Source organism: Phyllobates terribilis, unplaced genomic scaffold, assembly GCF_046119375.1.
Source record: "Phyllobates terribilis strain yellow unplaced genomic scaffold, ASM4611937v1 Scaffold_715__1_contigs__length_759695, whole genome shotgun sequence".
In the NCBI taxonomy this organism is placed as follows: domain Eukaryota; kingdom Metazoa; phylum Chordata; class Amphibia; order Anura; family Dendrobatidae; genus Phyllobates; species Phyllobates terribilis.
In genome coordinates, this window is record NW_027363475.1 from 412,541 (window position 1) to 556,719 (window position 144,179).

At 46.7% G+C, this 144,179-nt stretch overlaps 1 protein-coding gene and 1 pseudogene across 1 annotated transcript; one reads left to right on the forward strand and one right to left on the reverse strand.

The window, feature by feature from the left end:
• Window positions 1-387: 387 nt before the first annotated feature.
• Window positions 388-58,444, reverse strand: LOC141236815 (uncharacterized). Its single transcript, XM_073668276.1, has 3 exons — window positions 58,433-58,444; window positions 58,201-58,291; window positions 388-1,856 (listed from the first exon to the last, which is right to left on the reverse strand). Exons 1-3 carry the CDS (start codon window positions 58,442-58,444, stop codon window positions 823-825), a joined length of 1,137 nt encoding a protein of 378 aa, XP_073524377.1. The 3' UTR covers window positions 388-822.
• Window positions 58,445-59,988: 1,544 nt separating this feature from the next.
• LOC141236816 (vacuolar protein sorting-associated protein 37A-like) lies at window positions 59,989-97,468 on the forward strand (annotated as a pseudogene).
• Window positions 97,469-144,179: the final 46,711 nt, after the last annotated feature.

Below are 144,179 nucleotides of genomic sequence, written 5' to 3' on the forward strand. Positions count from 1 at the left end.
AGTCCGAGGCTGTGGGGACTAACTCCTACCCAGCAGCAGAAACCGTCCGGCAGAGGATTTCAGGTCCTCTGGCCCAGAAGCCCGAAGGCACGGTCACACGCGTGGGACCAGCACCGCCATCGTGGAGCGGAAGCCATTAGAAGGCCCCGAGTCACCGGCCATAAGGGTGAGCACCACACGGTACACTCAGGGACGTGGGCTACTTATTCCCGCCTCTAGCAAGGTAGCCAGAAGAGTACAGTTAGTTGGGAAGGCCTACAACTCCGCCTGGCCAGGGGAAATCCCATCTGCTCAAGGACTGACCAGGCCCCTATCACTAGCAAGTACTCCGGGAGGGTCTATCTTTGTCACCAGTAAAGACCCTGAACTACACCGCACCGTCTCTGAGTGGTTCCTGCTACCCCCATCATCCACGTCGGCTGCCCTGAGGCCATACCCCTCCCGTTGGGGGTTATACCATCCACGCTGCACCATCCTTCCACCGGCCTCAGCGGTCTGCCCCGCAGCGGCAGCTCCATAGCTGCATTCAACGGGTGGCGTAGTCACCAACCATCTACTGCTAGTACATCGCCGCTCAGTTTGACTCCCTGGGCACGGACCGGGTCACCGCCACGAGACTACAACCCTCAAGAGATCCGGCTCCGGGTAAGCTCCCGCGTGCGCAACGCAGCGCGACACAGGCCCAGGGGCGCGTCACATGCACAATCTGCATGCGTTTTTTCTGCCAGGGAGATGCAGAAATGATGCAGAAATTTTCTGCTTCATTTCTGCATCGTGTGCACATACCCTAAGAATTGATTTCCATGTAAAACATCACCCACATTAAGAACATGAAAAAGGCTTCTCCTCTGTGTGAATTCTTTGGTGACTAAGAAGTGATGATTTCTTCACAAAACATTTCCCACATTCTGAACAGGAAAAAGGTTTCTCCCCTGTGTGGGTTCTCTGATGTCTGATAAAACTAGTCATGTGTGTAAAACATTTTCCACATTCTGAGCATGAGAAAGGCTTCTTCCCTGTGTGGATTCTCTGATGATTAACCATAACCGATTTATAGTTAAAACATTTCCCACATTCTGAACAGGAAAAAGGTTTCTCCCCTGTGTGGGTTCTCTGATGATTATAAAGCCCCGATTTCCGGTTAAAACATTTTCCACATTCTGAACAGGAAAAATGTTTCTCCCCTGTGTGAGTTCTCTGGTGATTAACCAAAACCAATTTATGGTTAAAACATTTCCCACATTCTGAACAGGAAAAAGGCTTCTCCCCTGTGTGAGTTCTCTGGTGATTAATCAAAACTGATTTATGGTTAAAACATTTCCCACATTCTGAACATGAATAAGGCATCTCCCCTGTGTGGATTCTCTGATGTATAACAAGCTCTGATTTGTAGTTAAAACCATTCCCACATTCTAAACAGGAAAAAGGCTTCTCCCCTGTGTGAGTTCTCTGGTGATTAATCAAAACTGATTTATGGTTAAAACATTTCCCACATTCTAAACAGGAAAATGTCTTCTCCCCTGTGTGATTTCTCTGCCTCGCAAGATCTGATCTGCGAATTTTTTCTTGTTTAAGAAGAGTATTTTTATATTCTGAACGTGAAAATGGCTTCTTTGCTTTAGGAGCAGTTCGTTTTTTAATGCTTATTTTGTAACTTTGATTTTCCTTAGTAGTCGCTAATGAATCAGAAGACAGGACCTGTTTCAAAGGATTAGATGATTGATCTTTGCTGTGAAGGGATGATGGTATATCTGGAGTAATGGCATTCACTTCAATTGCATCTTGTTGGATCTCAATCTCATGTGATTTAAAAATTGAAGATGTCAGTTGTCCTTCTGATCTCCTGGTACAGTCATCTGCCAAGAATAAAATTAAGTATTATTTTTGAATAAATATATTCTTACATTTTTTTAACATTTTTACTTAAAGTGTCTGTAAAAATGGCAAGCTACGTAAAAAAAAAAAAAAAAGAATTATTCACCAAGTCAATTACAGTTCACAGTCTAAAAGACTGTGCCCAAACCACATTTAGCATTCATGTATTTGGCATCACTATAGTGAGAAGAACCCACTTAATTTATCTGGGCACTGTGTGTTGGGTAATAAAATGGCATTTTTGCAATTTTCACTCTCCAACATCCACTGCGTGCTAATTTAGGGAAAGTGCCTGTGGAGTCAAAATAGTCACTACTCCTATAGATTAATTCCCTGAAGGTTATAATTTCCAAGATGGAGTCACTTTATGGGGATTTCTACTGCTCTGGTTTTCTTTCATTTTGTCATATCAAGGTTTCTGCAAATGGTGGGTCCCATTTTCTCTGGGATCTGCTCCTGCAATGTCTGCTTCTGTCACCAGGAGCCTTATTCATCCTGCAGGCGGCGCTGGTGATGGAGGAGACGTCGGAACCAGAAGCTCTGGCGGCGCAGGCTCTGTCTAGCCATTAAGATTAGGGTTGCTGGGACCTGTAGTACCATCCAGTCTGGTAGTATGGGTGTGTGTGCTGTCCAGCTGGAGTAATCTGCTCCCTCCTTCAGAGAATTGGAAAGCACCGCACCCTACTAAAGCTGGAAGCATATTGCTGGAAGCTGCCAGATCCAGCCTTGTCCTCCTCTGGTTCAGTCCTCTGTGCTCAGCTCTCGGCTTGTGTATTTGTTTCTGTTGTGACCTCGGCCCGTTTACTGACTACTCGTTTCTTCTGATTTTGTATTTTCTCTGCCCTCCTGGTTCTGACCCGAATACCAGACTATTCTTCCCATCTCACACCACAGAACAGCTGGTAACACAGTGGCCCAAGCCTACGGGCCTCTGTGTAAGTCCAGATCCATGTAGAGGGGTTAAAGAGAATCTGCCACCCCCTGGGAGTTTGAGACCTATAGTATGGGCATACAGGTTATAGAAAACTAGATCTATACATGCCTGTATGGCCCATAGTAGAGGTCTGCTTGCAGCGAAATGGAGTTTTATAAAATCCGTTATCACATGCTTGGCGTCCCCCGGATGCCAAGAAGTCCCCGCCTATCTGCTTATTTAGCATGTTCCCCACCTCCCCTGCACATCACAGGGACCTGTGACGTGCACTGGTTTAACTCATTTCCCACGCATGCGCAATGCGACGCTCACATCAGGAGCGCTTTGTTTCCTCCCGGTCCGTTTGTCTCTGCACTGCTCCGCAGTCGCAACGCTCATGTGCAGGGGGACATGCTACATAAGCAGATAGGTGGGGATTTCTGGGCTAACTAAAGAGATAGGCGGGGATTTCTTGGTGTCCGGGGGACGCTAAGCATGTGAAGACAGATTTTATAAAACTCAATTTCACTGCAAGCAGACCTCTACTATGGGCCATACAGGTATGTATAGATTTACTTTTCTATAACCTGTATGCCCATATTAGAGGTCTCACATCTCCCAGGGGATGAGAGATTTCCTTTAAAGAAGTTAAAGGGGTGATGGGCAAAACTGTGACTATAGACCATAACACATCTACTGAAGAAATCAAGCTGAACAGGCTTCTTTATAAAAAAAAAAGAGTAAATAGTGGTGAAACCTCTCGGGGGTAATTAGAGCATGGGGTTCTTGGCAATCTAAATTATCGCTAAGTGCCAATATTTTCAGATCAGATGAGTTTCAAGAAGAAATATTAGACATTTTAAATGAACTTTTTCTATTAGTGCAGAGCTGAGGTGTCTTAAATTTAGACCTCGGGCATTGGGAAGAGGTAATGGAGACCTTTTTTGAAAGACTACCAGGGAGTTACAGATTCACATAAGTGAGGCCGGCCGATCCCACCACAATCAAACTATCATACAGAATGAACCTGGAAAAAAAGACATAAAAAATATGTTACATCGCCAACAAGAACATATGTATGAGGGGAGAACTCCAACATTAAAGCGGACTTACACTTATTTATGGTGGACCATTGGAGCTACAACCTGATCAGAAGAGTGGAGAAGTATTAGTGCCCCCATTTCAGGAGAGATTGCGCAGTAATCTGAATTCCTTAGGATTGAAAACATAATGGAATTTATGACGTGAAGTGAATCCAACATACCAGGGCTCGAGTCATACCAACACATTCATGCAGGTGTAAATATTACAGCTATCAGCCTCGCACAGCTTAGAGATACAGGTGCTTCTCAATAAATTAGAATATCATCAAAAAGTTAATTTATTTCAGTTCTTAAAAAAAGTGAAACTCATATTATATAGTCATTACAAACAGAGTGATCTATTTCACGTGTTATTTCTGTTAATGTTGATGATTATGGCTCACAGCCAATGAAAACACAAAAGTCATTATCTCAGTAAATTAGAATAATTAACAAAAAACACCTCCAAAGGCTTCCTATGCGTTTAAAAAGGTCCCTTAGTCTGTTTCAGTAGGCTCTACAATCATGAGGAAGACTGCTGACTTGACAGATGTTTAGAATTCAGTCATTGACACACTCCTCAAGGAGGGTAAGCCACAAAAGGTCATTGCTAAAGAAGCTGGCTGTTCACAGAGTGCTGTATCCAAGCATATTAATGGAAAGTTGAGTGGAAGGAAAAAGTGTGGTAGAAAAAGGTGCACAAGCGACCGGGTTAACTGCGGCCTTGAAAGGATTGTTAAGAAAAGGCCATTCAAAAATTTGGGGGGAGATTCACAAGAAGTGGACTGCTGCTGGAGTCATTGCTTCAAGAGCCACCACACACAGACGTATCCAGGACATGTGTTACAAGTGTCGCATTCCTTGTGTAAAGCCAGTCATAACCAACAGACAATGCCAGAAGCGTCTTACCTGGGCCAAGGAGAAGAAGACCTGGACTGATGCTCAGTGGTCCAAGGTGTTGTTTTCAGATGAAAGTCAATTTTGCATTTCATTTGGAAATCAAGGTCCCAGAGTCTGGAGGAAGAATGGAGAGGCACACAATCCAAGCTGCTTGAGGTCTAGTGTGAAGTTTCCACAATCCGTGATGGTTTGGAGAGCCATGTCATCTGCTGGTGTAGGTCCACTGTGTTTTATCAACACCAAAGTCAGCGCAGCCGTCTACCAGGACATTTTACAGCACTTTATGATTCCCTCTGCCGACAAGTTTTTTGGAGATGGAAATTTCATTCTGCAGCAGGACTTGGCCCCTGTCCACACTGCCAAAAGTACCAATACCTGGTTTAAAAACAACAGTATCAATGTGCTTGATTGGCCAGCAACTCGCCTGACCTTAACCCAATAGAGAATCTATGGGGTATTGTCAAGAGGAGGATGAGAGACACCAGACCCAACAATGCAGACGAGGTGAAGGCTGCTATCAAAGCAACCTGGGCTTCCATAACACCGCAGCAGCCACAGGCTGATCGCCTCCATGCCACGCCGCATTGATGCAGTAATTGATGCAAAAGGAGCCCCGACCAAGTATTGAGTGCATTTACTAAACATACATTTCGGTAGGACATCATTTCGGATTTTAAAATCATTTTTCAAGCTGTTATAAAGTATTCTTATTTACTGAGATAATGACTTTCGTGTTTTCATTGGCTATAAGCCATAATCATCAACATTAACAGAAATAAACACTTGAAATATATCACTCTGTTTGTAATGACTCTATATAATATATGAGTTTCACTTTTTTGAAGAACTGAAATAAATTAACTTTTTGATGATATTCTAATTTATTGAGAAGCACCTGTATATCACACACAGGTGTAATGTTTTTTGCATAGTTAATCGCGATCCTGTATGAAGTCAGTCGGTTTTAAAAGAAATTGAAAAATCAGGACAAAAGGGAAACTCTGTTGTTATTGTACAGAAATTCACGCTTGGCCCTCACTGCACATTTAATGTTATCAATCATAAAAGTGAAGTTTGGTCATTAAAACTGGACCTGGTCTCGTAGGGACCATATGAGGACATTCAGCAGCACAGAAGGGAGAGAAGGTAGATTCATCCAATAACATATCAGGGATCTAGGAAGCCAACAGCATCATTACCCTCCGCTTTCTCTTACAGGCCCATCATAATATTTTCTTCAAGTGATTTTCTAAACTGTCTGTACATTCTACGTACGTTGTCATCTGGTTTTCTAGTTTACAGATCTGAGGAGGTAATGGTCAGCGTCTTCTAATCACAGGGAGTAGGTGGATCCTCCAAGTCATAAGTTCTATAGAAAAGGGTTTTCAATGGCCAAAATCATTTGAACAGTTTTGGGTGGAGGAGAATGTTGTGGTCTAGAGGCAAAATGGTGATCATACGATTGTGATACGGCCGGACTACACCACCGATAAAGCAGCCACAGCCGGTGACTGAGAAGAATCTGTGACTTCTCTGCATTTAGTGGTCACTACTCACCTGGGTAGTCATATGTAGGAATCTCCTCTTTACACCGCTCATCACCCCTCACATATGTCTCTGTAGTATTAATATGGGTCAGATCTTCACCCTGAAACAAATATTGTAAAAGTCATAGACAGATGGAGAGATCACATCTATGATCAGCTCTAATCCTGTCATCTCCACCGTTCTCATTACACAAGTATAAAACATATAATACTGGTGGATAAAACAAGACTGAACACAAGACCTTCACAGCTGTCTACACATCATAGGTGAGATCTCATGACACCTTCTCTCCATCTACCTGATGATCCTGAGGAACATTGGGGTCTTCTTGTTTACAGTCCTGTGGAAGAAGAGGACGGGGACATCTGTCTCGTGTTGTCCTCTTACTGGATAGATCTGGAAGAAACACATACAGGGACTGAATTCATTCTTTACATACAGATAATTATAGGCCGTGTGTATTTAGTCCTATCTATTACCTGGTGATGTGAGGGGCTGGGGAACCTCCATCATAACGTCCTTGTACAGATCTTTGTGTCCTTCTAAATACTCCCACTCTTCCATGGAGAAATAGATGGCGACATCCTGACACCTTATAGGAACCTGACACATACAATGATACCATCATCCCCCCGATCCCTCCATAGCGTTACTGTATAATGTCCCAGCATTCCCAGCAGTGTCACCTCTCCAGTCAGCAGCTCAATCATCTTGTAGGCGAGTTCTAGGATCTTCTGGTCATTGATGTCCTCATTTATCAGGGGGTGAGGTGGAGGCCCCGTGATTAATCTCTGGTTATGGAGAGACACATTAATAAATCTCACTACAGACATTTCCAGAGTCCTCACCTCTCCAGTTCTGTCCATCTGTTATTCCCATAGATAAGAATGAGTAATAAATATGGCGCTGTGCCTTATTACATACCATCCTCTCTGGCTATGAATGGTGCCATCCCTTATTACGTAGCACCCTCTTTAGCTATGTATGGTGCCATCCCTTATTACATAACATCCTTTCTAGCTATGTATGATGCTGCCCGTTTTTATGTAGCATCCTCTCTAGCTATCTAGGGCGCCGTCCCTTATTAGGTAGAACTCTCTCTAGATGTGTATGGTGCCTTCCCTTATTACGTAGCACCCTCTCTAGCTATGAATGGCGCCATCCCTTATTACGTAGCACCCTCTCTAGGTATGTTTGGCACTGTCTCTTATTACGTAGCATCTTCTCTAGCTATGTATGGTGCCTTCCTTTATTACGTAACATCCTCTCTAGGTATGTATGGTGCTGTCCCTTACTACGTAGCATCCTCTCTAGCTATGTAGGGCGCCTTCCCTTATTACGTAGCATCATCTCTAGTTATGTACGGCGCCATCCCTTATTATGTAGCATCCTCTCTACTTATGTTTGGCGCTGTCACTTATTACGTAGCACCCTCTCTAGTTATGTATGGCGCCATCCCTTATTATGTAGCATCCTCTCTACGTATGTTTGGCGCTGTCACTTATTACTTAAAATCCTTTTTAGCTATGTATGGCGCCATCCCTTATTACGTAGCATCCTCTCTAGGTATGTATGGCGCTGTCACTTATTACGTAGCACCCTCTCTAGCTATGTATGGTGCCTTCCCTTATTACATAGCATCCTCTCTAGCAATGTATGGTGCCGTCCCTTATTACGTAACATCCTCTCTAACTATGTATGGCGCCGTCCCTTATTACATAGTACCCTCTCTAGCTATGTATGGCGCCTTCCCTTATAACGTAGCACCCTCTCTAGCTATGTATGGCGCTGTCACTTATTACGTAGCATCTTTTCTAGGTATGTATGGTGCTGATACATATTACGTAGCATTCACTCTATGTATGGCGCCGTCCCTTATTACATAGTACCCTCTCTAGCTATGTATGGTGCCTTCTTTTATTACATAGCACCCTCTCTAGCTATGTATGGCGCCTTCTCTTATTACGCAGCACCCTCTCTAGGTATGTATGGCGCTGTCACTTATTATGTAGCACCCTCTCTAGCTATGGATGGTGCCGTCCCTTATGACGTAGCATCCTCTCTAGGTATGTATGGCACTGTCCCTTATTACGTAGTATCCTCTCTAAGTATGTATGGCACTGTCCCTTATTACGTAGCAACCTCTCTAGCTATGTATGGCGTCGTCCCTTATTACGTAACATCCTTTCTAGCTATGTATAGTGCTGTCCCTTATTACGTAGCATCCTCTCTAGCTATGTAGGGCGCCTTCCCTTATTACGTAGCACCCTCTCTAGCTATTTGTGGCGCCTTCCCTTATTACGTAGTACCCTCTCTAGCTATGCATGGCGCTGTCACTTATTACGTAGCATCCTCTCTAGGTATGTATGGCACTGTCCCTTATTATGTAGCACCCTCTCTAGCTATGTATGGCTCCGTTCTTTATTATATAGCGTCCTGTTATGTTTAGAACCTGATATGTAAAGGACAAGAAAGTGCACCATGTAATATTATGTTACATATACAGGTGCTTGTCACAAAATTAGAATATCATCAAAGACTTAATTTATTTCAGTTCTTCAATACAAAAAGTGAAACTCATATATTATATAGAGTCATTACAAACAGAGTGATCTATTTCAAGTGTTTATTTCTGTTAATGTTGATGGTTATGGCTTACAGTCAATGAAAACACAAAAGTCATTATCTCAGTAAATTAGAATACTTTATAACAGCTTGAAAAATGTTTTTAAAATCCGAAATGTTGGCCTACTGAAATGTATGTTCAGTAAATGCACTTGTGGCACCCCAGGGGTCTGGTTACCACAGTAATAGAGATATTATGTCTGAGAGCAAGTGGGAGGTTTCTCTGGTCAGGAGCCCTAAACATGCAACACGGCCCACCCAGACCTGGGAGGGGAGCAATCTGCCCTTATAAAACTGGGTCTGGGGCGGGATTAGAGTAGTCAGAGCCTGGAGAGGGAAAGTGAGAACAGGAGCTCTGTAGGAGGAGAAGCAGAAGACCAGGGGCTGTGAGCAGAGATATAGCTCGCCCTGGCTGAAGTTACTAAAACCGGACACAGGAGTCCGAGGCTGTGGGGACTGATATATAACCAGCAGCAGAAACCAGCCGGCAGGGGATTCCAGGTCCTCTGGCCATAGAAGCTCGGAGGCTCAGTCACAAAGAAGGGACCAGCACCGCCATCCAGGAGCGGAGGCTAACAGAAGGCCCCAAGTCACCAGCCATACGGGTGAGCACCATACGGTACACTCAGGGACGTGGGCTACTTGTAACCGCTGACAGCAAGGTAGCCAGGAAGAGTGCAGATAAACGGGGAGGCCTACAACTCCACCTGGCCAGGGGAACTCCTGCTTGCTCGCAGACTGACCAGGCCCCTTATGCTAGCCAGTACTCCCGGGAGGGTCTGCCTTGTACCATCAGTAAAGACCCTGAACCGCACCACACGTCTCTGTGATTCCTTGCCGCACCAGCACCATTAGCACTGGGACCCTCACACCATCACTCCCATCATCTCTCACATTAGCTGCCCTGAGGCAATACTTCTCCCGAGGGGAGTTATCCCATACTCGGCTGCGCAAACAACATCAGCCTCAGCGGTCTGCAGCGCAGCGGCGGTCCAATCCACGGGTGGCGTAGTCGGACAATTAGAATACAAATAGACTGCCACTGGTTTGACCACCCTGGGTACGGACCGGGTCACCGCCACACGGAGACTACAACCCCCAGCATTCTACAACAGGCCCGGTTCCGGGTTCCCCTGCACAGCACAGGCCCAGGGGGCGCGTCAACTTTGGCGTAGTCGGCAGGATTTCGTGCCCACAACCACCGGGTACTGCGTGCCTGAAAAAGACTTTTGAACTTACCTGTGGTGAAGTTTCCCGCCGTCCGGAGTCGTTTCCCGCCATCCGGAGCCGATTCCCGCCATCAGACGCCATCTTGGACCGTTTCCCGCCGTCTTCTGCCTTCTTCCCGCCATCTGCAGCTGCTTCCCGCCTTCGGACGCCATCTTCGGGACGCCGCACAGGAAGAAGAGGGGCGTGGACGCCGAAAGCGCGCGAGATCTGAAGCTCCGCCCCACGCTCCGCCCCACACAGTGACGCTGCGCAAGGTCCTGGAAGGGAGGAAGAGCGACGCTGACGTCATCGGAGCGCGACGCCAGGTCCTCGACCCCGACGATCGACTGCGGAGCCGCGGCCTATGGAAGAAGAGCATCGCAAGGTAGGCCACGTTCCACTAGGGGGGAGGAGGATGCCGGACACCGAGGGGAGCTCCACTGCCACAGCCACCGCCTGCACAACCACTGCAGCAGTCATGCCATTCACCATGCCCTATATCCCGGGGGCAACCTGGCTACCCCAGTACTCAGGGGAGTCACATACCCTAAATGACTTTAGAGAAAGACTGGATAGCCTCTTCCAGGTGTACCCCCTCACAGAAGAGCAAAAAGTGAGCATCCTGGTGGCCCAATTAATCGGGGCAGCCCAAAGGGAGGTAAAGTCCTGGCCACCTGGGAGGAAGAGGACTGTCAGAGAGATACTAGCCCGGCTGAAAGACACGTTTGACACCCGCACCTCAGCTGAGATAAAACTAAGATTTTATGGGTGCAAACAGCGGGCACATGAGAGTATAAGAGACTATGCTTTAAACCTACAAGAGGCCCTGAGAGCCATTAAGCAGGCAGACCCTGACAGCGTGGGAAATGAAGATAAGCTGTTGACTGAACAATTTATTGAGGGTCTACTGTGCAATGCCCACCGAACCCAGTTGCAGGCAATGGCCTTACAGGACCCTGACCTGGACTTTGCACAGTTCAAGGACAGAGCCATCCGGGTGCTCCGAGAACCAGCACCAGGTGGCGCTGTGACCCACAGGCGCCCTGCTATCACTTACCACCAGGAGACGGCGCCCTTGTCTGCAGGGCCTGTGGGAGCTGATGCGCAGGCTTTAGACAGTGACCCGGCTACAGACCTGCACCATCAGGTCCAAGAGCTGACTAAGAGCTTTGCCCCGCTAACCAGAACTGTGCAGTCTTTACAGGTCTCTTCTCCAGGAAAGATCCAGCTGGCATCCGGACCGGAGGATGTCCCGTGGCGCCGACTGAGGAGGACCCCACCGGCCAGAGGAAGACCCAGCGACAGATACAACGAGGACGGACGACCCATCTGCCGCCGCTGCAATCAACCCGGACATGTGGCAAGGTACTTCATTTAAACGGGCACAACCTGGGGTAGAGGGCCAACCCCCAGGCACAAGACCATCAGGCCCATCAAACTGGCGTGATAAATACGTAGGGGGACGTCCAATCTTGCCTGTGGTACTGGATGACATTCCTATGAGTGCCCTACTAGACACTGGGTCACAGGTGACCACCATCCCGTACGTGCTCTTTAAGCAGTACTGGAATGACTCGGACATAACCCGCTACCCAGATGACGACCTGAGTATCATCGCCAGCAATGGTCAGCCCGTGCCACAGGTGGGATTCAAAGAGGTGACCATTAAGATCGGTAAAGTCGAACTGGCGGCACAAGGACTGATTATAGTGGACATAGACCGTCATGAGAGTCACCCTAGAATAACCTTGGGAACTAATGTGATTGAAAATTGTCTTGCAGAGGTGATTCTCATTTTACAGTAGGTTGCCAAGAACGCCAGTTCCGGCCAGCAGCGTGTGCTCCAAAAAGAGATCCGGGCACTGATGAAGCGGCAACAGGTGGAACTATCTGGTGGTGAGATAGGTAGCGTGAGAATGTGTGACCCGTTCCCTATTGCCATGCCCCCAAAAAGTGAGATGATGATTTGGTGCCGGGCAGCTATTGGTCTAAGAGGTAGAGACTACCAAGCAATGATAGAACCCGTCTACTCAGACAGTAGGCCCACGATTCTGACAGCACGGGGGGTGGTCGATGTACGCCATGGGAGGGTGCCCGTTCGCATCATAAATATCGGGGAGAGAGAAGTACACCTGCCCCAGTATGCCACGCTAGCCAAATTGTTCACCATCAACCAGAACTCTGTACAGGCCGTGGAACCCTTGCCTCCATCTCGACTAGAGATGAGCGTTGTTCTACTCGAACTGTTCGCCAATCTCAAATTCGAGCTGTTTTGGGCGGTGTTCGAGCCGGTCGGCGAACACGAACAATTTGAGAAAAATTCGGCTGTTCGAGGTTATGTTCGATAACTGTTCGTGCACCAAAATCATAACTGGATTTTTTCTCAGTAATGATGAAAATTAATGTTAATGCGCAATTTGAGTGTACAGCGGGGCGGGGGGAGGGGCAGGGGATGGATCTCTGCAGGAACAATGAAGATCTCCATTTTTTTTTCTCTTTCCCGCATTTGCAGTGGGGAGGTGCAATCTGTCAGCCTATCAGCAGCGCACACACGGAGCGAAGTGCTTTTTTTCACACAAGCAAGGGCATGTGTGATTGGCAGTGTATGTCACATGTCCTTGCCCTATAAGACCAAGCCATTTTCCCCGTCGCCACCATTTTCTCACTGCTGCAGCTGCGTGTTAGACGGCACCGCTGTTGCTGTGTGCGCTATACCTTGTTAATTTCAATCCAATTTTCGCACAAATATACAGATAGCTTGGGAGTAGGGAATAGTTGTGATTGCAGTCCTTTTAAGGACTAGGTTACAGCATTTCCTACGACTTTTATCAGGCAGGTCTGTGCTCTTAAATAGATAGATTGTGGGAGTAAAGACTAATTGTAATTGGAGTCCTTTTCAGGACTAGGTTACATCAGTTCCTATCAGTTTTTGCCAGGCAGGTCTGTGCCAGTGCTGTGCAAGTTTTTTTCACAGCATTTGGCTGAATCTAGCAAAGCTAATCCTTTTTGGCCTATTGCAGAGTGTGTTAGTCAGTGGAGTAGCCTATCTGTGTTGCAAGATATACCACCTGTGTATAGAATACCAATTTTTTTACTGCACCTAGTGAAGTAAAATCTTTTGGGCATAGCATCATTCTATTAGTCCATCTATACTGACCTCCATCAGGTTGCAAACTGAATATAATTTTTTTTCTGCATCTAGCTCTGAAAAAATATTTGGGCTTCTAGCGGTGTGTGGGACTTGGTCTATTAGTCCATCTATACTGACCTCCATCAGGTTGCAAATTAAAAATAATTTTTTTCTGCATCTAGCTCTGAAAAAATATTTGGGCTTCTAGCAGTGTGTGGGACTTGGTCTATTAGTCCATCTATACTGACCTCCATCAGGTTGCAAATTAAAAATATTTTTTTTCTTCATTTATCTCTGAAAAAATATTTGGGCTTCTAGCAGCGTGTGGGACTTGGTCTATTAGTCCATCTATACTGACCTCCATCAGGTTGCAAATTAAAAATAATTTTTTTCTGCATCTAGCTCTGAAAAAATATTTGGGCTTCTAGCAGTGTGTGGGACTTGGTCTATTAGTCCATCTATACTGACCTCCATCAGGTTGCAAATTGAATAAAAAAATTTTCTGCATCTAGCTCTGAAAAAATATTTGGGCTTCTAGCGGTGTGTGGGACTTGGTCTATTAGTCCATCTATACTGACCTCCATCAGGTTGCAAATTAAAAATAATTTTTTTCTGCATCTAGCTCTGAAAAAATATTTGGGCTTCTAGCAGTGTGTGGGACTTGGTCTATTAGTCCATCTATACTGACCTCCATCAGGTTGCAAATTGAATAAAAAAATTTTCTTCTTCATTTAGCTCTGAAAAAATATTTGGGCTTCTAGCAGTGTGTGGGACTTGTTCTATTAGTCCTTCTATACTGACGTCCAGCAGGTTGCAAATTGAATATAATTTTTTTCTGCATCTAGCTCTGAAAAAATATTTGGGCTTCTAGCGGTGTGTGGGACTTGGTCTATTAGTCCATCTATACTGACCTCCATCAGGTTGCAAATTAAAAATAATTTTTTTCTGCATCTAGCTCTGAAAAAATATTTGGGCTTCTAGCAGTGTGTGGGACTTGGTCTATTAGTCCATCTATACTGACCTCCATCAGGTTGCAAATTAAAAATAATTTTTTTCTGCATCTAGCTCTGAAAAAATATTTGGGCTTCTAGCAGTGTGTGGGACTTGGTCTATTAGTCCATCCATACTGACCTCCATCAGGTTGCAAATTGAATAAAAAAAATTTCTGCATCTAACCCAGCCAATAGTTTTGGCCTAATACCACAGTTTGGCCACTCAGCTCTGCTCGGTTACCATCCATTGTTTTTTTGTGCAAACAACTCCAGAGTTGTGAATTAGTTAACCACCAAAATGAGTGGAAAAAGGCCTGCTGCTGGTGGAAAGGGGAATAGGCGTGTTGGGAAGGGGAAAAAAGGTTGTGTCCGTGGGGTAGGTGCAGAAGAAAGACCATCTTCCAGCCAAACTAAAATGTCTACTTCTTTTAGCGGACAATGTGATAAGATCCCTTTCTTACGGCCACGCCAATCGCTACAAATTCCAGATGAGGCACAAAAACAGCAGGTGCTTCAACGGATATCAAGTGCTCCTTTAAGTGGGCTCTCCTCCACATCAACTTCAACATCACAAATACTCCAGTCCTCAAAGGTGTCACCCAAATCGCACTTGCTTCCTCACAGCTCCCAAATCTCCAGCTGCCCGTCTGAGTATGAGGTAGAACAGATGGTTGAGTCTGCAGAGCTGTTTACTCATACTATAGCCTGGGAATCAGAGGTCGACTCCAGCGCTTCTGTGAATCCAGACGAGGAAATGATCTGCACTGATGCCCAGAATCTTTATGAGTCGGATCCAGGACCAGACGCAGAAGGTTCTGACCATAATGTAGACCCTCATTCCCAAACTGTAACTCCTGTTGGTGGAGACAATGAGGAAGACGATGATAAGACTCAAATACCTGATTGGAGCGACAACTTTAGTTTTTTGTCAGGGCAGGAACAGGTTGGCTCTGAGGACGACGGGTGTGATAACGCACAGGGTGATGATGATGAGGTCGGAGATCCCACTTACTGTCAACCCACAGTCAGCCAAGAGATGAGGTCAGCAGAGGAGGTGGAGGAAGATGCTAGTGACGACGAGGTCAGGTTGCGCCTTCCTGGACAGAGACGTAGTACTGGAAGCACGTCAACAACTGCATCCTCAAACACAACTCTGCCTCTCACCACAAGTCGTGGTGGCTCTTCAGGTCGCATGGGTGCTAAGCCTTGCATAGCCTGGGCATTTTTTCAGATCGATAAAGATGACCCAACTCGTGTTATCTGTAACATTTGTCAGCAAAAGCTAAGTAGAGGCCAAAAAATACATAGTTTGAGTACTTCATGCATGAACCGGCACATGGACATGAAGCATAAGTTGCAGTGGAAAGCTCAGTGTGCTGCAATGCGGTCTAGCCGGCCGGGCCAACCACCGTCTGCCATATCTTGTGCATCCGCGGCCTCTTCATCCTCTGTGACTGGGGGGACAGCAGTCACACCTGTTTTGGGGCGCAGACCTGCCACCTCTTTACCCGCAACAGTCAGCGTGATTGGCAGGTCATCATTTTCTTTGGAGGTGGTAACACCAGCTGGTCTTGAGCGCTGTCCGACATCGATAGCACCACCTTTGGATCAAGGCAACCTAACATGTCCGCCTGCATCTTCCTCACAGACCGGCAGTTTGCCGGGGACACCCTTATCAACCCCGTCTAAGCACAATAGCCAGCCCTCGGTCCCTCAGATGTGGACAAGTAAAAGACCATTTCCTCCTAGCCATGAGAAAGCTAAGAGGTTGAATTTCACCATCTGCAAGCTCTTGGCTACAGAAATGCTGCCTTTCCGCCTGGTGGACACAGAGGATTTTCGAGACCTTATGTCCGTCGCAGTGCCCCAGTACCAGATGCCCAGTCGGCACTACTTCTCAAAGAAAGGTGTGCCTGCGCTCCACCAGCATGTCGCACACAACATCACCGCTTCTTTGAGAAACTCTGTGTGTGACAGGGTGCATTTCACCACAGACACTTGGACGAGTAGGCATGGACAGGGGCGTTACATGTCGCTGACTGGGCACTGGGTAACTATGGTGACAGCAGGACAAGGGGCTGCTGTCCAAGTCTTGCCGTCCCCACGAGTTGTGCGTCAATCCTCTTTATGTCATTTTTCCTCCACTGCTTCTGCCTCCTCAACCTCCTCTCGGTCTTCCACCTGCACCCAAAGCCTGTCTGGTCATGCCACAAGCTTTCTAACTGCGCAGAAGGGATCCTGCACACCTCCTTACTATGCTGGCAGTAGGGCTCAACGTCATCAGGCGGTTTTTACATTGAAATGTCTGGGAAATGTGAGTCACACAGCTGAGGAGTTGTGGTCAGCTCTGGAGAACCAATTTCATGAATGGTTGTCTCCACTGGACCTGAAACCAGGGAAGGCCGTGTGCGACAATGCTGCAAACCTGGGTGCGGCCCTTCGCCGGGGCAATGTCACACACGTGCCTTGTATGGCTCACGTGTTGAACCTGGTTGTCCAGCAATTTTTAGCCCACTATCCCAGACTAGATGGCCTTCTGCAGAGGGCACGGTCGCTGTGTGCTCACTTCCGCCGTTCGCATCCCGCAGCTCAGCGACTTACATCTCTACAGAAGTCGTTGGGCCTGCCACTTCACCGTCTAAAATGCGATGTGCCTACCCGGTGGAATTCAACTCTGCACATGTTGCAGCGACTGTGGCAGCACCGACAAGCCCTGGTGCAATACATTCTGACGTATAGCCTGGGCCAACGAGATTCAGAGGTGGGGCAAATCACGCTGGAGGAGTGGTCTCAGATCAGGGACCTATGCACCCTTCTGCACAGTTTTGAAATGGCGACGAAGATGTTTAGTGCTGACGATGCCATTATCAGCATGACTATTCCGGTGATTTACATGCTGGAGCACATGTTAAACAGAATTCGGAGTCAGGTGGTGGTGACGCGCCCCCTGGGACATATTCCTTTTTGAGGGGAATACCCGGCACCGGATCAGATGGGGGGTTGTAGTCTCCGAGCGGCTGTGACCCGGTCCCGTGCCCAGGGCGTCAAGCTCAGTGTGATGTGGCAGTTCTACAGATGTTACTAAAGTTCTTTTGTGTCGACTACGCCACCCGTTGTGATGCGGTCACTGTGGCCGCCGCTGCAGCAGGGTCCGCTGAGGCTGATGGTGGGTGCGCAGCTTGATGAGATAACCCCCAACGGGAGGGGTATAGCCTCAGGGGGGACAGGTGCAGAGGATGGGGGTTGTGGTGGTGCAGTGCAGACGGCAATGAAGACAGAGTCGGGTAGTGCAGTTAAGGGTGTTTACTTACTGCAGATGTTGTACTGGTCACTCCAGCTGCGAGTGACCACCCGAGCCGTGCTGCGTCCACCAGGTCCTGGATCCAGCCAACCCCCAAACAAGTCCGGAGCGTGGCCCTGAGCTCTCCCTCTGTCCTTTCTTCAGCCGTCCCCACCAGTGATCCACCTAGGTCCAGCTCCCTCGGGCCTTCTGTTGGGACACCCTTGGCCCTGGGTTCCCTGACCCTTCATGTGGTGTGCCTTCGGGGTGGATGTGATGGGTGACCGTGGCAGACGCTGCCCACGGTCTCCGGTCTCTGGCTGGGGTGTGCTTTCTGCCCCCACCAGTTTGGGTTCCGGTACCCTTTTGCTGACTCCTCACCCGGTGCTCTAATTTGGGTTCTTGGGTCCCTTCAGTCTTCCCCCTCTGGGTCTTTCTCTGCTCCACTCTCTCTCCAGGGCTGCTGTTTCCTTCTCTCTGCTGATTTGTTCTCTGCATCAGACAGGCTCCTCTCCAACTGACTTGTTCTCTACAACTGACCCTGATTCTAGTTGGTGCCCACCTTATATATCCCTCTATGTGTGAGCTCAGGTGACCAGCACCCAATGAGCTCCTAACACTACCCAGACTGCTCCCCCTATCTGCCCCTACACTACATGGGATGTACCACCCCCCTCCCACTCCAGCCAGGAACAGACTCGGTCGTACCTGCACATTTCTAAGTGGGAGTACCGTCGGCCTGTTCCTCGGAAATGGGATGTGTGTAGTGCATGCAGCTGACTGAGCTCAGATCCACACTCCATCCTTACCCGGGAGTGGAATATCACACCTCTGGGTTGAGGTGCAATACTCCTGTAGCAGCCGAATCCTCAGGGTGCTACAGTGGCACAAGAGGAGGTGGAGGAAGTAGAGGAGGAGGAGTTGTATGCGGAAGGGCTAACATCTGCAAGGTCCAGACGGTCGGCAGCACCAAGGCGGCAGGCATGTGAGGGTGGGGGAGATGATTTTACCAGGGCGCATGGTAGCAGCCAAACTAGTGAGGAAGGTGCAGGAGCCCAGGAAGAAGTGGAGGACGAACTGATGGAAAACTCATCAGATGAGGGAGACCTTGATCACATTTCTGTTGTGCGAGGTTGGGGGGAGAGGACAGAGGAAGGAAGCATGATTGTTACCTCGCCACCAACACAACAGGGACTTGGTGCTCCTGGATGCGCAACACACATGAGTGCCTTCTTGCTGCACTACCTGCAACATGACCCTCGAATTGTGAGAATTAGAAATAATCCTGACTACTGGGTTGCCACACTGTTAGATCCCCGGTACAAAAGTAAATTTGCAGAAATTATTCCTGCCATAGAAAGGGATGCACGCATGCAGGAGTATCAGCAGAGACTGTTGCAGAATCTTACATGTGCTTTTCCACAAAACACCAGTGGTGCACGTAGTGAATCTCACAGTTCCAACTTGCCAACCGTGGTCTGTATGGAATTGTTCAATAAAGGGCCCAAAATTAAGATAACATAGATGGGAGAGGTCTCTATGAATAGGAATTCCTAAGTATTTGATACCCTGTGAGGGCCAGGCAAAGGGAAAGTTGGACTGGATGGAATCCTATATGGATTTAGGGAGGGAGACATCGAGGGCCTCAGACTTCGCTGCATTGATTTTAAAATTTTACCATGTAACAAAGTGATCTATTTCAGCCATAACAGCAGGGATGGATATATGTGATTGAGTGATACATACTAGGACATCATCAGCAAATAGAGAGCACTTGTACTCGGTGCCTCCCACCTCAATCCACCTAATATTGGGGTTATGGCGAATTGATGAGAGCAGGTGCTCCGTCACTAGGATGTATAAGAGAGGGGACAGAGGACATCCCTGCCTTGTCCCATTGGTGATTGTGAAAGGTGATGAAAATGTTCTGACGCACCCCCTGGGCCTTGGGACACCCGGAGCCGGACCCTTTTTGGTGGATGCTGGTGGTTGTAGTCTTCGTGGCGGCGATCCGGTTCCGTGGCTCAGGGCGGTCAAACCAGTGGCGGAACTATTTATGTGGTTTTGATGTTTAAATGTCCGACTACGCCACCCGTGGATTGCGGTCAGAGTGAACCGCCGCTACAGGGCAGACCGCTAAGGCTGGTGTTGTGGGTGCAGCAGAGCGTAGCATAACTCCCCACGGGAGGAGTATAGCCTCAGGGCAGTGTATGCGGAGGATGGGGGTGATGGTGCAGGGCAGCAGCAGTAACGACACGGAGTCAGTGATGCAGTTCAGGGCCTTTACTCACAGTTCTTATTATCCAGACCACGTCTGCAGGTAACGGCTGCCCACGTCGTACTGTGCTCACCAGGTGAGGGGCTCAGACAACTCCCAGATAACTTTGGAGCGCTTCACAGGACCCCCTTTGTGTGTCCTTTGTCTGGCCTTTCTTACCAACACTTCTGTCCGGCTGCCTCGGGCCTCCTCTTGGTAAACTTGGCGCCAGTTTCCCTGACCCTATGTGGTGCCTTCCTAGCGGGTGGAGCAAGGGGCTGCGCCACATAAAATGTCAGAGCCTCCGGTTTCTAGCTGAGGGTCGTTTCCTGCCTCCACTAGTTCGGGGACCGGTCTCCCCCTTTGGCCTGACCCCTCCACGCAGGTGGATTCGGGCGTGCGGTGGCGACTCGCCCGTCCGCACCCCTGGGATCCCTTCATTCCTCGTTCCTGGAGCCTTCTCCGCTCCTCTTCCTTCCTTCTCCCTCTTGCAGGCCTGGGCCTCTGTTACTAGGCCCGCCTCCGGAGCAGAGCTCATGCAGAGCCCCTGCTCCCTGCCACTTCTGCTCAGACTTCTCTGCACTGAACTAAGATGGTGCCCACCTTTTATACTCCCTTCTCAATGCACCCAGGAACTGCTTCCTCCCTGCTCCTGCACTGCAGGGTTCCCCTTCCTCAGTGTTCCCTCCCCCCACTCCAGCCAGGGACAGGGACTGTCGTGCCCATCTCAGGGGCATATTGGTCGCCCTGCCCCACGGCAATGTGGTGTAATGCATGCAGGTGTCGGGTCCTGATCCACACTCCATCCTTATCTGAGAGTGAGATATCACACCTCTGGGTGAGGTGCAATACGTCTGTAGCAACCGAGCCCTCGGTGCTACAGTTCCATTTATCTTCAGCCTAGGTGACGTATTGTGATACAGGGCCGTGATTTTGGCTATAAAAGGGTCCCCTAGACCCCTACCCCAAGCTTTTTAAGAGAATCATATATGGCGTGCCAGGAGACTCTATGGAATGCTTTCTCAGCATCCAACGAGAGTATCTACTTACAAATTTTTAACTGCATCTAGCCCAGGAAATACTTTGTGCCTAGTAGCAGTGTCTGCTAGTCAGCGGATTATCCCGGCTGTTAAGCAAGCTACACCACCTGTAGTTTGGACACTTAATTTTTTCAAAGGAAATGCTTCGGGACCACGGGATACTTAGTGAAGAGCATCAGGAGGCACCCCAAGGCATAGGGGCTGGGACTGGCACTAGGATGCCTTGCGGTGGACAGCCGAGCTCGATCCTTATAAAAGCTTTTTAACTGCAGCAGCTTTAGTGGACGCTACTGGAGCTGGAATTACGCGGCTGCTGGCATGAGACTTGCCCTCCAATAGATCCTTGTAAATGGATTTAAAGTGTATTCATTCAAATTAGAGGGACAATTTAAATTAAAAAGCTTAGAGCTGCCTCCACCACAGGGGGGCTCTCTCGACCCACCAGCGGACAGGCACCAGTATTGGGAGAGGGGGGCTGGCCGTCAGGGTTCACCGCGGCTCTGGCACAAACCCGGCGACACGGAGGTGGCACGGGCAGGAGCGGACTGGCCGTCTCGGCTTCTCACTTTTTGGATTTTAGAAGGGCATGACATGCCTATATCTGTGTCTCCCCCTCCTTTTACTCCTCCACCTCTTTTCTTTTCGCATGACTATATGTACTTGTCACTTTTCCATGTGTTAGTTGTGTCTTCTGAGCAGTTTGTCAGCTTTTGGACACCTTTGAAGGTGTTTTCTATGTGTTTCTATGTGTTTTTGTTTGCCTGCCATTGGTTTTAACGGTGTTCGAAGGTGTTCGACGAACAGTTCGACGAACAGTTCGGCGAACACATGGGTGTTCGACGAACCGAACCGAACTCGAACACTACGGGGGTGGCTCAACACTAATCTCGACCAGAGGAAGGTAACGGCTCTAAGAAACCAATGGAGGACTGGTGTCAGCAACTACATTTGGGTACTGACTCCACTCCCTCACACCAAAAACAGGGAGTCTATCGGGTGGTTCAAGAGTACGAGAGAGTGTTTAGTAAACACCCACTGGACTTCGGGCGAGTAAAGGGGGTAGAACATCACATCCCCACGGGAGACCATCCTCCCATAAAGGAGAGATACCGACCCGTACCCCCTGCACACTACCAACACGCCAAGGGGATGCTTAGAGACATGAAGGAGGCTGGGGTAATCAGGGACAGCTGTAGCCCCTGGGCAGCTCCACTAGTCTTAGTGAAAAAGAAAGACAACACCATGAGAATGTGTGTAGACTACAGGAAGGTCAACCGTATCACACACAAAGATGCATACCCGTTACCAAGGATAGAAGAGTCCTTAGCTGCATTAAAATCTGCTAACTTCTTCTCTACTTTAGATCTCACTAGCGGGTACTGGCAGGTTCCTGTAGCAGAGGCGGACCGGGAGAAGACCGCATTCACCACCCCGATGCGTCTCAGCGAATTTAACTGTATGCCGTTCGGGCTCTGCAACGCACCAGGAACCTGCCAACGGTTGATGGAATGCTGTCTGGGACACCGGAACTTCGAGACGGTCCTGTTATACCTGGACGATGTCATTGTCTATTCCAAGACCTACGAGGACCACCTGAAACACCTGGCAGAAGTGTTTGAAGCTCTGGCAAACTACGGCCTAAAAGTGAAACCCTCCAAGTGTCACCTCCTGAAACCAAAGGTGCAGTACCTGGGACACGTGGTGAGTGCTGACGGAGTGGCTCCCGACCCTGATAAGATCACCGTGATTAAGGCCTGGCCAAGACCCTCCAGCACAAAGGAAGTGCGGCAGTTCCTCGGGTTGGTAGGCTACTACCGAAGATTCATTCCCGGTTTCACCAAAATGGCAGCCCCTATGCAGGACCTCCTGATAGGTCAATCTCGGAAAGCCAAAAACCAGAAGCCGCCCTTCAGGTGGGAAAAGTTGGAAGAGGAGTCCTTCTGCCAGCTGAAGATGGCCCTCACGGGGGATGAAATCCTGGCATATCCAGACTACAGCCAGCCCTTTATCCTCCACACGGACGCAAGCAACATCGGGCTAGGAGCTGTACTGTCCCAGATCCAGCAAGGGAAAGAACGGGTAATCGCTTACGCCAGCCGAAAGCTACGGCCCACTGAGAGGAACCCTGAGAATTATAGCTCATTCAAGCTGGAGTTCCTGGCAGTAGTGTGGGCAGTGACCGAACATTTCAAGCATTACCTTGCCTCCTCCAAATTCACCGTGTACACGGATAACAACCCGTTGACACACCTGGACACTGCAAGGCTCGGTGCCCTGGAACAGAGATGGATGGCCCGCCTGTCCAACTTTGAATTCACCATCAAATACCGGGCGGGGCGCTCAAATGCCAACGCAGATGCCCTGTCTAGGATGCCGAACTTACCGGACGTAGGGGAAGATCCAGAAGATCTGGAAGAAGTTGAGCTCCCTGCGTTCCACCGTCATGGGATTACCCTGTATTCCCACCGTGTGAAGGACAGGCGCTCCGTGACATTTAATCCCTTGCCCCACTACAACTGGGCGGAGACGCAAGACAGTGATCCCGCAGTCCATTTGGTGAAGGAAATGCTGACCCAGGCCGATGCCAGTCTTGACCCAGACGCTCCGGAGGAGACCAAGCAACTGTGGAAGGAGAAAAGTAAGCTGTTCCTCTACAGGGAGAAGCTGTGCCGGAGAATGGTTAACTCTCGAACACATGAGTTGACCTGGCAGGTAGTGGTCCCAAGACGAGACGCGGCTATGGTTCTGGAGGCATACCACAACGGAGCAGGACACTTTGGATGGAAGAAGCTGGAGTTCTTGTTGCGTGAACGGTTCTACTGGGTAGGCATGAGAGGAGCCATTGAGAGGTGGTGCAGAGACTGTGGCCCATGCAACCTAAGAAGAAAGGACCGTGCCAGCCAGAAGACTCCCCTGCAGCCCATCATCACCAGACAGCTACTGGAAATGGTAGCCCTGGACCATGTGAAACTGGCTCCAAGCAGATCTGGGTATGTCTACACCCTCACAATCGTAGATCATTACTCCCGGTTCCTGGTGGTGGTCCCGGTCAAGGACTTAATGGCTCAAACAGCAGCTAGAGCCTTCCAGCAGCACTTCTGCCGTCCATACGGGTACCCGGACCAAGTGCTGACAGACCAAGGACCAGCCTTTGAAGCGGAGGTCTTCCAGGAGTTCTGTAGCCTGTATGGCTGCAAGAAGATAAGAACAACACCCTATCACCCGCAGACCAACGGACTATGTGAGAAGATGAACCAGGTGGTGATAGATCTGCTAAAAACATTGCCCCTGGAAGAACGCAGTCTGTGGCCTGAGAAACTGCCCGATCTGGTGGACCTGTATAACCACATCCCTGTAGGTTCCACCAACTGTACCCCGGCTTACCTAATGAGAGCAAGACCTGGTAAGCTGCCTATTGACCTGGATATGGGAGTCCTGACGCCTGAGGACACCTCGCCAGAGGCAGACTGGGACACAGAACGGCAGCAGCAGTATCGGAAAGTACAGGAGAGCGTCGAGCGAAGTCTGTCTCAAGCTAGAGAAAGGCAAAAGAAGGCTTATAACCAGTATGCTCCCGCTGTTCCCCTGGTACCTGGAGAGCGGGTCTTGAAGAGGAAGAGGCGGCTCCACAAGTTGGACGACCAGTGGGAGAAGGACCCGTACTGCCATCAAGCCATGAGAACCCAAAAATCTGCGTAATCAGTAAGGATGGAGGAGAAACCACAGCCATTGTCTCCAGAGACCACCTGAAGAAGTGTCCCGAGCAGCTGCAAAGCCCTGAAGAAGATCAAGAAAACCCTCAACCCGCAGAGGAAATGGAAGAAATGATCAGTACCGTACTCGGAGACACAAGTAAACGGCGCTGTCGTGGTACCCGTCCTCACCTTTCTCCAGCCAGCCCCGCAAGTGCCTACAGAGGAACCGGTAGAGCTGGAAGAGCAGCCGGCCCAAGAGGCAGAAGAGTTCACACCAGCAGTACAGGAGGATCAACCCTCTGCTAGTAGTGAGCCTGCCGTGCCCCTAGTGAGCCAAAGAGTGCGCAGACAGCTGCCCAGCTTACCTACAACCTCCCCTACACCCTGTAGTGCAAAACCAGTTAGTGAGCTCCGTAGGTCCACTAGAGTCACTAGAGGTCAGATGCCCGCTTGCTGGAGAATCTAAACTAATGCACTGTGAATTTATCTGTTAACTGTTTATGGTTTATGTTTGTTGCCTGTTACTAATTATGTTTCTCAGTTACCCTGCAGATTTATTTGGACTAACAGGTTATGGACACTGGATAACCGGAACAATGCTTGTAGATAGTTGCACCTTGGTGCCTCTTGCGAAGATGGTCGCAGAAGAGAAAACCTGTCTGGCGTGGCCTCCTTGCGGCCCAAAGTAGTTAGTCTACCCTTGCAGCCACGCCCAAGGCCAACGCAAGGGGTTTGCTTTGGACAGGTCCCCTACTTCGCTTAAAGTTCCACCTTGGGTGACATGGACACCCCCTTGTTTTACAAACTTCACCTTGGGTGATATGGACACCCGGTTACGGACACGCCGTGACCTTTAAAGAACTAAAGCTTCTTGTAAATATGTTGTCTTGTTATTGTTATACCTTGTATTTATGTTTCTTTAAAAATGTGTTTAGTCCCGGAGTGCTAAAATTTACTAGGGGGGAATGTGGCACCCCAGGGGTCTGGTTACCACAGTAATAGAGATATTATGTCTGAGAGCAAGTGGGAGGTTTCTCTGGTCAGGAGCCCTAAACATGCAACACGGCCCACCCAGACCTGGGAGGGGAGCAATCTGCCCTTATAAAACTGGGTCTGGGGCGGGATTAGAGTAGTCAGAGCCTGGAGAGGGAAAGTGAGAACAGGAGCTCTGTAGGAGGAGAAGCAGAAGACCAGGGGCTGTGAGCAGAGATATAGCTCGCCCTGGCTGAAGTTACTAAAACCGGACACAGGAGTCCGAGGCTGTGGGGACTGATATATACCCAGCAGCAGAAACCAGCCGGCAGGGGATTCCAGGTCCTCTGGCCATAGAAGCCCGGAGGCTCAGTCACAAAGAAGGGACCAGCACCGCCATCCAGGAGCGGAGGCTAACAGAAGGCCCCAAGTCACAAGCCATACGGGTGAGCACCACACGGTACACTCAGGGACGTGGGCTACTTGTAACCGCTGACAGCAAGGTAGCCAGGAAGAGTGCAGATAAACGGGGAGGCCTACAACTCCACCTGGCCAGGGGAACTCCTGCTTGCTCGCAGACTGACCAGGCCCCTTATGCTAGCCAGTACTCCCGGGAGGGTCTGCCTTATACCATCAGTAAAGACCCTGAACCGCACCACACGTCTCTGTGATTCCTTGCCGCACCAGCACCATTAGCACTGGGACCCTCACACCATCACTCCCATCATCTCTCACATTAGCTGCCCTGAGGCAATACTTCTCCCGTGGGGAGTTATCCCATACTCGGCTGCGCAAACAACATCAGCCTCAGCGGTCTGCAGCGCAGCGGCGGTCCCCACTGACCGCAATCCACGGGTGGCGTAGTCGGACAATTACAATACAAATAGACTGCCACTGGTTTGGTTTGACCACCCTGGGCACAGACCGGGTCACCGCCACACGGAGACTACAACCCCCAGCATCCTACAACAGGCCCGGTTCCGGGTTCCCCTGCACAGCACAGGCGCAGGGGGCGCGTCACACTCAATATTTGGTCGGGGCTCCTTTTGCATCAATTACTGCATCAATGCGGCGTGGCATGGAGGCGATCAGCCTGTGGCACTGCTGAGGTGTTATGGAAGCCCAGGTTGCGTTGATAGCAGCCTTCAGCTCGTCTGCATTGTTGGGTCTGGTGTCTCTCATCTTCCTCTTGACAATACCCCATAGATTCTCTATAATAGATTCTCTATGGGGTTAAGGTCAGGCGAGTTTGCTGGCCAATCAAGCACAGTGATACTGTTGTTCTTAAACCAGGTATTGGTACTTTTGGCAGTGTGAACAGGTGCCAAGTCCTGCTGGAGAATGACATTTCCTTCTCCAAAAAGCTTGTCGGCAGAGGGAAGCATGAAATGCTCTAAAATTTCCTGGTAGACGGCTGCGCTAACTTTGGTCTTGATAAAACACAGTGGACCTACACCAGCAGATGACATGGCTCCCAAACCATCACTGATTGTGGAAACTTCACACTAGACCTCAAGCAGCTTGGATTGTGGCCTCTCCACTCTCCCTCCAGACTCTGGGACCTTGATTTCCTAATGAAATGCAAAATTTACTTTCATCTGAAAACAACACCTTGGACCACTGAGCATCAGTCCAGGTCCTTTACTCCTTGGCCCAGGTAAGACGCTTCTGACGTTGTCTATTGGTCATGAGTGGCTTGACACAAGGAATGCGACACTTGTAGCCCATGTCCTGGATACGTCTGTGTGTGGTGGCTCTTGAAGCAATGACTCCAGCAGCAGTCCACTCCTTGTGAATCTCCCCCAAATTTTTGAATGGCCTTTTCTTAGCAATCCTTTCAAAGATGCAGTTATCCCTGTTGCTCGTGCACCTTTTTCTACCACACTTTTTCCTTCCACTCAAATTTCCGTTAATATGCTTGGATACAGCACTCTGTGAACAGCCAGCATCTTTAGCATTGACCTGTCAACTGGCACAGAATAAAAATGAATTATTGTTATATACAGTCATGGCCAAAAGTTTTGAGAATGACACCAAAATTATATTTCCACATGATCTGCTGGCCTCTGGTTTTTATTAGTGTTTGTCTGATGTTTATATCACATACAGAAATATAATTGCAATCATATTATGAGTACCAATAGGTTATATTGACAGTTAGAATGAGTTAATGCAGCAAGTCAATATTTGCAGTGTTGCCCCTTCTTCTTCAAGACCTCTGTAATTCTCCCTGGCATGCTCTCAATCAACTTTTGGACCAAATCCTGACTGATAGCAGTCCATTCTTGCATAATCAATGCTTGCATTTTGCCAGAATTTGTTGGTTTTTGTTTGTCCACCCGTCTCTTGATGATTGACCACAAGTTCTCAATGGGATTAAGATCTGGGGAGTTTCCAGGCCATGGACCCAAAATCTCTATGTTTTGTTCCATGAGCCATTTAGTTATCACCTTTGCTTTATGGCAAGGTGCTCCATCATGCTGGAAAAGGCATTGTTGGGCGCCAAACTGCTCTTGGACGGTTGGGAGAAGTTGCTCTTGGAGGACATTCTGGTACCATTCTTTATTCATGGCTGTGTTTTTAGGCAAGACTGTGAGTGAGCCGATTCCCTTGGCTGAGAAGCAACCCCACACATGAATGGTTTCAGGATGCTTTACAGTTGGCATGAGACAAGACTGGTGGTAGCGCTCACCTCTTCTTCTCCGAATAAGCTGTTTTCCAGATGTCCCAAACAATCGAAAAGGGGATTCATCAGAGAAAATGACTTTGCCCCAGTCCTCAGCAGTCCACTCCCTGTACCTTTTGCAGAATATCAGTCGGTCCCTGATGTTTTTTCTCTAGAGAAGTGGCTTCTTTGCTGCCCTCCTTGAAACCAGCCCTTGCTCAAAGAGTCTCCGCCTCACAGTGCATGCAGAAGCACTCACACCAGCCTGCTGCCATTCCTGAGCAAGCTCGACACTGCTGGTAGTCCGATCCCGTAGCTGAAACAGTTTTAAGATACGGTCCTGGCGCTTGCTGGTCTTTCATGGGTGCCCTGGAGCCTTTTTGACAACAATGGAAGCTCTCTCCTTGAAGTTCTTGGTGATGCGATAGATTGTTGACTGAGGTGCAATCTTTGTAGCTGCGATACTCTTCCCTGTTAGGCCATTTTTGTGCAGTGCAATGATGGCTGCATGTGTTTCTTTAGAGATAACCATGGTTAACTGAAGAGAAACAATGATACCAAGAACCAGCCTCCTTTTAAAGTGTCCAGTGATGTCATTCTTACTTAATCATGACTGATTGATCGCCAGCCCTGTCCTCATCAACACCCACACCTGTGTTAATGGATCAATCACTAAAACGATGTTAGCTGCTCCTTTTAAGGCAGGACTGCAATGATGTTGAAATGTGTTTTGGGGGTTAAAGTTCATTTTCTGGGCAAAGATTGACTTTGCAAGTACAGTAATTGCTGTTAAGCTGATCACTCTTTGACATTCAGGAGTATATGCAAATTGCCATTACAAAAAATGAAGCAGTAAACTTTGGAAAAATTACTATTTGTCTCATTCTCAATACTTTTGGCCATGACTGTACATACTGACACATGAGGAGATTGATATTACTGCACTGTATACATATGCACTATGCTTTCCTGATGTATAGTGATTAATCACTGATTATGGGGTGTAACCTATATATACCTTGCTTATGCACAGTGAATATTCATGGCTTGAGAAAGGCTCACAGTGTGAAGAGCCGAAACGTCGCACATACATACAGGGCCGCCATCAGGGCATTACTGCCCTTACTGCTGTATGGGGCCCCGTGAGCAGCAGTACAGAGGGGGGGCCCCCCTCTTGTGCTTCTGCTCACGGGACCCCATGCTGTAACAGAGTGCCGAGCGCCGGGGCGCCGCAAGGGAGCACACACCTCGGCGCTAAGTGCCTTACCGGAGCTGCGTGGCTGCATATTTCTCCTGACTGAATAGAGGGTGGGGATGAGGAGAGCACGGACTTGACAATGAATTGGGGTAGAGGGTGCATATAAATATAATGAATCGGGGGAGCAGGAGGTACAGAGTAGGGGGCGTTGAGGATGCAGGAGTGTGACTGGTAATAAATTGGGGTTCTAATTAATTTATATATTTATTAGTTGGGGAAAGTGGCTATTTACAGTTAGTGGGGGGCACAGGGGTGGATTACAATTTATATTTGGAATGGTGGGTTGCATAATAACTAATTATATATTAATGGTGAGTGCACGTCTGTATTCAGCTGTGTAATGTAGAAGTTGGGGAATGTGCTCTAGATAACTGTGTGTTATTTTATGCAGAGACGAGTCCTGGCTGGAAGAAGTGATGGCGGTCTGTGCTGTAAGAAGGAGAAAAGCGAAGATGAAGGACTTCACCTAGAGACATCACCGGTGAGTCAGTGTATTACATGTACACTGACACTATACACTGTATACCATGTACAGGGCTCCTGTGTATAATGTCACTGGTGATCACTATATTACCTGTACACTTACATTATACATTGTACCATGTACAGAGCTCCCGTGTATAATGGCACTTATGGTAATATTGTGTTTTTTTTTATTAATGATCAGTATTGTAGTATTGGGTCACTATGTGGTGGTAATATGTGGTCCAGTCGTGGTGTGACGGTATTTGTTTCTGGTATGTGGTATTATTTGATCACTATGTGGTGGTTATATGTGGTGTGGTCATGGTGTGGTGGTATTTGTTCCTTGTATGTGGTATTATTTGGGCACTATGAGGTGGTAATATGTGGTCTGGTCATGGTGTGACGGTATTTGTTTCTGGTATGTGGTATTATTTGATCACTATGTGGTGGTTATATGTGGTGTGGTCATGGTGTGGTGGTATTTGTCTCTTGTATGTGGTATTTTTGGTCATTTTAAAAAATGTATATGACACATTCCCTTAAAGAAAAATAAATAAAAATATACCTAAAAAGAGTATTGGATATTTAAATTTTTTTAAAATTGGTTAGAGTAGAGTAGGGCCCGGCCAGAAGAGTCTACCTTATCGTGGTAAAAATCTTTTGGCCAAAACAAAAGCTGATGGCTATGTGTGTGATCTCGTGTTCACTGGGAACTGGTAATGTGTGATTGGTGAGGACGTCTTTTGGCCAAAACAAAAGCTGATGGCTATGTATGTGATCTGGTGTTCACTGGGAACTGGTAATGTGTGGAGTGGAGTTTTTCCAAGAGTTGGCGGTTGGACTGTAGAAGGTTCGAGGGATAGAGGTGGAGCTGGGGTGGAACCCGGGCAGAGTCTCAAGGGGGCCCGAAAATTTTGCCAGTATGGGGCCCTGAAATTCCTGGTGGCAGCCCTGCATACATGGGTGAGTAATGATCAGTTTTCTTCACTATTTCACGTCTGGAGTGCTGCCATTTTATTGCCGTATATCGCTATAAATAAATATGTATCTATAACAATCTTTATTCATATGGTTACGTTTTTTATATGTAAAACAATAACTGCATACATGCTTCATATATTATACAAACTCGACCAATTGATCAGCAGGATCTATTGGAAAACTTGCAACCTTCTTCGGCTGGTATTCAGACTCCTCATCTTGAATGTATGTGGCACATAATACAAGGGCACACTATTTCTTGACCGGCTGAATATCTTTGCATGACCCTGATCCGATTCCTATGGAGTCCTGTGACTCTTTTTATTCAGCTATACATTACACTATTATTTATTGATGCTGGTTACTCAGTGATTTTGGTCATAGTGCAGATTGTGCAGCATAATCATTGTAAAATGCTGCTACATGACATGGCAGCAGAAATAAAGTGAGTAGGGTCACATTACGTCCACCCTACATAATGCAGCAAGCAGATAAAAAAAATCAGAACTTGTCACATCACCGCAGGGGTCGTAATGTAACCCTACTCACCTGCATCACGCTAACATGTAACAGCGGCATAGACCGAAGTTTGGCAGCTTGACCTATGTTGTGACCAAACATTGTGTAGCCCCAGCATAGGCTAGACTGTGTGTGTAGGCTAACGTCACTGCCATGCAACGTCTATGCCTGTCAGCTGCTGGCTTCTGATTGGCCGGTGATGTGTATTGCGGTGCAGGAACTCAACGTGTCTCTGCACTGTAACACACTTCAGCTGATTGTGCGTCCAGGTGCACATCCAATTGAAGTGGGCACTGGCGTCTGCATAGGTCCAGTAGAAGATTCTGCCACCGTAAACATTACCCCTTGGTAATGTAGGGGACATGTGATGACTATCAACATTGTGGATAGGGCGTAAGGTGTAGTGATCGGTGGTGGCACTGCTAAGTGAAATTAAAGAGGAACAAAAGGTCAAAAATCTATTTATTGTGGTGTTTATAAAATTACAAAAATATAATTGGTTGGACAACCTTTTGGTTTGTTGCCAGGTGCTAAAAAGGTTAAATCTTGCTGCCAGGTGGAAAAAAAGGGTTAAATCTTGCTGCCAGGTGGTAAAAGGGTTAAAGCTTGCTGCCAGGTGGTAAACGGGTTAAATCTTGCTGTCAGGTGGAAATAAGGGGTTAAATCTTGCTGCCAGGTGGAAAAAATAGGATTAAATCTTGCTGCCAGGTGGTAAATGGGTTAAATCTTGCTGCCAGGTACAAAAAAGGGTTAAATCTTGCTTGCCAGGTGGTAAACGGGTTAAATCTTGCTGCCAGGTGGTAAAAGGGTTAAATCTTGCTGCCAGGTGGAAAAAAAGGGTTAAATCTTGCTTGCCAGGTGATAAACGGGTTAAATCTTGCTGCCAGGTAGAAAAAAAGGGTTAGATCTTGCTGCCAGGTGGTAAACGGCTTAAATCTTGCTGCCAGGTAGTAAACGGGTTAAATCTTGCTGCCAGGTGGTAAAAGGGTTAAATCTTGCTTGCCAGGTGATAAACGGGTTAAATCTTGCTGCCAGGTGGTAAAAGGGTTAAATCTTGCTTGCCAGGTGGTAAACGGGTTAAATCTTGCTGCCAAGTGGTAAACGGCTTAAATCTTGCTGCCAGGTAGAAAACAGGGTTAAATCTTGCTGCCAGGTGGTAAACGGCTTAAATCTTGCTGCCAGGTAGTAAACGAGTTAAATCTTGCTGCCAGGTAGTAAAAGGGTTAAATCTTGCTGCCAGGTGGTAAAATGGTTAAATCTTGCTTGCCAGGTGGTAAACGGGATAAATCTTGCTGCCAGGTGGTAAACGGCTTAAATCTTGCTGCCAGGTAGAAAAAGGGTTAAATCTTGCTTGCCAGGTGGTAAACGGGTTAAATCTTGCTGCCAAGTGGTAAACGGCTTAAATCTTGCTGCCAGGTAGAAAACAGGGTTAAATCTTGCTTTCCAGGTGGTAAACGAGTTAAATCTTGTTGCCAGGTGGTAAACGGCTTAAATCTTGCTGCCAGGTAGTAAACGAGTTAAATCTTGCTGCCCGGTAGTAAAAGGGTTAAATCTTGCTGCCAGGTGGTAAAATGGTTAAATCTTGCTTGCCAGGTGGTAAACGGGATAAATCTTGCTGCCAGGTGGTAAACGGCTTAAATCTTGCTGCCAGGTAGAAAAAGGGTTAAATCTTGCTGCCCGGTGGTAAACGGGTTAAATCTTGCTGCCAGGTAGTAAACGGGTTAAATCTTGCTGCCATTTGGTAAAAGGGTTAAATCTTGCTGCCAGGTAGTAAATGGCTTAAATCTTGCTGCCAGGTAGTAAACAGGTTAAATCTTGCTTGCCAGTTGGTAAACGGCTTAAATCTTGCTGCCAGGTGCTAAAAGCATTAAATCTTGTCTTGCTGCCAGGTTGTAAAAGGGTTAAATCTTGCTGCCAGGTGGAAAAAAGGGGTTAAATCTTGCTGCCAGGTGGAAAAAAAAAAGGGTTAAAACTTACTGTCGCGTGGAAAAAAAAAGGGTTACATCTTGTTGCCAGGTGGATAAAAGGGGAAAAATCTTGCTGCCAGGTGGTAAAAGGGTTAAATCTTGCTGCCAGGTGAAAAAAAGGGGTTAAATCTTGCTGCCAGGTGGTAAAAGGGGTTAAATCTTGCTGCCAGGTGGAAAAAAGTGGTTAAATCTTGCTTGCCAGGTGGTAAAAGCATTAAATCTTGTCTTGCTGCCAGGTTCTAAAATGGTTAAATCTTGCTGCCAGGTGGAAAAACGGGGTTAAATCTTGCTACCAGGTGGGAAAAAAAGGGTTAAATCTTACTGTCGCGTGGGGGGGAAAAAGGGTTAAATCTTGCTGCCTCGTGAAAAAAAGAGGTTAAATCTTGCTGCCAGGTGGAAAAAAAGGGGTTAAATATTGCTGCCAGGTGGAAAAAAGAGGTTAAATCTTGCTGCCTTGTGGAAAAAAAAGGATTAAATCTTGCTGCCAGGTAGTAAACGGGTTAAATCTTGCTGCCAGGTAGTAAACGGGTTAAATCTTGCTGCCAGGTGGTAAGCGGGTTAAATCTTGCTGCCAGGTGGTAAAAGGGTTAAATCTTGCTGCCAGGTAGTAAACGGGTTAAATCTTGCTGCCAGGTGGTAAAAGGGTTAAATCTTGCTTGCCAGGTGGTAAATGGCTTAAATCTTGCTGCCAGGTGGTAAACGGGTTAAATCTTGCTGCCAGGTGGTAAACGGGTTAAATCTTGCTGCCAGGTGCTAAAAGCATTAAATCTTGTCTTGCTGCCAGGTTGTAAAAGGGTTAAATCTTGCTGCCAGGTGGAAAAAAGGGGTTAAATCTTGCTGCCAGGTGGAAAAAAAAAAGGGTTAAAACTTACTGTCGCGTGGGAAAAAAAAGGGTTAAATCTTGTTGCCAGGTGGATAAAAGGGGAAAAATCTTGCTGCCAGGTGGTAAAAGGGTTAAATCTTGCTGCCAGGTGAAAAAAAGGGGTTAAATCTTGCTGCCAGGTGGTAAAAGGGGTTAAATCTTGCTGCCAGGTGGAAAAAAGTGGTTAAATCTTGCTTGCCAGGTGGTAAAAGCATTAAATCTTGTCTTGCTGCCAGGTTCTAAAATGGTTAAATCTTGCTGCCAGGTGGAAAAACGGGGTTAAATCTTGCTACCAGGTGGGAAAAAAAGGGTTAAATCTTACTGTCGCGTGGGGGGGAAAAAGGGTTAAATCTTGCTGCCTCGTGAAAAAAAGAGGTTAAATCTTGCTGCCAGGTGGAAAAAAAGGGGTTAAATATTGCTGCCAGGTGGAAAAAAGAGGTTAAATCTTGCTGCCTTGTGGAAAAAAAAGGATTAAATCTTGCTGCCAGGTAGTAAACGGGTTAAATCTTGCTGCCAGGTAGTAAACGGGTTAAATCTTGCTGCCAGGTGGTAAGCGGGTTAAATCTTGCTGCCAGGTGGTAAAAGGGTTAAATCTTGCTGCCAGGTAGTAAACGGGTTAAATCTTGCTGCCAGGTGGTAAAAGGGTTAAATCTTGCTTGCCAGGTGGTAAATGGCTTAAATCTTGCTGCCAGGTGGTAAACGGGTTAAATCTTGCTGCCAGGTGGTAAACGGGTTAAATCTTGCTGCCAGGTAGTAAACGGGTTAAATCTTGCTGCCAGGTGGTAAGCGGGTTTAATCTTGCTGCCAGGTGGTAAACAGCTTAAATCTTGCTGCCAGGTAGTAAACGGGTTAAATCTTGCTGCCAGGTGGTAAAAGGGTTAAATCTTGCTGCCTGGGAGTAAAAGGGTTAAATCTTGCTGCCAGGTGGTAAAAGGGTTAAATCTTCTGCCAATTGGTAAACGGGTTAAATCTTGCTGCTAGGTAGAAAAAAGGGTTAATTCTTGCTGCCAGGTAGTAAAAGGGTTAAATCTTGCTGCCAGGTGGTAAAAGGGTTAAATCTTGCTGCCAGGTTGTAAACGGGTTAAATCTTGCTGCCAGTTTGTAGAAGGGTTAAATAAATCTTGTCTTGCTGCCAGGTTCTAAAATGGTTAAATCTTGCTGCCAGGTGGAAAAAAGGGGTTAAATCTTGCTACCAGGTGGGAAAAAAAGGGTTAAATCTTACTGTTGCGTGGGGGAAAAAAGGGTTAAATCTTGCTGCCTCGTGAAAAAAAGAGGTTAAATCTTGCTGCCAGGTGGAAAAAAAGGGGTTAAATATTGCTGCCAGGTGGAAAAAAGAGGTTAAATCTTGCTGCCTGGTGGAAAAAAAAGAATTAAATCTTGCTGCCAGGTAGTAAACGGGTTAAATCTTGCTGCCAGGTAGTAAACGGGTTAAATCTTGCTGCCAGGTGGTAAGTGGGTTAAATCTTGCTGCCAGGTGGTAAAAGGGTTAAATCTTGCTGCCAGGTAGTAAACGGGTTAAATCTTGCTGCCAGGTGGTAAAAGGGTTAAATCTTGCTTGCCAGGTGGTAAATGGCTTAAATCTTGCTGCCAGGTGGTAAACGGGTTAAATCTTGCTGCCAGGTGGTAAACGGGTTAAATCTTGCTGCCAGGTAGTAAACGGGTTAAATCTTGCTGCCAGGTGGTAAGCGGGTTAAATCTTGCTGCCAGGTGGTAAACAGCTTAAATCTTGCTGCCAGGTAGTAAACGGGTTAAATCTTGCTGTCAGGTGGTAAAAGGGTTAAATCTTGCTGCCAGGTGGTAAACGGGTTAAATCTTGCTGCCATGTAGTAAACGGCTTAAATCTTGCTGACAGGTAGAAAAAAGGGTTAAATCTTGCTGCCAGGTGGTAAAAGGGTTAAATCTTGCTGCCTGGTAGTAAAAGGGTTACATCATGCTGCCAGGTGGTAAAAGGGTTAAATCTTGCTGCCATGTGGTAAACGGGTTAAATCTTGCTGCCAGGTGGTAAACGGGTTAAATCTTGCTGCCAGGTAGTAAACGGGTTAAATCTTGCTGCCAGGTGGTAAGCGGGTTAAATCTTGCTGCCAGGTGGTAAACAGCTTAAATCTTGCTGCCAGGTAGTAAACGGGTTAAATCTTGCTGTCAGGTGGTAAAAGGGTTAAATCTTGCTGCCAGGTGGTAAACGGGTTAAATCTTGCTGCCATGTAGTAAACGGCTTAAATCTTGCTGACAGGTAGAAAAAAGGGTTAAATCTTGCTGCCAGGTGGTAAAAGGGTTAAATCTTGCTGCCTGGTAGTAAAAGGGTTACATCATGCTGCCAGGTGGTAAAAGGGTTAAATCTTGCTGCCATGTGGTAAACGGGTTAAATCTTGCTGCCAGGTGGTAAAAGGGTTAAATCTTGCTTGCCAGGTGGTAAACGGGTTAAATCTTGCTGCCAGGTGGTAAACGGGTTAAATCTTGCTGCCAGGTAGAAAAAAGGGTTAAATCTTGCTGCCAGTTGGTAAACGGTTAAATCTTGCTGCCAGGTAGTAAACGGGTTAAATCTTGCTGCCACGTGGTAAAACGGTTAAATCTTGCTGCCATGTAGTAAACTGGTTAAATCTTGCTGCCAGGTGGTAAAAGGATTAAATCTTGCCTGCCAGGTGGTAAACAGGTTAAATCTTGCTGCCAGGTGGTAAAAAGGTTAAATCTTGCTGCCAGGTTGTAAACGGGTTAAATCTTGCTGCCAGGTGGAAAAAAGGGGTTAAATCTTGCTGCCAGGTGGAAAAAAAAGGATTAAATCTTGCTACCAGGTGGAAAAAGGGTTAAATCTTGCTGCCAGGTGCTAAAAGCATTAAATCTTGTCTTGCTGCCTGGTTGTAAAAGGGTTAAATCTTGCTGCCAGGTGGAAAAAAGGGGTTAAATCTTGCTGCCAGGTGGAAAAAAGGGTTAAATCTTGCTGCCAGGTGGTAAAAGGGTTAAATCTTGCTGCCAGGTGGAAAAAGGGGTTAAATCTTGCTGCCAGGTAGAAAACAGGGTTAAATCTTGCTTTCCAGGTGGTAAACGAGTTAAATCTTGCTGTCAAGTGGTAAACAGCTTAAATCTTGCTGCCAGGTAGTAAACGAGTTAAATCTTGCTGCCAGGTAGTAAAAGGGTTAAATCTTGCTGCCAGGTGGTAAAATGGTTAAATCTTGCTTGCCAGGTGGTAAACGGGTTAAATCTTGCTGCCAGGTGGTAAACGGCTTAAATCTTGCTGCCAGGTAGAAAAAAGGGTTAAATCTTGCTGCCAGGTGGTAAAAGGGTTAAATCTTGCTTGCCAGGTGGTAAACGGGTTAAATCTTGCTGCCAAGTGGTAAACGGCTTAAATCTTGCTGCCAGGTAGTAAACGAGTTAAATCTTGCTGCCAGGTAGTAAAAGGGTTAAATCTTGCTGCCAGGTGGTAAAATGGTTAAATCTTGCTTGCCAGGTGGTAAACGGGATAAATCTTGCTGCCAGGTGGTAAACGGCTTAAATCTTGCTACCAGGTAGAAAAAGGGTTAAATCTTGCTGCCAGGTAGTAAACGGGTTAAATCTTGCTGCCATTTGGTAAAAGGGTTAAATCTTGCTGCCAGGTAGTAAACGGCTTAAATCTTGGTGCCAGGTAGTAAACAGGTTAAATCTTGCTTGCCAGTTGGTAAACGGCTTATATCTTGCTGCCAGGTGCGAAAAGCATTAAATCTTGTCTTGCTGCCAGGTTGTAAAAGGGTTAAATCTTTCTGCCAGGTGGAAAAAAGGGGTTAAATCTTGCTGCCAGGTGGAAAAAAAAAGGGTTAAAACTTACTGTCGCTTGGAAAAAAAAAGGGTTACATCGTGCTGCCAGGTGGATAAAAGGGGAAAAATCTTGCTGCCAGGTGGTAAAAGGGTTAAATCTTGCTGCCAGGTGGTAAAAAGGGTTAAATCTTGCTGCCAGGTGGAAAAAAGGTGTTAAATCTTGCTTGCCAGGTGGTAAAAGCAATAAATCTTGTCTTGCTGCCAGGTTCTAAAATGGTTAAATCTTGCTGCCAGGTGGAAAAAAGGGGTTAAATCTTGCTGCCAGGTGGAAAAAAAAGGATTAAATCTTGCTACCAGGTGGGAAAAAAAGGGTTAAATCTTACTGTCGCGTGGGTAAAAAAAAGGGTTAAATCTTGCTGCCACGTGAAAAAAAGAGGTTAAATCTTGCTGCCAGGTGGAAAAAAAGGGGTTAAATATTGCTGCCAGGTGGTAAAAGAGGTTAACTCTTGCTGCCAGGTGGAAAAAAGAGGTTAAATCTTGCTGCCTGGTGGAAAAAAAAGGATTAAATCTTGCTGCCAGGTAGTAAACGGGTTAAATCTTGCTGCCAAGTAGTAAACGGGTTAAATCTTGCTGCCAGGTGGTAAGCGGGTTAAATCTTGCTGCCAGGTGGTAAACAGCTTAAATCTTGCTGCCTGGTAGTAAAAGGGTTAAATCATGCTGCCAGGTGGTAAAAGGATTAAATCTTGCTGTCATGTGGTAAACGGGTTAAATCTTGCTGCCAGGTGGTAAACGACTTAAATCTTGCTGCCACATAGAAAAAAGGGTTAAATCTTGCTGCCAGTTGGTAAACGGTTAAATCTTGCTGCCAGGTAGTAAACGGGTTAAATCTTGCTGCCAGGTGGTAAAAGGGTTAAATCTTGCTGCCATGTAGTAAACTGGTTAAATCTTGCTGCCAGGTGGTAAAAGGATTAAATCTTGCTTGCCAGGTGGTAAACGGGTTAAATCTTGCTGCCAGGTGGTAAAAAGGTTAAATCTTGCTGCCAGGTTGTAAACTGGTTAAATCTTGCTACTAGGTTTGAAAAGGGTTAAATTTTGCTGCCAGGTGCTAAAAGCATTAAATCTTGTCTTGCTGCCAGGTTGTAAAAGGGTTAAATCTTGCTGCCAGGTGGAAAAAAGGGGTTAAATCTTACTGCCAGGTGGAAAAAAAAGGGTTAAATCTTTCTGTCGTGTGGAAAAAAAAAGGGTTACATTTTGCTGCCAGGTGGAAAAAAGGGCATAAATCTTGCTGCCAGGTGGAAAAAGGGGTTAAATCTTGCTGCCAGGTGGTTAAAGGGTTAAATCTTGCTGCCAGGGGGTAAAAGGGTTAAATCTTGCTGCCAGGTGGAAAAAAGGGGTTAAATCTTGCTTGCCAGGTGGTAAACGGCTTAAATCTTGCTGCCAGGTAGTAAACGAGTTAAATCTTGCTGCCAGGTAGTAAACGGGTTAAATCTTGCTGCCAGGTGGTAAAAGGGTTAAATCTTGCTGCCAGGTGCTAAAAGCATTAAATCTTGTCTTGCTGCCAGGTTGTAAAAGGGTTAAATCTTGCTGCCAGGTGGAAAAAAGGGGTTAAATCTTGCTGCCAGGTGAAAAAAAAAGGATTAAATCTTGCTACCAGGTGGGAAAAAAAGGGTTACACCTTGCTGCCAGGTGGAAAAAAGTTGATAAATCTTGCTGCCAGGTGGTAAAAGGGTTAAATCTTGCTGCCACATGAAAAAAAGAGGTTAAATCTTGCTGCCAGATGGAAAAAAGGGGTTAAATATTGCTGCCAGGTGGTAAAAGGGTTAAATCTTGCTGCTAGGTGTTAAACGGGTTAAATCTTGCTGCCAGGTGGTAAACGGGTTAAATCTTGCTGCCAGGTGGTAAACAGCTTAAATCTTGCTGCCAGGTGGTAAACGGCTTAAATCTTGCTGCCAGGTAGTAAAAAGGGTTAAATCTTGCTGCCAGGTGGTAAAAGGGTTAAATCTTGCTGCCTGGGAGTAAAAGGGTTAAATCTTGCTGCCAGGTGGTAAAAGGGTTAAATCTTGCTGCCAATTGGTAAACGGGTTAATTCTTGCTGCTAGGTAGAAAAAAGGGTTAATTCTTGCTGCCAGGTAGTAAAAGGGTTAAATCTTGCTGCCAGGTGGTAAAAGGGTTAAATCTTGCTGCCAGGTTGTAAACGGGTTAAATCTTGCTGCCAGTTTGTAGAAGGGTTAAATATTGCTGCCAGGTAGTAAACAGGTTAAATCTTGCTGCAAGGTGGTAAACGGGTTAAATCTTGCTGCCAGGTGGTAAACAGCTTAAATCTTGCTGCCAGGTGGTAAACGGCTTAAATCTTGCTGCCAGGTAGTAAAAAGGGTTAAATCTTGCTGCCAGGTGGTAAAAGGGTTAAATCTTGCTGCCTTGGAGTAAAAGGGTTAAATCTTGCTGCCAGGTGGTAAAAGGGTTAAATCTTGCTGCCAATTGGTAAACGGGTTAATTCTTGCTGCTAGGTAGAAAAAAGGGTTAATTCTTGCTGCCAGGTAGTAAAAGGGTTAAATCTTGCTGCCAGGTGGTAAAAGGGTTAAATCTTGCTGCCAGGTTGTAAACGGGTTAAATCTTGCTGCCAGTTTGTAGAAGGGTTAAATATTGCTGCCAGGTAGTAAACAGGTTAAATCTTGCTGCAAGGTGGTAAAAGGGTGGTAAATTGTACGCTCTGCGAAACCATTATATACTGTGGGGCTGTATTATACTCTAGGGGGCTGCAATGTACTCTAGGGGGCTGCAATGTACTCTATGGGGCTGCATTGAACTCTATGGGGCTGCATTGTACTCTATGGGGCTGCATTGTACTCTATGGGGCAGTATTATACTCTATGGGGTGGCAATAAACTCTATGGGGTGGATATATACTATATGAGGTGGAATTGTACTCTATGGGTCTGCATTGTACACTATGCAGCGACATTATACTCTGTGGGGCAGCATTATACTCTGTGGGGCGGTATTATACATGTATGGAGCTGCATTATAGTCTATAGGGTGGCATTGTACTCTCTGGGGCAGCATTATACTCTGTGGCTGTGTTTTACTCTAAGGGATGGCCTGCATTACACTCTATGGGGTAGCTGCATTATACTCTATGAGGGGGGCTGCATTATACTCTATGGGGGGCTGCATTATGCTCTATGGGGGGCTGCATTATGCTCTATGTGGCGGCATTATACTCTATGGGGCAGCATTGTATGATATACGGCGGCATTATACTGTATGGGGCGGCATTGTACTCTCTGGGGCAGCATTGTTTTCTATGGGGCTGCATTGTACTCTATGGGGCGGAATTATACTCTGTGGGGCTGGATTATACACTATGGGGCTGCATTATACTTTATGGTGGGATGGCAATATACTGTATGGGGCGGCATTGTACTCTATGGGACGGCATTGTACTCTATGAAGCTGCATTGTATTCTATGCGGCGGCATTATACTTTATGGGGCAGCATTATACTCTGTGGAGCTGCATTATACTCTATGGGGCTGTATTGTACTCTATGGGGCGGTATTGTACTCTATGGGGCGATATTGTACTCTATGGGGCAGCATTATACCCTATGGGGCTGTATTATACCCTGTGGGGCTGCATTGTACTCTATGGGGCTGCATTGTACTCTATGGGGCGGCATTATACTCTATGGGGCGGCATTGTACTCTATGGTGGAATGACATTATACAGTATGGGGCTGTATTATACTCTATGGGGCCGCAGTTTACTCTAGGGGGCTGCATTGTACCCTGTGGGGCGGCATTGTACGCTATTGTGGGGCGGCATTATACTGTATGGGGCTGTATTGTTCTCTATGGGGCTGCACAGTACTCTATGGCGAGGCACTGTAATCTATGGGATGGCCTGCATTATACTCTTTGAGGAGCTGCATTTTGCTCTATGAGGGGGGCTGCATTATACTCTTTGGGGCTGCATTGTACTCTATGGGGCAGAATTGTACTCTGTGGGGCTGGATTATACACTGTGGGGCTGCATTATACTTTATGGTGGGATGGCAATATACTGTATGGGGCTGCATTGTACTCTATGGGGTGGCATTGTTTTCTATGAGGCGGCATTATACTCTTTGGGGCGGCATTATACTCTGTGGGACGGCATTGTACTCTATGGGGCGGCATTGTACTCTATGGGTCTGCATTGTACACTATGCGGCGGCATTATACTCTATGGGGCAGCATTATACTCTATGGTGCAGCATTATACTCTGTGGGGCTGGATTATACACTATGGGGCTGCATTATACTTTATGGTGGGATGGCAATATACTGTATGGGGCTGCATTGTACTCTATGGGGTGGCATTGTACTCTATGGGACAGCATTGTATTCTATGGGACAGATGTATACTCTGTGGGGCGGCATTGTACTCTATGGGTCTGCATTGTACACTATGCGGCAGCATTATACTCTATGGGGCAGCATTATACTCTATGGGGCAGCATTATACTCTATAGGGCAGCATTATACTCTGTGGGGCGGTATTGTACTCTATGGGGCGGTATTGTACTCTATGGGGCTGCATTATACTCTATGGGGTGGCATTATACTCTATGGGGCTGCATTGTATTCTATGGGGCTGCATTGTACTCTATGGTGGGGCGGCATTATACTGTATGGGGCTGTATTATGCTCTATATGGCGGAATTGTACTCTATGGGGCTGCATTGTACTCTATGGGGCTGCACTGTACTCTATGTGGATGCACTGTAATCTATGGGATGGCCTGCATTATACTCTATGGGGTAGCTGCATTTTGCTCTATGAGGGGGGGCTGCATTATTCTCTTTGGGGTGGCTACATTATACTCTATGGGGTAGAATTATACACTATGGGGCGGCATTATACTCTATGGGGTGGCATTGTACTTTATAAGTCTGCATTGTATGCTATGCGGAAGCATCATACGCTATGCGGCAGCATTGTACGCTACGCGGCAGCATTGTATTCTGTGGGGCAGCATTGTACTCTGTGGGGCAGCATTGTACTCTTTGGGGCAGCATAGTAGTCTGTGAGGCGGCATTGTACTCTATGGGTCTGCATTGTACACTATGCGGCGGCATTATACTCTATGGGGCAGCATTATACTCTATGGTGCAGCATTATACTCTGTGGGGCTGGATTATACACTATGGGGCTGCATTATACTTTATGGTGGGATGGCAATATACTGTATGGGGCTGCATTGTACTCTATGGGGTGGCATTGTACTCTGTGGGGCAGCATTGTACTCTGTGGGGCAGCATTGTACTCTTTGGGGCAGCATAGTAGTCTGTGGGGCTGCATTGTACTCTATGGGATGGGCTGCATTATACTCTATCGGGTAGTGGTATTATACTCTATGAGGGCGGCATTGTACCCTATGGGGCAGCATTGTACCCTATGGGGCAGCATTGTACCCTATGGGGCGGCATTATACTCTATGGGGCGGCATTATACTCTATGGGGTGGAATTATACTCTGTAGGGCGGCATTGTACTCTATGGGGCTGCATTGTACTCTATGGCATTCTATGGGGTAACATTATATTGTATGGGGCGGCATTGTACCCTATGGGGCAGCATTGTACCCTATGGGGCGGCATTGTACCCTATGGGGCGGCATTGTACTCTATGGGGTGGCCTGCATTATACTCTATGGGGTGCCTGCATTATACTCTATGGGGTGGCCTGCATTATACTCTATGTGGCGGCATCATACTCTATTGGGCAGCGTTATACTCTGTGGCTGCATTATATTCTATGGGGCTGCATTGTACTCTATGGAGCAGCATTATACTCTATGGGGCAGCAGTGTACTCTATGGGGTGCCATTGTACTCTATGGGTCTGCATTTTATGCTATGCAGCGGCATTATACTCTATGGGGCGTCATTATAATCTATGGGGCAGCATTGTACTCTATGTGGCAGCATTGTACTCTATGGGGCTGCATTGTACTCTATGGGGCTGCATTGTACCCTATGGGGCTGCATTGTACCCTATGGGGCTGCATTGTACTCTATGGGGCTGCAATATACTTTATGGTGGGGCAGCATTATACTGTATCGGGCTGTATTATACTCTATGGGGCAGTATTGTATTCACTGGGGCAGCATTCTACTCTATGGGGCTACATTATGCTTTCAGGTGGGGTGGCATTGTACTCTATGGGCCTGCATTATACTCTATGGGGTAGCTGCATTATGCTCTGAGGGGGTTTGAATTATACTCTTTGGAGTGGCTGAATTATACTCTATGGGGTGGCTGCTTTATACTTTATGGGGCAGAATTGTACTCTATAGGTCTGCATTGTATGCTATGCTATGTGGCGGCATCATACTCTATTGGGCAGCATTATACTCTATGTGGCTGCATTATACTTTATGGTGGGGTAGCATTGTACCGTATGAGGCTGTATTATATTCTATGGGGCTGAATTGTACCCTATGAGGCTGCATTATGCTCAATGGGGTGGCATTATACTCTATGGTGGGGCAGTATTGTACTCTATGGGGCGGCATTGTACTCTATGGGGCGGCATTGTACTCTATGGGGCGGCATTGTACTCTATGGGGCGGCATTGTACTCTATCGGGCGGCTTTGTACTCTATGGGGCGACATTGTACTCTATGGGGCGACATTGTACTCTATGGGGCGGCATTGTACTCTAGGGGGCGGCATTGTACTCTTTGGGATGGCATTATACTCTATGGGGTGGCATTATACTTTTTGGAGCGCCATTATACTGTATGGGGCTGTATTATATTGTATGAGACTGTATTATACTGTATGGGGCGGCATTGAACTCTATGGGGCGGCACTGAACTCTATGGGGCGGCATTGTACCCTGTGGGGCGGAATTGTACCCTGTGGGGCGGCATTGTACTCTGTGGGGCGGCATTGTACTCTGTGGGGCAGCAGTGTACTCTGTGGGGCGGCAGTGTACTCTGTGGGGCAGCAGTGTACTCTAATGGGCTGCAGTGTACTCTATTGGGCTGCAGTGTACTCTATTGGGCTGCAGTGTTCTATATATGTACTGCATATATATGGGGCTGCATTATACTGTATGGAGGACTATGTGGAATGCATTATAGTATATGAAGGACTATGGGATGCATTATACTGTATTGAGGGCTATGGGTTGTGCATTATACTGTATGGAGGACTATGGGATGCATTATACTATATTGAGGACTATGGGGAGTGTATTATACTATATGGAGGACTATGGGATGCATTATACTATATTGAGGACTATGGGGAGTGTATTATACTATATGGAGGACTATGAGGAGGGGTGCATTATACTGTATGGAGGACTATGGGCTGTGTATTATACTATATGGAGGACTATGGGATGCATTATACTATATTGAGGACTATGGGGAGTGTATTATACTATATGGAGGACTATGGGTTGTGCATTACACTATATGGAGGACTATGGGGAGTGTATATTACTATATGGAGGACTATGGGGAGTGTATTTTACTATATGGAGGACTATGGGGAGTGTATTTTACTATATGGAGGACTATGGGGAGTGTATTTTACTATATGGAGGACTATGGGGAGTGTATTTTACTATATGGAGGACTATGGGGAGTGTATTATACTATATGGAGGACTATGGGGAGTGCATTATACTGTATAGAGGACTATGGGGAGTGTATTATACTATATGGAGGACTATGGGATGTATTATACTATGCGGAGGACTATGGAGTGTATTATACTATGCGGAGGACTATGGGGAGTGCATTATACTATGTGGAGGACTATGGGGAGTGTATTATACTATATGGAGGACTATGGGGAGTGCATTATACTGTATAGAGGACTATGGGGAGTGTATTATACTATATGGAGGACTATGGGGAGTGCATTATGCTGTATGGAGAACTATGGGCTATGGGATGTATTATACTATGCGGAGGACTATGGGATGTATTATACTATATAGTTGACTATGGGGTGCATTATACTATGTGGAGTACTATGGGGAGCGCATTATACTTTGCGGAGAACTATGGAGATGTATTATACTATGCGGAGGACTATGGAGTGTATTATACTATACGGAGGACTATGGAGTGTATTATACTATGCGGAGGACTATGGGGAGTGTATTATACCATGTGGAGTACTATGGGGAGTGCATTATACTATGTGGAGTACTATGGGCTGTGCATTATACTATATGGAGGACTATGGGCTGTGCATTACACTAAACAATCAAAATGCTGCCTATTCATTCAGTGACTGGATTGTTTATGCCGCTACAAAAATCATTGTTCTCTGCAGCACATCGCTCAGAGAAAAGTTCAGATATGCTGCTGATAACATGATACTGTATGGGGACAGATTGATCTATCAGTGATTGTGTCCATCGTTCTTCCTCAGTCGGTGTAAAGAGGCCGGGAAACAATGGTTGAACGACTTCAATATTGTTGATCGCGCTCGTTTAACGGCCTGAACTCAGCGCATGTGAATACAACTGAAATGTTTCTGTGTGATGCTGCAATATGTGAACATTGGGGGCCCCACTTTAAACTTTTGCCCAGAGCCCACTTTGTCTAAAACCGGCCCTGTGCGCACCACACCACTGTACAGTGAGAGGAAGGACTTTTACCTGTGATTTACACTTGCATCTGAAAACACAAACAATAGTTTAGAATTAGATTTACTGAAGTATTTAATAAAAGTCACTCAGTTGGGCGACTCATTTTTAGGCCATATTCACACGTGATTTTTTTTCTCATCTGCACAAAACCAAACAATCTAATTTTCATTAGTGTGCGGCTTCCGATTTTCATCTTTTTTTATTTTGGTCCATGTGTCCATTTTTACCATCAGTATGTCATCCATTTATCTTTGTATGAAAAAATAAAAAAGCTAATGGAAATTTCCCAAGTTTTTCCTAATAGTCAGTCAATGGGTGAGTGTGATCTACAATTCACCCCAAACCTGACAGGTTACTAGCTCCATAGAATATAAGGGCCAGTGAAAAAAACTTTTCTCTCTCCTGTGACGTTCTGCCTGTGGTTGGGCGTCATAGAAGACAGTGATTTTTACTATATACCGGAATACTGCTGTATGTGGCATAAGAGATCAGACAATCGCAGATTCAAGTCCCCTAAGAGGACTAACAAACAGAGAAAGAAGTGAAGAAAAAGGTGTTTAAAAAAGTAAGAAAAAAGTTCAAATCACACCCCCTCTTCTCCAGTTAACATTAAAGAAAGAAAAAAAATAAAAAATACACATATTTGGTATCAACGTGTTCAGAAAAGTCCAATCTATGAAAATATAAAATTAATTGACCCAATCTGTAAAAACTGTAAAGCTAAGAAGAAATCAAAATGGCAAAATTGCAGGTTTTTGATTGCTACAATTCCACAAAAAATGCATTAAGAAGCGATCAAAGCGTTGAAACTACCCCAAAATAGTATCAATAAAAACATCAGGTCACCATGCAAAACACAAGTCCTCACACAGCTCCATCGACCACAAATTAAAATGTTACGGGTATTCAAAAATGCAGACTCAAGCTAATTTTTGCTAATTTTTTTTCACCACTTAAATGAAAAAATACAAGTTTGGTATCGTGGTAATCGTCCTGGCCTGACTGGTCCGGGCATTTGCCGTGCGTAAAGAACGGACATCAGAAAACAGAAATTCATTATTATATGTACTTATAGAGACAGCAGTACAATCACTGTTCTGAATTACATGACTTTTCTTATTTAGGACTTACCGGTACATAAATTGAGCTTCGATTTTTGCTCGATATTTTTCAAATCTAAATAACTGCAAAATCCTGAATTGAAGAAATAGAGAGGTTTCCTTATGAATAGCCTGATCTTAAAAACCAATTGTATCAATAGTAAATATTGCCATAACGAGCTAATTAATAAATATAAGGCTTTCTCATTAAAAATGTATGGGAAATGAGAATTGGGGAGTAGATGAAGCTTGTCCTAAGAAATCAGAAACGTATATAGACAGAAAATGGGAAATAATACGGACAGACCAGTAGAAGAAACACTTACTCACTCTGAACGCCTACTATAAACTCTCAGAGGAGTTCCGGGTGAGCGGTTGCTTATATATTCCTCATGATGTCATAATATCCAGGCAGAGGTGACGATGGTGAAGATCTTGTGATGTCACAACATTCTAGAATGTGCTTAGGACAAGCCCTGCAGCCAATGCTATTCAATATAATCATGTGTAATAAAGTCTATGGAGGGTTTATAATTGATTTTGCTAAATATTAATATTAACATATTAATTACAATTAATATTAATATAAAATAATTAGAACACTTAATATTGAACAGAATTAAGTATGCTTATTTCCCCCTATATACCTTGTATATATAAATATTTCCCCTTCTATATAACATATGAGCCCCCTATATACCGTAAGAGGCCACACACAGCCCCTATAAACCTTAAGAGCCCCACATAGGCTCCCTATATATAGCATGAGCCCCACATAGCCTTCCTATATACACCATGAGCCCCACATAGCCTCCACATATACAGCATGAGCCCCACATAGCTTCCCCATATACAGCATGAGCTCCACATAACCTCTATATACAGCATGAGTCCCACATAGCTTCCCCATATACAGCTTGAGCTCCACATAGCCTCCTATTTACAGCATGAGGCCCACATAGCCTGTCTATATACAGTATAAGCCCCCACATAGCCTCCCCATGTCCAGCATGAGCCCCACATAGCCTCTCCATGTCCAGCATGATGCCCACATAGCCTCCACATATACAGCATGAGCCCCACATAACCTCTATATACAGCATGAGCCCCACATAGCCTCCACATATACAGCATGAGCCCCACATAGCCTCTCTATACAGCATGAGTCCCACATAGCTTCCCCATATACAGCATGAGCTCCACATAGCCTCCACATATACAGCATGAGCCCCACATAGCCTCCACATATACAGCATGAGCTCCACATAACCTCTATATACAGCATGAGTCCCACATAGCTTCCCCATATACAGCTTGAGCTCCACATAGCCTCCTATTTACAGCATGAGGCCCACATAGCCTGTCTATATACAGTATAAGCCCCCACATAGCCTCCCCATGTCCAGCATGAGCCCCACATAGCCTCTCCATGTCCAGCATGATGCCCACATAGCCTCCACATATACAGCATGAGCCCCACATAACCTCTATATACAGCATGAGCCCCACATAGCCTCCACATATACAGCATGAGCCCCACATAGCCTCTCTATACAGCATGAGTCCCACATAGCTTCCCCATATACAGCATGAGCTCCACATAGCCTCCACATATACAGCATGAGCCCCACATAGCCTCCACATATACAGCATGAGCCCCACATATCCTCCACATATACAGCATGAGCCCCACATAGCCTCTCCATGTCCAGCATGAAAAATTGTTGTCTATTTCTTGCGACTGAACATATGGGCTTCTTATTACGGTAGGGGCATATTGTTGTCCTCTCCTTGCCCCGAATTATCAGCACTGCTGCACTTTATTTGTCTAGAACGGCTTTTTGAGCTAATACTTTTACATCCTATCAACGTAATCACTTATTGGTACATTTGACTTAGTTGTCCATATCAGTGCACTATATTTATTTTTGCATTTCCCTTGTTTTTGCTTTTTTGCTTGACTGATGTATTATATACTGCTTGGAGGAGGGAGCGTCAGCAGACGCATCCACCTCCATCATTCTGTGCATGTGGTCGGCCAGGCAGTACGGGTGCTGATGGACGGAGGTGGGCAGTAACACGACTGCCGGTATCCTTCAATCTTTGATGACTTTTTTATGTATGTGTATGTCTGTTTAAGGGTAAAAAGGTTTAAGGGAGAGCCGACGTGGAGAGGGGACACCAAATCCATTCGCTAGGGTGTCAACCTCCACTGCTAAGAAGGCCACGAGTCCAATAGGGAATTCTAGGAATAGCCTGGGTTGTGTCTTTATGTATATTGATAAGGGTACTTTTAGATTTATCTATTAGGGTATGTGCACACGATGCAGAAATGCTCAGGATTTTTTCCTGAGCGTTTCTGCATCTCTCTGGCAGGAAAAAACGCATGCGGATTGTACATGTGGATTGTACATGCGGATTGTACATGCGGTTTCCTGCCAGGGACATGCGGAAATGAAGCGGTCTTCACTTTCATTTCCGCATGCGGGTTGACAAGCGCTTCCCAGGCGATTTTAGCATCACTTGGAAAGTGCTTGTCAACTTCACACTATATAAATCCATGCAATCGGCATGGATTTATATAGTGTGTGAATGTCAAAAAATAAAAAATAAATCTATACTTTACCCTCTGATGGCCCCCGGTGTCCTGCTTCATCGGTCCCGGCTGCCGGCAGTGAAGACTGTAGGACCTTCCGACGTCAGCGTCACGTGACCCGTCACATGACTCTGACGTCAGCGAAGGTCCTTCATTCAACCGCGAAGTGCGCGGGAAGCCGGCAGGACGCAGCGCGGGCCGTCAGAAGGTGAGAATATATATATTTTTTATTTTATTCTTTTTTTTTTTAATGGTACCTGGGTCTGGATGAGAGTCCTCTCATCCACACCCGGGTACCATCCGCACATTAGACCGCATGAAAAGCGCATCAACATATACAGTGATGCGGATTCCATGCGGTCTAATGCAAGTCAATGGCGGCAAAAGAGCAGCGTTTCCGCAAAATTAATTGACATGCTGCGAATTTTTGACCGCAGCGTTTACGCTGCGGAAAAATCCGCATCATGGGCACAGCACATGCGGATTTCCATTGGGGAACATTGCTGCCCTTCTACCATGCGTTTTTCATGCGTTTCCGTGGCGTTTACGCAACTGCAAAAACGCCGCAGAAACGCATGAAAAACGCATCGTGTGAACTCAGCCTTAAAAGTTATTTTAAGTTTGTTTGTTTTTTTGGCTTTGGTTACTGTTTGACTTTACACCCCACCTTCTTTATCTTTCTTTTGGCATATAGTTTTGTCCAACATGAAGCTCCAATAGCCTCCCCATGTCCAGCATGAGACCCCCATAGCCTCCCCATGTCCAGCACGAGAGCCCCATAGCCTTTTCATCTCAAGCCAAACATCCCATACACACACAGTGGCGTACCGCCAATGGAGGCAGGCCATCACTGGTATGGGGACGTGAACCGGGGAGGGGGGCGCACCACACTGGGCCTTCCCCGCACCGGGCCCCACCTCCGCCCATCAGCACCCGTACTTCCTGGCCGACCACCCACACAGAATGATGGGGGTGGAAGCGTCAACTGACACTCCCTCCTCCATCATCATTGCTCGCGCTGATGGCTGGAGGGGGGGGCCCAGTGCAAGCAATGATGATGGAGGAGGGAGGGTCAGCAGTCACTTCCACCCCATAATTCTTCCTCGTCGTCTGACGTCTTAGAGCAGCGGTTGCGATGACGCCAACACATTGCGCCCGTTGCTCTGAGATGCCCGGCGCTTCACAATGCACGCTGAGGAGACTGGAGCACTGGGTGGAACCAGGAGAGGTGAGTACTGTATTAATTTTTTTAAAATCAGGGACCAGTGGCCATAATACAGTATGGGGGGTGCATTATATTGTGTGGAGGACCATGGGGAGTGCATTATACTGTGTGGAGGACCATGGGGGTGCATTATACTGTATGCAGGATCATGGTGGGCGCATTATATTGTGTGGGGGACCATGGGGGTGCATTAAACTATATGGAGGTCTATGGGGGTACATTATTCTTGTATAGAGGACCATGGGGGGTGCATTATATTGTGTGGAGGACCATGGGGAGTGCATTATACTGTGTGGAGGACCATGGGGGTGCATTATACTGTATGCAGGATCATGGTGGGCGCATTATATTGTGTGGGGGACCATGGGGGTGCATTAAACTATATGGAGGTCTATGGGGGTACATTATTCTTGTATAGAGGACCATGGGGGGTGCATTATATTGTGTGGAGGACCATGGGGAGTGCATTATACTTGTATAGAGGACCATGGGGGGTGCATTATATTGTGTGGAGGACCATGGGGAGTGCATTATACTTGTATAGAGGACCATGGGGGGTGCATTATATTGTTTGGAGGACCATGGGGAGTGCATTATACTGGGTGGAGGATCATGGTGGGCGCATTATATTGTGTGGGGGACCATGGGGGTGCATTATACTGTATAGAGGATCTTGGGGGGCACATTATACTGGTATAGGGGACCATAAGGGGGTGCATTATATTGTGAGGAGGACCATGGAGAGGTAGGTTTTTTTGGGTGGGGCGGCTCAATTAGAACTTCTGTTATTGGGGCACATGATTTCTATGTACAGTTATATGAAAAAGTTTGGGCACCCCTATTAATCTTAAGCTTATTGTTTTATAAAAATTGGTGTTTTTGCAACAGCTATTTCAGTTTGATATATGTAATAACTGTTGGACACAGTAATGTTTCTGCCTTGAAATGAGGTTTATTGTACTAACAGAAAATGTTCAATCTGCATTCAAACAAAATTTGACAGGTGCATAAGTTTGGGCACCTCACCAGAAAAGTGACATTAATATTTAGTAGATCCTCCTTTTGCAAAAATAAGAGCCTCTAGTCGCTTCCTGTAGCTTTTAATGAGTTCCTGGATCCTGGATGAAGGTATTTTTGACCATTCCTCTTTACAAAACAATTCCAGTTCAGTTAAGTTTGATGGTCGTCGAGCATGGACAGCCCTCTTCAAATGATCCCACAGATGTTCAATGATATTCAGGTCTGGGGACTGGGATGGCCATTCCAGAACATTGTAATTGTTCCTCTGCATGAATACCTGAGTAGATTTGGAGCGGTGTTTTGGATCATTGTCTTGCTGAAAGATCCATCCCCTGCGTAACTTCAACTTTGTCACTGATTCTTGAACATTATTGTCAAGAATCTGCTGATTCTGAGTGGAATCCATGCGTCCCTCAACTTTAACAAGATTCCTGGTGCCGGCATTTGCCACACAGCCCCAAAGCATGATGGAACCTCCACCAAATTTTACTGTGGGTAGCAAGTGTTTTTCTTGGAATGCTGTGTTCTTTTGCCGCCATGCATAACGCCTTTTTGTATGACCAAACAACTCAATCTTGGTTTCATCAGTCCACAGGACCTTCTTCCAAAAAGAAATTGGCTTCTCCAAATGTGCTTTTGCATACCTCAGCCGACTCTGTTTGTGGCGTGCTTGCCGAAACGGCTTCTTTCGCATCACTCTCCCATACAGCTTCTCCTTGTGCAAAGTGCGTTGTATAGTTGACCGATGCACAGTGACACCATCTGCAGCAAGTTGATGCTGCAGCTCTCGGGAGGTGGTCTGAGGATCGTCCTTGACTGATCTCACCAGTAGTGTTGAGCGATACCTTCCGATATCAGGAAATATTGGATCGGATTGGATCGGGCCGATTCCCAAAAAGTATTGGACATCGCTGATTCCGATACCGGAAACCAATGCAAGTCAATGGGACACAAATATCGGAATGAAAATAAGCCCTTTCTTTCCTTGTAGGTTAATTCTACATGAAGGAAAACAACTAACAATAATGTAGAATGTATCGGGGGAGGTGGTTGCCCAAATCGATGGGAACAGTGCACAGTGAAACATGAAAAGCCGGCAATTCAGCAGCGGCATACACCGGTACCCGACAATTTATAACAGAAAGAATAGAGCTTCACACATAGATTAGATAGATAGAAACATGTCAGTCACATATATATGAAGTACAGTGACAGTGTTGCTTACTGTACTTGTCATTTAGTGTAAAGGATTTATTAAAAAAAATATTAGTGTTTTCATGCACCGTCTCTTTAAAAAAGCCGGCCGGCAATTCAGCAGCGGTACCCGACAATTTAGAATAGAAAGAATAGAGAATCACACATAGATTAGATAGATAGAAACATGTCAGTCACATATATATGAAGTACAGTGACAGTGTTGATTACTGTACTTGTCATTTAGTGTTAAAATAAAGGATTTATTAAAAAAAAAATTGGCGTGGGGTTCCTCCTAATTTTAGTCTCTAGCGGAGGTTAAGCAGACGGCTGGGGCAGATGTTTGAAGCCTGGGAAGGGGGTAATACCCACGGAGCTTCCCAGGCTACTAATATCAGCCCCCAGCTGAATACTTAGCCTTTACTAGCTATTAAAATGGGGGACCCCCCCAAAAAAATGGCGTGGGGTCCCCCCTATTTTAATAGCTAGCAAAGGCTAGGCAGACAGCTGGGGGCTGATATTAATAGCCCAGGAAGGGTGCCATGAATATTGGCCCCCTCCCAGGCTAGAAACACCAGCCGTCAGCCGCCCCAGAAATGGCGCATCCATAGGATGCGCCAATTCTGGCACTTAGCCTCGCTCTTCCCACTGCCCTGGTGCGGTGGCAGTGCGGTAATAGGGGGTTAGTAATGGGGGTGTCTTATAGACGCCTCTCCATTACAAACCTGGGCTTGATGTCAGCTGACATTATAAGCTGACATCAACCCCAGCCCTATTACCCCGCTGCCACCGCTACAGGGCAAATACATACACTATAAAAAATCCATCGTAATGTAGGACCGACACGGTCCGTTCTGTGAGAATCACAATAGCTCAGTGGCCATGTGCACTATCATTAAGTGACCCACCTACCCATACTAGAGTCCAAGTAAATGTACGAGCATAGAAGTTAAAGTTGTCCAGGGAAATAATACTGGTCTATGGTAAACAGTTCATTGAATAGTCACCAAATAGTTAGGCATCAAACTATCCACAAGAGATAGATGTATGGACAATTAATTCATACCTGGACACAGGACCATATGGTGTGGGAGCACACAGAAGGGCCACACGTCCACCCCAACGCGCTGCCTTCTTCATGTGGCGTAAAGCATCTCAGGAGGTGTGTCTCTTTAAATGATAGCCCAGCCAATGGGTGAAGATGGGAGGACCATGGGTGACGCATGTAGCGTCGCGGTTGCCGGGTCGACCCGTGACGTCAGTGTCAAGCGGCGGATCACGCGGAAGTCACGTGGGCCCATGTGACTCCGCAGGTCCTTGCAGGTAGACGCCGAAGACCACGGGGCGCTGTGCCAGCCCGCGAAGTGCATGCGTACAGGTCCTATCAGCCCCAAACACTATCCCAGTGCTCAAAGAATGCAATGCATAACCACATAAACGGCATACCCCCCCAATGTTACATGTCACCTTTACCACAACTCATACAATGCGGTCTGAAGGTCAGTTTAGCAATACATTTAGATCTGGATAGTAATACATTATCATATACAACGCAATATATCAGATATGTTATAATTAATAGAAAAGTTTCATACATTAACCAACCCAATGACAACATGTACATACTTTATAATGTCTTCATTCACATAAATATAGATAGTTAACATATCAGTGTACAGACAATAGCTCACATATAATAAAATTGACATACATCACAACCACTACAGTCCTCACACCTAAACCATCCACACATGTAAAGCAGTCACTATGGGGTCCAAAATATATATATAGGCTTGCACTACATCCCACAAGAATGTAAGTGTCCCTATAGGGGAACGTGTGTGCACCCACCAATATAGACAAAATATCATGGACAGGAGGTGTCCACGCTGGGCACTACAAAACCCCAAATGAGTCCGTACATGACCCGACCTGGACACCCCCTGCACTACATAAGACACATGGTCAAACTGCAATGGATAAGCTCTCATACAATGGGTACAAAAAAATCACAGTATCAACGGGTCAGGAAACCAATCGATGCACAGTAAGGCACTTGTCATTCCTGGATCAAGTGAATTTTCCTCTCCACCCATGGTCGAATATAAAGGGCATCAGAAGAGATGTAACTAGGCCACATCCATCCCAAGAAGATTTAGCAACAAATATAGATGGATACACGCTGTGAAAAATAAAATCAAAATTAAGAACAATTTAAAAACAATATAGATGTATGTTGCAGGCAAAGAGCGATCAGAGAAAAGGGAGAAAATTGAGGTTCTCGTTCAATCCATTTGGATGTACCGTACCTAAATTCCAAATCCATCGTGACTCTAATTGAGCTAAACGCTGACTACGTTTTCCTCCACGAATTCTATACTTAAGTGAATCAATCCCTCTAATATTTAATAGGGAACTATCACAGCCATGACATAGCTTGAAGTGTCTTGGTATTGTCCTGAGTGTGGAAGTGTCCACACAGTCGGTGGCTGCCAAAATACCCAACACATTTTCCCTTACTCTCACTTTCAGTTGGTGCGTAGTTAGGCCAATATAAATTAGTCCACAAGGACAAGTGGCATAATAGATGACATAGCGTGAGGTACAGGTGATGCGGCTCCTGATTCCATATATCTTAGTGCCAGCTGCATTAGTGAAAGTATTCACTCTTTCCACATTAGGGCAGGCAACACATCGACCGCAAGGAAAACTTCCACACACAGGACTTGAGGCACCCAAAATTGTAGTCACGGATTCAGTCTGGTAATGACTATGTATTAATTGGTCCCGTAGATTTTTGGAGCGACGTACAGTGATAGATGGACGATCAGGAAGAATTTTTGACAGCGTGGGATCTGTCAATAAAATTGGCCACGCCTTGGTCAAGCATTCCCTCATACGTCCAAACTGCCCATGGTAATTTGTTATAAATCTCACTTTGTCCTCCATCTTGGGGCTCTTTTTTTATATAATAATTCATGTTGACTAGAGTATTTGGCACGATGATATGCTCTTTTTACAATGCGTTTGCTGTAGCCCCTCTCGTAGAATCTATTTTTCAGGTCTTCTGACTGTCTAACAAATTCTATGTCATCAGAGCAAATCCTAAGCAAACGTAGGAATTGGCCTGTTGGTACAGCCTGAATCATATGAGGGGGATGAGAGGATGTCGCATGGAGTAGCATATTTGTGGAAGTGTCTTTCCTATAGATACTAGTCTGTAAGAAATTATTTCGATCCCTGGTAAGGGTCACATCTAAGAAATTAATTACATTTCTATCTCACGTATATGTGATAAAAATGTTCATATCATTCTTATTGAAGGATTCCATGAACTCAAATAAAGCTTCAACAGTGCCCTGCCAGATCAGCAGGATGTCATCAATGTACCGCGTCCACAGAGGGACGCAGTCCATTGATGCCCGCCGATCCAGCAGGGAGAGGTCCCTCTCCCACAGCCCCAGGAAAAGATTAGCATAAGCCGGGGAAAATGCTGCCCCGATGGCAGTACCCTGGAGCCCAGTATTGCTAAACTGACCTTCAGATCGCATTGTATGAGTTGTGGTAAAGGTGATATGTAACATTGGGGGGTATGCCGTTTATGTGGTTATGCATTGCATTCTTTGAGCACTGGGATAGTGTTTGGGGCCGATAGGACCTGTACGCATGCGCTTCGCGGGCTGGCACAGCGCCCCGTGGTCTTTGGTGTCCACCTGCAAGGACCTGTGGAGTCACATGGGTCCACGTGACTTCCGCGTGATCCGCCGCATGACACCGACGTCACGGGTCGACCCGGCAACCGCGACGCTACATGCGTCACCCATGGTCCTCCCATCGTCACCCATTGGCTGGGCTATCATTTAAAGAGACACACCTCCTGAGATGGTTTACGCCCCCTGAAGAAGGCAGCGCCGAAACGCACGTTGGGGTGGACGCGTGGCCCTTCTGTGAGCTCTCACACCATAAGGTCCTGTGTCCAGGTATGAATTAATTGTCCATACATCTATCTCTTGTGGATAGTTTGATGCCTAACTATTTGGTGACTATTCAATGAACTGTTTACCATAGACCAGTATTATTTTCCTGGACAACTTTAACTGCTATGCTCGTATATTTACTTGGACTCTAGTATGGGTAGGTGGGTCACTTAATGATAGTGCACATGGCCACTGAGCTGTTGTGATTCTCACAGAACGGACCGCGTCGTTCCTACATTACGATGGATTTTTTATAGTGTATGTATTTACACAATTTCTGTCAAGCATGTGTATTGCATTTTGCATTTTATATTTATACAATAAAATTTGTTTTTTATATTGAGAAACATTCTTTTGGGTGATCTTGATCGCTTTGTTCTTCTATGAGTCTACACGACCGATAAAGCAGCCACAGCCGGTGACTGGGAAGACTCTGTGACTTCTCTGCATTTAGTGGTCACTACTCACCTGGTCGGTTATATGTAGGAATCTCCTCTTTACACCGCTCATCACCCCTCACATATGTCTCTGTAGTATTAATATGGGTCAGATCTTCACCCTGAAACAAATATTATAAGAATCACAGACAGATGGAGAAGTCCCATCTATGATCAGCTCTAATCCTGCCATCTCCACCGTTCTCATTACACAAGTATAAAACATATAATACTGGTGGATAAAACAAGACTGAGCACAAGACCTTCACAGCCATCTACACATCACAGGAGAGATCTTATGACACCTTATCTCCATCTACCTGATGATCCTGAGGAACATTGGGATCTTCTTGTTTACAGTCCTGTGGAAGAAGAGGATGGGGACATCTCTCTGGTGTTGTCCTCTTACTGGATAGATCTGGAGGAAACACATACAGGGACTGAATTCATTCTTTACATACAGATAATTATAGGCCGTGTGTATTTAGTCCTGTCTATTACCTGATGATGTCAGGGGCTGGGGAACCTCCATGACGTCCTTGTACAGATCTTTGTGTCCTTCTAAATACTCCCACTCTTCCATGGAGAAATAGACAGCGACATCCTGACACCTTATAGGAACCTGACACATACAATGATACCGTCATCCCCCGATCCTTTCATAGCGTTACTGTATAATGTCCCAGCAGTGTCACCTCTCCAGTCAGCAGCTCAATCATCTTGCAGGTAAGTTCTAGGATCTTCTGGTCATTGATGTCCTCATGTATCAGGGGGTGAGATGGAGGCCCCGTGATTGGGCTCAGAGGTCTCTCCCTTCCCTCAGACACAGGGTCCTGACAGCGCCCACTAGAGGTCTTCTTCACTACTGTGTAATCCTGGTTATGGAGAGACACATTGATAAATCGCACTACAGACATTTCCAGAGTCCTCACCTCTCCAGTTCTGTCCATCTGTTATTCCCATATATAAGAATGATGTAATGTGACGTCATCAGAATCTCTCACCTCTCCAGTAAGCCGGAAGAGGATCTCTAGGGTGAGGTGTAATATCCTCTCCGCCATCTTGTCTCTGTCCATATCCATATTTGATGGGTAAATAAGGAAAATTCTCTTATATAGAAGATCTTCACTGAGAGGATCTGATATGGTAGAGACCTGAATGAGAAGATGATGAGCCAATGTAACATCATAAAAATCCTGTGTAATAATACAATTACTGGAGACAATGAGGGAAACATATGAGGAGATTTATTATTTTACAGTATTTAGTTTTCTTCTTTACATCTCGTCTCTTTTATGGACACTGGATTAGCAATACTGCAGGAGATATTCATTACACGACATGAGAAGTAATTACTTCATGATGAGGACGACATCTTCATCGTCTACTACGGCTCTAGAAACATAGTTAGCCAGAGTCCGTCACTGACTACATCACCACCGGTCGTCTATATGAATGTTTCCCGTCTTCACCGGACTGAAATCTTCTATCACTTTAGATCTGATGTCTGATTCACACACAGAAGTTTGAGGCATTTATAAAGCTTATTTGTTTGCACAAACACCGAGGGCAGAAATGATTTGATACCAAAGTCTCCATGTACAGTGTTTTATGGGGTTTATTTCTGGCCTTAGGCTTTCCTATATTACAAGAGAAACACCAGAAAAAAGTAGATATTATTGGCATCAACAATTCTTGTAAAAAGAAAAGAACATGCAAAAACCAAAGAACACATTTTGTTATTTTTTAACACGTTAAACATTTGTTGTAAAAAAAATGAACTCTTTTGGGCACCAGAACATAGATTTTCACTGCAGGGATGGCACAGGTGCGGCAGCAACAAAAACCCTGGTAGTTTAACCACTTGCTGCTGTCAAATGCAAACATGGCATCTAATAAGGTTTGACAGAATTCAACTAAATGCCTCTCCTCCCCCAAGTACTCGATTGTATGGGGCTACTTAGTTACTATGATACTTAAATGCCTAATAATGGTGTCTGGGCCTGCAATGTATGAAAGTCTACTATGCCGGACCAGAGACAGCTTCCAATAAGTTACCTTTTATCGCCCCCTATTCACATTAGACTAAAGTTGCATGAAAGCACTGATTTCGGGGGGGTTGGTCGACTATATCATTTATTTGGGGGCCTTCCGACCTATGATGTCAGGGCAGAGAAGGATTTGGCATCGTGAATTTCAGAGACTAATCCGTTTGCTCTTCCTGTAGAGGAGTCTGCAGCCGACTCTATTATACAGACCATAGGAAATTTGAACATTTGTGTGTATAGGGGAGTTATGAGAGATAGCCGTCTGCCAAATGACCATTCAGCAAACACTTATCTCATGTGTATGGGGTCGTTAATATTACACTGACAGGCAGTTGTTATAGCAGAAGATGAGGCGCCTCAAGTCAAAAGCCCCATCTATGCTATATAAGTCTGAAAGTTACTTTAGGTCAAAAGAAAAACACCAGCTATGAATGTTCCTTCTTGAATCAATAATGCGTCCTTGCCAGTCATCAGAATGTATCTGATTTAATGTGTCTAATTCAATGTGTCCGATTGAATGTTTCAACACAAGCACGAGAATAGAAGTTAGTCTTTGTGTGCTAAAATTATATAATCAAACCATATATGGTAAATCCGTTTCCTGCCTTCCGGGTGGATATAAAACCTATGCTTTGTAATAAAGTTTAGAGCTTGTTTGACACACATCCTGTCCTGTGTCTCACTCTCCGATATCGTAATCCAAAGGATAGAAGACTCAGAATGCAGTGACCACAGCTGGCGCCTCGAACAGGGACCTTGAGTTAATCTACCCAAGGGTGCTCGACCGGTCCGAGACGTGGGACGAGTGAAGCTCTCTGTTGGTGATATATACAGCGCTGAGGTAAGAATAACTGTTATATTCTACCTAATTATATCACTGCATAGAAGAGACTCCCTCACCCCCGAGCGGTCGGCTCCCAGGTAATTCAACAGATTGTTGTCTGGCTCAGGTCCCTTTGAACCAGTAGAATCTCCCTCAGATAAATTGACAGTCCTGCCTTCTATCCTTTGGAGAATTTAAGAATGAAAGTATGGATCCAATGATTGTGTTGTGGATGTGTCCCGGGATTGATGTTTTTGGTCTGTTTTTCTGGCTGGCGTATAAGTCCTAGAGAGGCTAGTAGTGGAATGGTTCAGAAACCTTTATGGCCCATTGTCTATAGACGGAGTGAGCCGTCTTTCTTTTTGACGAAGAAGAAGCCTGCTCCCTTGACGGAGGCGTAGCAGAGATGAGGCGGATGAGGTCTTCCGTCCTGGTTCGTCGAAGAATTTCCGGAAAGCCGTGAGAAAGGCTGGCAGGTTGGACACCAGGGAATCTCCTCTCTCCCATAGAGGATTTAGCCAAGCCAGCGCCTCCCCCGTGAGATGGGACATGATGAAGGCTACTTTGGCTCGGTCGGTGGAAAACTGGTGTGCCAAAAGTTCGAAGTGCAGAGTGCACTGGTTAGTGAAGCCCCGTGCCTGACCGGGATCTCCGCCAAAACGAGGCGGGGCGGAGAGACGGGGACCGGGAAGGGATGCTATGGTATTGATGGGCAGCGGCGGTGCCGGGGTAGTAAGTGTGCGAGTGGAAGCAGCTCCCGATGAGACAGTCAGTGTGTCCAGGCGAGAGTTAACACTACGCAGGTGACTCTGGATGGACTCCTGTTGGGACCTCTGACGGGAAAGTTCATGACATAGGTCCGAGAGCGAGGGAGCTTGGGTGCCACCGGGTTCCATGGCCCGAGCAAACTGTAACGGGTCTGGGAGGTGGAACCTCTGAGCTACTATACAAAGGGCAGTCCTTGTAAGGAAGCGGGTGGCTCCCAGGGAAGGCGGGTAGGTAGACACTGCAAGTGACAAGGACAGTCTCAGGGTAGAAGGGCAGGGCGGTCACAGCAAGTGACGGGGACAGTCTCCTGACAGGTGGGTGGTCACGGCAAGTGACGGGGACAGTCTCTTGACAGGCGGGTGGTCACGGCAAGTGACAACAGGGTAAGAGTCTCTGGGCAGGCAGGGGGTCACGGCAAGTGACGGCAGAGCCTCCAGGTAGGCTAGCAGGCAGGTAGCAGGTGAGCGCTCCCAGGTGAGCGAGTAAGAGTCTGTGGACAGGCAGGTGGTCACAGCAAGTGACGGATAAGCCTCCAGGTAGGCTAGCAGGCAGGTAGCAGGTGAGCGCTCCCAGGTGAGCGAGTAAGAGTCTCTGGACAGGCAGGTGGTCACGGCAAGTGACTGCTAAGCCTCCAGGTAGGCTAGCAGGCAGGTAGCAGGAGAGCGCTCCCAGGTGAGCGGGTGAGAGTTTCTGGACAGGCAGGTGGTCACAGCAAGTGACGGCTAAGCCTCCAGGTAGGCTAGCAGGCGGGTAGCAGGTGAGCGCTCCCAGGTGAGCGGGTAAGAGTCTCTGGACAGGCAGGCAGGTATCTGGCAGGTAGTTCCTGGTCCGCAGGCGGACTGATCCATAGACAGACTGGCAGGTGCTGGTAGGCAGACTGTCGGACCACAGGATTGCAAGCAGGTAGACAGAAATCAGGCAGATATCAGGCAGGTATCAGGCAACGGGAACTGAGGGCTGAAGCAGAGTTGAAAGGCTTTGCAACAACAGAGCTCGGGCACCTCCATTTTGGAGGAGGTGCCTTATATATGGTGAGGTCCTCCGGCCATTGGCCGGGGACTACTTAGGACTGTGCGCACGGCCCCTTTAAGAGAGAGGGAGCGCGCGCGCGCCCTAAGCACGTTGACCAGGAAGCAGCGTGTGCTGCCAGCAGAGCGGGAGGAAGACGCCGGGCACGGAGCGGAGAGGTGAGGGGAACGGCGTCCCTGCCTAGCAGGAGGCAGGGACGCCGACGCTACAGTCGTCACGTGATTGTAGCAGCCGTCACGTGATTGTGGCAGCCGTCATGTGATTGTGGCAGCCGTCACGTGATTGTGGCAGCCGTCACGTGCTGGTATAACACGCTGCAATTAGAAATGGGAATTGGCACAGGAGTCACAATATAAAGTCAGTGCTGGTAGTAACACAAGAATCCAACAAGCCGAGCGTCCACACGTCGTCCAACAGCCCAACATGGATGATGAGAAGCTGCGGGACGTCACATAATCCGCGATATTCAGGCAGAGAACACAAACCGCAATGTGCTGCCACCGACATCTTCATCAGCTCAGGAGGAGGCGACTGTGTAAGAACATCACCGTTTTGTTTTCCCCCCTGAATATCGTGGATTATTAGATGACTGATGTTCTGCTACTTTTTCTTTTTGAAGTTGTCTACACACATAATGGCTGCAGAGGACTGAGAGAAAGTCCACAGGGAACAAAACAGAAGTCGGGAACAGAAGGGGAGACGAGGGCTGAGCCACTTACACAGACAGAAAGATGAGGAGGACATGTTATTACTCCAGGATCAGCTCCATTCATTCCCTATGTGGCATCCAAGCGCTGAGCTCGGCTTTTTCCAGAGCCCCATAGAGAATGAATGGAGCTGCAGTTGTTCCCTGACTTTCCGTTCCTTCCCGATCAGACGATGGTTCGCAGTGGTCAGACCCCACGATCAGTAAGTGATCACTGAGCCTGTGGATAAGTGATAACTAAAGTTGACAAATCCCCAGGCCCGGATGGGATACACCCGCGAGTACTGCAGGAATTAAGTAACGTCATAGATAGACCATTATTTTTAATCTTTAAAGATTCCATAATAACAGAGTCTGTACCACAGGACTGGCGTATAGCAAATGTGGTGCCAATATTCAAAAAGGGGACAAAAACCGAACTTGGAAATTATAGGCCGGTAAGCTTAACCTCTACTGTGGGTAAAATCCTGGAGGGTTTCCTAAGAGATGCTATAATAGAGTATCTGAAGAAGAATAACCTCATGACTCTCTATACAAGTCATTAGTGCGACCACACTTAGAATACTGTGTTCAGTTCTGGTCTCCGGTGTATAAGAAAGACATAGCTGAACTAGAGCGGGTGCAGAGAAGAGCGACCAAGGTTATTAGAGGACTGGGGGGTCTGCAATACCAAGACAGGTTATTACACTTGGGGTTATTTACTGTGGAAAAACGAAGGCTTAGGGGTGATCTTATTACTATGTACAAGTATATGAGGGGACAGTACAAAGACCTTTCTACTGATCTTTTTACTCTGAGGCCAGAGACGGGGACAAGGGGGCATCTTCTACGTCTGGAGGAAAGAAGGTTTAATCATAATCACAGACGGGGATTCTTTACTGTAAGAGCAGTGAGACTATGGAGCTCTCTGCCGCATGATGTTGTAATGAGTGATTCACTGTTAAAATTTAAGAAGGGCATGGATTCCTTTCTTGAAAAGTATAATATTACAGGTTACAAAAACTAGATTCCATGATAGGGCGTTGATCCAGGGAACTAGTCTGATTGTCGTATGGAGTCAGGAAGGAATTGTTTTCCCCAATGTGGAGCTTAGTATTTGCCACAGGGTTTTTTTTTGCCTTTGTCTGGATCAACATGTTAGGCTATCGGTTGAACTAGATGGACTTAGTCTTCCTTCAACCTTAAAAACTATGTTACTATGTATGTAACTTGTTATCTTCAGACATCCCCTCTAAGCAATGGCGCACGCCAGCAGTGAAGGCGGGAGGAGGCGCTGGGTACAGGGAAGACTTTACCTCTGGGGGCCACATATAGGGCATGTGAGGGGTGGACACTTCCCGTATTCACCATTACTGAGCCCCCGCTCTGTACCGCTCTTATCTGAGTGCAGGAGACACAGCAGTCACTAATCAGCCACTCTCCGGCACTTGCAGCCGTCCGAGCTCTGCTGTGCCAGTTAGGGGTGAAGTTCGGGTCCTAGGAGGCAGCGACTATGCAGCCTGCAAAGCAGATCACAGCCCGGGTACCGCGTCTCCGGATAAATCTCCACCTTGTGAGCTGCTTGTGCAGCAGCCCCATGCAAGTCGCTCCGCTCTCCTCAGCCAGCTCCTGCTGAAGACTGAGCTCCTCTGCCCAATCTAGGAGCCCAATAGCCCTGATCACACCAGTGGTAGCCCAGTGCTGCTGGGGGGGGGGGGGGGGCAGGGCTAGATCCGATTTACAGATAGCAAACTAATCAGCCCTAGATATTTCTAATAGCTGCAGAGCAGGCGACATAACTCTGACCGGTGTCCTCATAGACCTCTCCTCAGCCGGGGTCTAATAAGAGCAGTAAGATGGCCGTCATGGGGTCCATTGTTACATCTCGGCTGCCATAGAAACTCATCGGCACCATGATCGCGCCTCCCTCTCCGGTCTTATGTGCCTAAATGCTGTGAAAGCCACTGACTGTGTCATATAAGGGGTTAAGCTGCCAGGATCAGGGTTGGCTCCACTGCTGGCGCCTGAGGCAGGAGCGAGACTGTGTTATACCGCCACACGACTGACGCAGATCTTGTAAGAGCCCTGACTGCACCTGCCTGATGATAATGTGTCCTATAACGCGGGTCCTGGTACCAGACTGCCCTTTACATATTAATCATTAGCTGGGAACCAGTTACTTACAGGTTCTAGTTTCTGATGTGTTTCCAGGACCTGTAGTTATCAACATTTTACCCTTAAGGCCCAGTTATAATATTACTGCAACACTCTCACTACATATGAGCGTCCTGTACCTGTATACCTGCCCTGTGTGCGGCGCAAAAGTATATAACAAAATGTGTGTACACAAATACCTATCTCCTGAATGGTATTACTGCTAGATCTCCTGTACATAGAAATATGAGGTTCTTAGCGCACACTTTGAGCAAATTGTGCGAGCCCATCTGCCAACGTCAAGGCGACCTCTTCAGATGGGTCCCTACACTAACACTACACTAACTTACTAACTGGGACCACCATTTTTAATGTTTATTATTACTGTACTAATGCAATCAATTGTACCTGTTATAATTCATTTTTTTAATTAGTTTTATAATTTTTTATTACTCTTGTGTTTATGATAATGGTATTACTAAAATCCCTATACTTAGTGTTGATCCAGAAGAGGGCAAAAACCCCAGGACACCTTCAGCCAATTTGTGTCACAGGGGAAAAATTCCTTCTTGACCCCGAGAAAAGGCGGTCAGTCCTAGGACCCTGGATCAAATCTAATAATGTTATTACTAGTTATTAATAATTCTTATTAATATTACACAACTAATTGTACTGCTACTGTAGTTATTAGTATTTTAATTTAGGTTTGTGTACTTTTTATAGATTATATATTATTTATGTCCTGCTATCTTATTACTTTGCTATTCTAACTTTTCTATAACTACTTAAAATAATCAAAACAACACTATAATTATTTTTATATTCTTACTATTATTAACATCCTGCTATCTTATTACAGTATTATTCTACTTTCCTATCACTACTAATACTACCCTATACCTAGAGTGTTGATCCAGAAGAAGGCAAAAACCCCTGGACACCTTCAGCCAATTTGTGTCACAGGGGAAAAATTCCTTCTTGACCCCGAGAAAAGGCGATCAGTCCTAGGACCCTGGATCACACTGCTATTCTACCTACTACTATTACTACTGTTATTTTATTACTATTTTATTTATTTCTTACTATTATCACTAGTATTATTACTCTTATTACACTAATACTGATACACTACCACTATATTACACTATCCTGCTGTTATTTGGTGGTCTGATACTTACCAGCCGGTATTGCCGTATGTGATGTTATCGGCAGAGAGGTTCCAGCAGGATGGTCCACATGATGTTCCTCTTTCCTCTTGTGGCACCCCAGGGGTCTGGTTTCCACAGTAACAGCAATGTTATGTCTGAGAGCAGGTGGGAGGTCTCTTGGTCAGGAATCCTATGCATGCCACACCTCCTGCCCAGTCCTGGGAGGGGAAGAACTTCCCCTATATAAACCTAGGGTTGAGGCAGGGTTAGAGAGTTGAGAGGGAGAGTTCAGCCAGGAGGGCTGACAGGGAGCTGTGGCTCCGGCTGGGCCCAGCTCCTGGGCCATGCCAGAAGTAGAGACAGAGAAGAGAAGCAGCTATTTGAAGAAACATCAGGAGCTCTGTGGGAGCAGTGTTACAAGGAGTCAGGGGCTGGCAGCTGCAGAGCTCGCCCTGACTGAGAAGATTTCTTACCGGACCCAGAGTCCGAGGCTGTGGGGACTAACTCCTACCCAGCAGCAGAATCCGTCAGGCAGGGGATTCCAGGTCCTCTGGCCAAGAAACCCGAAGGCACGGTCACACGCATGGGACCAGCACCGCCGTAGTGGAGCGGAAGCTACTAGAAGGGCCCGAGTCACCGGCCATACGGGTGAGCACCACACGGTACACTCAGGGACGTGGGCTACTTATACCCGCCTCTAGCAAGGTAGCCAGAAGAGTACAGTTAGTTTGGGAGGCCTACAACTCCGCCTGGCCAGGGGAGATCCCATCTGCTCAAGGACTGACCAGGCCCCAATCGCTAGCCAGTACTCCGGGAGGGTCTATCTTTGTCACCAGTAAAGACCCTGAACTACACCGTACCGTCTCCGAGTGGTTCCTGCTACCCCCATCATCCACGTCGGCTGCCCTGAGGCCATACCCCTCCCGTTGGGGGTTATACTATCACGCTGCACAATCCTACCACCGGCCTCAGCGGTCTGCCCTGCAGCAGCAGCTCCTTAGCTGTACTCAACGGGTGGCGTAGTCGTCCAACATCTACCGCTGATACAGCGCCACTTAGTCTGACTCCCTGGGCACGGACCGGATCACCGCCACGAGACTACAACCCTCAAAAGATCCGGCTCCGGGCAAGCTCCCGCGTGCGCGATGCCGCGCGACGAAGGCCCAGGGGTGCGTCACTCTCAAATACCGGTTGATGTACTGGCGGAAGTTGGTCTGGTTCTCTTTCTTCCTTCTTGTTGTTGGGATCGGTTGTTTTCTTTTCTGGCCTTTGGCCGTCACTTCCCCCCTAGGGATCTTGATGTGGAGTTTCATCTTCTTTGCTTTCTCTTCTTTCTCTTCTTCCTCTTCTTCCTCTTCATCCAGGTAGGCGCACAGTTCTTTTAGTGTCTTCTGTCTTAAATCCATGATGTCCAGCTTTATCTTCTTTGCTGCTTTCTCCTCTTCTTCCTTCTCTTCTTCCTCGTCTTCCTCTTCATCCAGGTACTTGCGCCGTTCTTTTAGTTCCTTGCACCTTTCTTCCCTCTTCCTTTTCTCCCTGGCTTTATACTCTTCGATGCATCTTCTTTGGGCAATGGGGTTGGTCGGCATAAGGCGCTGGAAGAGAAGAGATGAAGTTAGGAGGCTACAAGGAAGATCCGAATACACAGCTACCTTATAGAAGAGGCCGTAGCGTTGCCCTGAGTCGTCTCACTGACCTCCTTCTTGTAGAGGGGAGAAGGGAGAAACTTCACACAATATGCCAGTCTCCTCAGCTGTTCCTCAGGACTGATGTAATCTGCAGAAAACACAACCAGATATTAGGAGCAATCCTCACCGTACAAAGAGGACGTATGTATGTTAAGACTGTCAGAAGGAGCTCACTGATGGATTCTCAGTTAACTAGTTCTGCAGCCAGCAATAGACAGTACAGCACAGAGGGTACAGGAGGCAAACTGTGCACAATTTTCAATAAAACTCAGAAAAACATTTACCACCAAGTATATGCATTAAAGGAAAGAAAATGTCCCCACAGATGAGTCTGTTTAATGAAAGCCCCAGAAAGCCATGTAACAAGAGTATAGAGAACGGTGAGTGAGTGATGGATACTACCTGCTCCAACGCTGGCAGAATACTCCATCCCCATGGTGTCCGCTGATATCTTCTCTTGTAGAAATGTCTCCACAATCTATAAAACCTCAGGAGGCGTCAGCAGAGGGTTTGGGGATTGGTGATATTTCTTTGGTCTTAGAAACATTGGCTATAAATAATTCGGGGGCTCTGCTGGGGAAAGGGCAAATTGGGAAATGTGTAGGATATTTACTGTTCTGTATCTGAGCTTCATTAAAGGGGAATTATCAGATGGAACAAGTCATCCCCTTATCCCTGGGCTCGGTGACGACTGATAGATCAGTGGGGTCCGACCGCGGGAAACTCCAGCAATCACCAAAAAAGGGCAGTGACCCCCATTAGAAGTGATGGCTGGATCCTTCCAGATGGGAGATGTGATGAGTGTGGCGCCCCCCACTGGTGTCTCAGCGTATCATGTGTTGGGGAATAATGACTTCTCCTCTGGTAAATGGGCTGATTCCTGTCAGTTGTGCTCGCTGAGTGCGTGTGATGGGATGTGGCTCCGTCCATTATATTATATCACGTCTTATACCTATAATCTCTCGCTGATCGCAGGTGTCTGTCTTCACACTCAGATCAGATGGAACAAACTGACCACATAGGAGGTTTTTTTTTTTCAAATTCAAACCGAGCAATCCTATTGGCTGAGTATGACTGTCGTTACCATGGTGACAGAATTTTAAAGGGACAGAACATTAATAATGTATAATAGTGTATTTTACTACATATTTCACATAATAGTGGCTGATATATGGACCTGTACAGATAATATGTGGGCGCACACTTCTATAACTCCTCATATTTTTCATACAGCAATTTGGTGGTGCTGCAGAGATATTTTGGGCGTAATATAACTTGTGCTGGCAATTGATCATCTATAAAGTAGTCTGGTAATGTATGTAATGGTCCTAAGATTGTGGCTTTATGTTCAATACAAATCTAAATATTAATCAGACGTCACTGCTATTTGAAGGGTTTTTGTCCCTTTCCCTATGTCAGAGTAGTGTCACATATAGCTCGGATACGCTGCAGCCTTCAGAACAATGAGGTCCGTTGTGGCTTTTCCCTGCACATTCGGCCATTATATAAGTGACGGCAGCTGCGTTGTGTCCCTGCACGGCTGATAGCGTCGCTGTGCAGGGATTCAGTATGGTGGAGCTGCGGCTCTTTTCTTTTATGGGTCGATACAAGTCTTGTTCAGACATATAAATCTGCCTTGATTACATTGTAGAAAAGAAGGGTGACATTACAGGAGTTCCATACATTCTCAGTGTAAGATCAGTGGGGTCGGACCCCCGGCACCAGGGAGTATACAGAAGGAGCTTGTGAATGTCTTACTTTAGTGGTCTTGTAAGCTCCTCATCCCACACTTTTCCTGTATAGGACATATAGCTTTTCTGTATACATAACTCTTATGTAAAAACAACATCCTCCATGCACATTTCTGTAGGTTGCCTGATGGTTCAGGTGTATTTACATCATTTTTTTCTACTGCCCGACCTAACAGCGTTAGCTTGCTCTTTTAGCAATCCAATTGTATAGTTTCACATTGGGGGCGATTGTGTCAGCAGCAGGTTTCATTGTGGGGTTATATAATGGGCACTATTTTTATAGGCTTATTTGGATATTAATGCCTTTGTGAATAGATACTTTGCTGCTACCTTGCTCTTTATTATATTGTGGTGGGCAGTCTGTAGTCATATATTGAGATTTTCTGTGACTAGTTGGGCATATATATGTGAGGATTAACCATATCAGTACCTTGCAATGGTTTTGTTATTCATTGGCGCAATTGTTGCTTTTTAGTTGTTTTTTTTAACATGTCTTGTATGTTTAGTCTTTAATAAAATTCTATATTTTTGCTATTCCTTGGTGATCCCTGTCATTGCCTCCTTTCTTTCTCCTTGTTTCTTTGCATCTCTATTATGTAGCTGCAGGGTTAGGGGCGGCCGGTTCCTTGCAGGAATAGTTCTCAGGACGGGTGCGGTTTCTGCTGTAATAACTCATTCATGTGACCCATCAGTCATCACCCGATCAGCCGGGCAATGCTCAGCACAGGCCGCCGTCATCCCACTTCTCTACATCTATTATATAGACACTCCACAACTGCTCCTTCTCTTCACAATTCAGAAAGATTTTTTTTTTTTTTTTTTTATTTCCGCAGCCATGCAGTGACGCTAGGTAGGTGCAGAGCTAAAGGGAAACCCACCTCAGAAGAAAATTCTAGGGTCCTGATCACTAGAGATGAGAGCTTAAAGGGAATCTGTCACTAGGTTTTTGCCATATATTCCGAGAGCAGCATGATGTAGAGACAGAGACCCTGATTCCAGCGATGTGTCACTTTCTGGGCTGCTTGCTGGTGTTTTGATAAAATCTTTGTTTTATCAGTAGGAGGTTGTGACTAGAAGACTAGTAAACCCGCAACCAGGTATCCCTCATTTTTCAGGAGTGGTCCAAATTAAATAAAAAAGCGGTCTATAGGGCGCTAAAAGAATGAACACTAGAAGTGAAAAAAAATTTAGGACTAAAAAATAAATTTAATGAGCCCTTTCCACAAAGCGTTTCGATAGTGAACTATCTTCCTCAGGTGGTACATGGCGCGCTTTTTCTCCCTTTCTCTTTTCTCATTTTTCACAAGGTCTGTATAGCAGCCTTCTGCCTATGCACAGTGTACACAGAAAGCTGCCAATCAGTGGTGCAGCCGGTTATACGGAGCTCAGCATTCAGAGCACTGCTAGATCTGCAGTAGATAAAACTAAAATTTATCAAAACTGCAGCGAAATAAGGGACACATTTCTGGAATCAGGTTTCTGCCCTTACATCATGCAGATAGGATAGCAAAACCTGGTGGCAGATTCCATTTTAGAGCCATCGGATATTACCTTGTGACCTCTCAAAGGGGAACTTGATGTCTAGGATGGTTATTATTTTATGTCATGTGTCTCTTGATGCGGGATAACTTGTATGTAATGTGTTGTATGTTAGGTCTATGCACAGTACAAGTCCTTCAGTATAGGGTTACCTGAGAAGCGTACCCAGCATGAAGCAGGACTTGTATTATGTTTTGTCAGGGATGATTAATGTCTGAGTGCTTTATGCTGCGCTCTGCAGTCATCTCTCTGCCATCCTCCGTACACCCATCGCCGTCCTGTTCTCACACTTCTTTATTTGGCTTTTTTCTTGTGGTCGTAATATGGAGCATGTTGTATCCATAAAGCGGTCAGATTTGCCGGACCTCATGCTGTTCTGCCGAATCAGACCTAGATCATTATTGGGGGCTGGGGCACCTCCAATTCAAGACAGTAGACAAATCGTGTCTTGTGAGACTGCACGCTCCAGCACCCACAATACTGGAGCATCGGTTAGGTTTACACATATCCACCTGTTGTGTTTTCTTTTGGGACACAGCAGTTTGTAGAATTGTCATCATTAATGTTTTCTTTTTTTTTATCTTTCCAGTATTACTGAAATTCAGAAAGATGTGGAGTACAGACTGCCAATCACCTTTAAGAACTTCACCATCAGCATCAATATGTAAGTGACACGGGGTGCTATTGTCTTAGTTGAGAGATTACGTTGCATTTGTTGGGGTTATTAAATGTGAACCTAATGGGAATTAAAGGGATTGTCCTCTACTTTGATATTGATAACATCAGCATTGGGTATCAATATCAAATCGATGGGGTTCTGACAGCCCCCCAGAGAGGGAGCCGCATGCTCCTATTCACTTGTGAAGATGGCCCCCACTGATTCCATATTAATGACCTATCCAATGGGTAAGTGATCAATATCAAGGTAGTGGGCAACCCCTTAAAGAAAGCAGACCATATTAGGTACTTCTAGAATATCGTTGTCCCATGCTGTTGATAGACCCCACCGCGTGTAATCGGTACCCTACAATGACATGTCATCCATAGTCATGTCTTGTAGCACTGGAGCCATTAAATGATGTTGCTTGGTGGCTCATGACGTCACTATAGATGATGTGTATTAATGCAAGTTGTTTAATTGCTACTAATAAGAAATCACTTTAAATCAATATGGAGGCTTATAGGGTCCTCTCAGCTTCCTTTTACATATGGAAGTAGTGGTAGAACAGTATCGTCGATTGTCCCTCCCCAGAAAAATTATCCTTTTTTTTTTTTGCAGAGCTCCGATGTGCCAGTCAAAAGGAAATGGAGTGTCTGCAGATTGGTGTGGGAGTGCAGAGGGGCGTGTCCGTGCACTTGACAGGAGCTGTCTAAGTGCAGGGATACGCCCCAGTGCACTTCCAGACGCATTTGCAGATGTTTTCCACACTAGATTTGTCATGATGGACTCATCAGATCTCTTATAACACCATTACGATCATATGTCAAGGTGCTGACGTCCCTTTATGCCTTACGCTACGTGCCACCTAAATGGATTTTCCATTGAGATGAGATGAGGCTGTTGGGTATTTTCCCCGGACCTGTCACGTTTCTGTAGGCTGCAGTCATGTATCCCGTGTCTTGCTCTAATACTTTGTTTTTATTGCAGTTTACTTCCGCCACAATTTCCTCAAGACAAACCTCTCATCACAGTCTTTCCACCGATAAGACATCACCTGGTGGACAAGCAAGGCCCCAATGTCTCCTGTCCTTTACTACATAATGTAAGGAGACTTGGGAGATTTTCAGCACTGGACTTAGGAATGTTGTAATTTAACCTTTCAATGACTGAGGTGTTTTTGTTTTTTATAAAGTGGATCTGTGTGGTCTCCTGACACATCTGTTTTAGTAATCTTATAAACCCTATAAAATCACAAATGTGCAGAATTTGTGTTTCAGACCACTGTGCAGTGCCTTTGAAGGCTATGTTCACACATTGCGTTTTTTTCAGCGTTTTTTTAATGCAAATTTTCAGCTGTGTTTTACAGTACAAGCAAAGTCTATGAGATTTCAGAAATCTCCTGCTCACACCCTGGTTTTTGTATGATCAGTATTTTGTGATTTGCATTGTTTTTTGCTGAATAGAGCACGTCACTTCTTTCAGTGTATTTCACCCATTGAAAGTAATGTGTAGTGAAAAAACGCCTAGTGTGAACATAGCCTTACATCTAATTGACAATGGGGTGTTACCTTACTCCTTGTCCATGTCTAATCAGTTTGGACAGTAGGCATAATCACTACGACCAGGGGCCTGGCAGTGGCCAGTTGTCAATGTATCCACACATTTCCAGAAGATTGGCACAACGCAGAGGACCTGGGAAGAAGAGATGCCACGGTATTGTTAGTTCATAGGGAATACACCTCTTTATTTTGGTAGATGAGGTCTTTGTCAAACACATCTTCAGCAAAGGAGAACGAAATGAAAGGATTAATGTATGTGTTAATGACCCGGTTCTGCGTGTGCTCTACGTAAAATGTGGCTGCAGATGGCTGTGCTGCATCGACACGTGAGGTTTGGGAGCCCCCTTACATCTAATGGGTGGGGGTCTTACATTGAGGTCCCCACTTCAGACATTTCTGATATTTCCAGTGAATTTTCCAAGGAAGTTTCAGATAAAAATACCATAAGAAAATGTGGTCAACCTTGTTTTAGTTTTTTTTTTTAATATATAAGATTTTTAGTTATAGTCTTTGTTATGTTCACATAGAAGACCGGTGGGTTTTTTCTTTTTTAGTAACAAAGTATATACAGTGGGGAAAATAAGTATTGGACACACTGCCGATTTTGCAAGTTTTCCCACCTACAAAGAATGGAGAGGGCTGTAATTTTTATCGTAGGTACACTTCACCTGTGAGAGACAGAATCTAAAAATAAAAAACAGAAAATAACATTTTATAATTTTTACATACTTATTTCATGCAATTATGCAAATTAATTATTTGATACAATAGAAAAACAGATCTTAATATTTGGTACGGAAACCTTTGTTTGCAATTACAGAGGTCAGACGTTTCCTGTAGTTCTTGACCAAGTTTGCAGACACTGCAGCAGGAATTTTGGACCACTCCTCCATACAGATCTTCTCCAGATCTTTCAAGTTTCGGGACTGTTGCTGGGTGCAGTTGTCCTGTCCCCTTTGCAAAAAAGCACCCCCAAAGTATAAGGTTTCCCCCAGCATGCTTCCCAGTTGGGACGGTGTTCTTGGGGTTGTACTCATCCTTCTTCTTTCTCCAAACACGGCAAGTGGAGTTGATACCAAAAAGTCCTATTTTGGTCTCATCTGACCACATGACCCTCTCCCATGCCTCCTCTGGATCACCCAGATGGTCATTGGCGAACTTCAAACGGGCCTGGACATGTGCTGGTGTGAGCAGGGGACCTGCAGGAGTTTAATCCATGACGGCATAGTGTGTTACTAATGGTAATGTTTGAGACTGTAGTCTCGTCTCTCTTCAGGTCATTGACCAGGTCCTCCTGTGTAGTTCTGGGCTGATTCCTGACCTTTCTCAGAATCATCCTTATCCCACGGGTCGAGATCTTGCATGGAGCCCCAGACCGAGGAAGATTGACAGTCATCTTGTGTTTCTTCCGTTTTCTAATAATTGTGCCAACAGTTGTTGCCTTCTCACCAAGCTGCTTGCATATTGTCCTGTAGCCAATCCCAGCCTGGAGCAGGTCTACAATTTTGTCCCTGGTGTCCTTAGATAGCTCTTTGGTCTTAACCATGGTGGATAGGTTGGAGTGTGATTGATTGAGTGTGTGGACAGGTGTCTTTTATACAGGTAACGAGTTCAAACAGGTACAATAAATACAGGTGAGGAGTGCAGAGTAGGAGGGCTTCTGAAAGAAAAACTAACAGGTCTGTGAGAGCCAGATTTCTTGCTGGTTGGTAGGTGATCAAATACTTATTTCATGCAATGAAATGCGATTTAATTATTTAAAAATCATCAAATGTGATTTTTTTTTGGATTTTATTTTTAGATTCTGTCTCTCACAGTTGAAGTGTACCTATGATAAAAATGACAGACCTCTCCATTCTTTGTAGGTGGGAAAACTTGCAAAATCGGCAGTGTATCAAATACTTATTTTCCCTACTGCGTGCGTGTATGTATATATATATATGTGTGTGTGTGTGTGTGTATGTACAGTACAGACCAAAAGTTTGGACACACCTTCTCATTTAAAGACTTTTTATGTATTTTCATGACTATGAAAATTGTACATTCACACTGAAGGCATCAAAACTATGAATTAACACATGTGGAATTATATACTTAACAAAAAGTGTGAAACAACTGAAAATATGTCTTATATTCTAGGTTCTTCAAAGTAGCCACCTTTTGCTTTGATGACTGCTTTGCACACTCCTGGCATTCTCTTGATGCGCTTCAAGTGGTAGTCACCGGTAATGGTCTTCCAACAATCTTGAAGGAGTTCCCGGAGATGCTTAGCACTTGTTGGCCCTTTTGCCTTCACTCGGCGGTCCAGCTCACCCCAAACCATCTCGATTGGGTTCAGGTCTGGTGACTGTGGAGGCCAGGTCATCTGGCGTAGCACCCCATCACTCTCCTTCTTGGTCAAATAGCCCTTACACAGACTGGAGTTGTGTTTGGGGTCATTGTCCTTTTGAAAAATAAATGATAGTCCAACTAAACGCAAACCGGATGGAATAGCATGCCGCTGCAAGATGCTGTGGTAGTCATGCTGGTTCAGTATGCCTTCAATTTTGAATAAATCTCCAACAGTGTCACCAGCAAAGCACCCCCACACCATCACTCCTCCTCCTCCATGCTTCACTGTGTGAACCAGGCATGTAGAGTCCATCCGTTCACCTTTTCTGCGTCGCACAAAGACATGGTGGTTGGAACCAAAGATCTCAAATTTGGACTCATCAGACCAAAGCACAGATTTCCACTGGTCTACTGTCCATTCCTTGTGTTCTTTAGCCCAAACAAGTCTCTTCTGCTTGTTGCCTGTCCTTAGCAGTGGTTTCCTAGCAGCTATTTTACCATGAAGGCCTGCTGCACAAAGTCTCCTCTTAACAGTTGTTGAAGAGATGTTTCTGCTGCTAGAACTCTGTGTGGCATTGACCTGGTCTCTAATCTGAGCTGCTGTTAACCTGCGATTTCTGAGGCTGGTGACTCGGATAAACTTATCCTCAGAAGCAGAGGTGACTCTTGGTCTTCCTTTCCTGGGGCAGTCCTCATGTGAGACAGTTTCTTTGTAGCGCTTGATGGTTTTTGCAACTGCACTTGGGGACACTTTCAAAGTTTTCACAATTTTTCGGACTGACTGACCTTCATTTCTTAAAGTAATGATGGCCACTCGTTTTTCTTTACTTAGCTGCTTTTTTCTTGCCATAATACAAATTCTAACAGTCTATTCAGTAGGACTATCAGCTGTGTATCCACCAGACTTCTGCACAACACAACTGATGGTCCCAACCCCATTTATAAGGCAAGAAATCCCACTTATTAAACCTGACTGGGCACACGTGTGAAGTGAAAGCCATTTCCGGCGACTACCTCTTGAAGCTCATCAAGAGAATGCCAAGAGTGTGCAAAGCAGCCATCAAAGCAAAAGGTGGCTACTTTGAAGAACCTAGAATATAAGACATATTTTCAGTTGTTTCACACTTTTTTGTTAAGTATATAATTCCACATGTGTTAATTCATAGTTTTGATGCCTTCAGTGTGAATGTACAATTTTCTTAGTCATGAAAATACAGATAAATCTTTAAATGAGAAGGTGTGTCCACCTTTTGGTCTGTACTGTATATATACACTGCTCAAAAAAATAAAGGGAACACTTAAACAACAGAATATAACTCCAAGTAGATCAAACTGTCCACTTAGGAAACGACACTGATTGACAATCAATTTCACATGCTGTTGTGCAAATGGAATAGACAATAGATGGAAATTATTGGCAATTATCAAGACACCCTCAAAGGATTGATTCTGCAGGTGGGGACCACAGACCACATCTCAGTACCAATGCTTTCTGGCAGATGTTTTGGTCACTTTTGAATGTTGGTTATGCTTTCACACTCGTGGTAGCATGAGACAGACTCTACAACCCACAGAAGTTGCTCAGGTAGTGCAGCTCATCCAGGATGGCACATCAGTGCGAGCTGTGGCAAGAAGGTTTGCTGTGTCTGTCAGCGTAGTGTCCAGAGGCTGGAGGTGCTACCAGGAGACAGGCCAGTACACCAGGAGACAAGGAGGGGGCCGTAGGAGGGCAACAACCCAGCAGCAGGACCGCTACCTCAGCCTTTGTGCAAGGAGGAACAGGGGGAGCACTGACAGAGCCCTGCAAAATGACCTCCAGCAGGCCACAAATGTTCATGTGTCTGCACAAACGGTTAGAAACCGACTCCATGAGGGTGGTATGAAGGTCCGACGTCCACAGATGGGGGTTGTGATCACATCCCAACATTGTGCAGGACGCTTGGCATTTGCCACAGAACACCAGGATTGGCAAAGTCGCCACTGGCACCCTGTGCTCTTCACAGATGAAAGCTGGTTCACACTGAGCACATGTGACAGACATGACAGAGTCTGGAGACGCCGCGGAGAGCGATCTGCTGCCTGCAACATCCTTCAGCATGACCGGTTTGGCAGTGGGTCAGTAATGGTGTGGAGTGGCATTTCTTTGGAGGGCTGCACAGCCCTCCATGTGCTCGCCAGAAGTAGCCTGACTGCCATTAGATACCGAGATGAGATCCTCAGACCCCTTGTGAGACCATATGCTGGTGAGGTTTGCCCTGGGTTCCTCCTAATGCAGGACAATGCCAGACCTCATGTGGCTGGAGTGTGTCAGCAGTTCCTGCAAGATGAAGGCATTGAAGCTATGGACTGGCCCGCCCGTTCCCCAGACCTGAATCCGATTGAGCACATCTGGGACATCATGTCTCGCTCCACCAACGTCACGTTGCACCACAGACTGTCCAGGAGTTGGCGGATGCTTTAGTCCAGGTCTGGGAGGAGATCGCACAGGAGACCATCCGCAACCTCATCAGGAGCATGCCCAGGCGTTGTAGGGAGGTCATACAGGCACGTGGAGGCCACACACAATACTGAACCTCATTTTGACTTGTTTTAAGGACATTACATCAAAGTTGGATCAGCCTGTAGTGTGTTTTACCACTTTAATTTTGGGGGTGGCTCCAAATCCAGGCCTCCATTAGTTAATAAATTTGATTTCCATTGATGATTTTTATGTGATTTTGTTGTCAGCACATTCAGCTTTGTACAGAACAAAGTATTCAATGAGAATATTTCATTCATTCAGATCTAGGATGTGTTATTTGAATGTTCCCTTTATTTTTTTGAGCAGTGTATGTATATGTGTGTGTATATATATATAATTTTTTTTTTTTTTTTTCAATACATATTTCACTTTGGAGCTGACATAAGTCATGGACATGGGCTCTGTATCATGATATGTCTCCAATTTAGCAAATCTAGATCATGAAAGTAACTCTGTGAGCTGCCATGTTGTCACCCTGAGTAATATGCTATAGGTATCATTACTGAGTCATATAGTGATGAAGTGATTGACAGTTGCTCCTGCTTTCTATCGAGCGTCTCTCCTGCTCTCTCGAGCGTCTCTCCTGCTCTTTCTCTCTCGAGCGTCTCTCCTGCTCTCTCTCTCGAGCATCTCTCCTGCTCTCTCTCTCGAGCGTCTCTCCTGCTCTCTCTCTCTAGCTTCTCTCCTGCTCTTTCTCTCGAGCGTCTCTCCTGCTCTCTCTCGAGCGTCTCTCCTGCTCTCTCTCTCGGGCGTCTCTCCTGCTCTCTCTCGAGCGTCTCTCCTGCTCTCTCTCTCGAGCGTCTCTCCTGCTCTCTCTCTCTCGAGCGTCTCTCCTGCTCTCTCTCTCGAGCGTCTCTCCTGCTCTCTCTCTCGAGCATCTCTCCTGCTCTCTCTCTCGAGCGTGTCTCCTGCTCTCTCTCGAGCGTCTCTCCTGCTCTCTCTCTCTCGAGCGTCTCTCCTGCTCTCTCTCTCGAGCATCTCTCCTGCTCTCTCTCTCGAGCGTCTCTCCTGCTCTCTCTCTCTAGCTTCTCTCCTGCTCTTTCTCTCGAGCGTCTCTCCTGCTCTCTCTCGAGCGTCTCTCCTGCTCTCTCTCTCGGGCGTCTCTCCTGCTCTCTCTCGAGCGTCTCTCCTGCTCTCTCTCTCGAGCGTCTCTCCTGCTCTCTCTCTCGAGCATCTCTCCTGCTCTCTCTCTCGAGCGTGTCTCCTGCTCTCTCTCGAGCGTCTCTCCTGCTCTCTCTCTCTCGAGCGTCTCTCCTGCTCTCTCTCTCGAGCATCTCTCCTGCTCTCTCTCTCGAGCGTCTCTCCTGCTCTCTCTCTCTAGCTTCTCTCCTGCTCTTTCTCTCGAGCGTCTCTCCTGCTCTCTCTCGAGCGTCTCTCCTGCTCTCTCTCTCGAGCGTCTCTCCTGCTCTCTCTCGAGCGTCTCTCCTGCTCTCTCTCTCTCGAGTGTCTCTCCTGCTCTCTCTCTCTCGAACGTCTCTCCTGCTCTCTCTCTCGAGCGTCTCTCCTGCTCTCTCTCTCGAGCGTCTCTCCTGCTCTCTCTCGAGCGTCTCTCCTGCTCTCTCTCTCTCGAGCTTCTCTCCTGTTCTCTCTCTCGAGCATCTCTCTCTCTCTAGCGTCTCTCCTGCTCTCTCTCTCTCGAGCGTCTCTCCTGCTCTCTCTCTCGAGCGTCTCTCCTGCTCTCTCTCTCGAGCGTCTCTCCTGCTCTCTCTCGAGCGTCTCTCCTGCTCTCTCTCGAGAGTCTCTCCTGCTCTCTCTCTCGAGCATCTCTCCTGCTCTCTCTCTCGAGCTTCTCTCCTGCTCTCTCTCGAGCGTCTCTCTCTCTCTATCGTCTCTCCTGCTCTCTCTCTCTCGAGCGTCTCTCCTGCTCTCTCTCTCTCGGGCGTCTCTCCTGCTCTCTCTCTCTCGAGCGTCTCTCCTGCTCTCTCTCTCTCGAGCGTCTCTCCTGCTCTCTCTCTCTCGAGCGTCTCTCCTGCTCTCTCTCTCTCGAGCGTCTCTCCTGCTCTCTCTCTCGAGCGTCTCTCCTGCTCTCTCTCTCTCGAGCATCTCTCCTGCTCTCTCTCTCGAGCGTCTCTCCTGCTCTCTCTCGAGCGTCTGTCCTGCTCTCTGTCGAGCGTCTCTCCTGCTCTCTCTCTCGAGCGTCTCTCCCGCTCTCTCTCTCTCGAGCGTCTCTCCTGCTCTCTCTCTCGAGCGTCTCTCCTGCTCTCTCTCTCGAGCATCTCTCCTGCTCTCTCTCTCGAGCGTCTCTCCTGCTCTCTCTCTCCCGAGCGTCTCTCCTGCTCTCTCTCTCTCGAGCGTCTCTCCTGCTCTCTCTCTCGAGCGTCTCTCCTGCTCTCTCTCTCGAGCGTCACTCCTGCTCTCTCTCTCGAGCGTCTCTCCTGATCTCTCTCTCGAGCGTCTCTCCTGCTCTCTCTCTCTCGAGCGTCTCTCCTGCTCTCTCTCTCTCGAGCGTCTCTCCTGCTCTCTCTCTCTCAAGCTTCTTTCCTGCTCTCTCTCTCGAGCGTCTCTCCTGCTCTCTCTCTCTCAAGCGTCTCTCCTGCTCTCTCTCTCTCGAGCGTCTCTCCTGCTCTCTCTCTCGAGCGTCTCTCCTGCTCTCTCTCTCTCGAGCGTCTCTCCTGCTCTCTCTCTCTCGAGCGTCTCTCCTGCTCTCTCTCGAGCGTCTCTCCTGCTCTCTCTCTCTCGAGCGTCTCTCCTGATCTTGAGCGTCTCTCCTGCTCTCTCTCTCTCTCGAGCGTCTCTCCTGCTCTCTCTCTCTCGAGCATCTCTCCTGATCTTGAGCGTCTCTCCTGCTCTCTCTCTCGAGCGTCTCTCCTGCTCTCTCTCTCTCGAGCGTCTCTCCTGCTCTCTCTCTCTCGAGCGTCTCTCCTGATCTTGAGCGTCTCTCCTGCTCTCTCTCTCGAGCGTCTCTCCTGCTCTCTCTCTCGCGCGTCTCTCCTGCTCTCTCTCTCTCGAGCGTCTTTCTAGCGTCTCTCCTGCTCTCTCTCTCTCGAGCGTCTCTCCTGCTCTCTCTCTCTTGAGCGTCTTTCTAGCGTCTCTCCTGCTCTCACTCTCTCGAGCGTCTCTCCTGCTCTCTCTCTCTCTCGAGCGTCTTTCTAGCGTCTCTCCTGCTCTCTCTCTTTCGAGCATCTTTCTAACGTCTCTCCTGCTCTCTCTCGAGCGTCTGTCCTGCTCTCTGTCGAGCGTCTCTCCTGCTCTCTCTCTCTCGAGCGTCTCTCCCGCTCTCTCTCTCTCGAGCGTCTCTCCTGCTCTCTCTCTCGAGCGTCTCTCCTGCTCTCTCTCTCGAGCGTCACTCCTGCTCTCTCTCTCGAGCGTCTCTCCTGATCTCTCTCTCGAGCGTCTCTCCTGCTCTCTCTCTCTCGAGCGTCTCTCCTGCTCTCTCTCTCTCGAGCGTCTCTCCTGCTCTCTCTCTCTCAAGCTTCTTTCCTGCTCTCTCTCTCGAGCGTCTCTCCTGCTCTCTCCCTCAAGCGTCTCTCCTGCTCTCTCTCTCTCGAGCGTCTCTCCTGCTCTCTCTCTCGAGCGTCTCTCCTGCTCTCTCTCTCTCGAGCGTCTCTCCTGCTCTCTCTCTCTCGAGCGTCTCTCCTGCTCTCTCTCGAGCGTCTCTCCTGCTCTCTCTCTCTCGAGCGTCTCTCCTGATCTTGAGCGTCTCTCCTGCTCTCTCTCTCTCTCGAGCGTCTCTCCTGCTCTCTCTCTCGAGCATCTCTCCTGATCTTGAGCGTCTCTCCTGCTCTCTCTCTCGAGCGTCTCTCCTGCTCTCTCTCTCTCGAGCGTCTCTCCTGCTCTCTCTCTCTCGAGCGTCTCTCCTGATCTTGAGCGTCTCTCCTGCTCTCTCTCTCGAGCGTCTCTCCTGCTCTCTCTCTCTCGAGCGTCTTTCTAGCGTCTCTCCTGCTCTCTCTCTCTCGAGCGTCTCTCCTCCTCTCTCTCTCGAGCGTCTCTCCTGCTCTCTCTCTCGAGCGTCTTTCTAGAGTCTCTCCTGCTCTCTCCAGCCCTTGTCTGCTTGATCGCTGATACTGCCATACTTTGTGGTCTGTATACACTGTGTTCCAAATTATTATGCAAATAATATTTTCTCAGATTTTCCCATATTACCTATATGAATTGCAGTCATTGTAATTTTCCAGTCAATAACTATTAGAGTACAATTGAAAGGTTTTTGTACAAACTGCCTATGATAACAGTATATTTAAAAAAAAACAAAAAAAAACTCAAACTGCACTCAAAATGCATGTTCCAAATTATTATGCACAGCAGAGTTTTCAACCTTTTCATTTTAATAAAGAACAAAAAAATGGTCTTTCTTGAAATTATAAGCATTAGCAGGTTATTACAAACTGAAATCAAACAGTTTTCAAATCAAAACTTTATTCTAGGTGATGTTACATTTGCACCTAGGACCGCTTGTTCGAAAGGAGCTTCTGAACTCTCTCGTCCATTGAATTTGTCAGGTTTTGGATGGTTTCTGCTTCAATTGTTTTGCATGAGGACAGAATACCCTCCCAGAGCTGTTGCTTAGATGTGAGCTGCCTCCCGCCATCATAGACACTCCTTTTGATGATGCTCCAGAGGTTCTCAATGCGGTTGAGGTCAGGGGAGCATGGGGGCCACACCATAAGTTTGTCCCCTTTTATGCCCATAGCAGCCAGAGATGCAGATGTGTTATGTGCAGCATGAGATGGGGCATTATAATGCATGAAAATGATCTTGCTGTGGAATACACGGTTCTTCTTCTTGAACCATGGAAGGAAGTGCTGTTTGAGAAACTCAACATACATTATGGAGTTCATCTTTACCCCTTCAGGGATCCTAAAAGGGCCGACAATCCCTCTCCCCATGATTCCAGCCCAAGACATTACTCCACCTCCTTCTTGTTAGCACCGTAGCCGTGTTTGCATGGGGTGTCCATCAACCAGCCATCCTCCACTCCATCCATCTGGACCATCAAGATCATTTCATGCATGATAATGCACCGTCTCATGATGCACATAACACATCTGCATCTCTGGCTGCTATGGGCATAAAAGGGGACAAACTTATGGTGTGGCCCCCATGCTCCCCTGACCTCAACCCCATTGAGAACCTCTGGAGCATCATCAGAAGGAGTGTCTATGATGGCTGGAGGCAGTTCACATCTAAGCAACAGCTCTGGGAGGGTATTCTGTCCTCATGCAAAACAATTGAAGCAGAAACCATCCAAAACCTGACAAATTCAATGGACGAGAGAGTTCAGAAGCTCCTTTCGAACAAGGGGTCCTATGTGCAAATGTAACATCACCTAGAATAAAGTTTTGAGTTGAAAACTGTTTGATTTCAGTGTGTAATAACCTGCTAATGCTTATAATTTCAAAAAAGACATTTTTTTTGTTCTTTATTAAAATGAAAAGGTTGAAAACTCTGCTGTGCATAATAATTTGGAACATGCATTTTGAGTGCAGTTTGAGTTTTTTATTTTTTTAATAATATACTGTTATCATAGGCAGTTTGTACAAAAACCTTTCAATTGTACTCTAATAGTTATTTGACTGGAAAATTACAATGACTGCAATTCATATAGGTAATTTGGGAAAATCTGAGAAAATATTATTTGCATAATAATTTGGAACACAGTGTAAAGCCAGGAATCTCTGATCATGTTAGGTGTTATTATGGCATTAGCCACATGATTCTTTCTGATGAGAGTTTACAGCTGTTAACATCTTAACAATTTTCTCCTTTTTTAGTTTACTATGCACTCAGATCTTGGGAAAATAGTCCAGAATTTACTAGAAGAGTTTTGGAAAAGCCCTCCAACCCTGGCCCCAACCTCTGGCTCTTTCCCCTAGTAAGTAATTATATTGTCCTGAGATCTCAGATCCTTCCATTGTTATGGTGGAATATCATCTAAGTTTAAAGGGTTATTCCAATATTCTTAAAGTGGTGAAATTGCAAAATTCTTGTAAAATCAAGCAATTTAGTAATTTACTTGTTATTAAAAATCCTTTCCATTCTCAACAATGGAAGTATATTTAATTTTATTCTTTTCTGCTTCTGCGGTGGCAAAATACAAGTCCTTCCCAGTAGAGCTTGTAAGCACTGCCCGAAGCTGGCTGGATGGCTGGAGCGCACTGCCGGCTTCAGTGCCGCTGCTTCCCAGATGCTGCAAAGGCAAAATGATCTCTGCTTGCAGCACCAGAGAGCGCATAGTTCGGACAAGCCGCACAACACATGCCGCTGCACCAAGCTGTCAATCAAGCAGGAGCGCACTGCTCCCCATAAATCGGGAAGCGAGGAGGCTGGGGAGCGGTGCACTTCTACTTGATAAGATGGCACATCCGCTTTTAGCACTTATTTCTGCTCATCTGAACGATTGTTTACCCTCACATTGCGGCTGAATTTGTGGTTCCATGTAGCAAATGACAGTAAGTTCTAATTTTGACTGCAGGTTTCTTTGTAGAGTTGTACCTTAACTTGTACCTGAACATTTCTTTTTCTCTCCTTTAGACTTTTAACATTATCAAAATTCAGACTTTACAAATTATGGGTCCCCTCCTTTCCATATTGTTTGATGGGAATACCCACTGTACACCAATGCTGAGAGTTTTGTACCGAGTGGTTGGGGTCTAAGGGCTAGCGTTTCTCCTTGTGGAGAATGCCAAGCCAAGCCTGGCATGTCAGAGTGAGGAGACGTATAAGCCGTGCATGCTCCTCTGGGCAATTAAATATGCAAATTGTCTCTTCAGAGAGGAAGAGGATTAGAACTTTAGCGCCACCTTTTGGAAGTAATCCTAAAAGTCAATATCGACCCTTTAACGAGCCTTGCCATATGACTTAGGATAAAAGCCAAACCAGATTCTCAATTTGCAGACACGGTGTGTCGGGGAAACTCTGCATGATGCCGCTGCACATGAGACTATGTTCACACGTCAGTAATCATCCATTAGAGCGTTCTAACATGATTACTGGATGTGTGAACATAGTCCGTATCCAGCAGCAATCTGATAACAGAACAGTTGTGCAGGCCCAACTTTTTTTTATGTGGCAAAAAAAACAAACTTATTTCAATTTGATCCATTTTGTAACATTGAACCCTATGGAAAACTGATTTGTTAATTAGCCATCCATTTTTTTTTTCATTTGGCAAAAGGTTAATTGTTCTATTTACTGGATCAGTTTCAAAAGGAAGAAAACAGATGGCTAATAAACGGATCCGTTTTCCATAGACGTCAGTGTTTAGAAAATGGACCGAGTTGAAATTAGTTTCTTTTCAGGTGGACAAAAAAGTTGTGTCAATTATTTTTTTTTTGTGTGTGAATGGATCGCTGCTGGATCCATCCTACCTGATGATTACTGGACATGTGAACATAGGCCAACGCTATGGGAGCTGTGGAAATGGCGGTGTGTTCACAATCATTTACACTTCAGAGACCAAAGAAGTCTTCAGTTGTAGTGACAAGTTGGAGTCACAGTGATGTCAATTTATCTCCATCACTCAACAGAAATCTGTGGCGGTGAATAGAAGAGACTTGGAGCACAAAGCTGGTGCGATGGGGCGGTCATTTTCAAGACTGCTTAAGCTGTAGCGTTATTGGCAGCACATCATCGCCCTGTGTGATCAGATCGTGTGCTGCTGAGATTCTATCATATTAACCATCATTCTGTGCGGACAGAAGTGCGGCTCGCCCGTCTAAACATCTCCAGAAGTGACTGCCTATGGATATGATGCTGCTGATGGGCAGAATGGGTATAATGACTAAACCCAGCATTACAGGGTGCTATATACCATCCAGACGGCTCCTCTTACTTCTCTTGTACATTTTCTGTCCGTGGATGTGCTGTATGTTGCTGCTGCCGGTAAGCAGGGCCCGGACAGTTCTCTCCCATTGTGCACCTTGCATGGCGGCTACACTAGCAGTAGAGGAGAGGTGATCATCTGGCAGCCCATGTGGAGTACGGGCTACATTGTGTCCTCATGAAGCCTGTCAGTAACCTTATCTGCACATTAACATCTCTGGTATACTAATAGGATTGCAGGGTAACTGTGTGTTAATACGTGTGTATCTGTCCGTACACAGTATGTTCAGAGCTGCAGAATTACAGCACATAATAGGCTGATCTATCTGCTGGCATGTTGGCGACACAGCATCTACCTACAGATATTGTATGTCCTATTTCATTACGATGGTGCTTGGGAGAATACTAATCTAATGAGGGAAACCCTTTCTTGTCTTTCCGCCTGTACAGCAATCCCGCAGGGAGGCCTCTGCACCCTCTTTCTGGCTTTTCTTTGTTTCCACCTTTCCCTACACAAGATAACAATAGATCAGTGCCAGTATCTGAACCTGTTCCTTCCACATACAACTCTGCCAAAACTGCCGCCCCCGCATACGGCCTAATTACAGATCTGCCGGTGCCTGTCCCCCCGTCTGAAGTAAGTGCGCAGCCGTGATCAGAAAAAGCCAAAAAATGTCAATTAAACTTTAATAGGTGGGCAGGGAAGATGTTTCTGTAAAGGGGTTGTCTGGTCTAAAACGACAAGTCTGCAGTCACTGTGTATGACTGCAGACTTGTGAATCCTCACATAGAGCACACTGCACACAGTGAGGATTCTGTGGTGTCCACACCGGGAAAGGCGGTCAGGTGGCCACAAGTATACAATATGCGTACTTCCGGCCACAATCTGGCTACACTGTTTCCAGCGCGCTCAATGCAAGAGTATTGTGCGAGGCCTTGAACTGTAGTTGGATTCTGGCTGGGAGTATGCATAGCGCGTACTTGCAGACAGCAGTGCACACTATGTGAGAATTCACAAGTCTGCAGTCAGTGTCATGTCGGATCAGAAAACCCCTTTAAGAGCTTGTCTAATCTTGTTTCATCAGGAGCACACTGCTCCTCTGTCTTGCTGGCTACCTCCTTGCTGGGGCAGTGCTCTCCTGAAGATGGACAGTTTCAACCAGCGGCATGGTCGCGCCGCTGGTCTGAACTATGCACTTTCCTCTGCTGTCGGCAGAGACCGCTTTGACTTTGCAGCGTCGGAGGAGCACAGAGGTACTGAATCCAGGGATCTGGCCAACTTCAGAGCTGCACTTGCAAGCTGTATAGCAAACTGCTTTCCTTGCCTAGGAGACTGGCCACCACTGATAGACAGCAGCAGTGGCCGGTAACCTAGGCACCGAACATTTCTGTTTCTGTAGTCTCTCACCAGTACCTGTATATATTTCTTAGGTGGGTGTGAATGGTTTTACATATAAGATGCCTGATCTCCCTGAAACGTTTCCTGAGTTGTCAGATTTGAGGTTTGTATTTTTACAACTAAAATAAAAATAAAAAAAAGTTAAATTTTTATTTGTCAAAAAAAAAAATTCTGAATTCTATATTAGTTCTAATGATAAAATGACATCCATCCTAGTATTCCCCAGGGCCACCCCTATAGATAAGTCTGTGCGTGCTTATTCTGCACACTGGCTTCTCTGTACCCTGTTGTAACATTTCCATGAAAGTCTTCGACGCACGTTTCTCTTTTTTTCGACTTCAGCGTGTCACAGCTCACCGATATGATGGAGCAAGAGGATATTCTTCTGGAGCAGTTTGTAAATCTTCCACAACTAAAACAGATTATATCTGATAAAGAGGAGCTAGTGAAAAATATCGAGGAGCTGGCAAGTAAGATTTGGTGGATGGTAGTTGAATACGGTTTTGAGGAATGAAGAGTTTTTCTGGTTCTTGGGAAAAAAAATATAGATAGATAGATATACAGTACAGACCAAAAGTTTGGACACACCTTCTCATTTAAAGATTTTTCTGTATTTTCATGACTATGAAAATTGTACATTCACACTGAAGGCATCAAAACTATGAATTAACACATGTGGAATTATATAGTTAACAAAAAAGTGCGAAACAACTGAAAATATGTCTTATACTCTAGGTTCTTCAAAGTAGCCACCTTTTGCTTTCATGACTGCTTTGCACACTCTTGGCATTCGTCTTTGTTCGACGCAGAAAAGGTGAACGGATGGACTCTACATGCCTGGTTCCCACCGTGAAGCATGGAGGAGGAGGTGTGATGGTGTGGGGGGTGCTTTGCTGGTGACACTGTTGGGGATTTTGTAACATCTTTTAACCCCTGTAATCTAAAACCGAATGCCAATCCTGCAACAAATTTACCAACTTTTGACACAGACCATCCAATCTCTGCTGCCCTTCCCACAAGAAACAATACCGCCATCTCTCTATCTCCATCACTCTCCATCACACCCCACTCCAGAATCCAACTTTGCCATACTCGCCATGATGCCTCGTATGATGCCCAGGTCTGCCTCGTAATGGACTCCCTTATTAACCGTCCGGCTCCTCCATAACCATTTGCCACAAATGCGAAGGGCATTCTTGACCCACGTCCCCTGCCTCTGGTGCTAGCGCCCGAAAACGGTCCCACTGAAAACGAGATAAGGCATCTGCTATAGAATTTTGTACACCTGGAACATGTACCGCTGTAATCCAAGCGTTCAAATTGAGACAACAAAGAACTAGTTCCCTGAGCAGCCTAATAACTGGTGGGGATGAGGCCGACAAGCTGTTGATGACAGACACCACTCCCATGTTGTCGCAATGAAACCGAATTCTCCTGTTGGCAAAACACTCCCCCCAAATAGTAACCGCAACAACAATAGGGAACAATTCCAAAAACGCCAGGTTCCTCGTAAGTCCCCTCTCCGTCCACCCAATCGGCCATGCCCCAACACTCCACCGCCCTTTCCAGTAGGCCCCGTATCCAGCACCTCCCGCAGCATCTGTAAAAATCTCACAATCAAAACTGCTTACAAACTCCTGCTGGATTAATGACCTGCCATTATAGCTTTCCAAAAACAACTTCCAAACCCTCAGGTCCTCCTTGTGTTCCTTATTTAGGCGGATAAAATGATGAGCCCCACGCACTCCTGCTGTGGCGCCTGACAACCTGCGACAAAATATTCTGCCCATTGGCATAATCCTGCATGCAAAATTTAAGCGCCCCAACAGCGATTGTAGCTCCCTCAGGGTCACCTTGCGCAACCTCCCGACTCTATCGACCTCCTGCTTGAGCAGACACAATTTATCTTCAGGTAACCGGCACTCCATCCTTTCTGTATCAATAACAATGCCCAAAAAACTTAGGATTGTGCAAGGGCCTTCCGTCTTTTCTTTTGCCAATGGTACGCCAAAATGCTCCGCTACCCACACCATAGTACCTAACAAATTCCTACACAATAACGATTGCGGAGGGCCTATAAACAAAAAATCATCCAAATAATGAATGACTGAATTAACTGATGCCAGGTCCTTCACCACTCATTCCAAAAAGGTACTAAACGTTTCAAACAAAGAACACGAAATTGCACAACCCATTGGCAAACACCTATCCATGTAATATGCCCCATTCCAAAAACAACCTAACAACGGGATGCTATCCGGGTGAACTGGCAGCAACCGAAAAGCCGACTCGATATCCGTCTTGGCTAGCAACGATCCTGACCCATATCGCCGTACCCATCGCACCGCCGCATCAAATGATGTATATTCAACTGAACATAATTCCTGTGCAATGCCATCATTCACCGAGAGCCCCTTCGGGTACGACAAATGCTGAATCAAACGAAACTTATTCAGCTCTTTTTTGGGCACAACCCCCAGTGGCGAGATAATCACCCCACTGCTAGGTAATACCCGAAACGGTCCCGCCATTCTGCCCAATTCCACCTCCTTAGCCAACTTCACGCTAACCACTTCCGGATGAAGGGAAGCCGACGTCAAATTTTTTAGTGAAAAGGGGACCTCGTGCTCAGGAGGAGGGATTCTAAAACCTTCCAAAAACCCATCCGAAATGACCTTAGCCTTCGACTGATCCGGATACCTACTTAGAAAGGGGGCCATCGCGTGCACCCTCACCGGAGTCAACCCTTTGACCGGTACCCACTGTCGGCTTTCCTTTACCCTTCTTAAAGCATTTTGATGCCCCGTGTGAGCTTCCATTACAATGGGAGCACACGTGTTTGAATTTACAGGAGGTCCCGTACTTGCATTGGCCGTCATTAAATTGCCAGCAAGTTCCCACTTCCTTCTTAGTGCTTTGTGCCCCTTGTTTACCTCCCCCTTGTCCTGCAGATTGGTTACCACTACTGCTGCTCCCATGAAAGGACTGCCCATACCTCAGTGGGGCCATAACCTTCAGCCACAAACCAATGTCCTTTTGATCCCATCTGATCTCAGGGCGGACTGCCTTCCTCTGACGAAATTGCTCGTCATATCGTAACCATGCCTGACCCCCGTAAGTCCTATAAGCCTCCCCAATAGCATCAAGGTAGCAAAACAAACCCGAACAATTATCAGGAGCTTTTTCTCCAATAACGCTAGCCAATATTGCAAATGCTTGCAACCAATTGACAAACGTCTGTGGAATCAACCTTCACCTACGCTTCTCTTCTTCCTCTTTTTTACTGTCTTCCTTTTTTCCCTTATCCAGGTTAAACTTTTCCAACGGAAGAAGGGAAAAAATTTCGACATACTCGTCCCGCCAAATTTTTTCTTTAACCTCTTTTTTTAAATGCGCCCCCAATGGCCCCTCAAAGCACACGTATACCTCCCCTTTCGCCCTATCATCCAGTTTTATACTATCCGCATTTTCCTTTTCTGTCTGCACACACACCGACACCCCAGAAGGTGTCCCAGCTGTACACCCCGCCGACCTGGCCGACTCGCTCCCCACCTGCAACAACGCCGGTTGACTAGGTAGCCAAGCCCCCGCCGGTGACAACCCCCTTTGAATGGCCCCCCCGCCGTCTATTCTCGCCAAAATGCGCGACATGCTAACCAACAAATCCCTAAACCCGCTTACATCTGACCCACTACCTCCCCTACCATTTTCCCTGCTGGGCCCAGACACCTGCCTATCACCTAACCCATCCGCTACAGACCCCGCGGGCGACAAACCATACATAGACGCATACTCACGAAGCTGCGCAGGTGCTGTGTCCCCGCCAGCCGTACTCCCCGAGTCCTGATGAGTCCTTGGTTCGTCTTGTTCTTCTCCATAATCCAGTCCGACCGACCCCTGCTGCTCAAGGCCCGCGCCCCTGGCCTCCTCCTCACCAGGGGGGACCCGAGCCCGTGCCGACCTCTCCGCCGTTCGTCCTCCAGTCCTCACCGCCGACCGTGCACCTCCGCGATTTTTAGACCTGGACTCACCAGCCCGATCCGTGTTGGTCCGTGGATAACTGCCAGGCAACTCCGTGCTGCTGCCCGCCGCTCCATCCCTCTGCCTGGAGAAACTTGAGCCAGGCAGCAGGTCCTGGAATTGTTGCTGCCTGCCCGTGTAGCTCCGCTGCTGTCTGCGCCCTCTGGTCTGTCTGGCAGGCACCCCGACAGGAACGTCGCCAGGTGTGCCTGCCGCGCTGGTGTTCCCTCCGTTCCCCGCTGCAGGATTGCCGCCCTTTTTTCTTTTAAATAACCGGCGTCTTGAATCTCCGCTGGATCTTGGAGTGGGGGGCGTGTCCCTGCGCCCGCCGCTCATTGGCTGTGCGTCCCTTTCGTCTGTCTCCGGGGCCGGAAGTGACGTAGTCCCCATTTCCGGTGAGGCCCCGCCCCCCGGATGACGCGTCTGCGGCCCGGGCCTTGCTTCCGGCGCGGCCTGGGCTCTAGTACTGCGGCGCGCCGACGGGGGAGGCCGCACCACGACGGACCGGGGAACTTCAGTCGCGGACCGCGACCCGATGCAGGGGGAGCCCGCAGACCGGCTGGGCGGATTCCTGCCGCGGCGGGCACGCCGGCAGGGGATTCCGCCGGCATGCTCCCCGGACACAGGGTCCCCTGAGGGGCTCCGCAGCCTGCGCCTGCTGCCCGTACCAACCATCTCCAGGGAAAGCCTCTCGGGGGGCCGCGTCCTCCTGGCACTTCTTCCCAAACCCGACGGGGATTCTTCCTTTCCGGCATTCCCCAGAAGTCCGGCCAGCTGGGCCTCAAGCCACCCTCCTTGCCTGGATCTGGCAGTCTCCCTCAGCCTGGCGATAAGGGACTCCACGGACTCCATAATAGCGAGAAGAGTGTCCAAGCAATTAGAAAGGTAGAAATATATATATATATATATATATTTTTTTTTTTGATCAGTGCTCCAGAACTTCTCTCAATGACTTCTTCCCTGGACTGCCCGTTTTCCCGCACTTTTCCCTATTATACCTCTTCCCCCCTTTACCCCACCCCCATCCAAATGCCAGCCCCTCCAAGCCAATACCCAATCCCGACCATTGGGATTTAAAAATTGCACCCTCCTGGCCAATCCCGGTCATGTGGGGCTTCCTTCTAGGTTCCCATGCCTCCAGCCCCCTTCTTGAGCTGAGCGAGGTAATGTGGCGGATACGGGGCTAGAGAAGATGGCGACTGCGGGACAGTGATATCACCTCTTGTGAATGGTGGATTCTATTGTATATTGATTGTTACCTTTCATTATTATCCTGTCTGTGATGATCATGAGACTGATGCAAAGCCTTGTGAACAGAATAAGAAGTTTGAGTCTAGTATTAGGATTAATGGCCAGTTTGCATTTTTTTTTTATCTAGATTGTGTTATGGAAAATTGAAAAAAAACTCAGTAGTTAAAAATAACATGTAAAGAGAACCTGTCAGCTTTCTCATGCCTCCCGAAGCGCCACCATGTATTTATTCATCTTTTTGTACCCTGTGTAAAGAGCCCATTAATAGTGGCTTACTGATTTCTAACATTTTTATAACTGCGGCCGTGATAATAAGTAGGTGAATATTTGTGGGGGCATTGCAACGCGCCCCACCACTAGTCACCCTCTAATTAGCAAATTGCCACCACAATTATAAAATAGATTTTCGCCAAATGCAGAAATCAGAAAGCCACTAAAAGGGGTTTGTTAGGACGGGTATAAAGTGAGAAATAAATACATGGTGACGGTTTGTGATCTCGGGGGAGCTGACAGGTTACCTTTAACATAAAGTCCTGGTCATTTTCTGATGACACATTCCCTTTAATTGCAGAGCTGTGCTGTCAGTAGATCTCTTTGATAAGTTAAAGGGTAATAAAAGCCCTTTATGTGTCCTGTGGAAACTGGACTTCTAATCTGCAGAAAGCCGCTGAAGCCACAAATGACATTATTGTTCAGTAGAACAAAGGGAACGTTCTGAAAGGTTTACAGTGCGGGGGGATATGGATGGCGTGCACTGTAAGGGGGCCATGCAAGAATTGGCTGAATATTGAAATATTACTATATGTATGATGTCGCTACTAGTGATGAGCGAGCGTGCTCGTTTAACCCTTTAAACGAGCACGCTCGGGTACTCGCCAAGTAGTTTCGGCGTGCTGTGCATATCGGTTGCAGCCGCAGCAGCTGCATGTGTCGCGGCTGTTACACAGCTGTGACACATGCAGAGACTGGCTAACAAACAGGCAATCCCTGCATGTGTCACAGCTGTGTAACAGCCGCGATACATGCAGCCGCCCCGGCTGCAACGGAAATGCTGAACACGACGAAACTACTCAGCGAGTACCCGAGTGTGCTCGTTTAAAGGGTTAAACGAGCACGCTCGCTCATCACTAGTCGCTACATGTTCCCAGATTGCCACTATAGTCCTATACAATGTTTTCAGCATCATCTCGCCCAGTTTTCCATATAATACACATTTTTATATCAGCTGATCTTTTCTACTAGACAGACGACGGGTCCAATTGTCCAGACTTGTATTTAATCCTGATGATTAGTACTGTGAGGTTATAGCATGTGAATGGTACATGACCAGATGCTTTCACAGCAGCCAACCAGAGCTTGGCTTTCATTTTTTAGGAACAGTTTGAGGAATGAAAGCTGCATTATGATTGGCTGCAATGGATGATCTGTAAATGAGCCCCATTTGCTGGGGAAACCTACTGCCGCTAGTAGAATAGGTGAGTCCCTGTGCCATATGGGATGAGGTGTAACGTCCTGCTCCTTCCCCCCTCGCAGAGCTGCGGTCTCAGCGCACTACAGGCCAGGTTAAAAGTCGCTGCCCACCAAGCTGAAGAGGAGGCTGACAATTTTGCCGAAAATTTCCTTGAGGGAAAAACAGAAATAGATGATTTTTTAACTCTGTTCATGGAAAAGAGAAGAGTAAGTGCTGTGGTATTGGTTTAATAGTGGTGCACCTTATACTGGGGAATTGCATGAATAGCAGTTCCCTAAGATATGTCTGTATACAGGGAATTGCTGCCATTAATGGTTCAGTATCTGGGCTGGTCAGCCTTGGATCCATAGAGCGAATGTTACCTGTGACGCGCCCCCTGGGCCATATTCTTTAGGGGAATACCCGGAGCCGGATCAGATGGGGGTTGTAGTCTCCGAGTGGCTGTGACCCGGTCCGTGCCCAGGGTGTCAAGCTCAGAGTATGTGGCAGTCCTACAGATGTTATAAAGTTCTTTATGTCGACTACGCCACCCGTTGTATTGCGGTCACTACGGCCGCCGCTGCAGCAGGGTCCGCTGAGGCTGATGGTGTTGGTGCAGCTTTTGATAGTATAACCCCCAACGGGTGGGGTATAGCCTCAGGGGGTCAGGTGCAGAGGATGGGGGTTGTGGTGGTGCAGCATAGATGGTAATTAAAGACAGAGTCGGGTTGTGCAGTTTAGGGTATTTACTCACTGCTGATGTTCCGGTCACTCCAGCTTCAAGTGACCACCCGAGCCGTGCTGCGTCCACCAGGTCCTGGATTCAGCCAACCCCCAAGCAAGTCCGGAGCATGACCCTGAGCCCTCCTTCTTGTCCTTTCTTCTGGCCGTCCCCACCAGGGATCCACCTAGGTCCAGCTCCCTCGGGCCTTCTGTTGGGAGACCCTTGGCCTTGGGTTCCCTGACCCTACATGTGGTTTGCCTTCAGGGTAGATGTGGTGGGTGGCCGTGGCAGATCCTGCCCACGGCCTCCGGTCTCTGGCTGGGGTGTGCTTAAGCCCCCACCAGTTTGGGATCCGGTACCCTATTGCCAACTCTTCACCCGATGATGGACTTTGGGTTCTCAGAGTCCTTTTCTTGTTTCCCCCTCTGGGTCTCTCTTTCTTTCTCCTCTCTCTCTCTGGGGCTTCTCTGCTCTCTGCTCTCTTCCTCTGACTCTGCAAAGACTGACAGACTGACTGTCTGTGGCAGACTGACTGACCCTGATCTTAGATGGTGCCCACCTTAAATACTCCCTCTATGTGTGAGCTCAGGTGACCAGCACCCAATGAGCTCCTAACTTTACCCAGGCTGCTCCCCCTATCTGCCCCTACACTACTGGGATGTACCACCCCCCTCCCACTCCAGCCAGGAACAGACTCGGTCGTACCTGCACATTTCTAAGTGGGAGTACCGTTGGTCTGTTCCTCGGAAATGGGATGTGTGTAGTGCATGCAGCTTTCTGAGCTCAGTTCCACACTCCATCCTTACCCGGGAGTGGAATATCACACCTCTGGGTTGAGGTGCAATACCCCTGTAGCAGCCGAATCCTCAGGGTGCTACACCTGCGGTCTGGATCTGGTGGAGCAGCGGACACGGCTTGTACCGATGAGCGGGAAGCCATGGACTAAACATTGTATGTCCTCCTAGAGAGGAAAGAAGAGGTTAATCCAGCTCCCCTGCTGATTGTGCATACTCCCCCCAGCAGGGCAAAATGGCTACAAGAGGGGTGCACCCAGCACCAGGGCCGAAGAAAATCATTGTAAAAACCATTTATTGAAAAAAATGTTACCAAGAATTCATCTAATAAAAAAAGCATTTCTCCGAGGCATGCACGACTGCCGCGCTTCACACCATGTGTTCTCCTAGTATGTTCTAGCTCTCCAGCGCTAGGTGGGGGGGAAATAATGAAGGTATAGGGTATCCGGTGCCTCTCCACATCAGCACAATGGTGATGTCAGAAGCCTCGGGGTTAATGCGGCTGAGAAAGTTCCTCCACCCAAGAGAGGAGGCGATGGATCACATAGTAGAAAACATAGAGGCTTCATGGCTCCTCACATTAAAGATCAGAGAACCAGATGGCATGCATGCTGGAACTGATTTAATGGATATTAACGAAATAAATCATTGATTTGAAAAACAAATGTCTATATATTCAGTTCAGAGAACTAATGATCTGTCTACATCATATCCTATACCTTCATTATTTAACCACGACCTAGCGCTGGAGAACTACGCCATACTAGGATTAAGAGCGCAGAGTCTGAAGTGCGGCAGTTTTAAAAACTTTTCAATAAATGGTTGTTTTTACAATGATTTTCTTCCGATCTGGTGCTGGATACAGCCCTCTTGTATTGTATGTCCTCCTGTGTTATCTCAGTATGACTGGCAGTCACTGATGCCCCTATAGTGCACCTATACAACGACTGCACGAAGAAGCCTAGGAAAGACAAAGATAGTGACTGACACCGGCTCCATGGCCCAAGGTGGCATTGTAATTGCTCTCTAGATCATATTGTGCATCTGTGCAGAGCCGAGTCCTGTCATGTTTCACTTATGTCTCTAGAAGCCATTCACATCACTGACGATTTGTCTCCTATCTCTCAGTGCTGCCACAGTAGAGAAGCTGCAACAGTCCATAACCCTGCACAGCCAGAACCATGCACCGCTATAGGTGCGATAATATACCGCCATGTTGTCTGCATGTTTATATACACCATCCATACTATGCACCGCTATAGGTACGATAATATACCGCCATGTTGTCTGCATGTTCATATACACCATCCATACTATGCACCGCTATAGGTACGATAATATACCGCCATGTTGTCTGCATGTTCATATACACCATCCATACCATGCACCGCTATAGGTACGATAATATACCGCCATGTTGTCTGCATGTTCATATACACCATCCATACTATGCACCGCTATAGGTACGATAATATACCGCCATGTTGTCTGCATGTTCATATACACCATCCATACTATGCACCACTATAGGTACGATAATATACCGCCATGTTGTCTGCATGTTCATATACACCATCCATACTATGCACCGCTATAGGTATAATAATATACCGCCATCTTGTCTGCATGTTTATATACACCATCCATACCATACCATGCACCGCTATAGGTACGATAATATACCGCCATCTTGTCTGCATGTTTATATACACCATCCATACCATGCACCTCTATAGGTACGATAATATACCGCCATCTTGTCTGCATGTTTATATACACCATCCATACCATACCATGCACCGCTATAGGTACGATAATATACCGCCATCTTGTCTGCATGTTTATATACACCATCCATACCATGCACCGCTATAGGTACGATAATATACCGCCATGTTGTCTGCATGTTCATATACACCATCCATACTATGCACCGCTATAGGTACGATAATACACCGCCATGTTGTCTGCATGTTCATATACACCATCCATACTATGCACCACTATAGGTACGATAATATACCGCCATGTTGTCTGCATGTTCATATACACCATCCATACTATGCACCGCTATAGGTACGATAATATACCGCCATGTTGTCTGCATGTTCATATACACCATCCATACTATGCACCACTATAGGTACGATAATATACCGCCATGTTGTCTGCATGTTCATATACACCATCCATACTATGCACCGCTATAGGTACGATAATACACCGCCATGTTGTCTGCATGTTCATATACACCATCCATACTATGCACCACTATAGGTACGATAATATACCGCCATGTTGTCTGCATGTTCATATACACCATCCATACTATGCACCACTATAGGTACGATAATATACCGCCATGTTGTCTGCATGTTCATATACACCATCCATACTATGCACCACTATAGGTACGATAATATACCGCCATGTTGTCTGCATGTTCATATACACCATCCATACCATGCACCGCTATAGGTACGATAATATACCGCCATGTTGTCTGCATGTTCATATACACCATCCATACTATGCACCGCTATAGGTACGATAATACACCGCCATGTTGTCTGCATGTTCATATACACCATCCATACTATGCACCACTATAGGTACGATAATATACCGCCATGTTGTCTGCATGTTCATATACACCATCCATACTATGCACCACTATAGGTACGATAATATACCGCCATGTTGTCTGCATGTTCATATACACCATCCATACTATGCACCACTATAGGTACGATAATATACCGCCATGTTGTCTGCATGTTCATATACACCATCCATACCATGCACCGCTATAGGTACGATAATATACCGCCATGTTGTCTGCATGTTCATATACACCATCCATACTATGCACCGCTATAGGTACGATAATATACCGCCATGTTGTCTGCATGTTCATATACACCATCCATACTATGCACCACTATAGGTACGATAATATACCGCCATGTTATCTGCATGTTCATATACACCATCCATACTATGCACCACTATAGGTACGATAATATACCGCCATGTTGTCTGCATGTTCATATACACCATCCATACTATGCACCGCTATAGGTACGATAATATACCGCCATGTTGTCTGCATGTTCATATACACCATCCATACTATGCACCGCTATAGGTACGATAATATACCGCCATGTTGTCTGCATGTTCATATACACCATCCATACTATGCACCGCTATAGGTACGATAATACACCGCCATGTTGTCTGCATGTTCATATACACCATCCATACTATGCACCGCTATAGGTACGATAATATACCGCCATGTTGTCTGCATGTTCATATACACCATCCATACTATGCACCACTATAGGTACGATAATATACCGCCATGTTGTCTGCATGTTCATATACACCATCCATACCATGCACCGCTATAGGTACGATAATATACCGCCATGTTGTCTGCATGTTCATATACACCATCCATACTATGCACCGCTATAGGTACGATAATACACCGCCATGTTGTCTGCATGTTCATATACACCATCCATACTATGCACCACTATAGGTACGATAATATACCGCCATGTTGTCTGCATGTTCATATACACCATCCATACTATGCACCGCTATAGGTATAATAATATATCGCCATGTTGTCTGCATGTTCATATACACCATCCATACCATGCACCGCTATAGGTACGATAATATACCGCCATGTTGTCTGCATGTTCATATACACCATCCATACCATGCACCGCTATAGGTACGATAATATACCGCCATGTTGTCTGCATGTTCATATACACCATCCATACTATGCACCGCTATAGGTACGATAATATACCGCCATGTTGTCTGCATGTTCATATACACCATCCATACTATGCACCGCTATAGGTACGATAATATACAGCCATGTTGTCTGCATGTTCATATACACCATCCATACTATGCACCGCTATAGGTACGATAATATACCGCCATGTTGTCTGCATATTCATATACACCATCCATACTATGCACCGCTATAGGTACGATAATATACCGCCATGTTGTCTGCATGTTCATATACACCATCCATACTATGCACCGCTATAGGTACGATAATATACCGCCATGTTGTCTGCATGTTTATATACACCATCCATGCCATGCACCGCTATAGGTACAATAATATACCGCCATGTTGTCTGCATGTTTATATACACCATCCATACTATGCACCACTATAGGTACGATAATATACCGCCATATTGTCTTCATGTTCATATACACCATCCATACTATGCACCGCTATAGGTACGATAATATACCGCCATGTTGTCTGCATGTTCATATACACCATCCATACTATGCACCGCTATAGGTACGATAATATACCGCCATGTTGTCTGCATGTTTATATACACCATCCATGCCATGCACCGCTATAGGTACGATAATATACCGCCATGTTGTCTGCATGTTTATATACACCATCCATACTATGCACCGCTATAGGTACGATAATACACCGCCATTTTGTCTGCATGTTCATATACACCATCCATACTATGCACCACTATAGGTACGATAATATACCGCCATGTTGTCTGCATGTTCATATACACCATCCATACTATGCACCGCTATAGGTACGATAATATACCGCCATGTTGTCTGCATGTTCATATACACCATCCATACCATACCATGCACCACTATAGGTACGATAATATACCGCCATGTTGTCTGCATGTTCATATACACCATCCATACTATGCACCGCTATAGGTACGATAATATACCGCCATGTTGTCTGCATGTTCATATACACCATCCATACTATGCACCGCTATAGGTACGATAATATACAGCCATGTTGTCTGCATGTTCATATACACCATCCATACTATGCACCGCTATAGGTACGATAATATACCGCCATGTTGTCTGCATATTCATATACACCATCCATACTATGCACCGCTATAGGTACGATAATATACCGCCATGTTGTCTGCATGTTCATATACACCATCCATACTATGCACCGCTATAGGTACGATAATATACCGCCATGTTGTCTGCATGTTTATATACACCATCCATGCCATGCACCGCTATAGGTACAATAATATACCGCCATGTTGTCTGCATGTTTATATACACCATCCATACTATGCACCACTATAGGTACGATAATATACCGCCATATTGTCTTCATATTCATATACACCATCCATACTATGCACCGCTATAGGTACGATAATATACCGCCATGTTGTCTGCATGTTCATATACACCATCCATACTATGCACCGCTATAGGTACGATAATATACCGCCATGTTGTCTGCATGTTTATATACACCATCCATGCCATGCACCGCTATAGGTACGATAATATACCGCCATGTTGTCTGCATGTTTATATACACCATCCATACTATGCACCACTATAGGTACGATAATATACCGCCATGTTGTCTGCATGTTCATATACACCATCCATACTATGCACCGCTATAGGTACGATAATATACCGCCATGTTGTCTGCATGTTCATATACACCATCCATACTATGCACCACTATAGGTACGATAATATACCGCCATGTTGTCTGCATGTTCATATACACCATCCATACTATGCACCGCTATAGGTACGGTAATATACCGCCATGTTGTCTGCATGTTTATATACACCATCCATACCATACACCGCTATAGGTACGATAATATACCGCCATCTTGTCTGCATGTTCATATACACCATCCATACCATGCACCGCTATAGGTATGATAATATACCGCCATGTTGTCTGCATGTTCATATACACCATCCATACTATGCACCGCTATAGGTACGATAATATACCATGTTGTCTGCATGTTCATATACACCATCCATACTATGCACCGCTATAGGTACGATAATATACCGCCATGTTGTCTGCATGTTCATATACACCATCCATACTATGCACCGCTATAGGTACGATAATATACCGCCATCTTGTCTGCATGTTTATATACACCATCCATACCATACCATGCAACGCTATAGGTACGATAATATACCGCCATCTTGTCTGCATGTTCATATACACCATCCATACTATGCACCGCTATAGGTACGATAATATACCGCCATGTTGTCTGCATGTTTATATACACCATCCATACCATACACCGCTATAGGTACGATAATATACCGCCATGTTGTCTGCATGTTTATATACACCATCCATACTATACCATGCACCGCTATAGGTACGATAATATACCGCCATGTTGTCTGCCTGTTCATATACACCATCCATACTATGCACCGCTATAGGTACGATAATATACCGCCATGTTGTCTGCATGTTTATATACACGATCCATACCATACACCGCTATAGGTACGATAATATACCGCCATGTTGTCTGTATGTTCATATACACCATCCATACTATGCACCACTATAGGTACGATAATATACCGCCATGTTGTCTGCATGTTTATATACACCATCCATACCATGCACCGCTATAGGTACGATAATATACCGCCATGTTGTCTGCATGTTCATATACACCATCCATACTATGCACCGCTATATGTACGATAATATACCGCCATGTTGTCTGCATGTTCATATACACCATCCATATCATACCATGCACATCTATAGGTACGATAATATACCGCCATGTTGTCTGCATGTTCATATACACCATCCATACTATGCACCACTATAGGTACGATAATATACCGCCATGTTGTCTGCATGTTTATATACACCATCCATACTATGCACCGCTATAGGTATAATAATATACCGCCATGTTGTCTGCATGTTCATATACACCATCCATACTATGCACCGCTATAGGTACGATAATATACCGCCATGTTGTCTGCATGTTTATATACACCATCCATACTATGCACCACTATAGGTACAATAATATACCGCCATGTTGTCTGCATGTTCATATACACCATCCATTTCATACCATGCACCGCTATAGGTACGATAATATACCGCCATGTTGTCTGCATGTTCATATACACCATCCATACTATGCACCACTATAGGTACGATAATATACCGCCATGTTGTCTGCATGTTCATATACACCATCCATGCTATGCACCGCTATAGGTACGATAATATACCGCCATGTTGTCAGCATGTTCATTTACACCATCCATACTATGCACCGCTATAGGTATAATAATATACCGCCATGTTGTCTGCATATTCATATACACCATCCATACTATGCACCGCTATAGGTACGATAATATACCGCCATGTTGTCTGCATGTTCATATACACCATCCATACTATGCACCGCTATAGGTACGATAATATACCGCCATGTTGTCTGCATGTTCATATACACCATCCATACTATGCACCGCTATAGGTATAATAATATACCGCCATGTTGTCTGCATGTTCATATACACCATCCATACTATGCACCGCTATAGGTATAATAATATACCGCCATGTTGTCTGCATGTTCATTTACACCATCCATACTATGCACCGCTATAGGTACGATAATATACCACCATGTTGTCTGCATGTTCATATACACCATCCATACTATGCACCGCTATAGGTATAATAATATACCGCCATGTTGTCTGCATGTTCATTTACACCATCCATACTGTGCACCACTATAGGTACGATAATATACCGCCATGTTGTCTGCATGTTCATATACACCATCCATACTATGCACCGCTATAGGTATAATAATATACCGCCATGTTGTCTGCATGTTCATATACACCATCCATACTATGCACCGCTATAGGTATAATAATATACCGCCATGTTGTCTACATGTTCATATACACGATCCATACTATGCACCGCTATAGCTACGATAATATACCGCCATGTTGTCTGCATGTTCATATACACCATCCATACTATGCACCGCTATAGGTATAATAATATACCGCCATGTTGTCTGCATGTTTATATACACCATCCATACTATGCACCGCTATAGGTACGATAATATACCACCATGTTGTCTGCATGTTCATATACACCATCCATACTATGCACCGCTATAGGTATAATAATATACCGCCATGTTGTCTGCATGTTCATATACACCATCCATACTATGCACCGCTATAGGCATAATAATATACCGCCATGTTGTCTGCATGTTCATATACACCATCCATACTATGCACCGCTATAGGTACGATAATATACCGCCATGTTGTCTGCATGTTCATATACACCATCCATACTATGCACCGCTATAGGTATAATAATATACCGCCATGTTGTCTGCATGTTTATATACACCATCCATACTATGCACCGCTATAGGTATAATAATATACCGCCATGTTATCTGCATGTTCATATATCCCATCCATACTATGCACCGCTATAGGTATAATAATATACCGCCATGTTGTCTGCATGTTTATATACACCATCCATACTATGCACCACTATAGGTACGATAATATACCGCCATCTTCTCTGCTTGTTTATATACCCAATCCATACTGTGCACCACTATAGGTACGATAATATACCGCTATGTTGTCTGCATGTTTATATACACCATCCATACTATGCACCACTATAGGTACGATAATATACTGCCATCTTCTCGGCTTGTTTATATACCCAATCCATACTGTGCACCGCTATAGGTACGATAATATACCGCCATGTTGTCTGCATGTTCATTTACACCATCCATACTATGCACCGCTATAGGTACGATAATATACCGCCTTCTTGTCTGCATGTTTATATACACCATCCATACTGTGCACCGCTATAGGTACGATAATATACCGCCATGTTGTCTGCATGTTCATATACACCATCCATACCACGCACCGCTATAGGTACGATAATATAACGCCATCTTGTCTGCATGTTTATATACACCATCCATACTATGCATCGCTATAGGTACGATAATATACCGCCATGTTGTCTACATGTTCATATACACGATCCATACTATGCACCGCTATAGCTACGATAATATACCGCCATGTTGTCTGCATGTTCATATACACCATCCATACTATGCACCGCTATAGGTATAATAATATACCGCCATGTTGTCTGCATGTTTATATACACCATCCATACTATGCACCGCTATAGGTACGATAATATACCACCATGTTGTCTGCATGTTCATATACACCATCCATACTATGCACCGCTATAGGTATAATAATATACCGCCATGTTGTCTGCATGTTCATATACACCATCCATACTATGCACCGCTATAGGTATAATAATATACCGCCATGTTATCTGCATGTTCATATATCCCATCCATACTATGCACCGCTATAGGTATAATATTATACCGCCATGTTGTCTGCATGTTTATATACACCATCCATACTATGCACCACTATAGGTACGATAATATACCGCCATCTTCTCTGCTTGTTTATATACCCAATCCATACTGTGCACCACTATAGGTACGATAATATACCGCTATGTTGTCTGCATGTTTATATACACCATCCATACTATGCACCACTATAGGTACGATAATATACTGCCATCTTCTCGGCTTGTTTATATACCCAATCCATACTGTGCACCGCTATAGGTACGATAATATACCGCCATGTTGTCTGCATGTTCATTTACACCATCCATACTATGCACCGCTATAGGTACGATAACATACCGCCTTCTTGTCTGCATGTTTATATACACCATCCATACTGTGCACCGCTATAGGTACGATAATATACCGCCATGTTGTCTGCATGTTCATATACACCATCCATACTATGCACCGCTATAGGTACGATAATATACCGCCATCTTGTCTGCATGTTTATATACACCATCCATACTATGCATCGCTATAGGTACGATAATATACCGCCATGTTGTCTGCATGTTCATATACACCATCCATACCACGCACCGCTATAGGTACGATAATATAACGCCATCTTGTCTGCATGTTTATATACACCATCCATACTATGCATCGCTATAGGTACGATAATATACCGCCATGTTGTCTACATGTTCATATACACCATCCATACTATGCACCGCTATAGCTACGATAATATACCGCCATGTTGTCTGCATGTTCATATACACCATCCATACCATACCATGCACCGCTATAGGTATGATAATATACCGCCATGTTGTCTGCATGTTCATATACACCATCCATACCATGCACCGCTATAGGTACGATAATATACCGCCATGTTGTCTGCATGTTCATATACACCATCCATACTATGCACCGCTATAGGTATAATAATATACCGCCATCTTGTCTGCATGTTTATATACACGATCCATACTATGCACCGCTATAGGTACGATAATATACCGCCATGTTGTCTGCATGTTCATTTACACCATCCATACTATGCACCGCTATAGGTATAATAATATACCGCCATGTTGTCTGCATGTTCATTTACACCATCCATACTATGCACCGCTATAGGTACGATAATATACCGCCATGTTGTCTGCATGTTCATATACACCATCCATACTATGCACCACTATAGGTAGGATAATATACCGCCATGTTGTCTGCATGTTCATATACACCATCCATACCATGCACCGCTCTAGGTATAATAATATACCGCCATCTTGTCTGCATGTTCATATACACCATCCATACTATGCACCGCTATAGCTACGATAATATACCGCCATATTGTCTGCATGTTCATATACACCATCCATACCATACCATGCACCGCTATAGGTATGATAATATACCGCCATGTTGTCTGCATGTTCATATACACCATCCATACCATGCACCGCTATAGGTACGATAATATACCGCCATGTTGTCTGCATGTTCATATACACCATCCATACTATGCACCGCTATAGGTATAATAATATACCGCCATCTTGTCTGCATGTTTATATACACCATCCATACTATGCACCGCTATAGGTACGATAATATACCGCCATGTTGTCTGCATGTACATATACACCATCCATACCATACTATGCACCGCTATAGGTATAATATACCGCCATCTTGTCTGCATGTTTATATACACCATCCATACCATACCATGCACCGCTATAGGTACGATAATATACCGCCATCTTGTCTCCATGTTTATATACACCATCCATACCATACCATGCACCGCTATATGTACGATAATATACCGCCATCTTGTCTGCATGTTTATATACACCATCTATACCATGCACCGCTATATGTACGATAATATACCGCCATCTTGTCTGCATGTTTATATACACCATCCATACCATACCATGCACTGCTATAGGTATAATATACCGCCATCTTGTCTGCATGTTTATATACACCATCCATACCATACCATGCACCGCTATAGGTACGATAATATACCGCCATCTTGTCTGCATGTTCATATACACCATCCATACCATGCACCGCTATAGGTACGATAATATACCGCCATCTTGTCTGCATGTTTATATACACCATCCATACTATGCACCGCTATAGGTACGATAATATACCGCCATCTTGTCTGCATGTTTATATACACCATCCATACCATGCACCGCTATATGTACGATAATATACCGCCATCTTGTCTGCATGTTTATATACACCATCCATACCATACCATGCACCGCTATAGGTATAATATACCGCCATCTTGTCTGCATGTTTATATACACCATCCATACCATACCATGCACCGCTATAGGTACGATAATATACCGCCATCTTGTCTGCATGTTTATATACACCATCCATACCATACCATGCACCGCTATAGGTACGATAATATACCGCCATCTTCTCTGCTTGTTTATATACCCAATCCATACTGTGCACCGCTATAGGTACGATTATATACCGCCATGTTGTCTGCATGTTTATATACACCATCTATACCATGCACCGCTATAGGTACGATAATATACTGCCATCTTCTCAGCTTGTTTATATACACTATCCATACCATACCATGCACCGCTATAGGTACGATAATATACCGCCATCTTGTCTGCATGTTTATATACACCGTCCATACTATGCACCGCTATAGGTACGATAATATACCGCCATGTTGTCTGCATGTAGATATACACCATCCATACCATACCATGCACCGCTATAGGTATAATGTACCGCCATCTTGTCTGCATGTTTATATACACCATCCATACCATACCATGCACCGCTATAGGTACGATAATATACCGCCATCTTGTCTGCATGTTTATATAAACCATCCATACCATACCATGCACCGCTATAGGTACTATAATATACCGCCATCTTGTCTGCATGTTTATATACACCATCCATACTATGCACCGCTTTAGGTACGATAATATACCGCCATGTTGTCTGCATGTACATATACACCATCCATACCATACCATGCACCGCTATAGGTATAATATACCGCCATCTTGTCTGCATGTTTATATACACCATCCATACCATACCATGCACCGCTATAGGTACGATAATATACCGCCATCTTGTCTGCATGTTTATATACACCATCCATACCATACCATGCACCGCTATACGTACGATAATATACCGCCATCTTGTCTGCATGTTTATATACACCATCTATACCATGCACCGCTATAGGTACGATAATATACCGCCATCTTGTCTGCATGTTTATATACACCATCCATACCATGCACCGCTATATGTACGATAATATACCGCCATCTTGTCTGCATGTTTATATACACCATCCATACCATACCATGCACCGCTATAGGTATAATATACCGCCATCTTGTCTGCATGTTTATATACACCATCCATACCATACCATGCACCGCTATAGGTACGATAATATACCGCCATCTTGTCTGCATGTTTATATACACCATCCATACCATACCATGCACCGCTATAGGTACGATAATATACCGCCATCTTGTCTGCATGTTTATATACACCATCTATACCATGCACCGCTATAGGTACGATAATATACCGCCATCTTGTCTGCATGTTTATGACGCGCCCCTGGGCCTGTGCTGAGTAGCGTTGCGCACGCGGGAGCCTACCCGGAGCCGGATCTGATAGGGGTAGTAGTCTTGTGGCGGTGACCCGGTCCGTGCCCAGGGAGTCAAGCTGAGTGGCAGTATATTAGCAGTAGATGTAGGACGACTACGCCACCCGTTGAATACAGCTATGGAGCTGCCGCTGCAGGGCAGACCGCTGAGGCCGGTGGAAGGATGGTGCAGCGTGGATGGTATAACCCCCAACGGGAGGGGTATGGCCTCAGGGCAGCCGACGTGGATGATGGGGGTAGTAGGAACCACTCAGAGACGATGCGGTGTAGTTCAGGGTCTTTACTGGTGACAAAGATAGACCCTCCCGGAGTACTGGCTAGCGGTCGGGGCCTGGTCAGTCCTTGAGCAGATGGGATCCCCCTTGGCCAGGCGGAGTTGTAGGCCTCCCCAACTAATTGTACTCTTCTGGCTTCATTGCTAGAGGCGGGTAAAGGTAGCCCACGTCCCTGAGTGTACCGTGTGGTGCTCACCCGTATGGCCGGTGACTCGGGGCCTTCTAGTGGCTTCCGCTCCACGACGGCGGTGCTGGTCCCACGCGTGTGACCGTGCCTTCGGGTTTCTTGGCCAGAGGACCTGAAATCCCCTGCCGGTCGGTTTCTGCTGCTGGGTCTGGGTTAATCCCCACAGCCTCGGACTCCGGGTCCGGTGGTAACTCTTCAATCAGGGCGAGCTCTTCAGCTGCCAGCCCCTGATTCCTTTTAGCACTGCTCCCACAGAGCTCCTGATCTTTCTTTCCTATGCTGCTCCTCTTCTTCTCTCTACTCTACTCCCTAACCCTGCCTCAGCCCCAGTTTTATATAGGGGAAGTTCTTCCCCTCCCGGGACTGGGCAGGAGGTGTGGCATGCATAGGATTCCTGACCAAGAGACCTCCCACCTGCTCTCAGACATAACATTGCTATTACTGTGGAGACCAGACCCCTGGGGTGCCACATTCCCCCCTAGTGAATTTTAGTACTCCGGGACTAAACATACTTTTGTAAACATAACAAATTACAAACAGAAACAACGCAATAAAGAAAAACATTAGGATGGTCACGGCGTGTCCGCAACCGGGTGCAGTCTTTGAAGAAAACAAAGGTGTCCATTTCACCAACACAGGGAGACGTAACCAGGTAGGGGTCTGTCCTGCCCCGAGTCCTTAACAGTCTTTAGTCCATTCCTGGTTACGCTCCAACATATGTACACAAAGGATTCCCGGTAAATCCACCAAAGACTCCTATAAATATCTAGAAACACAAAATTATACACAAGCAACAATAGACAGGTAAACATTAATAAACAATCTAAACACTTAGATCCTCCAACGTATGGGCAACTGGCCTCTAGTGACCCTAGTGGACCTACGGAGCTGACTCACTGGTCCTGAGCTACAGGGTATAGGAGCTGTCAAGGGTAAACTGGGCAGCCATCTACGGACTCTTTGGCTCACTAGGGGTATGGCAGGCTCACTATAAGCAGAGGGTTGATTCTCCGGGTCTGCTTGTGTAGGGTCTTCTGCCTCCTGGACCGGCTGTTCTTCCAGTTCTACCTGTGTCTCCGTAGGCACTTGGGATGCTGGTTGGAGGAACGTGAGGACGGGTACCACAACAGCACCATTGACTTGAGTCCAAGACCGAGGGAAGTCTCCGAGCACAGTACTAACCATATCTACCCTTTCCTCTACGGGTCGAGGGTCCTCTTGTTCCTCTTCAGGGTTCCGTAGCTGTTCGGGACACTTCTTTAGGTGATCCCGGGATACAATGGCCGTGGTTTCCCCTCCGTCTTTACTGATTGTACAGATCTTCGGGTTGTCGTGGCTTGAGGGCAGTACGGTGTACGGGTCCTTCTCCCACTGGTCGTCCAACTTGTGGAGCCGTCTTTTCCTCTTCAAGACCTGCTCTCCGGGCACCAGGGGAACAGCGGGAGCATACTGGTTGTAAGTTTTCTCTTGTCTTTCCCTAGCTTGACAGAGACTTCGCTCCACGCTCTCCTGAACTTTCCGGTACTGCTGCTGCCTCTCTGTGTCCCAGTCTGCTTCTGGTGAAGTGTCCTCGGGTGTCAGGACTCCCATCTCCAGATCAACAGGAAGCTTACCAGGTCTTGCCCTCATTAGGTAAGCCGGGGTACAGTTGGTGGAACCTACAGGGATGTGGTTGTATAGGTCCACCAGGTCGGGCAGCTTCTCAGGCCACAGACTGCGTTCCTCCAGGGGCAATGTTTTCAGGAGATCTATCACCACCTGGTTCATTTTCTCACAAAGTCCATTAGTTTGCGGGTGATAGGGTTTGTTCTAATCTTCCGGCATCCATACAGGGTGCAGAACTCCTGGAAGACCTCCGCTTCAAAGGCAGGCCCCTGGTCCGTCAGCACCTGCTCCGGGTATCCATGCGGACGGCAGAAGTGCTGCTGGAAGGCTCTAGCTGCTGTGTGAGCCGTTAAATCCTTGACGGGGACGACAACCAAGAACCGGGAGTAGTGATCCACGATGGTTAATGCGTAGACGTAGCCACTTCTGCTTGGGGTCAGCTTTACATGATCCAAGGCTACCAGTTCCAACGGCTGTCTGGTGATGATGGACCGCAGGGGAGTCTTCTGGCTGGCACGGTCCCTCCTTCTTAAGTTGCATGGGCCACAGTCTCTGCACCACCTCTCGATGGTTCCTCTCATGCCTACCCAATGGAACCGCCCGCGCAGCAGGAACTCCAGCTTCTTCCATCCGAAATGCCCAGCTCCGTCGTGGTATGCCTCCATCACCATAGCTGCGTCTCTTCTTGGCACCACTACTTGCCAGATTAGTTCATGCGTCCGGGAGTTAACCATTCTGCGGCACAACTTCCCCTTGTAAAGGAACAGTCGACTCTTCTCAGCCCACATTTGCTTGGCTTCCTCCGGAGCGTCTGGGTCAAGGCGTGCATCTGGCCGAGTCAGCATCTCCTTTACCAGTCGGACGGCAGGGTCACTGTCTTGCGTCTCCGCCCAGTTGTAATGAGGTAACGGGTTGAACGTAGCGGATTGCTTACTCCTTACACGGTGGGAATACTGGATAGTCCCATGACGGTGGAACGCGGGGAGTTCAACTTCTTCCAGTTCCTCTGAATCTTCCCCTACGTCCGGTAGGTTCGGCATCCTGGACAGGGCGTCTGCGTTGGTATTGGAGCGTCCTGCCCGGTATTTGATTGTAAACTCATAGTTGGACAAGCGGGCCATCCATCTCTGCTCTAGGGCACCGAGTCTTGCAGTGTCCAGGTGTGTCAACGGGTTGTTATCCGTGCACACGGTGAACCGGGAAGAAGCGAGGTAGTGCTTAAAGCGTTCGGTGACTGCCCACACCACTGCCAGGAACTCTAGCTTAAATGAGCTGTAATTCTCAGGGTTTCTTTCGGTGGGTCGCAGTTTTCGGCTGGCGTAAGCAATTACCCGTTCTTTCCCCTGCTGGATCTGGGACAGTACGGCTCCTAGCCCGATGTTACTAGCGTCGGTGTAGAGGATAAAGGGCTGGCTGTAATCCGGGTACGCCAGGATTTCATCCCCCGTGAGGGCCATCTTCAGCTGGCGGAAGGACTCTTCTTCCAGCTTCTCCCATCTGAAGGGTGGCTTCTGGTTCTTGGCCTTCCTGGACTGGCCTATCAGGAGGTCCTGCATAGGAGCTGCCTTCTTGGTGAAACCGGGTATGAACCTTCGGTAGTAGCCTACCAACCCGAGGAACTGCCTCACTTCCTTTACGCTGGAGGGGCTTGGCCATTCCTTAATTGCGGTGATCTTATCAGGGTCGGGAGCCACTCCGTCAGCACTCACCACGTGTCCCAGGTACTGCACCTTTGGCTTCAGGAGGTGACACTTGGAGGGTTTCACCTTTAGGCCGTAACTTGCCAGAGCTTCGAACACTTCCGCCAGGTGTTTCAGGTGGTCCTCGTAGGTCTTGGAGTAGACGATGACATCGTCCAGGTATAACAGGACCGTCTCAAAGTTCCGGTGTCCCAGACAGCACTCCATCAGTCGCTGGAAGGTTCCTGGTGCGTTGCAGAGTCCAAACGGCATGCAGGTAAACTCGCTAAGTCCCATCGGGGTGGTGAATGCGGTCTTCTCCCGGTCCGCCTCTGCTACAGGAACCTGCCAGTACCCGCTAGTGAGATCCAAGGTGGAGAAGAAGTTAGCAGATTTTAAAGCAGCCAAAGACTCCTCTATTCTTGGTAAGGGGTACGCATCTTTGTGTGTGATACGGTTAATTTTCCGGTAATCTACACACATTCTCATGGTGTTGTCTTTCTTTTTGACTAAGACTAGTGGAGCTGCCCAGGGGCTACAGCTATCCCTGATTACCCCAGCCTCCTTCATGTCTCTAAGCATCCCCTTGGCGTGTTGGTAGTGTGCAGGGAGTACGGGTCGATACCTCTCTTTTATGGGAGGATGGTCTCCCGTGGGGATGTGGTGTTCTACCCCCTTGACTCGCCTGAAGTCTAACGGGTGTTTACTAAACACTCTCTCGTACTCTTGAACCACCCGGTAGACTCCCTGTTTCTGGTGGGAGGGAGTGGAGTCAGTACCCAAATGTAGTTGCTAACACCAATCCTCCATTATTTTCGTAGAGCCGTTACCTTCCTCCGGGTGAGATGGAGGCAAGGGTTCCACAGACTGTATAGAATTTTGGTTGATAGTATATAATTTGGCTAGCGTAGCATACCGGGGCAGGTATACTTCCCTTTTCCCGATATTTATTATACGAACGGGCACCCTCCCATGGCGTACATCAACTACCCCCCGTGCTGTCAAAATGGTGGGCCTACTGTCTGAGTAGACTGGTTCTACCATGGCCTGGTAATCTCTACCTCTCAGACCAATAGCTGCCCGGCACCAAATCATCATTTCACTTTTCGGGGGCATGGCAATAGGGAAAGGGTCACACATTCTTACGCTACCAATCTCACCACCGGAGAGTTCCACCTGTTGCCGTCGCATCAGTGCCCGGATCTCTTTCTGGAGCACTCGCTGCTGGCCGGAGCTGGCGTTCTTGGCAACCTGCTGTAAAATGAAAATCACCTCTGCAAGACAATTTTCAATCACATTAGTTCCTAGAGTTATCTTTGGGTGACTCTCGCGCTTGTCAATGTCTACAATGATCAGTCCCTGTGCTGCCAGTTCGACTCTACCGATTTTAATGGTCATTTCTTTAAATCCGATCTGTGGCACGGGCTGACCATTACTGGCGATGATACTCAAGTCGTCGTCTGGATAGCGGGTTATATCCGAGTCATTCCAGTACTGCTTGAAGAGCACGTACGGGATGGTGGTGACCTGTGACCCGGTGTCCAGTAGGGCACTCATAGGGATGCCATCCAGTACCACAGGCAAGACTGGACGTCCTCCCACATATTTGTCGCGCCAGTTCGATGGGCCTGGTGATCTTTTTCCTGGGGGTTGGCCCTCTACCCCAGGTTGTGCCAGTTTAAAGGACAGTACCTTGCCATATGTCCGGGTTGATTGCAGCGGCGGCAGATGGGTTGTCCGTCCTCGTTGTATCGGTCGCTGGGTCTTCCTCTGGCCGGTGGGGTCCTCCTTGGTCGACGCCACGGGATGTCCTCCGGTCCGGATGCCAGCTGGATCTTCCCTGGAGCAGAAACCTGTAAAGACTGCACAGTTCGGGTTAGCGCAGCAACGCTTTTAGCTAGCTCTTGGACCTGATGGTGCAGGTCTGGAGCCGGGTCATTGTTCAAAGCCTGCGCGTCAGCTCCCACAGGCCCTGCCGACAAGGGCGCCGCCTCCTGGTGGTAAGCGGTAGTAGGGCGCCTGTGGGTCACAACGCCACCCGGTGCCGGTTCTCGGAGCACCCGGATGGCTCTGTCCTTGAACTGTGCAAAGTCCAGATGAGGATCCTGTAAGGCCATTGCCCGCAACTGGGTCCGGTGGGCATTGCAATATAGTCCCTCTATAAATTGTTCGGTCAACAGCCTGTCCTCGTTTCCCACGCCGTCAGGGTCGGTCTGCTTAATGGCTCTCAGGGCCTCTTGTAGGTTTAGTGCATAGTCCCTTATATTCTCATGTGCTCGCTGTTTGCACCCGTAGAATCTAAGCTTAATCTCGGCTGAGGTGCGGGTATCAAAGGTGTCCCTCAGCCGGGTTAGTATCCCTGCGACAGTCCTCCTCCCAGGTGGCCAGGACTTTACCTCCCTTTGGGCTGCCCCGGTTAGTTGGGCCACCAGGATGCTCACTTTTTGCTCTTCTGTGAGGGGGTACACCTGGAAGAGGCTATCCAGCTTTTCTTTAAAGTCATTCAGGGTATGTGACTCCCCTGAGTACTGGGGTAGCCAGGCTGCTCCCGGGATATAGGGCATGGTGAAAGGCATGACTGCAGCAGCGGTGGCGCTGGCGGGGGTTGAGGCAGTGAAGCTCTCCTCCGTATCCGACATCTTTCTCCCCCCCTAGTGGACCGTGGCCTACCTTGCGATGATCCTCTTCCGTAGGCCGCGGCTCCGCAGTGGATCGTCAGGGTTGAGGACCTTCCGTCGCGCTCCTGTGACGTCGGCGTCTGCTGGGCTCCTTCCAGGACCTTACGCAACGTCCGGACGTGAGGCGGGGCTTCAGTTCTCGCGCGCTTTCGGAGTCCACGCCCCTCTTCTTCCCGCGCGGCGTCTTCAAGATGGCGTCCAACGGCGGGAAAACTCCACGGATGGCGGGAAGAAGGCAGAAGATGGCGCCGGATGGCGGGAAAACTTCGCGGATGGCGGGAAGAAGGTAGAAGATGGCGCCGGATGGAGGGAAACCTCCACGGATGGTGGGAATCTTCACCACTAGTAAGTTTGAACAGTCTCTTTCAGGCACGCAGTACCCGGTGGTTGCGGGCACGAAATCCTGCCGACTACGCCAAAAGTTGACGCGCCCCTGGGCCTGTGCTGAGTAGCGTTGCGCACACGGGAGCCTACCCGGAGCCGGATCTGATAGGGGTAGTAGTCTCGTGGCGGTGACCCGGTCCGTGCCCAGGGAGTCAAGCTGAGTGGCAGTATATTAGCAGTAGATGTAGGACGACTACGCCACCCGTTGAATGCAGCTATGGAGCTGCCGCTGCAGGGCAGACCGCTGAGGCCGGTGGAAGGATGGTGCAGCGTGGATGGTATAACCCCCAACGGGAGGGGTATGGCCTCAGGGCAGCCGACGTGGATGATGGGGGTAGTAGGAACCACTCAGAGACGATGCGGTGTAGTTCAGGGTCTTTACTGGTGACAAAGATAGACCCTCCCGGAGTACTGGCTAGCGGTCGGGGCCTGGTCAGTCCTTGAGCAGATGGGATCCCCCTTGGCCAGGCGGAGTTGTAGGCCTCCCCAACTAATTGTACTCTTCTGGCTTCCTTGCTAGAGGCGGGTAAAGGTAGCCCACGTCCCTGAGTGTACCGTGTGGTGCTCACCCGTATGGCCGGTGACTCGGGGCCTTCTAGTGGCTTCCGCTCCACGACGGCGGTGCTGGTCCCACGCGTGTGACCGTGCCTTCGGGTTTCTTGGCCAGAGGACCTGAAATCCCCTGCCGGTCGGTTTCTGCTGCTGGGTCTGGGTTAATCCCCACAGCCTCGGACTCCGGGTCCGGTGGTAACTCTTCAATCAGGGCGAGCTCTTCAGCTGCCAGCCCCTGATTCCTTTTAGCACTGCTCCCACAGAGCTCCTGATCTTTCTTTCCTATGCTGCTCCTCTTCTTCTCTCTACTCTACTCCCTAACCCTGCCTCAGCCCCAGTTTTATATAGGGGAAGTTCTTCCCCTCCCGGGACTGGGCAGGAGGTGTGGCATGCATAGGATTCCTGACCAAGAGACCTCCCACCTGCTCTCAGACATAACATTGCTATTACTGTGGAGACCAGACCCCTGGGGTGCCACATTTATATACACCATCCATACCATGCACCGCTATATGTACGATAATATACCGCCATCTTGTCTGCATGTTTATATACACCATCCATACCATACCATGCACCGCTATAGGTACGATAATATACCGCCATCTTGTCTGCATGTTTATATACACCATCCATACCATACCATGCACCGCTATAGGTACGATAATATACCGCCATCTTGTCTGCATGTTTATATACACCATCTATACCATGCACTGCTATAGGTACGATAATATACCGCCATCTTGTCTGCATGTTTATATACACCATCCATACCATGCACCGCTATATGTACGATAATATACCGCCATCTTGTCTGCATGTTTATATACACCATCCATACTATGCACCGCTATAGGTACGATAATATACCGCCATCTTGTCTGCATGTTTATATACACCATCCATACTATGCACCGCCATAGGTATGATAATATACCGCCATCTTGTCTGCATGTTTATATACACCATCCATACCATGCACCGCTATATGTGTCTGACAGGATATCAAGACTCTTCAGATCTACAGATCACTACCCATTCCTGCTAATACATGTGGGGACAAATGACACCGCAAGAAAGGACCTGGAAACCATCTGCAGTGACTTTGAAGACTTAGGCAAGAAAGTGAAAGAATTGGGAGCGCAGGTGGTCTTCTCATCCATCCTCCCAGTGGATGGCCATGGAACAATGAGGTGGAATAAGATTCTACAGGTGAACAACTGGCTACGTCGATGGTGCCGTCAACAAGGATTTGGATTTCTGGATCACGGAATGAATTACCTATACGATGGACTACTTGCTAGAGATGGGGTGCACTTTACGAAGACTGGAAAACATGTATTTGGAAGTCGCCTTGCTACACTCATCAGGAGAGCTTTAAACTAGAACAATGTGGGAAGGGAAGCAAAAGGCCAGAAAAAGCTATACAGCTGACAAATACTATTGAGATCTCTGCTACTGGAAGTGGAAAGGAAGAACAAAGACAAAACAATTTAAATAATAAAAATATGGGAGGAAGAGAAACCAATCACAAACTAAAATGTTTTTATACAAATGCACAAAGCATGGGCAACAAACAAGGAGAATTGGAACTACTAATGCAGGAAAAGGAATATGATGTCATTGGAATCACTGAAACTTGGTGGGACGATACACATGATTGGAATAAAAGGCTAAAAGGATACAACTTATTTGCAAGAAACAGATAAACGAGGAGGAGGTGTCGCATTGTATGTTAGAAAAGCGTATATCTGCACAGAGATTGAAGCTTCAGAGACTGGGAGTTCTGTGGAAACTGTTTGGGTAAGAATACAAGGAGAGAACAACGGAAAGGACACCATTGTAGGCATTTACTACAGGCCACCTGGGCAAGCTGAAGATATGGATGAACTCTTTATGCATCAAATGACCAAGTTCTCCAAAAAATATGACGTAGTGGTCATGGGAGATTTCAACTATCCAGACATTTGTTGGGAATCTCTCTCAAGTAAAACTAACAGGTCAAGCAAATTCTTATCCTCTCTTGCTGACAACTTTATCTTCCAAAAGGTAGGGGAGAAAACAAGGGGATCTGCTACTTTGGATCTAATCCTTATAAACAGGGAGGAAATGGTTGAGGAGGTAAAGGTGGCTGGGACCCTAGGAGGCAGCGATCATGCTATTATAGAATTTTGGATAACTAGAGGAGGAAGACATGTGAAGACTCAAACTTCAAGGTTAGATTTTAGAAAGGCAGATTTTAAGAGACTCAGAAAGAGAATAGGAGGGATACAATGGCTGGATGTCCTTAAGGACAAAAATGTCCAGGAAGGATGGGAAATTTTTAAAAATGAGATTCTCAAAGCACAATCGTTAACAATCCCGAAAAGTAGGAAGAATGGGAAGCATTTAAGGAAACCAGGATGGATGAACACAGAACTTAAACACATGCTAAAAAGAAAGAAAGAAATGCTTATTAAATGGAAAGAGGGAGGCATATCTAAAGAAGATTATAATGCAGTCTGCAGATCCTGCAGGGCACGTATCAGGTTAGCTAAAGCTGACAATGAATTAAGGCTTGCAAGAGATGTCAAAAGCAATAAAAAAGGATTTTGGGGGTATGTCAAAAGTAAAAGAAAAGTCAAAGATGCTATAGGATTTTTACAGGATGAAAATGGAGAAATGGTAAGAGAGGATGTTGAGAAAGCCAAACTTTTTAATTCCTATTTTGCATCTGTTTTCTCTCAGAAAGAAAATGTAACATCAACTGATCTTCACTGTCCTTTTAAAGGAATAGAAGAATCCAAGTTATCTGTAAACAGAAAGATTGTGAGGGAATATTTAGCTAACATAAATGAGTTCAAGTCTCCAGGTCCAGATGAATTACACCCCAGAGTACTGAAGGAGATCGTAGAAGAAATTTTAGAACCACTCTCCATAATCTTTGAAAATTCTTGGAGAACAGGAGAAGTCCCAGAAGACTGGAGAAGAGCAAATGTTGTTCCTATCTTCAAAAAGGGGAAGAAGGTGGACCCAGGGAACTATAGGCCGGTGAGTCTGACTTCTATACCAGGAAAGATCTTTGAACAAATTATTAAACAACATGTATGTAAGTACCTGGATAAGAATGAAGTGATTAACCAGAGTCAGCATGGGTTTGTAACTAACAAGTCATGTCAGACTAACTTAATTTCCTCCTATGACAGAATCTCTGACTGGGTGGATCAGGGAAATGCTGTAGATATAGTATATCTTGACTTCAGCAAAGCATTTGACAAAGTATCTCACACCATCCTTATTGAAAAAATGACCAAGTATGCAATGGACCAGGCAACTGTTAGGTGGATTCATAACTGGCTTAGTGATCGGACTCAAAGAGTGGTTGTAAATGGCTTCACATCCAGCTGGATGAATGTCTCAAGTGGGGTACCACAGGGCTCCATCCTGGGACCTGTATTGTTCAACATCTTTATCAATGATTTAGATGAAGGAATTGAGGGTAAACTGATTAAATTTGCTGATGACACAAAGCTAGGAGGGATAGCTAATACTAGAGAAGAGAGAGAGAGGATTCAAAAAGACCTAAATAAACTGGAGCAGTGGGCAGCAACCAACAGAATGATTTTTAACAGGGAAAAATGCAAAGTACTACATCTGGGCAATAAAAATGAAAAAAGCATATACAGAATGGGAGGAATAGAGCTAAGCAACAGTACATGTGAAAAAGACTTAGGTATACTAATAGATTATACACTGAACATGAGTCAACAGTGTGATGCAGCAGCAAAAAAGGCAAATACAATTCTGGGATGTATTAACAGAAGCATACAGTCTAGATCACGTGAAGTCATTATCGGTCTTTACTCCTCTTTGGTCAGACCTCATCTGGAATACTGTGTACAGTTTTGGGCACCACATTTTAAAAAAGACATAGACAAACTGGAGCAAGTTCAGAGAAGAGCGACCAGAATGGTGACTGGTCTGCAAACCATGTCCTATGAAGAACGGTTGCAGGATTTGGGAATGTTTAGCTTGCAAAAAAGAAGACTGAGAGGAGACTTAATAGCTGTCTACAAATATGTCAAGGGCTGTCACATTGTAGAAGGATCATCTTTATTCTCATTTGCACAAGGAAAGACTAGAAGCAATGGGATGAAACTAAATGGGAGGAGACACAGATTAGATATTAGAAAAAACTTTTTGACAGTTAGGGTGATTAATGAGTGGAACAGGCTGCCACGAGAGGTGGTGAGTTCCCCTTCAATGGACGTCTTCAAACAGAGGCTGGACAGACATCTGTCTGAGATGATCTAGTGAATCCTGCTTTGAGCAGGGGGTTGGACTAGGTGACCCAGGAGGTCCCTTCCAACTCTACCATTCTATGATTCTATGATTCTATGATTCTATGTACGATAATATACCGCCATCTTGTCTGCATGTTTATATACACCATCCATACCATACCATGCACCGCTATGGGTACGATAATATACCGCCATCTTGTCTGCATGTTTATATACACCATCCATACCATACTATGCACCGCTATAGGTACGATAATATACCGCCATCTTGTCTGCATGTTCATATACACCATCCATACTATGCACCGCTATAGGTATAATAATATACCGCCATCTTGTCTGCATGTTTATATACACCATCCATACCATGCACCGCTATAGGTATAATAATATACCGCCATCTTGTCTACATGTTTATATACACCATCCATACCATACCATGCACCGCTATAGGTACAATAATATACCGCCATCTTGTCTGCATGTTTATATACACCATCCATACCATACCATGCACCGCTATAGGTACGATAATATACCGCCATTTTGTCTGCATATACATATACACCATCCATACCATACCATGCACCGCTATAGGTACGATAATATACCGCCATCTTGTCTGCATGTTTATATACACCATCCATACCATGCACCGCTATAGGTACGATAATATACCGCCATCTTGTCTGCATGTTTATATACACCATCCATACCATACCATGCACCCGCTATAGGTATGATAATATACCGCCATCTTGTCTGCATGTTTATATACACCATCCATACCATGCACCGCTATATGTACGATAATATACCGCCATCTTGTCTGCATGTTTATATACACCATCCATACTATGCACCGCTATAGGTACGATAATATACCGCCATCTTGTCTGCATGTTTATATACACCATCCATACCATGCACCGCTATATGTACGATAATATACCGCCATCTTGTCTGCATGTTTATATACACCATCCATACCATACCATGCACCGCTATAGGTACGATAATATACCGCCATCTTGTCTGCATGTTTATATACAACATCCATACTATGCACCGCTATAGGTACGATAATATACCGCCATCTTGTCTGCATGTTTATATACACCATCCATACCATACCATGCACCGCTATAGGTACGATAATATACCGCCATCTTGTCTGCATGTTTATATACACCATCCATACCATACCATGCACCGCTATAGGTACGATAATATACCGCCATTTTGTCTGCATATACATATACACCATCCATACCATACCATGCACCGCTATAGGTATAATAATATACCGCCATCTTGTCTGCATGTTTATATACACCATCCATACCATACCATGCACCGCTATAGGTACGATAATATACCGCCATTTTGTCTGCATATACATATACACCATCCATACCATACCATGCACCGCTATAGGTACGATAATATACCGCCATCTTGTCTGCATGTTTATATACAACATCCATACCATACCATGCACCGCTATAGGTACGATAATATACCGCCATCTTGTCTGCATTTTTATATACACCATCCATACCATGCACCGCTATAGGTATAATAATATACCACCATCTTGTCTGCATGTTTATATACACCATCTATACCATACCATGCACCGCTATAGGTACGATAATATACCGCCATCTTGTCTGCATGTTTATATACACCATCCATACCATGCACCGCGATAGGTATGATAATATACCGCCATCTTGTCTGCATGTTTATATACACCATCCATACCATACCATGCACCGCTATAGGTACGATAATATACCGCCATCTTGTCTGCATGTTTATATACACCATCCATACCATGCACCGCTATAGGTATGATAATATACCGCCATCTTGTCTGCATGTTTATATACACCATCCATACCATGCACCGCTATATGTATGATAATATACCGCCATCTTCTCTGCATGTTTATATACACCATCCATACTATGCACCGCTATAGGTACGATAATATACCGCCATCTTGTCTGCATGTTCATATACACCATCCATACCATGCACCGCTATAGGTATGATAATATACCGCCATCTTGTCTGCATGTTCATATACACCATCCATACCATGCACCGCTATAGGTACGATAATATACCGCCATCTTGTCTGCATGTTTATATACACCATCCATACCATGCACCGCTATAGGTACGATAATATACCGCCATCTTGTCTGCATGTTTATATACACCATCCATACCATGCACCGCTATAGGTACGATAATATACCGCCATCTTGTCTGCATGTTTATATACACCATCCATACCATGCACCGCTATAGGTATGATAATATACCGCCATCTTGTCTGCATGTTTATATACACCATCCATACTATGCACCGCTATAGGTATAATAATATACCGCCATCTTGTCTGCATGTTTATATACACCATCCATACCATGCACCGCTATAGGTACGATAATATACCGCCATGTTGTCTGTATGTTTATATACATCATCCATACCATGCACCGCTATAGGTATGATAATATACCGCCATGTTGTCTGCATGTTTATATACACCATCCATACCATGCACCGCTATAGGTATGATAATATACCGCCATCTTGTCTGCATGTTTATATACACCATCTATACCATACCATGCACCGCTGTAGGTACGATAATATAGCGCCATCTTGTCTGCATGTTTATATACACCATCCATACTATGCACCGCTATAGGTATGATAATATACCGCCATCTTGTCTGCATGTTTATATACACCATCCATACTATGCACCGCTATAGGTACGATAATATACCGCTATCTTGTCTGCATGTTTATATACACCATCCATACTATGCACCACTATAGGTATGATAATATACCGCCATCTTGTCTGCATGTTTATATACACCATCCATACTATGCACCACTATAGGTACGATAATATACCGCCATGTTGTCTGCATGTTCATATACACCATCCATACTATGCACCACTATAGGTATGATAATATCCCGCCATGTTGTCTGCATGTTTATATACATCATCCATACCATACCATGCACCGCTATAGGTATGATAATATACCGCCATCTTGTCTGCATGTTCATATACACCATCCATACTATGCACCGCTATAGGTATGATAATATACCGCCATCTTGTCTGCATGTTTATATACACCATCCATACTATGCACCGCTATAGGTACGATAATATACCGCCATCTTGTCTGCATGTTCATATACACCATCCATACCATGCACCGCTATAGGTATGATAATATACCGCCATCTTGTCTGCATGTTTATATACACCATCCATACTATGCACCGCTATAGGTACGATAATATACCGCCATCTTGTCTGCATGTTTATATACACCATCCATACCATGCACCGCTATAGGTACGATAATATACCGCCATCTTGTCTGCATGTTTATATACACCATCCATACCATGCACCGCTATAGGTACGATAATATACCGCCATCTTGTCTGCATGTTTATATACACCATCCATACCATGCACCGCTATAGGTATGATAATATACCGCCTTCTTGTCTGCATGTTTATATACACCATCCATACTATGCATCGCTATAGGTATAATAATATACCGCCATCTTGTCTGCATGTTTATATACACCATCCATACCATGAACCGCTATAGGTACGATAATATACCGCCATGTTGTCTGTATGTTTATATACATCATCCATACCATGCACCGCTATAGGTATGATAATATACCGCCATGTTGTCTGCATGTTTATATACACCATCCATACCATGCACCGCTATAGGTATGATAATATACCGCCATCTTGTCTGCATGTTTATATACACCATCTATACCATACCATGCACCGCTGTAGGTACGATAATATACCGCCATCTTGTCTGCATGTTTATATACACCATCCATACTATGCACCGCTATAGGTATGATAATATACCGCCATCTTGTCTGCATGTTTATATACACCATCCATACTATGCACCGCTATAGGTACGATAATATACCGCCATCTTGTCTGCATGTTTATATACACCATCCATACCATGCACCGCTATAGGTATGATAATATACCGCCATGTTGTCTGCATGTTTATATACACCATCCATACCATGCACCGCTATAGGTACGATAATATACCGCTATCTTGTCTGCATGTTTATATACACCATCCATACTATGCACCGTTATAGGTATGATAATATACCGCCATCTTGTCTGCATGTTCATATACACCATCCATACTATGCACCGCTATAGGTATGATAATATACCGCCATCTTGTCTGCATGTTTATATACACCATTCATACCATGCACCGCTATAGGTACGATAATATACCGCCATCTTGTCTGCATGTTTGTATACACCATCCTTACCATACCATGCACCGCTATAGGTACGATAATATACCGCCATCTTGTCTGCATGTTTATATACACCATCCATACCATACCATGCACCGCTATAGGTACGATAATATACCGCCATCTTGTCTGCATGTTTATATACACCATCCATACCATGCACCGCTATAGGTATGATAATATACCGCCATCTTGTCTGCATGTTTATATACACCATTCATACCATGCACCGCTATAGGTACGATAATATACCGCCATCTTGTCTGCATGTTTATATACACCATCCATACCATACCATGCACCGCTATAGGTACGATAATATACCGCCATCTTGTCTGCATGTTTATATACACCATCCATACCATACCATGCACCGCTATAGGTACGATAATATACCGCCATCTTGTCTGCATGTTTATATACACCATCCATACCATGCACCGCTATAGGTATGATAATATACCGCCATCTTGTCTGCATGTTTATATACACCATCCATACCATACCATGCACCGCTATAGGTACGATAATATACCGCCATCTTGTCTGCATGTTTATATACACCATCCATACCATGCACCGCTATAGGTATGATAATATACCGCCATCTTGTCTGCATGTTTATATACACCATCCATACCATACCATGCACCGCTATAGGTACGATAATATACCGCCATCTTGTCTGCATGTTTATATACACCATCCATACCATGCACCGCTATAGGTATGATAATATACCGCCATCTTGTCTGCATGTTTATATACACCATCCATACCATACCATGCACCGCTATAGGTATGATAATATACCGCCATCTTGTCTGCATGTTTATATACACCATCCATACCATGCACCGCTATAGGTATGATAATATACCGCCATCTTGTCTGCATGTTTATATACACCATCCATACCATGCACCGCTATACGTATGATAATATACCGCCATCTTCTCTGCATGTTTATATACACCATCCATACTATGCACCGCTATAGGTACGATAATATACCGCCATCTTGTCTGCATGTTCATATACACCATCCATACCATGCACCGCTATAGGTATGATAATATACCGCCATCTTGTCTGCATGTTCATATACACCATCCATACCATGCACCGCTATAGGTACGATAATATACCGCCATCTTGTCTGCATGTTTATATACACCATCCATACCATGCACCGCTATAGGTACGATAATATACCGCCATCTTGTCTGCATGTTTATATACACCATCCATACCATGCACCGCTATAGGTACGATAATATACCGCCATCTTGTCTGCATGTTTATATACACCATCCATACCATGCACCGCTATAGGTACGATAATATACCGCCATGTTGTCTGCATGTTCATATACACCATCCATACTATGCACCACTATAGGTACGATAATATACCGCCATGTTGTCTGCATGTTCATATACACCATCCATACCATGCACCGCTATAGGTATGATAATATACCGCCATCTTGTCTGCATGTTTATATACACCATCCATACTATGCACCGCTATAGGTATAATAATATACCGCCATCTTGTCTGCATGTTTATATACACCATCCATACCATGCACCGCTATAGGTACGATAATATACCGCCATGTTGTCTGTATGTTTATATACATCATCCATACCATGCACCGCTATAGGTATGATAATATACCGCCATGTTGTCTGCATGTTTATATACACCATCCATACCATGCACCGCTATAGGTATGATAATATACCGCCATGTTGTCTGCATGTTTATATACACCATCCATACCATGCACCGCTATAGGTATGATAATATACCGCCATCTTGTCTGCATGTTCATATACACCATCCATACTATGCACCGCTATAGGCATGATAATATACCGCCATCTTGTCTGCATGTTTATATACACCATTCATACCATGCACCGCTATAGGTACGATAATATACCGCCATCTTGTCTGCATGTTTATATACACCATCCATACCATACCATGCACCGCTATAGGTACGATAATATACCGCCATCTTGTCTGCATGTTTATATACACCATCCATACCATACCATGCACCGCTATAGGTACGATAATATACCGCCATCTTGTCTGCATGTTTATATACACCATCCATACCATGCACCGCTATAGGTATGATAATATACCGCCATCTTGTCTGCATGTTTATATACACCATTCATACCATGCACCGCTATAGGTACGATAATATACCGCCATCTTGTCTGCATGTTTATATACACCATCCATACCATACCATGCACCGCTATAGGTACGATAATATACCGCCATCTTGTCTGCATGTTTATATACACCATCCATACCATACCATGCACCGCTATAGGTACGATAATATACCGCCATCTTGTCTGCATGTTTATATACACCATCCATACCATGCACCGCTATAGGTATGATAATATACCGCCATCTTGTCTGCATGTTTATATACACCATCCATACCATACCATGCACCGCTATAGGTACGATAATATACCGCCATCTTGTCTGCATGTTTATATACACCATCCGTACCATGCACCGCTATAGGTATGATAATATACCGCCATCTTGTCTGCATGTTTATATACACCATCCATACCATACCATGCACCGCTATAGGTACGATAATATACCGCCATCTTGTCTGCATGTTTATATACACCATCCATACCATGCACCGCTATAGGTATGATAATATACCGCCATCTTGTCTGCATGTTTATATACACCATCCATACCATGCACCGCTATATGTATGATAATATACCGCCATCTTCTCTGCATGTTTATATACACCATCCATACTATGCACCGCTATAGGTACGATAATATACCGCCATCTTGTCTGCATGTTCATATACACCATCCATACCATGCACCGCTATAGGTATGATAATATACCGCCATCTTGTCTGCATGTTCATATACACCATCCATACCATGCACCGCTATAGGTACGATAATATACCGCCATCTTGTCTGCATGTTTATATACACCATCCATACCATGCACCGCTATAGGTACGATAATATACCGCCATCTTGTCTGCATGTTTATATACACCATCCATACCATGCACCGCTATAGGTACGATAATATACCGCCATCTTGTCTGCATGTTTATATACACCATCCATACCATGCACCGCTATAGGTATGATAATATACCGCCATCTTGTCTGCATGTTTATATACACCATCCATACTATGCACCGCTATAGGTATAATAATATACCGCCATCTTGTCTGCATGTTTATATACACCATCCATACCATGCACCGCTATAGGTACGATAATATACCGCCATGTTGTCTGTATGTTTATATACATCATCCATACCATGCACCGCTATAGGTATGATAATATACCGCCATGTTGTCTGCATGTTTATATACACCATCCATACCATGCACCGCTATAGGTATGATAATATACCGCCATGTTGTCTGCATGTTTATATACACCATCCATACCATGCACCGCTATAGGTATGATAATATACCGCCATCTTGTCTGCATGTTTATATACACCATCCATACTATGCACCGCTATAGGTATGATAATATACCGCCATCTTGTCTGCATGTTTATATACACCATCCATACTATGCACCGCTATAGGTATGATAATATACCGCCATCTTGTCTGCATGTTCATATACACCATCCATACTATGCACCGCTATAGGTATGATAATATACCGCCATCTTGTCTGCATGTTTATATACACCATTCATACCATGCACCGCTATAGGTACGATAATATACCGCCATGTTGTCTGCATGTTTATATACACCATCCATACTATGCACCGCTATAGGTATGATAATATACCGCCATCTTGTCTGCATGTTTATATACACCATTCATACCATGCACCGCTATAGGTACGATAATATACCGCCATCTTGTCTGCATGTTTATATACACCATCCATACCATGCACCGCTATAGGTACGATAATATACCGCCATCTTGTCTGCATGTTTATATACACCATCCATACCATGCTCCGCTATAATTACATTAATGTATTTGCTGAAATATAAAGTAGGTTGTATTGAGCTGTGATGCGACTCCCATTTTAAGTCCCTTTTTATAACTAAAGGTATCAATCCCTCTATAATAATAAACTTTGGGCTCAATCCATGTTTTCATTTGCACATTTTTGTGTGGTTTTCTGTGTTTTTCACTGTTTTTCATTTCTGTCTTATACGGTTTTAATTTGCCCCTTTTGTAAAATCTATTTTATGTCTTCTCCTGGGTTTATTTAAAATGTTACAAAGTCTTTACAGAAATGTAAAAAAAGGAGCATGGAGCGCACCTCCAAAAACTCATCCATTTGATGTAATGATCAGACTGTATGAAGCCCACTGCCACGTCACGCCAAACCTCATAGAGGGTCCTAACATTTCCTGCCTGAACGGGAGCGGAGCCGTGCGCCACCCACCGCCGCAGCGACAATGCACCAGCAGGGCGGGCGGCCCGGTGCCTCACAGCACCCTGCTGCCAGACCGAGTCCCCATGACTCCAGGCCACGCCGCCCCACAAGCACAAAACCACAGCAACAATGGCCGACACACTGCACCAACACCACATGAAAGGAGCAAAAACCACTCACCGTCCTCAAGCTCTCAAGTGACAGCAAAAATAGCCTAGACCCTTCTGCAGAAATGTACTAGGCCCCCACCCCAAATTATTCTATAGACGGCTGTCATTTTTACTCCGTTTTTTTGCGACCTTGCAGTCGAACATATGAGACTTGTGCTAAATCCACCCAAATTCATGAAACCACACGCACAATTTATAAGAATCAGGCGCAAAAATATGTAGGAATACTAAAAGACCTAAAAAGAAAAGTGACTTAAAAACACATTACAAATCGGGCCTTTTTTTCCCCTTTTTTGGCTCTGATCCCCATACAACCAGCGATGTTCAGGTACATGGACATGGTGCTTTCTACAAAGTGATGTGAATGCTCAGCAACTTCACAGAGGTGACATGGAATACTTGTATACTCGTACATCTAGTGTATTCTACAGAAGAAAACCACATGCATGACTCTAGAAAGAAAAGGGCAGAAAACTGTTTTTTTTAAGGTTTATTTTTTATTAACATAACCCAGATTTTCCAGCTTTCGGCTGTAGTAAAGCATTGGATCAGACATTATGGATGGATCTACACCCCTTACCAATCACTCCATAGAACTTGATGGACATGTCTTTTTCTTCAATCATACTAAGGCTGTGAGTACAAGGAGTGTTTTTGACGCTTTCAAAGCAGAAACTGAACCTCCAAGTTTTTGAGAAGTTTTACATTTTTGAGGTGAGTTTCCACTCCGTTTCTGCTCCAAAGACTCCTCAAAAACTCAGTGTGCACAAACCCCAACTATGTACTGTAATTTCTGAAAGGTTTTAAAGACTTACTAATATGACAAACTGCCGGATACATGCAATAAACCTGCTAAGGGGCCAATCACAATGGGCCAGTAAAACTGCTAGCCGCACAGGCCCTGCGCAGACATTCGGCAGAGACAAGTGGTCTCATGCCATACCTCCATCTCACTTAAAGAAGCCCCCCCATGAGGATTCTGTATACTAAAGCTGCTTATATGTGTATGTAGTGTGGTGTGTGTTACTATACTGATCTACTGCCACATTCTTCAGGATCCAGCGCCAGAGAAGGAGGTAGATGACTATATTAATACACTCACACTACACTACACTACACTACACTGCACTACACTACACTACACTACACTACACTACATTACACTACACTACACTACACTACACTACATTACACTATACTACACTACACTACACTACACTACATTACACTACACTACACTACACTACATTACACTATACTACACTACACTACACTCACACTACACTACACTCACACTACACTACACTACACTACATTACACTACACTACACTACGCTACACTACACTACACTACACTCACACATACACTACACTACATTACATTACACTACACTACACTGCACTACACTACACTACATTACACTACATTACACTACACTACACTACACTACATTACACTACACTACACTACACTACACTGCACTGCACTACACTACACTACACTACACTACACTACACTACACTACACTACACTACACTACACACACATACACATGTAGCACCCTGAGGATTCGGCTGCTACAGGGGTATTGCACCTCAATCCAGAGGTGTGATATTCCACTCCCGGGTAAGGATGGAGTGTGGAACTGAGCTCAGTAGGCTGCATGCACTACACACATCCCATTTCCGGGGGACAGATCGACGGTACTCCCACTAGGTATATGTGCAGGTACGACTGTGTCTGTCCCTGGCTGGAGTGGGAGGGGGGTGGAACATCCCAGTAGTGTAGGGGCAGATAGGGGGAGCAGTCTGGGTAAGGCTAGGAGCTCATTGGGTGCTGGTCACCTGAGCTCACACATAGAGGGAGTATATAAGGTGGGCACCATCTTAGAACAGGGTCTTTTGTACAGAGGTCCAGGAGAGCCTGCAGAGAGAGAGGAGAAGAGAAGGACCCAGAGGGGGAGAAGAAGGAACCCCAAGAACCCAGTATACAACCAGAAAGGGTGAAGGGTTGGCACGCAAGGGAACCGGAACCCAAATTAGTGGAGGAGAGAAACTACCCTCAGCTAAGAACCGGAGGCTGCGACATTACATGTGGAGCAGCCCCTCACCAAGTCCACTAGAAGGCATACCGAGCATAGGGTCAGGGAAGCCAAAGAAGGTTCACCCAACAGGAGACCCGAGGGAGCCGGACATGAGTGGACCCCTGGTGAGAAAGGCCAGTAGAGAGGACAGTCAGAAAGGGAGCTCAGGACCACGCTGCAGAATTACTTGGGGGTTGGCCGAGTCCAGGACCTGGTGGACGCAGCACAGCTCGGGCGGTCACTCAAGGCCAGAGTGACCCACAGAACAGCAGTAAGTAAAAACCCTGAACTGCACAGCCCGGCTCTGAGTCTTCTTAACATCCACACTGCACCACCACTACCACCATCCTCTACACCTGACCCCCTGAGGCTATACCCCTCCCGTTGGGGGTTATACTACCACAGCTGCACACCTACCACCAGCCTCAGCGGACCCTGCTGCAGCGGCGGCATCTTGACCGCAAATCAACGGGTGGCGTAGTCGACACTAAGAACAACTAATAACATCTGTAAAGACTGCCACACACTGAGTTTGACACCCTGGGCACGGACCGGGTCGCCGCCACTCGGAGACTACAACCCCCATCTGATCCGGCTCCGGGTAATCCCCCAAACAGCACTGGCCCAGGGGGCGCGTCAACTTTGGCGTAGTCGGCAGGATTTCGTGCCCGCAACCACCGGGTATTGCGTGCCTGAAGAAAAGTTCACAGTTACCTCAAAAAGAAGTCTCCCGCCGGTTCCGGAGGGTCCCCGCCATCGGACCCCATCACAAGTCGTTTCCCGCCGGTTGCCCGCCATTTGCAGCTTTTTCCCGCCATCCACGGAGTTTCCCGCCACTGGGAGACGATTCCCGCCATTTCCAGAAGATTTCCCGCCTTGGAAGAGCAGACGCCATTATGGGCGTGCCAGAGGGTGGCAAGAGGTCACCTCCCATCGTGGGCCAGGTCAAGGAATGGCGCCAAAAGCGGAAACCGCGCCCACCAACAGAGACTGTGATGATAGAAGTGTCCATCAGCGTGAGAGAATTGCCCCTGGAACTGACAATCACAAAGTTGCCCCGGGACCACCCAAATGTGGGCGGAGACAGAACAAAAGAGCGAAGATGGGTGCAGCCTGGAGGAGTCTGGAGAGAGCGCACCCGGAGACAAGAAGTCTGGAGAGGAGTCCAGAGAAGTCGTACCCGGAGATGGAAGGAGAGTCAGGCAGCACCGACCCTGTGGTCAGGAGCCTGCTGCAAGCAACAACCCCACTAGGCTTAGTGGAGATCCTGGCACAGCTCCCCCGAGACCGGGAGTGTGCACAGACCGCGCTGTAGGGCCTCGCACGGAGGATGGCCCGTGTGCAACGAGAGACGCTGACGGAGTGGAGCCGGGAGATGGCCCTGCAGGCAAGAACCCGCCAGCGAAGCACGCCACCCGAGACGAGGAGACAGACCGCCTCTGAGGATGGTGCAGGAGGAGTGAAGGCCGGAGACGGCGCCGAGGAGGGAGCTGAACAGACGGAGGCAGGTAAAGGGGACGTCACTACCCCGAGCCGAGAAACCGCGTGCCTGCCCCAGCTCCCCGTCGCAGAGCCCGAAATTCCCCCTGCCGTGCCCGTCGCTGCATCGTCACCGCTCCAGACAAGGCCTCAAGCAGAAGCCGCGGCCGCGACCCCTGTGACGTCACGCGCCTCAACCCTGAGCGCGGCAAAGCAGGAAACACCATCGGCCTGGTCGCAAGGTCTAGTGCCCCCGGGCGCCGCAGTGCCAACAGCGCCCCCTACCTCCGCGGAGCCACCGGCCTGGTCGCTAGGCCAAGTTACCCCGGGCGCCGCCGTCTTCACGGTGCCCTTTACGTTCAGGGTGCCTCAGGCCTGGTCGCAAGGCCTGGTGAACCCGGGCGCCGCTACCACCACAGCGCCCTCAACATCTCGAGTGCCGCACCTGGGTGAAGATTTATTTGCCCAGCATACGTGCCCGGATGGGCAGCCCTTTAAATGGCCACCGGAGTACTACCAACAGAAACTCCAAAAAGCAAGGCCCCTGTGCGAGCCCCTGATTCCGGCTCCGAAGCCCGTCAAGAGGACCCCGCTCCCGCTGGAAGAAGCGCAATTCGAGTGGGACCCCACCGGAGGAGACCTCATGGGGTTCACTCAGGAAACTCTGGCAGCCGCAGCGGAGCGTGTGGAGTGCTGCCGCCAGCAGTTGGCAGTCTTCGAGCAAGAACGGAGAGAGAGGCGGGTCCGTGAGCAGCGGCTGCAGGAACAGAGTGCAGGGCAGAAGAGCAGGACCAGGAGGAACCCCCGTGCAGCTCATGGTCCCCGTACCACCGGGACTGTGATTAAGTTTCAATTGCAGCACGGGTGGGGCTTCATCAGGGATCACCACACCCCCGGCGACGTCTTTGTCACCCGCAGAGACGTAGAAAGCCATCTGCCGGAGGGACACAGAGGTCGTGACCTATATGTAGGGGACGAGGTCACGTTCACCCGGCACAAGTGTGCCAAAGGACCCTACGCCCTCCATGTACACCGGCTGACGGAGGAGGAGCTGCGGTGTGAGGAGGAGCAAGAGGACCCGGACGGGTCTGAAGAAGGAGCAGGAGTACGCCGTCATTAACGTACGGTAAAGAGACTGTATATAGTTACCCGTAAGGGTACAGTGAACTGTTGCTGATTTAAAGATGTTCCCTGTTGGGACAAGTGTGAACTTTAACCCGTGTGTCCCTAGTCCCACTGACCGAGGACTGAGAGCGGTCGTCCTTTCCTTATACCTGGCCGAGGACTGGGAGCGGCCATTTTTCCCCTTGTATATAGTTGCGCTTTCTACTGGTTTTATGGGAAACCGTTTTTCAAGAAGAGACTGTCGCACTTTACCCGGTCACAAGTTGCACCGTGGCCGGAGGAACAAGAAAGTTTACAAGAATGTTTATTATGAAAAGTTTTATGCTGCAGATTTATATATAATGTTTTATATGTTTATGAAAAAAAAAATGTATGTTTTTATTCTCTTACAGCCCGAGGACGTGCTGTGATTTACCAGGGGGGAATGTAGCACCCTGAGGATTCGGCTGCTACAGGGGTATTGCACCTCAATCCAGAGGTGTGATATTCCACTCCCGGGTAAGGATGGAGTGTGGAACTGAGCTCAGTAGGCTGCATGCACTACACACATCCCATTTCCGGGGGACAGATCGACGTTACCCCCCCTAGGTATATGTGCAGGTACGACTGTGTCTGTCCCTGGCTGGAGTGGGAGGGGGGTGGAACATCCCAGTAGTGTAGGGGCAGATAGGGGGAGCAGTCTGGGTAAGGCTAGGAGCTCATTGGGTGCTGGTCACCTGAGCTCACACATAGAGGGAGTATATAAGGTGGGCACCATCTTAGAACAGGGTCTTTTGTACAGAGGTCCAGGAGAGCCTGCAGAGAGAGAGGAGAAGAGAAGGACCCAGAGGGGGAGAAGAAGGAACCCCAAGAACCCAGTATACAACCAGAAAGGGTGAAGGGTTGGCACGCAAGGGAACCGGAACCCAAATTAGTGGAGGAGAGAAACTACCCTCAGCTAAGAACCGGAGGCTGCGACATTACATGTGGAGCAGCCCCTCACCAAGTCCACTAGAAGGCATACCGAGCATAGGGTCAGGGAAGCCAAAGAAGGTTCACCCAACAGGAGACCCGAGGGAGCCGGACATGAGTGGACCCCTGGTGAGAAAGGCCAGTAGAGAGGACAGTCAGAAAGGGAGCTCAGGACCACGCTCCAGAATTACTTGGGGGTTGGCCGAGTCCAGGACCTGGTGGACGCAGCACGGCTCGGGCGGTCACTCAAGGCCAGAGTGACCCACAGAACAGCAGTAAGTAAAAACCCTGAACTGCACAGCCCGGCTCTGAGTCTTCTTAACATCCACACTGCACCACCACTACCACCATCCTATACACCTGACTCCCTGAGGCTATACCCCTCCCGTTGGGGGTTATACTACCACAGCTGCACACCTACCACCAGCCTCAGCGGACCCTGCTGCAGCGGCGGCCTCTTGACCGCAAATCAACGGGTGGCGTAGTCGACACTAAGAACAACTAATAACATCTGTAAAGACTGCCACACACTGAGTTTGACACCCTGGGCACGGACCGGGTCGCCGCCACTCGGAGACTACAACCCCCATCTGATCCGGCTCCGGGTAATCCCCCAAACAGCACTGGCCCAGGGGGCGCGTCACACACACAAACTCACACTACATTACATTACACTACACTACACTACACTACATTAAACACACACACACATACATACACACACATACACACACACACATACACATACACACACACATACATACACACACACATACACACACACACACACCTGCCCACACACACACACCTGCCCACACACACATTTGTGTGTGTGTATGTATAGTGTGTGTGTGTATAATGTGTGTGTATGTATAGTGTGTGTGTGTGTGTGTGTGTATAATGTGTGTGTATGTATAGTGTGTGTGTATGTATAGTGTGTGTGTGTGTGTGTATAATTTGTGTGTGTGTATTTTTTTTAAGTTAAAAACAAGTAAAATGCTTGTGGCATCAATATCAAGACTCCAGATATAAGGGCCTATTCACACTGAATTTTGCAATGCATTCATCTCCTCTTTCCAGGCTTCTATCTAAATCCCTGAAAAATGGCATTCAGATGTGCCTTGACATAGCCATTGATTTGAACAAAGGCAAACCGAGGCTAAAGTCTGAATCTTTAGGCTCCATTTGCTCTGCTTTCAGATGTCTCATTTCAGACAGCACAATCCTGAATTTCAGGGATTCAGTTGTAAGCCTTGTGTAAAGACCTGAATGCAGTGCTGAATGTAGTGTGAATAGGTCCTTACATCCTACACCACCTCAGGGGATTGTTGTTATGGAGTATTGCCCCTGGGTGGCCGCAGTTATGACCACCACCAGGGCTCGCCGTCATCCACCCTAACTTTGGTATTCTGGGGAGCTGGTATAATGAATATCTGAGAAGAGCCCTAGAGAATCAAGAACTTTGGACAACCAAGAGGTGGTGGCCTCAAGTCAGGTGTAGTGTTCAACAGGGCAAGACTTTCTAACCTGCCCACACACACACACACACACACACACACACACACATACACACACACACACCTGCCCACACAGACACACACACACACACACCTGCCCCCCCCCACACACACACCTGCCCACACACACACGCACCTGCCCACACACACACACCTGCCCACACACAAACACACCTGCCCACACACACACACCTGCCCACACACACACACACACCTGCCCACACACACACACATACACACCTGCCCACACACACACACCTGCTCACACACACACCTGCCCACACAGACACCTGCCCACAAACACACACACACCCATATACACACACCTGCCCACACACACACCTGCCCACACACACACACCTGCCCACACACACACACACACCTGCCCACACAGACACCTGCCCACACAGACACCTGCCCACACACACACACACACACACACACATATACACACACACATATACACACACACACACCTGCCCACACAGACACCTGCCCACAAACACACACACACCTGCCCACACACACACACACACATATACACACACACATATACACACACCTGCCCACACAGACACCTTCCCCCACAGACACCTGCCCACAAACACACACACACACCTGCCCACACACATCTGCCCACACACACACACACACTCACCATCCCCCGGCTCAATTCCTCCTGCCTGCTCTCTCTCTTTTCCGGTGCAGCACTGCAGGCCGGGGCGCACTGCGTGACGTCACAGCTAGGAGACACAGCCGCGCACAGGGCCATGTTTCCTAGCAGTGACGCGGCCGGGCCAGCACAGGGAAGTTAACTGCTGCAGTGCTGGCCCGGCCGATGAAGAAGTAGCGGCGGCCGCTGCTGGGGGAGCGGTCCGGGCCCCCCCCTCCTGCCACTGCTACCGCTATGTGCTGCGGCGGCCCGCACATATAATGAGGGCAATCCGGCATTAGACACCCCGCCTGGAGCCGCGGGCCCCCTGCAGGCTCAGGGCCCTGGGCGGTCGCCCGGATTGCCCTCATTATAATCCGCCTATGGATATAGGGCATGGAAAACGGCATCACAGCTGCAGCGGCTACGCTGGTAGTAGAGGGTCCCTCCGCGTCCGACATCTTCCTCCCCCCTAGTTAACCGTGGCCTACCTTCTGGCGATCCTCTTCTGTAGGCCGCGGCTCCGCTCGCGATGCTCTGGGTGAGGACCCTGCGTTGCTCGGTGATGACGTCGGCATCCGCTGGATCTCCTTCCAGGACCTTGCGCAGCGACTCAGCGTAGGGCGGGGCTTCAGGTCTCACACATTTTTGGACGTCCACGCCCCTCTTCTTCCCGCGCGGCGTCCCGAAGATGGCGCCCGATGGCGGGAAACGGCTCCGATTGGCGGGAAATGGCCCCGAATGGCGGGAAACTTCACTCAGATATGTATAGAGTCTTTTCCAGGCACGCAATACCCGTTTGTGGCGGGTTGGTCACAATTCTGCCTACTACGCCAAAGCTGACTCGGCCCCTGGGCCGTGGGGTACCCGGAACCGGGTTTTCTAGTGTACGGTGCTGATGGGGGTAGTAGTGGCTACCCGATCCCGTGGCTCAGGGTGGTCAGACCAAATGGTGGCAGTCTATTTATCAGTGTTTTCAATGTCCGACTACGCCACCCGTGGATTGCGGTTGGAGATAACCGCCGCTGCAAGGCAGACCGCTGAGGCTGGTGTTGGTGTGCAGCACAGGGATAGGATAACTCCCCACGGGAAGAGTGTAGCCTCAGGGCAGTGTAGGTGGATGTTGGGGGTGATAGTGCAGGCCGCAATAGTAAGAGTTCAGAGTCCGCTTCAAACAGTTCAGGGTCTTTATTGTAGATATTATTAATGACCCAACAGTACCGGTTAGGAATGGGCCTGGGTGTCTGAGAGCATTCGGGCGAGCCCCACTGGTCAGGGTGAGTGTGTAGGCCTACCGTTCTCTCTATGCTCTTTCTGACTATCCCCCTTTTCGTGGTGTAATAGCCCACGTCCCTGAGCTGGCCGTGTACTTCTCTCCTGTATGGCTTGCGACTCAGGCCTTGGGTACCTGTTGCTTGCTCCTCGATGTACTGGTCCCTCTGTGTGGTGGAGCCTCCAGGCTTCTTAGGCCAAGGGACCTGAAATCCCTCGCAGGTTGGTTCTCTGCTTCTGGGCTTGTAACCCTGACAGCCCCGGACCCCAATGCCCGGTAGATTGGTTCTCTTCCAGGACCGGCTCTCGTCACTTCTGTCCCTGGCTTGCAGCTTTTCCTCTGCCTCACGGACTCCTCAGCTACAGCTGAACTGTCCCTCCTTCTCTGGGACTAGTCTCACTCCTGAGCTAGGTCGTCCAGTTCTCTCTAACCCTGCCCCCAGTTCCAGCTTTTATAGGGGCAGCCAGCTCCCCCTGCTGGCCTGGGACAGGAGGTGCTGTATGCTAATTGTCCCTAACCAGGGGACCTCCCTCCTGCTTTCAGAAACAGATTATTGTTTGTGGCATCCAGGCCTGGGGTGACACACACACACTGCTCTATATTTAGTATGATGCCCCCACTCCTCCATATATATAGCATGATGGTCCCACTGCTCCATATACAGGTGCATCTCACTAAATTAGAATATCATCAAAAAGTTAATTTATTTCAGTTCTTCAATACAAAAAGCTGTCTTTCAGCTCATCTGCATTGTTGGGTCTGGTGTCTCTCATCTTCCTCTTGACAATACCCCATAGATTCTCTATAATAGATTCTCTATGGGGTTAAGGTCAGGCGAGTTTGCTGCCAATCAAGCACAGTGATACTGTTGTGTGTAAACCAGGTATTGGTACTTTTGGCAGTGTGGACAGGGGCCAAGTCCTGCTGGAGAATGACATTTCCATCTCCAAAAAGCTTGTCGGCAGAGGGAAGCATGAAGTGCTGTAAAATGTCCTGGTAGACGGCTGTGCTGACTTTGGTCTTGATAAAACACAGTGGACCTACACCAGCAGATGACATGGCCCCCCAAACCATCACCGATTGTGGAGCCTTCACACTAGACCTCAAGCAGCTTGGATTGTGGACTCTCCACTCTTCCTCCAGACTCTGGGACCTTGATTTCCAAATGAAAATTGGAACTCGAGGACCTTGTGGAGTGTGTCAATGACTGCCTTCTGGACATCTGTCAAGTCAGCAGTCTTCCTCATGATTGTGGAGCATACTGAAACAGTATTGAAGAACTGGAATAAATTAACTTTTTGAAGATATTCTAATTTAGTGAGATGCACCTGTATATACTATGATGGTCCCACTGCCCCACATACATATAGTATAATGGCCCCACTACTCCATATGTAGTATGATGGACCCACTACTCCAGATATATAGTAGGATGGCTCCACTGCCCGATCATTTAAAAAAATATCTCACTTAATCCTGATTCCCTACATCACGGCCTCTGTCTCCTCTTCCATGGCGGGACAGCAGAGCAGAGCGATGCAATGATGTCACCGAGCCACCTGCGTGAGTATGCTGACATCTCGTTAACCGCAGGCCTATGGCGATCTGTGGCATATGAAAGAGATAGTGATAGGGCAGGGAGCTTGTGTCTCACTGCTTTATCATGCGACGCCTCTGCATAAGAGACATTAGGGCTACATTAGCTACGTCACAGAAGACACTGGAGCTGGAGTATATAGAATAGGAGACACTGGGGCTGGCGAATATTCATCACAGGATACATTGGGGCTAGAGCATATACATCACAGAAGAAGCTGGAGTATATAGAATAGGAGACACTGGAGCTGGAGTATATAGAATAGGAGACACTGGGGCTGGAGTATATAGAATAGGAGACACTGGGGCTGGAGTATATAGAATAGGAGACACTGGGGCTGGTGCATATACAGTTCTGCTCAAAAGTTTACATACCCCGGCAGAATTTTTCCTTTCTTGGCCTTGTTTCAGAGAAAATGAATGATAACAAAAACACTTTTTCTCCACTCATGGTTGTTGGTTGGGTGAAGCCATTTACTGTCACATTTCTGTGTTTTCTCTTTTTAAATCTTAATGACAACTAGTGATGAGCGAGCATGCTCGCTACTGCTCGGTGCTTGCCCGAGTATCTCACTGCTCGAGATGCTCTGCGCTCACCGAGTATTTCCGGGTTGGTCGGGCGGGAAGTCGGGTCCCCTCCCTGCATGTTTGGCGCTCTTTACAGAGCCAATGAACATGCAGGGATTGCCTGCCATGCACTGTAATGCCATAGCCATGTTGGTTGTGGGCATTACAGTGATTGGCTGGCCGCACAGCGTCATCAGGTCTATATCTGACCTGGCGCCGCCATGCTCATCACAGTCACTCTGGATCAGACAGTGTAGGGAGAGCTGCTGCTGCGTTAGGGAGAGATTTGATTGTGTATTAGGTAGTGTAGGGAGAAAAACCGCATATTACACATATCCATCTCAACAAACAGTCCTTTTGAGGACTAATCCATCTGCAGAGATATCAGGCAGGCAGTGTATATAGGCAGGCAGGCAGTGTATATAGCAGACTGCAGTGCATATAGCACAAGAGGCTCCATTCCAATTCTGCCTTCTGCTGCTGTTAGATATTTCTATACAAAGGCCCAGGTCTCAGGGGCCAGGAATACTTTTCTTTGGATCTTAATCCTCATTATTTGCTTATAAAGCAATCCAGAGAACACCGTTTTTCTGCGCCATTTGCTTGGCACGTGGCAAGGGACGGGGAACTGGACGTGATGGTAATGGTACATGCAGAGGCCGAGGACAAGGCCGTGGGCAAGCCGAAATTGTGCCACAACAAACACCCACATTTTCTCGCCTGACCTTCCTGTCCCAATTTCTAGGGGACCGCAGCACACCACTATTGAACCCAGATCAGTGTCAAAAGGTTGTTGGTTGGATAGCGGATAATGCTTCCAGTCACTTAGCCACCACCACCACCACCCTGTCTTCCACACGGTCAAGTCTCAGTAGCCGTGAGTCTGGACCGCATATTCCTCACCCTGATCCTCCTTCCTCCCACCATGCCGAGTACCCAGAGACAACTTATCCCACACTTGGACAATCTGAAGAGCTGTTCACTTTTCCATTTATGGATTCGGGCCTCTCGCCCGGTCCACTTGAAGCGGGGCAAGAGGAGATCACGTGTAGCGATGCCCAAATATTTGAGCAGCCACTGTCACACGAAGGCGCCGGTGGGAAACTGTCACAAGAGGTGGACGATGATGAGACACAATTGGCAGAAAGTCAGGAATAGTACCAGGGTGCAGAAGTGGGAGACGAGGTGGTGGATGATATAGTAACTGACCCAACCTGGCAGGAGGACATGCAGAGCAAGGACAGCAGCACACAGGGGGAGGGAGGCAGAGCACCCCAACAGGCAGGAAGAAGCAGTGTGGTGGCCGCAGACAGAAGGCAGGCTACCGTTTCCCGTAACACCAACACGAAGGAAGTTGCCACTACAACTGTTAGGTCTTCCCGAGTCTGGTTGTTTTTTAAAGACTCTGCCGATAGCTCCAAAAAGGCCATTTTCATCACGAGCCAGACCAGCATCAGCAGGGGTGTCAAAACGACCAGCCTGACTACCACCAGCATGATCAGGCACATGGCAGCAAAGCACTCGACTTTGTGGGCCGAACACCAGGGTCCTGGAACAGTGTCTACAGGTGGCACCATTGCTCCTGCCCTGCACCTGTCATTGCACACTCTCAAGTAGCAGCATCAGGAAGCACGTCCATGTCCTTGCCCCAGCGCAGCGTTCAGTTGTTCATACTCCAGTCCTTGGAATGCAAGCGCAAATATGCAGCCAACGTCCCACAGGCCACACTACTAAATTCTCACAATTCACGACTGCTTGGCTCGAAATGTTGCCTTTTAGGCTTGTGGAGACAGAAGCATTCTGCAACCTGATGGTGGCGGCCGTCCCTCGGTACTCTGTCCCCAGCCGCCACTATTTCTCCCAGTGTGCCGTCCCCACATTACACAAGCACGTGTCCCAAAACATTAGCCGTGACCTCAACAACGCAGTTACCAGTAAAGTCCACCTAACCACGGACACGTGGACAAGTGCTTGTGGGCAGGGACGGTACATCTCGCTGATAGCACACTGGGTTAACATAGCGGAAGCCGGGACCCAGTCGGACCTTGGGACGGAACACGTCCTCCCGACGCCAAGGATTGCAGGCCCTAGGTCAATCAGGGTTGCCCCCACGGTCTACAGCTCCTGCACCTCATGCTCCCCAGCCTCCTCCTCCTCCTCAGCCTCCATCTCCGCATCAGTCACAAGCTGGAAGCACTGCAGCACTGCCTCGGCCAAGAGGCAACAGGCTGTGCTGAAGCTAATATGCTTAGGTGAAAAAACACACAATGCTGAAGAGTTATGGACAGCTCTGAAAGAGCAGGCAGATCTGTGTCTCAAACCGCTGAACCTACAGCCAGGCATGGTCGTGTGTGACAATGGCCGGAACCTGGTGGCGGCTCTGAGGCGAGGCGACCTCACACACGTACCATGCCTGGCCCATGTGCTTAACCTCGTTGTTCAGCGGTTACTGAAATCCTACCCGGAGCTGCCGGATCTGCTTGTTAAAGTATGCCGCCTGTGTGCCCATTTTAGAAAGTCAGCTACAGCTTCCGCCGCCCTTGCAGTGTTTCAGCAGCGTTTGCAGCTTCTGGCTCACAGACTGGTGTGTGATGTCCCCACACGTTGGAACTCTACATTGCAGATGTTGGGAAGGATTTGTGAGCAGAAGAGGGCAGTTGTTGAGTACCAGCATCAAAAAGGCTATCGGTATTCAGTTCAGACTCCACACATAAGACCTCAGTAGTGGACGTGGATGTCAGACATATGTACCATCCTCCAAAACTTTGAGGACTCCACCAAGATGGTGAGCGGCGATGACGCCATAATTAGCCTCACCATCCCGCTTCTCTATCTTCTGAAACGCTCTCTGCTCACAATCAAAGATGATGCATTGCAGGCGGAGCACGATAAGATGGAGCAATTAATCATACAGGGTGATTACACACAGCC

Excerpts from the sequence above, each read along its gene's own strand:
- LOC141236815 (XM_073668276.1), bottom strand. Across the intron at positions 1,857-58,200 it reads TCCTACATATAACCGACCAG|ATGACTGTACCAGGAGATCA; the intron begins GTGAGTAGTGAC and ends TATTCTTGGCAG.